At 44.8% G+C, this 132789-nt stretch overlaps 2 protein-coding genes across 2 annotated transcripts; both read right to left on the bottom strand.

Annotated features, from left to right (window-relative positions):
- Positions 1-22145: 22145 nt before the first annotated feature.
- LOC136137513 (guanylate cyclase soluble subunit beta-2-like) lies at positions 22146-57781 on the bottom strand. The gene is given in 19 exon segments (XM_065895919.1): positions 22146-22292; positions 22433-22599; positions 23890-24041; positions 25071-25225; positions 31179-31323; positions 31869-31936; positions 31938-32026; positions 33635-33847; positions 33850-33954; positions 37912-37983; positions 37986-38124; positions 39923-40026; positions 41225-41284; positions 41287-41332; positions 42322-42518; positions 43328-43427; positions 47475-47544; positions 47764-47872; positions 57691-57781. Coding segments are annotated over 19 exon segments (2205 nt in total). The 5' UTR covers positions 57758-57781.
- A 27836-nt stretch (positions 57782-85617) lies between these two features.
- Positions 85618-104502, bottom strand: C18H13orf42 (chromosome 18 C13orf42 homolog). The gene is made up of 4 exons (XM_065896333.1): positions 104098-104502; positions 89122-89269; positions 86751-86982; positions 85618-85792 (listed from the first exon to the last, which is right to left on the bottom strand). The coding sequence occupies exons 1-4, from the start codon at positions 104500-104502 to the stop codon at positions 85618-85620; spliced, it is 960 nt and encodes a 319-aa protein (XP_065752405.1).
- Positions 104503-132789: the final 28287 nt, after the last annotated feature.

Below are 132789 nucleotides of genomic sequence, written 5' to 3'. Positions count from 1 at the left end.
CACATCAAGGCTGTTTTAATTGTTGCTGCAAAAGACCTGCACGTCATCCAAGGATCAGGGAGCCTAAACAAGATGTTTGCCTGAGGTGTTTTCCAGAAACTTGGCATCACCTGTGTCTATATGGAGCTGAGAAAGTTAAGGCTGGAAAGGACCACTGACCCTCCAACCCGCCATGCGCGAGTGTCCTCTAGGTGACCTTTTGATGTCAGAGGGCCGAGAACTCCACCCTCAGATCAGCAAGGGTGCCTCCGTTTTTGAACGTGCAGAGGCCTGTAGCTTAATTACACTTGCACAGAATGACAGTTACCCACCTTTTCCCAGTAACCTTTCTGCGAGCTCTCCACGCCCCAGACCGCCCTGCTGCTTTATGCTTTATCCCATAAATACCTGCACCCCTTGCCTTCGGGGAGGTGAATCTGAGACCTCTTTGCTCGGATGCCTCTCTTTGCTGCAAACCTCGGTGTCTCAGCGTTTTGGCTTGCTGAGCATCAGGGAAATGAGTCTGATTTGGCAACAAATCTACCTGAGTCTTCAAGATATCTATATGCTCTGGAAAATGAAATCCCCTATCCTATTATTTTTCTTTAAAGGATTTTCAAAATTAGCTGCTTCAATCATTTAGGCTTTTCATGTCGAAATCTGAAATACTAACGTCTGCGTAGCTTTCTGGTTTAAGGTGAAGGTGGGAGGTCTGTCTTTTCTTCTTTGAAGTTGTAGAAAGCAAAAGGGAAATAAGAAATGAAGACTTAATTTCCATTTTCACGAAAAATAGGGAGTTAAAGCTGAAAACTACAAAACAGGTGGATGGGCTGGAAAAAGCAGGGGAGCATATAGGAGGGAGAGGAGAGGCCAGTACTTGACTGCAGAAATCAGGATGAGTCAGCAAAATGCATTTGTAAAAGAGATCAGCTGAGGAACAGAATCTAAGCTTCATGTTTACAACAGAGAGACGATGTACAAACAGGGCAGCAAAAACTCTCCAGGACCCAGCTTGGTTGTGGAAAGTAGAGGTGATGGGGTTTTAAAAAATCACATACTTTCAGGGAACGCCCTACCTACAAGCAGCAGGGAAAAAGATGCTTTTTGAAAAACCCCACAGCTGCTTGTCATTATTGGCTGGGGGGAATATATCTATAACCAGCACAAGACCCTGGTTCATAATGAAGATTCCTGCTAGGCTGGGATGTGGCCCTGCAAGTATCTGGTCCAAGAAAAACTCACCTGCCTCAAAGGTGAGGCATCAAAAAGAACAAACCCAAGTTATTTCAAAGATACAGACCCAAAAAAGATCAGGAAAAATAAACAGCAGATATAATGCTGCCAGAGAGCAGACAAAAACAGTAAGAAAAAAAGTATTTTTACTACCAATGTAAAGTATTTAATGAAGCAGTTACCTCTACAAAGCCTGGGCACAAAGCAGAGACGCAGGAATCTATCTGGCAGTGATAACAGGACAACAACAGACAACGTAAGCTGACAGCGTCCAGGGTACAAATAGGAGGAAAAGAAAGAAACCAAAGAAACAGGGATGAATTGGAAGGAAAAAGACATAACAATAAAAGCTTAAGTAAGGAGCTTAGAGGATCAAAATGAGAAAAACCAAGCAAAATTAAATGGATATGGGTATAAAAAAGATTTAAACAGGACACAAAGTGAGCATAATATTGACGCAAAAACCTGGTAATAATTGTACAACTGAAAAAACTTTACTGATGCAAAAAAAACAAAATCTTACCAAATAGACTCAAGGAACTCAAAAGAATAATACAATGTGACAAAGCGGGGTTTATTCAATGCAAAGGTGGTTCTGTTACCGAAAGTGGGTGTCCAGCTGCTCGCTGCTCAGAAGCCAGTAAAGAGGCAAGCTTGGTGGAAAGGAAAGTTTGCTTTATTTCAGAGGCTGGTGGCTGGTGGGGGGAAATTCCCGGCCAAAGGCCGACTCCCCCCAACTCCACTGACAACCAGTGGGGCAAGAGCTTTTACAGACAGAACGGAGGGAGGGGGCTACCTATAGTGATAGAAACAGCACGGTCAGCTCTGACAATCATCTTGAAATTGGTCCTGCAGTGATCTGATCAGCGTCATCCTGATTGTTTTAAGTAGAGTTAGGCTTCAGTTCCAGGGTCAGTTTGTTCCCATTTCCTTGAGGCCAGTTCTCGGAATCGCCGCAGCTTATGTCATGGCTACAGTCTGGTCATCATGTAGTTAACTTCTTCCATCTGGTGGGGTTATAGTATCTACAAGCCAGCTCACAGGATAGGGCTCAGAATATTACCTATAGCCCTTGAGAAGGAAATAAAGGTCCTTAACTTTGCTCCATGACTAAACTATTATTGTTTTGTCCTGTTTGACCGATTTTCTTTGTTTCTGCATTTTCTCACTTCTCTGATTAAACTTATTCTTTGGCTAAAGTTTTTCTACAGACAAAAGGCAGGCTGGGGACATAGGGAAGGACCATAGAGTACTGCTCCATTTCAGTTCAATATTAGGAAGTCTAGTTATGTGAATTCACCATATTAATGATCAAAGAAAAATATGTATCTCTTTAAAAGTAAAATTCAGTGTCCATTACTGACGTAAAAAATTCAGTGAATTAGGAACAGATGTGTACTTCCCTAACAAACCAAACTGAAAGTCAACATTATGTTTAAAGGAGAAATACCAATAGCATTCCTATTAAAGGCAGGAATAAGATTTAAATGTTATAAACAGAAAAGAGAAATTAGACATACAAAAATTGAAGAGTAAAGTTATCATAATATGTATACTTGGATAACCCAAAAGGATCATCTGAAGATTATGAAAATATTTCAGTAAGGTGGCTTAATATAAAATGAACATTTTCAAAAGCTTTCATGCGTTTAAACAACTTGTTAGAAGATGCAATGCAAAAAAAGACCTTTTTACAGTAACCTTTTTACAGTAACAACAAAAACCTTTTTACAGTAACAACAATAAAAAGCCAAGGTAACCAAGAATAAATCTAAGAAATGTTCCAGTAACAACAAAAAAAAGCCAAGGTAACCAAGAATAAATCTGAGAAATGTTCCAGATCTATATGAAAAAAACTTTAAATTGATCCTAAAAGACACAAGAGCAGTCTTAAACAAATGCAAATATTCTTGAATAAAAGGAGTGAATTTTATAAAGATGTCAAATCTCCCTGAATTAAATATCCCTGTGTTTAAATACTACCAAGATAATTTTGTAACTAGTAACTATATATGTATGCATCAGAACAAATTCCAAGTGGATCAAAAATTAAATGCTAAAAGTAATAGAAGAAATTTGGGAGACTTAAAATTCTTTATAGCAAAAATCAACATAAGCAAAGTTCAAAGACAAGTGGAGAGAAAAATATTTGCACCTCATCACAAAGAACTAATTTTCTAGAAACTGAGAAGTAAAAGGGCAAGCCAATAGAAAAATGGGTGAGCAAATGGACACTTTAAATGAATGGAAATAAACCAGATTGCAAATGCATTTTTCCTTTGACTCACTAATTTTAGTTCTGGGAACTTATACTTGAAACAGTATAAAAAAGATATACAGGTAAAATTATTCATTACATCTTTGGTTGAAATAACACAAGATTGGTAACAACCTGAATGCTCATCTATGAGGGGCTAATTAAATAAATCATGTGTACCTGCATAATGTGTTCAGGTTATCAGTTGGTATAGGACCTCAAAATAATACAAGTCAGAACAACAATGTATTATTATCTCTCACTGTTCTGTGGGTTGATGGGGCTCAGCTGGGTGCTTCTCACTTAGGAATTCTCATGTAGTTGAGGTCAGATGGTAGTTGGGCTGGAATCACCTGAAGTCTCCACTGTTTTCCTTGCCCTGTCTGGGGTGTGGGCCAGCATGGCAGAAATAGCTGGGGACCAACCGAGCACCTCTCTATGCAAGGTCTCTCCATGTGGCTAGCTTGGGCTACCTCACAGCATGGAGGTCTGAGGGGCATCAGACTTCTCCCCAAGCACCTGGCCCCCCCAGGGGGAGTGTCCCCAGTGGCCGGAGGTGGGAACAGACAGCTTCATTCCTGACCTACAAACACAGCCTCACTTGCACTATATTCTGTTGGCCAAACAAGTCACTAAGGCCACCACATATTCAAGAATCCATCTCTCAAGGAGAAGAGAAGCAAAGAATTTGGGGCCACCTTTAACTTGCCACATAATGAAAGCATATGCAGTTATAAAAAAGAATGAGGATGGTCTCTACACTGACAGGGAAAAACTCCCGGTTTTGTTGAGTGAAAAAAGCTAGGTGGAGAATGCTGTAAAAAGTTTCTTTTGAGTAACACAGGAAGGAGTGGGGAATACAAACACCCATGTGTGTTTACTTCTATTTTAATACAGAAAATATAAACAAAACAAAAAACAATTTTCTCAACGAGAACAACGGGTGCACAGGTGTAGAGATAGGAGAAAGATATCTTAACATATGCCTTTCTATATTATTTTGACTTTTGAAGTACATTGACAAAATACTTGGATCTTAAAAAAAAATCCAAAGGTACTCAACTTTGCTCCTTTCCTCAGAGCGTTGGAGCTACTTGGGGAAGGAATAAAGGGTCTTATTTTTACAATCCTATAGGTTTCCAAGGAAATCTTCTGTTTTACCTCCACAATAGTTAAAATCAACCCAGAAAAATGGTCCATCAGTTATATGGTTAGTTAGAGCTGGTAATATTGCCTAAAAACTGTCATATTTGTGCTGGCCTGAGGGTATGGACGGGGGGTTATTGTCCTTCATCGTCAAACCCAAACTACCATTTAAAATGCAATTTAAAATGTTAAAATTGTCAAAGTCGAAGATAGGGGTGTGCTGGTTCATGAAAGCCAATTGTTAAATATTCAGGAGTTTTGCAAGCCATTTGTTAAACTATTGGTAGCTTAAAATCAACAGGAGGCTGATTCCAGTATATAAACAAATCAATTTCAGGTTGCAATGAGTGTTACCAATGAAAAACACAGGGAAGTGCGGCACAGAAGGAACTGGAGAGTGCTCACTTATACCGGGCCATCAGGCAATGTGGCACATGAAAATAATAATAGATTTCATCAGTGAGACAGGGTTTCCACTCTCTATTTTCTTGTAAGAAACCATACAGACATGGGTTGTATAAGGGTTTTTTTTTTTTAAATAGTTAACATTTGTTGCACAGTACATGTGCAAGGCACTATGTGCTTTGCAAGCATTATCTTGCTAATCATCATAACAACTTTTTGATGTAGGCACTGTGATGATTGCCATTCTACAGAGAGAAAATTGAGAGTCCAAAGGTGGAAAGTGATTTGCACAGGCCAATAAGCAGCAGAGCCAGACTCCAAATCTGGTGGCTTGGCTCCAGTGCCCACTCATTTAAACATCTTGCTGGAAGCCCATTACATTACATTATTATTTGAAAAACTCAAACACATGAAGGAGAAAAATAAAGTCACCCATAATTCTAGTTCCTGAAGATGACCACTATTAACATTTTGATCTAAATCAGAGGCTTTCAACTGTTTCTCCACCCCGATCCATTTGAGGACTGTGGCTCACTTCTGTAACTGTGGCTCAGTCTGAACAGATATTGCCAAGGGTATGAAGACTGAAATCTGAAAAATCCCACATGTGGTTTTTATATGGTCTGCTCACTGTCTCATTTTATTTCTTTCAATAAAGGGCATGGTTTTTCAAAGTTCACATTGCCCACGATCAAGTGTAAAGAAGTTTGATATGTTTTTATTGGAATGGCTAATGGAAAGCTTTCCTGCATTGTTCCATCCCTACTGATTTATCGGTACTCTCACTGGCCAGCAACTTGCTTTACTTCTCTGAAGATGCTAAGGTATTATGGAGCTATACACATACATGCAGAGTCACGATACGATACGTATGTTACCTGAAAGCATGGTTAATATTCAGATACACACACACAACACACATACACTATTTTTTCAAGAGCTGGGTCAAAATCAATTCTGATTTTGCCAATCACAATCACTTTGAGTCACAATCACAAGATTATAATAATATTTTCAAATGTGTTAAAGAGAAAGGCAAAACCAATTCCTTTTTTTTTTTTTTTTTTTTGCGGTACGCGGGCCTCTCACTGTTGTGGCCTCTCCCGTTGTGGAGCACAGGCTCCGGACGCGCAGGCTCAGCGGCCACGGCTCACGGGCCCAGCCGCTCTGCGGCATGTGGGATCTTCCCAGACCCAGGGCACGAACCCGCGTCCCCTGCATCGGCAGGCGGACTCTCAACCACTGCCCCACCAGGGAAGCCCCCAATTCCTTTTTAATCAGAGGGTTTTTAATTTTTTTTCTATCATAAGTTGATGGCCACAAAGATTTTGAATGGTTTTCTAAATGTATTTCAATATTTGGGAAGCTAAAATGACTAATGATTATATGCGTGAGTGTGTATTTCTGATGCTCATTAATCACAGGCAAAGTAGTAGACAGCTCAGGTTCAATTAATAAACTATCCCTGCAAGTTTGGGCATCTTGAACTTTCACAGTGGCACTTGTTGAATCTGGGAAAGTGTGAGAGGCTTCTCTGTAAACCGATTTTTCTTTTGGTCAAATGCTTAATTTGAAAAAACTTTTTGATGTGTGAAGAACTTATAATGAAGACAAATTTTTGTGGAAAGATATTATATGCCAATAACTTTAACTGATCATGGACATTAACCAGTTGAATCACATTAGCTATGACATATTTCAAGGCTGTTAACCTCCATTTTAGTTCTCCTTGATTTAAAATTTTTTTAATTCCTGATTTTTAATTGGTTTTCCCATTTTCTTCACTCTGATTTTTTCCTCTCAGTTCGTTAGTGCTCAGTCTCTATGGAACAAGGCCTTGCTGTGATAGGGTGTGATTCAGTCTGGCTGGTCCCGCCCACGGGGTGATGTTCTTGTTGCTTTGTTGAGTGCCTGAGTGATCCATTCTTGAGCAATTTGTGACTTCGGTCTCCTTTGTGTTTGTCACTAGTGTTTTCAATCCTTTTTAATTCAGGTCTTTATTGAAGAAGATACTTTAATGATGTTTTTCATTCTTGCAATGCAAGTTTATAACAGTATTTCCAAACAAATGTGTTCAATAGAGATGAAAAAAGTCAAACTGATTTTTCTGTAAGCAGAAACTTAATTTTTTCCTAACGTAAGACAAAGCTGATGCTCTAAATGATTTTGAATCTCCTTAAAAGTTTTTCCACCCTTGAGTAAGATAAAACAAGTCATGTTCAGACTGGTGTTCTATTAGTCGCTGGCAAATTAGTACACAGTTCCTGACACCCCCTGCTTTGTTTGATTAATGTATTCTCTCTACAGTGGGGCCTCACTGGCATTTGTTGATCTGAGAAAGCATTAGAGATTCCTACATAAATCTATTTTATTTATTTTATCATATGCTTAGTTTAAAAAGTGTCTTATATAAAAGATGTCTTTCCTTTTTCTCAGTTCCAATTGGCATCAGCCTAGCCTAATCCAAGGCCATGACATCGGAGGAAAATTCAGGGGCTGCAAAGTCCACAGCCACGGACCAAAGCCTACTCTGAGTTTTCTCCTCCAGGACAGAAAAGAGCAATGGCCAGGATTTGAGGGCACTTTACTTTTTGGTAATATGGGTTCATTCCAATCCAGTTTGGGACACACTGAGTGAACCTTACTGCATGTTTCAGGCTCCAAACTAACCATTTGTTTAAACAGCTGGATATTTTAGGTGAAAAATTCAGTTTTAACTTTTTTTTACATCTCTCCTGTTTAGTCCACTCCAACTATATGCATCTGACGCAGGTGCTTCATAAGGGTGCACGCGCTAGCATGTATCGGTTTAACATCAGGAGGGTGCAACCTGGTGGCCAAGAGCTAAAACCAGAGTTGGGCAGGGCCCAGTTCTTACCTCTGCACCTGTTTCCCCGTCTATAAAATGTGGACAATCATGGCACTTACCTCACACTTGCAGGACTACAGCACGTGGCTGATGCCTGGCCTATAACAAGTACTGGACCGATAGCACCCACGACAGTATCACCACCACAGTTTCCCACATGAGCACCTATGTACCTAACACTGCCTGTTGACTGGAAACTGCTCTATCAGGTAGACACCAGGCTATGACCAGCCCCTCTTCTCCTTCAGCCAACTGGAGCCCTCCACGCGGGGGAAGTGAAACAAGAGAAAATACTCTGAGGCTTCGCATTTGGAAACCGGAAAACAGATGTGCAGAGCAGCGCCCACCTCTGTTTGAATTGTACACTGTGACAGGTTTCCTGATGCCACCTTTACAAGGATGAGTTAAGCAGTTCGCTGACATATCGTTATCACGTTTTGAAGTTAAACAGCCACAGGATCTATGAACTCTCATCATGCAGTTAATTATTCCTGGATTTCTCTGTGCTCTTGAAACATATTCTATTTATTTAACCCTCCCCTGGGAGCGCTGGCTGCCTTTGTCCCCGTGACACAGCCAGTGGTGTAAAACCTCTGCATCTGTCAGATTTCCCCATGTGGAACATAATTGCCTAATTTCCATTTGAAAGTACAGCCCTGACATTACAACTACATAGACCCACCAATGATCACAATGATGTCCTGACACCTACAAGGGGATGGGGGCGGAGAGATGCCTGATGCCATAATAAATCTGCACCAGATGAATGCCTGCCTTCAGATGGACCAGGTCTGAGTTTACAGCTGCAGATGAAGTGTTCCATGGGAACAAAAAAAAAGGAAAAGAAAGAAAAAGACTAAAGAAAAAGAAACCAACAGATTAGCATCAGCGTTGAGTCTGGTGGAGCCAGATGGCTCTCTGTGGAAACGGAGCTTTCCCGCTTTCTTCCAGTAACCCCGACCAGCAGACAGCGAGCATGCTAAGAGGGGAGAAAAATGATCTCATGCCTCAGCCAGGCACATGATTCCCCTTCTTTCTCTCACACACAACTTGAGCTGAAGGAAAGTTGGAAAAGAAAAAGGGGTGAAAAAGAAAGGGCGGGGAAAGTCAGGTTGTCATTAAGAATAAGCTGGTCAGGGCCCAAAGGAGGGTGAGACGCAAGCCCCTGGCCAGGCGAGGCATCAGACAGCCAGGCTCAGATGCCCACGAAGGGGAGAGCCATGCCGAGGGAGGTCCGGGAGGTGGGAGGGGCTCAGCCCATGTCCACCAACTTGTCCACAGAGGCTTCGTGTATAAGAGGCTTGGAGATGGGTTAAGAAGCCATGGGATTAAGCTCTGTGCTCCCTTGGGGAAGGACGGTGGATAGTGTTTTCAAATTCTTACTAATGAAAATATCCACCTCTCTCCGTGGGCTGGAGGCCAGGGTGTTTGTAATAGTCCTTGGCCTGCTGGACCAGGTCGGAAGCCACACCAGCCATCTGCTTGGATCCCAGTCTTCTGTGCCCCTGGCCTGTGCCCTGGGGAAGGCACTGGAGCCAGACAGAGTTCCTGGGTAAAACGAACCTAACAGGTTGTAAGTGTGGGAGGGGACCTCCAAGGACCTAAAGCTGAGAGGAGGCTCATCCCAGCGTCACTCTGCCTTCCCTGCTGAGCAGAGCATTCACTGCTCATAAACAAAAGTCTGTGATCTGGAGTGACAGCCAGACCTTGGACTGATGCACCTGGGGCGGACCACCAGATGTTGGTGTCAGCGCACAGCACTGGTGGAGGCCGGCAGTGTGCAGGAGTACCATGAGCTAATCCGCCCTCTGAGTGTGTACACACCCCAGCTTGGCACTGAGGCTCCCGAGGGCTTCCACCCAGAGAGGTGCGTCCCAGAACGAATGCTCCCTCGGGAGTGCCAGGGGCTCACGGAGCACGTTGTTGGCCTGGCCAGGTCTCCCTGGGCACCTGAAGTTTGTCTCCACCAGTGTTTACTCCAAAGAATAAATAGTAGGCTCCAGGGGAATGCCAAATGCCCGATGTAGTCATTCAATTACAGCTGGAAAAGATTATTTTGATCCTAATAAACATGGAACAAAATCCTCTCCATTTTCAACCAGGGCTGGGGCACCTGCCTCGCCATTTCTGGCATCTTCGGTAGAGCTGAGCATTAAACTGGCATATTCTATCAGGGCCAAGGAAGCTGCCAGCTGGGAGCTGGGGCCACAGGCTCCTGCTTTTCTCCTTCCAAAAACAAAACAAAAAGCCACTACTCCACCAGGCAACCATTTTGCTCTCCATCTCTCAGGCAGTGCTACCACCTAACTGTTCCTAGTTCTGTCTGGGTTGGCTTTCCTCCCTCACCGCTGAGCTAAAGGATTTTGAAAAGAAAGCATACAGGGAAAGTAACAGGAATCGCAAGCTGGATCATCTTTCCTTAGCCCCACTTTAGCAGTAAGACCACTTAACTGGAGCATTAAAAAAAATCACATTCACAGAGGGATTACTAAGCGTCCGTAACTCTTCTAAGGGCTTTGTGTATATGTCACGCAGTCCTCATGACACCCCTATGAGGCAGGTCCTCTGATTATCCCCATTTTACAGAAGGAACATTCAGACACAGAGATGATAAGCAACTTTCCCCAACACACACAGCTGCCAAATGGTACAGCCAGGATTCAAACCGGGCTCTACCTGGCTCCAGGGTCCACACGTCCAGGCTGCCCTGACTTTTTTGATGTTGTCGTAATGTTGAACAGCACGTCTTCTGCTTAGGCTATTTGCCAGTGCCAGAGGTGTGATCTTGGGCTACTAAATCTCCCTGAGTTTGCTTCCTCATCTGTCAGTTAGGGACTGGAAACATTGTCTTATCATGGGGTTGTTGCCAAGAGCAGAAGTAACGTGTCACATACATGCAAGGCCAGTGCCTAGAATTTGGTTATCTATAAATGTTAGTAGTTACTATTGTTGTAAATATCAAGGGCATCTTTGTGCTCTTGTATTTCACTGTGAAGCAGTGAAATGGGTGGCGCAGCTGTCACTAACCCCATTTTACAGGTGGTAAAATTGAGATACCAAGACATCAAGCAACAGAGGCTGGCCAAGAACCCACATCTCTGGAGATTGCATTCAGTCTAATCCTGGCTTGTTCTGGCTCTTCTGAACTATGGGCCACACCACCTATTTCTAGACACAAGACACGGTTGTTGTCTGGAAGGACAGCAGAGCAAAGAATTCAGCTCTTTCTGCCTTCCCTTCCCCTCCTCCTCCTGAGATTGGCAGCCGACAGTCAAATCTGCCCTCCTAGGAACTGCTGAAGACAGTTAACGCCTCTTGGGACAAGTAAGGTCCCAGCAAGAATGAATCACAAAATTACGTGTGCCCTTCGGATTTTCCTTCTTACATAGGCTAAAAAAAATACTTATTTTTTCACCATCACCAAGTGCAGATGCTAGACCACCAGACCGCTTCTCTGCCGCTCCTCGCCCCTGACCCCAGGCCTCTGAGAGCATTTCCAGCACTCACCACTCGCCACTGCCCAGATGTCCCCATGCCGCAGGAAGAAGCAGTAGAGGGGCCTTCTGAGTCTGAAGGCAGCCGGCCAAGGGACCTGGTGGCTGGCGGCACTCTGCCTAATTTCCCAATCTTTCCTAACTCTGCCCTTCCGGCGATTTTCACATTTTCTCCTCCATTTTACTTTCAGAAAATCTCTGGGGAATGCGGCTTTTGTTCTATCGCTTCACATAATTCCCAGGGCTGGGAATGAAAATGATTTCCTTTCACAATCCCTGGCTGAGTGCCTTTCACATCCCGGCTGTGCTCTGGGGCGATTTATAAACTGCGGGGTCTGGGGCTCTTTCTTCCTCCTCTCTCCCATCATCATTTAGAATAAGACATTGCCCATGGCCAGCTCTGAGGTCAGGGTGTCCTCCGAAGTCAGCCACTGGGGCTTCTGCTCCAAGGCAAAGACTCAGTGGAACCACAGTGATGAGAGCAGGAGAGCCGTTCATTCCCGTTAGAAGAAAACAGAAGGAGGCCCTACAGCCCAACTTCTCATCCACAAGAACAAACAAGACCCAACGTCTCCAAGTATCGGGGTTGGCTTTGAACTGAGACTGTGAAAGCACATTTTCCAAACTTGTCAGGATTGTGTTTCATTTCTAGACCTTTATTCTCAAAGGGACAATGAGGAAGAGATGCAGCTTAAGAAGTCTTGAGCTGAGAAATGAAGTTACTTTTCTTTGCTGCCATTAAACTGAGCAGGGGAAAAATTAACCCAAGGGGTTCATGTTTCCCTGTCACAACAAAGCACAGAAACCAGACAGCAGCGTGTCTTTAGGAAAGCGATGTACCTTTGAGCTGAAGACCACTGTCCGTCAGCTGCCTCCACGGATTCCTGTCCCTCCACTGGACTCCCTCCGGGTGCCAACTAGTCAGAAGCTGCAACAAGACAGAGGGGTGAGCCGAACAGTCAGGCCTCAGACTGGTCGCGGGTCAGGGGTTCTGTCTGAGCCCAGCCCCAGGGAACAGAGTGGACACCATGGGCTTACTTTGCGACCTCCTGAGCAAGAGAACATCTTCACAGCTGAGGCCACAAAGGTCCATTCAGACCTATCTGCCTTGTTACATCTTTTGTCTGAGGCTGTGTCATCTTGTTGTTCACTTACCAAATCTTTACTCGTGCCTAACTCACATAACAGCATTGAGCCTCCATACCTGCTGCCCTGTGACTGTCTACGAGGTCTGAGCATCCATACACACAGGGTTCAGACCCAGTGCTGCCATGGTTCATCACTAACCTCTCTGGGCCTCGTTTGTCCTCATCTGAAAAGTGGGGAAATAACGATTATACCCTCCTCCCAGGGTTGCTGTGATAATTAAATTAGATGCCTTCTACAAAGTGAGTACACAATGCCCCACACACAGCACAAACTCAAAGATGCCAATTCTTATTTCTAAGTATGGGAAGGAGCCCATGGGGGAGGCACCGAAAAAGAACCTGGGTCTGTGAGCCACAACAAGGAGGGAGGTAGCGGGACTCGGAAGGAATGGAAACAAGGAGGCTGGGTAGAGACACATCTCCTGCTCACCCTACACTTTCATTTGGAGAGGTCAGCATCGAAGATTTTAAAGTAATCTATATTCCCATTTCTTTTTTTTTTTTTTTTTTTACACTAATCATTGTTCCAGAGACGCTCAAGTTCAGAGAGGCTCCCATATTTGATTTGAAGCTCCAGAGTTCTAAAAATCAGGAAATGCAGGCGGGGCTTCGTCTCCAGCCTTCTGTCCCCAAACGAATGAATGACTTCCTTTGCCATTAGGGGCTGTTAGCACCTCCCTTCCTCCTGAACCTGGATCAGTGATTACCTCTGTTTTAAGATCCTAAAAGCAATGGGTAATTTTTAGCACAAAACAATCAGATGGAGGCAAGTTCAATTTGCTAATGGACTGGTCATTAATGAACATAATTGATGACACATGTGGAAAAACGTGGGCTACTGGACCTTTCCCCAGTCTCAGGCCCAGGATGAGGTGAGAATTTGGCAGATCTAGAACCATGTCACTGGGGCAACTCTGGATGATGATTCATATGGAGTAGTTTGCTCGTGCAGAAGTTGGGGCTAAACTGACAAGGTTCATAAGCCCCTCAGATGCGGCATTTGTATAAGGTATGGGTTTAGACAAGAGCTGGCTAAGTGGAGTTGTCATTAAGTACAGGTTCATTTGCACATCATGGCACATCCCACCCCACTCCACACACATGCAAAAGACTGACTCCTGCTCAGCAGTATTTTATGCTCTTTGGAAATAGATTATTCCCATATGGGGTGGGATTTTGGTTTTGTTTTTTTGCTAATTCACTACTAGTCTTTTTCCAAATACCCTTTATCCCTTTCACTTTGAATTACAGAGTTCATTGCAGTATTGTTTTTCTTTGAGATGTAAGCCCTATTATAATTTTAAAAGGAATTGAATTTTTCAAAAATGGAAACATTCAGGATAAATGATAAGGACAGTATGTTTGAAAAGTCTGAATTCAGTTTTGTTTTGGCACCATTGCAAACAAAGGAAAAAGGAACTGATTACAGATGGGAATGTAGGGTTTTTTTCTACTGAGAAAAAGTAGTACTGCCTCCAGTTTGCCCATCAGCATCAGAAAAGGATTCAGCCTCCCCATCTAGTGTCTCCCTGTGCCTCAGCTCCTCCAGATGTAACAGGATACTAGACCATACATCCGTCTCCTACTCAACTCACAGAAATGTTATAAGAACCTATGAGAGAAAATCTCCACAAAGTAGTACTGTGATCACAGAACTTATTTGGTTTGTCTTTGTACCCCAAGTAGGGGTTACCCTAACAAAAATAAAAAACTGAACAAGAAGGAGTTGGAGATGCTTTAAAAAAAATAAAAATAAAAAGAGGGAATATAGCAAAGAAAACTGTCTCTTTACCTATCGACAGTCAGGCTCTGTTTCTGATGTGCTCCTGCTTCCAGACGGCACCAAGATTTCTTTGTAACCAGGATGAATAATCTATTTTCTGGTTTAACCTCTCACAAAAAATTTTGGACGTAAACTCAACACTAGGAAATAATATTTCACAAATCTCTCAGTCTCCCCTTTATGCAACACCTTTTCATGTTTTTCTTCCAATTTCTCTTCTCAAAAAATTTTCAACTTAGCTTTTCACTGCTGATTCCGTTCCCTTGCATCCACAGCACAATTTTCTCTCTTCTAACCTGGCCGTGTCTCATTTTCTCACTTGTGTCTTAACTGTGGTCCTCCTCCATATCTACTCCCATTTCACTCCTATGAAACTCTCCCCTTTCTCTCCTTGAGAAAAAATCCCCTGATTAACAGTGAGAGAAAGACGACCAGCTAGGATTGTGTTGGGGAAAGAACTGAGATGGCCTACTGAAAGCTGGACAGGCCAAATTTTGAGTTCATGCTGCCTGACAATTCAAAGGAGACTTCAACATGGAATTGCAAGACTCTCTTGGAATTTCTACACATATATATTTGACATTTTACCCCAGTGCAATTCCACAATCCAGATGGTGGAAGAATTTCCTTGTTTACTTGAGATAAATTCTCATTCATCGTCTTTTGCTCCCATGAGACCACTGCCTCACAGCCCCTGAGGACTGCCTATTAGGAGCATCACTTTGCTACAGTTTAATGCTCATTATCGGGCAGAGTTAGGAAATGCAGCATTCTGGCTAATCACGTTTTCTGACTAATTGAGAATTACAATGTACATCTTCCATGGATTACTAATATCTAGACACCAGGAATAATCTAAATACCAAAGCTAAATTGAACTCGGTTAGTCCTTCTTGGAAAATTCAGAGGCAACTTCAGAATATCAGGGTCATCAGAAATGGATGCAAATGTGCAGAAGTACAAGATAATTGGGGTTTCATTCAATACAAAGTAAATGTGGCTTTTGGTGTGTAGCACCATGGGAAATAAGTGTACCATTTCAAGCACATTATTTTTTTTTTTATAAAACTCGAAATGTGTTTTGAAATGTTTTAAATGTTTAAAGGAAAGAAATGCATCACCTGCTAATTTACCAAACGGTATATGTGATAATCCCAATTCTGTAACAAAAAGTACACGTGTACACACATACCCTCACACACAAGTCTGGGAGGATGGGCACCAAAATTTTAACAACAGTCTCTCTGGGTGATGGAATTAACAGGTGCTTTTGTTTTCTTCTTTCAGTTTATCTGCACTTTCTGGTTATAAAAAATAATAATTCCTTCTATAACGTAAATGAATAAACAATCCTTAGTTGAGCAAACTAACACAGCCCAATAAATAATTAAAAGCAGCACAGAAACCCATTTCAACGTAGATTAAGAATGGATTAAATGAAAAGAGTGGTAGCAGAAGAAATCTTCCCGTTTGGAAAACAGCCATCACACATGCTATGTTGTCAAATGTGAACTTGGCCGGGGGGAGCGGGGGGAGCAGTGCAGAAGTGATAGCAAGGTGGAGTCTGGGAGAACGCTGTTGTCTTGGGGAATATACATGGGATTTGGGTCATCGCCTGGACGTTACAGGCAGGGCTCTGTGGTCATAAAGGATATGATAGGATTTGGGGTTACAAGAAGGGATTCTTACTTTTGCAATTAAAATAATTCCTTGTCTGCATTTCTGCACCTGTTTCTAACCTCCTAGATAGAATCAGATATGGGAAATCACAACTTGGTTTCAGTACTGATCCTCCCCCACTGGGGAGGGGGCTTGGCTGGAGCCTGAAGTCAGACTCTGTCGGGTCTCCCCAGTACCCCATCCCGGTCCTTCCCAGACAGGGACGGTTGCTGGCCTTTCCCTCCCACCCCACCCGTAACTCCCACCCTGCCCTGCTCTGGCCTTTATTCTGCGGGGTCTCCACATGTGAGGAGCACCTTATCTCCTCCTGCTTGGTCCCATCGGGGTTAATTTTCCAACAAATCGACCTGCTCTGTGGGGAGGGCAGGCTGACCACACCATAGTGTTCATGGGTGTGAACAGAGAAAGGAGCCATGGATGCTAGAAATATTTGTGGAGGGAGACACCATCAGTGAGAGAATTTTATCCTAGTGATGAAAAGGGTTCAATGGAGTCTCCACACTTGGGGGAGGGGTTGCCATTCTAGGATCACCCACCCCCTTGCTTCCTATTTCTGTCCATGGGCAAAAGAGGCCATGCCCTGGAATAACTACATCTCCAGCTTCCAGAAGCCCCTGCATTCTCCAGGGACCAGAGCAGAGGCCACATCCTTGCCATGCCCATTCCTGCTGTCACCTGCACGTCCTCTAAGAGTCTTTCAAGTCCTCGGTGTGTCTCCAGCCTCACCTGTGCTCGCCGTCAGCCCTGTAACACCCTGCGCTCACCTTGCCTATGGCTCTCCTTCTGCCTGCTGATCTAAAGCTCCCTGTGTGCGGCAAACCAGTATTATATTTTTAACCCCTGTAGTACCACTTAGAGTTTTGTGCCAAGACTCACATATTTGTTAAGTGAATGAATTGTCAACAATAGGGTCCCTAAGTGATTAAGCAGTCGGCATACCTGACCTGTCTTCAGCACTTTACAGCTTTCGGATGATACACAGTATCTCATATGTTCCTCAAAGCCACCTCCCTCGTAAAGCAGGCACTCTATCACCTGTGCCTTCAGGATGAGAAAAATGAAGCGAAGAGGCTGAGGCTCGCCCCAAGTGACACAGCTGGTGACTGGATATCAGGACCTGGATCCAGGCCCAGGAATTCTGATTAAGGGCCAATGCTCTTTCCACTATGACAACAGTTCCTGAGCCCAGCAGCTCATCCGACTGCCCCGTGGAGGTGGCTGACCAACCAGAGCGGAACAACCCCTTTTCTGGACCTGCTGAGTCACTCTCTGCACAGGCCCTGCCACCTGTACTGTCAACCACAGGTGATTCTGATGCCCTCCCACCCACGGCTGCCTCCCACCCACAGCTCTGATGCCACATCCCGGCCAATGATACCAAAGCTGACAACCAGTGACTTTACCCAAAAGTCGTATGTTCCTCCAGTATTTACCTGCTGATTTGTAAAGAGTTCATTTACACCTCCCAGGATCTTCCCTCTATGGAGCGTTGCTGGGTTAACAGGTCAACTTCTAGAAAGCCTGAGGTTAAAAATGGCTATGCCATTCATCAGCCCCAAGTAGAAGAGACTGGGAGAGTTTGACAGCCATGCTTATGAAGGCCTCAGAAAAGCTGTTGAAAAGCTTTGGAGCCGAGAACGAGGGCCCAGGTTCCGCAGCCGGGCTCCAAACCAGCTGGATCTCAGCTCGTTGGACACATCTGGGAAAGGCACTTGTATCGTCAAGACTCTGTAAAGCCAGGGGCAAGGACCCTGGCAATTAAGTGACCACAAACCCATCCAAGAATTACCCATGGGGGTGGGAAAGTTCTTCCTGTTGGGAAGAGTGAGTAAAATATGAAGGGAATCAGCAAGTTCCCCAGCAGGCATGCTGCTTAAACTCAGTCAGGAGAGAGACCCTCAGCACTAAAGTTCTCCAGAACGATTAGGAATTGTTGTAAGAACTCCTCCGAGCTGATTTAACCTGCCGTGAACCCAGCAAGTGGACACCCACGGCCTGTGATTTATGGGGAGGAGTTGCCTCCAGGGAGGAGCCCGGGCTGCCTGCCTTAGCGCCGTACGCGGGTCAGCCTGGAATCCATTATGATAATCGTTGGGGGAATCAGCTTGGAGACAAGTTGAAGCAAGTTGAAATTTGAAAAACACATTAACAGGGGTCTGAAGAGATGCCAGAAGAGCCTGCCAGCAGGGACAGCTGGAAGGCCAATTTTTTAGTCAATACTGAAAGGTGGTTGCTTAAATATCCGAGTCAAACACATGATTTCTCTCCGGCTCAATACTCCCGTTTAATTGCGCTGGGGAGTCTCTCCACTGACACATCTAACACCCAGCTACAGAGCGGAGTGCAAGAAAAGCGTGTTATTGAAGTGCAAATGAGGTCCTGGGTGGAGCCTGCAGGCCTGGGTCCGGCTGGAGAGGTTCCTGCCGCCCCGCGGGCGCTGGCTGGGCTTCCCGGCTGACCGGCAGAGAGGGCTGAGGAGGGCGGTCCGTCTCAGCTGCCCTCATAGAGGGCTCTGTGGGTCGTGCCTCGCCCCTGCAGCTCCACGGACTGCCCAGGCCCCGGGGGAGTCTTCAGGAGCCAGGGTTCTCCCAGGGAGAGGGAGGCGCGGCGCTGGAGCCCAGTCAGAGGGAAATGCGTGCCCCTGCGGAGCAGTCGCAGGCCTGGCAAGCAGGTGACAGCCTGGTGAGGTTGATCGGTAAGGAGAGCCTCGACTGGCATCCTGACGTTGGGAAACAGGCTGGTCTCTGAGGTATCGAGACCCAACAGCCTTACCTTCGGAGGGAGTCCTGCCAGACTGGTGGTGCCTGATGGGAACCCTTTCCCAGGATGACGCCCACAGAGGGGCCCAGGACTGGAGGTGAGAGTTGGGGCAGCCCTCACCTACCTAGAGCTAAGCAGGACATTATCAGATGTAGCTAGAAACCCAGGAGAACTGGGACCTCAACCAGGATGAAAAGGAAAAGGCAGGCCCTGGGGGCAGGTGACACGAATCCCTCAAGGCAGAATCAGTGATAAGAAGCCTGGCGAACTGGAACTCAGAGCACCTGCAGAAGCCGTTAAAAGCACTTCCTGATTCAGTGGGTCTGGGTCTGGGGGGCTCGCCTGAGGCCCACGGCCCAGCTGGCTTTGTCCTCATTTCCCCAGGCCTCCAGCTCACGAGACACGGTTTCCCATTCAGCCCCAGCGCGTGAGCTATTCCTTGTTCACAACTCCGCTAATCACACCCAACAATCAGAAACCTGTTCAGATGGGGCTCAGAGGATCCGACGCAAACATGGCTGGGCCATCCTGAAGCCAAGAAGTCCAAGTGCAGCTGCCTATGCCTGGGGAAACTCTGAAATCGACCTGGTCTCTTCCTGAAGGAGGGCTCCCATGGATGTGGGCTGCCGCAGACAGACAGCCTGAGGAGCGTCTGGCTTCCTCCACTTGCTGGTTGTGCGACCGTGTACAAATTATACCACCTTTCTGAACTTCAAGTTTCCTGCCTCTCTTATGGGACTAGGCATGGGACTGGTGTAGCACAGGACTTGCATCAAATACGATCATGTGGGTAAAATGCCCAGGACAACTAATATCAGTTCCCCCCACCCGCCAAACCGAGGTGGCCTCAGGTTCCCCTTCTCTTGCTGTTGGGTTTAGTTTTTGTCCAGGGAAGCAGCAGTTAAAAGAGGTACTACATCAGGGTCCCAGATGAGAAATTTGTCTCTCACCTCTAAGCCAGAGGCCAGCCCTGCCCAGCCCTGTTGGTTTCTCCCATGGAGGCACCCCCTTACGCAGCAGAAGTTTGAAAAATGAATCTCTTCGCCTTCCTGGAGCAGGCGTTCTTAGGGCTCCTGCTCTGAGCTGTTTATGGAGCAGCCATTGAGGAATACCGATGGCAGAGGTCTTCTCCCCTTGGGTGTCCCCATGGAGACCCAGCAGCTCCTAGCTTGTCCCGTACTTCATGCTCACACTTCTTGTGTGTAGATAGGGAAGCGCAAGGCCAGGCTTTCCACGGCTCTGCCCACCTCCCTGACTTCGTCCCCTCCAGCTCCCTTCCCCTCCCATCCCTCTCTAGACACACTGGCCCTCTTACTACCCTGTGAACTTGCCAAGCTTGTGTCTGCCTTAGAGCATGGTGCCGCCCAGAAGCCCGCACCTGGAGAGCCGAGTGGCTCTTACCCTCCAAGAATGCTGCTCCCTCCAAGATACCTTCTTGGCCCTCTTCTCCATTACTCAGTTTTATTTCCTTCTTAACGCTTATCACTACCTGAAATGATCTCATTTATTTTGTTACATGTTGGCTGTCTCCCTCTACTAAAACCCAAGCTGTGTGAAGGCAGGGACCTCATGTGTTTAGTCCGAGGAACATCACAGATCCCACATAATGCCTGGCCTCCACTCTCTGCATTCCTGGAGCATCAAGAAACATTACTGAATGAATCTATGAATGTTACATTCCAAACTGTAATAGCATTAGACAACTGTTCAGGGCGTGAACACTGTCAGGAACATGTTAACTGCAAGCAGGTAGGGAGCAGGGAGGGGAGGAAAACGCCTCTGGGTGATGGCGAGAAGTCTGCTTTGAGCTTCTCATGCTCCAGAATCCAAGATTCTACCTGCCCCCAGATCAGAGCAAGGGAAGTTTTGCTCTGTCTCCTTTCACTGGAATTGAACAGAAGGGTGCTGGTCATTCCCTCAACCTCATGTTCTGGGATCAAACTAGAGGGAAGTGTACAGGCACTGGGGCAGTGCTCAACGCCAAGGGCTCAAGCGACACTCAACCTAAGAGATGTCTATTAAAAAAACGATAGCTAACTCTTTGCAAGGATTATTAAGCTGTTCTAACTCTTCACGTGGATTGTCTCATTTGTCTTATGAAATTGTCTCAGTGACCAGGGATGGTTCTTGAAAGATCCCTGGGACGCGATCCTTTGTAACAGACACACACTGCTGCTTTGCCTCAAAAGCTTAACTCCACTAGGATCACCGAACCCTAAATGGGGTTTCCAGAAAGGGAGAAGGAGGCAGTGGCAGCACGAAGCCAGAAAGGAGAGGGCGGCGGGCCTGCTGCTACAGTGGTTCGTTCTGCAAGCCCGTCCCTGGTCCTCCAGCACTCCGCTGGGACCCCTCTGTGTCAGTCCTGAGAAGGGCTCCTGAGGGCAGTCGAGGGGAAGCATGAATTGAGAGAAACCCTCATTTCCACCGCCTTCAGGGACAACGAGGCAAAGAGGGTCCCTGCGCCGGGCTTTGTGGTGGGGTCCATGCTCTGAGGTGTCTAGGGGAGCACCACGCGGTACCGGGAGGTCTCCAGCACCCCTCCCTCACAGGCAGCGTGCCACCGAGGGCACCGCGTGCAGAGAAACTTCATTTTGTGGGTTCACGGGGGCTAAGAAGTTTTTCTGAGGATCACAGGTTCTTTTGGAGGGGGCAGAGAGGGCCCTTTTCATAATGAGAGACTCCCACTTGCGACACTTGCGGCGGGGAGCTGGGCGGGTTGAGGGACCATTTTTTAAAAAGCTTCCTCAAAACACAGAAGCATCCTGCCCCGCCCGGGGCCCCAAACTCCACCTGAGCTGCCCCACTCCGGCCCTTTCCCCTCCCCGGGAGCCGGGCCTCTGAGGCCGCGGCAGCGCTGGGAGGCTCTCTAACCGTCTGGGTTACTCACCGCGGGCTGTTTCACTCTTGGGGAGCAGCTGCCGGCTGTCTGCGGACCTCGTGACGGCCAGAGTTCCGCTGTCTCGACGTCCCTGAGCACTCGCTTCCGCAAGAAAAGCACGAGGGGAAGGCCTCCGAGCAGGCGCCCAGGCGGGGCCTTCCTAACTGCCGCGGAAGGCAGCAGCCCCAGGGCGCTCCCCACGCAGGTCACGCACGGAGGACCCGGAAGAGCACTGCCCAGGCCCCGCCCCCAGCGCACACCCGGCTCCCCTCCAGTTCAACTGCTCGGCCTTTCAGGCCTCCGCGAGGCACTCAGAGCCCGTGGGCGTCCCCCAGGGATGACCTGAGGGAGGACGCAGCTTGGAGAGAGCACCCCGCGCGCGGCAGTCTTTCTGTTTCCCCTCCTCCATCCCGGGCTCTGAGAGGCTGATCCAGCCGCGTGGGGGAATGTCCCGTGGCCCCTGGAGGCTCACGGGTCACATTCTCGGACGCCCTGGACACTGAGGGAGCAGTGTCAGCACGGGGTCTCCCCTGAGGGATCCCGGCCTTCCTGTTTCTGCTGGAGCTGCACCCCGGTGCGGATGTGGGGAGGGGAGAGGAAGGGCACAGACCCCCCTTCCCCGGAGCTTGACAGCCAAGACTCAACGTGGGAAATCCTAGGCTGATAGGGAAAAAGTGAGGGAAATATAAGAGAAGCATGAAAAATAAAGAGAGAGAGATGGGGGCTGACATCCGCCCAGAGGAAGGGGTGACTTTCCTCTATTATAAGCCATAACCGGGGGCTACCTACCCCCTACCTACCTGGGTGCCTTTTCCCATTTTGCACCAGACACTGTTTGGGGTCCGGGAGGGGCTGTCCCCTCCGCCCTTTTCACATCCTCTCCTGTCCTCTTTCTCAGGGTCCACCTTGAGATCTTCAACCAAGACATCCTTACTCATTGCTGTTTTGTTTTGTTTCCAGCTCAGAACTGAAAGTGGGTTAGATTCTACCGACCCAGACCATGTTCTAGAATCCTGTTTCTCAAATTTCCAGCTTGAGAGCCACCCGCAGGGGGGGGTCTGGGAGGAAGTGGTCTCGGGTTTGAGCTAGGCACACCTAGTTTGTTAACCCCGTACAGCCCTCTGTCTTGTGGGGAGGACTGGCTGGTGAGAAGGACCAGTGATGTCGGTGGGTGAAGCACCCAGAGCCTAGAAATTCAGAAACTCTAATGAGGGTGGCTCCTGGTTCTTATTAGCCAAAGCTATTTCTACTTTTTAACTTAGATCTTTCTATCTCAAGTGTCTGTCTCCAGCAATAAAATGTGGCCCAAACCAGTCACAGCTCACAGGCATGCTAAGGTGAGCTGCTATTGGAATGACAGCACCACCAAAACCATTTAAAAAGCTTTCAAATTTCTATCTCTTCATTGGTATAGCCCCACTTTTAAAAAGAGTAACTATAATTCATTTGTCCCAAAGAGACATCCTTCCTAAATTAGCTACATACACGAGGAACCTCTGGATTTAGAGATTTTCCTCTGCAGGCTCCAGGAGCAGCTAAAGATTAGCTTCTGTCAGAATGAATCCATTTCCTTTACCAGTTTGCTTCAGAGGTTCAGGAAGGTTTGCCTTCGGCTACTGGGTCTCCCCTTGAGGCCAGCATTTCCCAGCATTAACTAGGGTGGTTGTTAAGAAACCCTGACCGTGTGGGGGGATGCGCTCCTCCATACAGCTGAAGGAGGCCTCTTTGGTGGACTCCAGCCAAATGGTGTTTTAACCTAAATTCACTCTCTTGCCGTCACTGGAGCCAGGTGAGTCACAGATTTTGTCTTTCTTCCCTGTTTTCAAAGCCAACAGACAATGAGGAAGGTGGAAGCTGCCAGTGTGTGAAGAAAGCCTGTCTGGAGCCTCTCTGGAGGCTGAAGAGCAGAGGGAAATCCTCCCCCTGCTGCAGGAGAGGATGAGAGAAAAGCCCCTTCCTTGGACAGGGAAGAACCTTGAAAACAAACGCATGAGGGACCCTTTAGGCTGGTTCCATCAGGCCAACTCAAGAGACATCGTAACATCCAGGATGCAACAGAAGAGTGTTCAGGGCAAACTGGTCGCAGGGATCCTCAGGGGCTGTTACCAAATGGAAGGTTGCAGCGTGGGCGTGGGCAGGGATGGTACCCATGCTGGCCCTCAAACCCAAGGAGCTCACTAAACACAGCTGAAGTTGTTAGTGAGGAAAAAAAACCAAACATTCAGCACAAATGACGAGGCTTATCTTTTTTGCTTACCCTCAGGATCAAACCGAGTTTGAGGTCTCTCCATGATCTCATCCTCTGAAGCATTCAAGTTCTGGATCACAAAGTTTGTGGTCATTTTCCCTTTCCCTTTCACTTCAATTTCACCCCTCTCAATTATTTCAAAACCTTGATTTTCCAGGGCTCTGCCCAGAGAAAAGAAAAATGCCCCTGATATCCAAAGATCACAGGTCTGCAACTTGAGAGTCAGCTGCAATGGGAAGGGTGATGCGAGAAGAGAAGTACAGGGAGGGGACCATGCAAAGGGACAGGGCTGCGGGATGACTACGAAACGTGGAGTTGCTTATGTATTTACTGGCTGCTGAGAGATGTTGGAGACAAACCACAGAACGGTGCAGACCAGCAACGTTTCAGATTCATGGCCAGCTGCCTCAGCCAGGGCTCAGCACTCATCAACCTTCCCTCGTCCTTGGCCAGTTTTGTGGAGATTGCAGACCTTCACCATGCTCATCACGTTCCCGCATTTAGCACCTGCCCTCCCCACCCTCACGCTGCTGACCATGCCTCCTACTTCGTGACGTGATCCATCCACAAAATTACAACCCTTAGAGCGGAGACCCTGCACCTTCTCATCCCATTGACCACACCCATCCTTTCCCCCAACCTGAGAGGATGTCTTGTTCAAGGGCATCCCACCAACACTCCCTTCCGACCTCCTCAACGCTTGGTGCCCTGGACCACCTCTTCCCTTATCTTCAGCTCCTTCTTCACTTGCCACCTCCCCTCAGCCTGCCAGCACGCCAAGGTCTCTTCCATCCTAAATAGAAGTAAAAACTGTCTCACTTGATTATCTTCTGCTTTAATCCCATACAGACACAACTGCTGTTGTAGCATGAAAGCAGCCGTAGATAATATGTAAATAAAGATCCTGGCTGTGTTTCAATAAAACTTTATTTACAAAAACAAGCAACAGCCGAGATACGGCCTGTGACTATAATTTGCCAATCCCTGAACTGCACCATATGCTCCTTGAGAGCAAAAACTATCTTATAGTAGAGGCTCAACAATATTGTCTGCCACAATGTCCTCTGTAAGTGTGGCATGGAAGGAAAAACACAGGCTTCCTCCACTACCCCCATCTGGTGGCTACTAGGCACTCTGTACGTTCTGGAAGAAAAAGGGACAAAGAGAGGCATGAATAAGTGAATGGTTACCTGCAGGCCCTGGGGCTGAGATGCACTTTGTTGGGAAGCCCGTGACTTTCCATCCTACAGACTGTATTCACAGTGTCACCAAACAAGCAGTTCCAAGGCATCTTGTCCCCCATGACACCTGCCAAGACTGGTGCCGTAGGGATGCCCACTCTGATCTGCAGAGAGAATCTCACTGAAAAGGGACCATCAGATACTCTTGTTTTTATTTTTAAATTAAGGTATAATTTACATAAAAGGCATACATAAAATGCAGACCTTAAAGTATTTAGCTCCACGAGTTTGGCAAATATCCCTGTAGCCACCATCCAAAATAAAATACAGACTAGGTCCATCACCTTTGCAAAATTATCTTGTGCCCCTTTCCAGTTAAGGTCCATCCCTCCCTGCAGAGGTCACCACTTTCTTATTTCTTCTCCCAGAGATGAATTTGCCTGTTCTGCAACTTCACATAAATGGAGTCATATAGTATATTCTGTTTTGTATCAGACTTCATTTATCCAAATCAATGTTTTTAAGATTCACCCATACTGTTATATGTATCAGTAGTTCATTCTTTTATTTCTAAATATTAGTCTACTGTAAGAATATATCACAATTTATTATGTCCAGTCTTCTCTTCACAAACATTTAGGTTATTTCCCATTTGGAGCCGTTGTGAACATTCTTTTACAGACCTTTTCATGGACGTACACTTTTCATTTTTCTCAGGAAAATACCAAGAAATAGAATTCCTGGATCACAAGGCAGATGTATACTTGTATTACAAATATTTTTCCCATTCTGTGATTTTTATATATGCATTTTCCTTAATAAGCAGAAATTTTTAATTTCAATGAATGTATTAGTTTGCTAGGGTTAACAAAATACCACAAACTAAGTGGTTTAAACAACAGAAATTTACTTTCTCACAGTTCTGGAGTCTGGAAGTCCAAGATCAAGGGGTCAGCAGGTTTGGTTTCTCCTGAGGTCTCTCTGCTTCGCTTGCAGATGGCAGTCTTCTTGCTGTGTCCTCACATAGTTTTTCTCTGTGCACACACATTCTTGGTATCTCTTCATGTATCCAAATTTCTCTTCTTATAAGGACACCAGTCAGATTGGATTAGAACCCACCCTAACAGCCTGATTTTGACTTGTTACCTCTTTAAAGGTCCTATCTCCCAATACAGTCACATTCTGAGGTACTGGCGGTTAAAGCATCAGCATATGAATTTCAAAGGGAACACAATTTGGCTTAGAACAATGAGGTTAACCACTGTTTTGCTTTCATAGTTTGTGCTTTTTGAAGCACTAAGAAATCATTGCTTACTTCAAAGTCATGAAGCTATTCTTCATATTTCCTTCAAGAAACTTTATGGTTCTATCATTTAGGTCTGTAATATATATCAAATTAATTTTTATAAATGGAGTGAAGTAGGATTGAGGTTCATTTTTCTTCCCGTATGTATATTCAATTGTAACAGAACCCACCTTTTTTTTTTTTTTTTTTTTTGCGGTATGCTGGCCTCTCACTGTTGTGGCCTCTCCCATTGCGGAGCACAGGCTCCGGACACACAGGCTCAGTGGCCATGGCTCACGGGCCCAGCTGCTCCGCAGCATGTGGGATCTTCCTGGACCGGGGCACGAACCCGCGTCCCCTGCATCAGCAGGCGGACTCTCAACCACTGCACCACCAGGGAAGCCCAGAACCCACTTCTTAAGAAGAGATTCCTTCTCCACTCAACTGATTTGGTACTTTGGTCAAAAATCAATTGTCCTTAAATAAGTAGTCAATTGCTGGGCACTATATATTGCACCAGTGATCCATTTGTCTGTACTTCTGCCAATTCCACTGTCTTTATTACTGCAGCTTTAAAATAAATCTTGAAATTAGGTAGTGTAAGTCCTCCAATTTTGTTATTTTTCAACATTTGAAACAGTCTATTTTTATTTTCCAATTTGTTTATCCTTAGTATATAGAAATTCAACTAATTTTTGTATACTGCTCTTATATCCTGTGATCTTGGTAAACTTACAAGATCTGGTAGTTTACTGCAGTTCCTATAGGATTTTCTAGGTGCACCATTGTTTGGTTTATGAATAACAATAAATTTACTTTTTCCTTTCCAATACTTACGTCTTATTTTTCTTTTTCTTGCCTTATTGCACTGGGGTGGGGATTTTGGTATATTTGACTAGAAGTGCGCTTCTTTGAATTTATCCAATTTGGGTTTCTTTAGCTCTTGAATATGTGGGTTGATATCCTCCATCAGTGCTGGGAAATTCTCAACCATTGTCTCTTCAAATATTTCTTCTGACCCGTTCTCATTCTATTCTCCTTCTAGTACTCCAGTGCACATATGGTAGCCCAGTCGATATCCTGCAGATCTAGGATGCTCTATTCCACTTTTTTCACCCTGTTTTCTTCTTTATGTGTCAGTTTGAATAATTTCTATTGCTCTGACTTCAAAATTCCTGATCCTTTCCTCTACTGTGTCTAGCTGCTTTTAAGCCCATACATTGAATTCTTCTGATTTCTGACATCTTGGTTTTCACTTCCATGGGATGGATAGATAAGTAGTGTATATGTATATCTCATCAGTTCAAATGTGTTGTTCCCCTTTTCCAGCAGATTCTTTAACATATTTATCAAAGTTATTTTAAAGACTGTCTGATAATTCCAACATCTGGCCATCTCTGGATCTGCTTCTATTGACTATTTTTCTCTTGGCTACACACCACACCACCATTTTCTCATTTCTTCTTACAGCTCATATTTTTAACAATTTAATTGTATAAAAGTACAGTGGAGACTGAAATAGGTAATATTTACCCCTCAGAAAAGTTTATACCCCTTCTTCTGGCAGACTGCTAAACTGGAAACTGAGTGAATTGAATCTGTATTTTAGTTAAGTCAGGGCTTTTTCCAGAGATACTGTTAGATTCCATTCAGCACTTTTTTCTTTTTAACATCTTTATTGGAGTATAATTGCTTTACAATGTTGTGTTAGTTTTTGCTGTATAACAAAGTGCATCAGCTCTATGTATACATATATCCCCATATCTCCTCCCTCTTGCACCTCCCTCCCACCCTCCCTATCCCACCTCTCTAGATGGTCACAAAGCACCAAGCTGATCTCCCTGTGCTATGCAGCTGCTTCCCACTAGCTATCTATTTTACATTTGGTAGTGTATATATGTCAATGCTACTCTCTCACTTCGTCCCAGCCTACCCTTACCCCTCCCTGTATCCTCAAGTCCATTCTCTACGTCTGTGTCTTTATTCCTGTCCTGCCCCTAGGTTCATCAGAATCATCTTTTCTTAGATTCCATATATATGTGTTAGCATATGGTATTTGTTTTTCTCTTTCTGACTTACTTCACTGTGTATGGCAGACTGTAGGTCCATCCACCTCATTACAAATAACTCAATTTCATTTCTTTTTATGGCTGAGTAATATTCCATTGTATATATGTGCCACATCTTCTTTATCCATTCATCTGTCGATGGACATGTAAGTTGCTTCCATGTCCTGGCTATGCAGCACTGGTTTTAAATATTATGAAGGCTGGATCAGGACTTTCTCTCCAGCAGGACATAGGATCTGAGCACCACCAAGGTTCTGAGGACCTCCTTATGCTAACCCCAGCCAAGCTTCCAGCTTTGTGAATTGTGGGAGATCTCTTTCTGCTTTACAGCCCAACAGTGAGATTTTGGGCTGTCTCCTTGTTCTTTACTCCCACCTGGACTCTCTGCACCTTGGGAGATTTTTCTCTACCATTCTTCTCTGCCCCCAGACTTCAAAGGGTCATTGTAGTGCACTAGGTGAAGGTCAAGAGCACCTCAGAGCAACTTGTCTTAGTTCTCCGACTCTAACATTACCCTTCCATGGACCACGGCCTTGCATTTGGGAAAGGCCCACACTCCTCTGGAACTGGTGATCTCTCTCAGGTCTCCTCCCCTATCCCTAGCCTTTGACCAAATGAACCTATGCATTTGGTGAAGACCTGTGGGGAAAAAGTTGGTAAATGGGTACCGACTCTGTGGCTAGAACTTAACAAAGACGGGCTCTTTGGAATTCTAACCTGTTATCCCAGCTCCAAGGTGGCCATTAAAAGTTCACTAAACTTTTGCCGCAGAGCGGCTGGGCCCGTGAGCCATGGCTGCTGAGCCTGCACGTCCGGAGCCTGTGCTCCACAACGGGAGAGGCCACAACAGTGAGAGGCCCGCGTACCGCAAAAAAAAAAAAAAAAAAAAGTTCACTAAACTTTAGACTGGTTTCTTCTTACCCTCACCTCTGGTAGATTACTTCTCCTGGGGCTCTACAAGGGATGAATGTAGTCAGTCATGGGTGTCCTCCTCAAAAGGGTTTGCCACTTTCTGGAATTTGGTTCATTTATATTTCTTTGCTATGTGATTTTTAAATTTTTTTAACTACTGGCATGGAATCAGAATTCTCTTGCAGCTTTCAATATCCCAGTCAGACTTACTTGTCTTTTCATCTTTTCATGCTAGATTTTCTTTTCCCTAAAATAAGATTATAAATTTCTCTAGGAAAAGGAATCTGCCATACATTTCTCTGAATCCTTCAAAGCACCTAGCACTCATGCATAGTGTGACCTCAGCAAATGTGTATTAAAGGCTTTATGAATGAAAGAATACAAGATCTCAATGAATATTAATTTTAAAACTGTAGAAGTAGCAGCACAATTCTCTTAAGAGAGAGCATGTTTCCAGCCCTCTCCCCCCCCTTCCTTAAATAAACCCACATGGTATACATTTTCTGGTGGATATTTAATGATGCTCTTAACTATGTCCCTATTCTTATCTTAGAATGGATAACATCTTTTCCTGTGTTTTTCTTGGTAAATCCACGATGCAAGTTTCCAGGAATTCATTGTTTAATTTCATTCTTTTTGGTGTAGCACTATTATTATCTTTGTTGCCACGCCTCCTTCACAAACAGACACACATGCTGTCTATTTACACAACAGTATATTTTCAATTATTCTTCAACAGCTTACATTAGAATTCTTTAAACAAAACACTTATCTCGTATCTGACCTTCTTATCTCTTCTCCCTAATTACCCCCCATCTTGATCTTTTAATTTATTACATTGGGGGTTTTATACAGCAGCTGTATCTGTGTGTTTGCAATGGGCCGGTATCATGGACATGATACATGGCCAGCTTTTACTCTGAAAACTGCCATGGACACCATAACCAGGACCTGCAGCATTTCTCAGCTTCCAAATCATTGAGGTGATGGCGAATGTGGTGCATTTTCAGAATCTCCTACCTAGGGATTATCATTTGGGAAAATCCTATTCCATCTTATAATTGGCTTTATTTATTTTTAGTTGGCTGTTTATTTTGCAGATCTGACTGACAGGAGTGGGAAAGGGATCTAGATTTTAAAAGACTGAGACACTGCTCTACGCCACCGCGAGGCAGTTAGGATCAGCCGAGCAGACAGAAGACATTTACTTTTCATCACCAAATATGTCCAACTTTTACACTGTGAACAAACTTCCGTACGTGGAAGAGTAGCTTCCTGTATTCCTGTGAGAAAGGCGAGCAGATGTGTCGCTCGTGGCCACGTGCTGAAGGGAAAGCTATTCTGAATATCTTATGGCACCCCGGTGTCTGGACGGCTGGCTGGAGACAGTTGCACACCTCAGCCTGAGTTCCAAGCCTGTCAGATGGCATGCTGGATATACAACTTCCCTAAGCGAAGAAAAGTGGGCTGTTCAGTAAACCTGAACCACTTGTTGAAAGTCTCGAACAAAAAGGCAGGAATTAGAAGTGAGCTGGCTCCCTATGGATCGAGTGCTACAAAGTCAGTGAGGAGACACGCTCAGCGCTGTCCTAGGTCATGGACAAAGGAAGCCAGTGTGAATCGCATCACAATCCCGAGCTCCACAGCCTCTTCTCAAATTCGAGAGAATAACATCCTGACTAATATCTCTATTACTTAGTAACATATGCAAGAGAAGAGACGAGTTGGGAGAAATGACCCATTTTAATTACTGTCACATACCCAGTAACCATCCGAGCAGACTAATAAACAGAATTCCACTTTTTTGTGCGAGGTGGCTGATATTAAGCAAAGAACTCAGCTGCTCTCTGCCTGGATGGGTTCTCCAGTAACAGGATTCATCACTTCTTTTGCAGAAATTCTCATCCCCAAGGCAAAGTTAGCTATTCTTTGAGCGTGGCTTCCAATAGGCACTGGTACACCCCCTACCACCATATGAGCATCAGATTGTTTCCACCTGTAAGGAGCAGCAGTAAGGGGGGATTCAGAGGGTTTTCTTAATGCACTAAATATAACACTAAATATTTTTGTCATTTTCCATGTATTGATAGAAGGACCATACTAAAGCTGGTGGTTATTTTCTAGAGGCATGAGGGGAAAGGTGAGAAGAAAAATGACTCAGGAAACAGCCATGAGGGAGCCAAAAGGGCTTTCTGCTTTTGGTGGAGACAAGTTCCAGAGAAGACAAAGCTCCTGGGGTCATTGTATGATGCTGTGTATTAGATCCACATTATTTAGGTTAGACTTGCTGCTGAAATGAAGGAGTACTATTCTCTGGGAAAACAGTATGCCCCTCAAAGGCAATCTTAGCATTGTGTAGTATAAGAGGATTTTTTCAAAATTAAAATCCTAAAATACCTCTACTTCCTTTTTAGTTCTTCCTCCCACCCCCACTCTCATCCACACCAAACCCCAGACCAGTGAGGGGAGAGGAAAATGAGGACCCACCGCCAGGTACGTGACCTGCCTAGGCACACAGGGACACGCACCCCAGAGCACCACACGCTTACTCTGTAGACATCGTGGACACTGGTTAACCTGTCGAACTTGGAGTACATTAAATTCAGCATTATTCACCATCTGGATCAGTTCACAGGCAGCACAGATGTTCGTAAATGTCACTACGTCGCTGAAGAGAATCGTGCAGGTTTTAAATTCTCCTGCAACATAAACCGGGTGTCAGTGATAGCCAAGGATGGAGAACACCAGTTCTACTAATTCTGTATTCAAGTGCCCTTTGGGAACCAAATCTGACTGTGCCTTGGAGTAAAGGAGCCAGAATGCCCATCACCATTCACCATCCACCCACCAGACATTTATTGTCTCTTATGATCTGGTCATCATGCTGGAGAATCTTATACCGTGAAGCAGACGGGGTCCCTGCCCATAAGTAGCTCCTAGTCTAGTGAGGAGACAGAACGCAAACAAACACTCAATAAGACATGCAGAGTGGGCTTCCCTGGTGGCTCAGTGGTTGAGAGTCCGCCTGCCGATGCAGGAGACAAGGGTTCGTGCCCTGGTCCGGGAGGATCCCACATGCCGCGGAGCTGCTGGGCCCGTGAGCCATGGCCGCTGAGCCTGCGCGTCTGGAGCCTGTGCTCCGCAACGGGAGAGGCCACAACAGTGAGAGGCCCGCGTACCACAAAAAAAAAAAAAGAGACATGCAGAGTGCTGGGGGATGACAGGATGGATTGGGTGGGTACGGGCTTACAGAGAAGACCTTGGCAGGTGGGCCAAGGCAGAGCCTGAACTATGGGAGACCCAAAGGGAAGGGAAAGTTACTCGAAGGGGAGATTACTACCAGAGGTATACCTGCCCAGCCTCAGAAGGCACCACTTCGCCATGTACCCTCTTGTTCTAGGGATAACACCCTGCAGTATTGACCTTCATGGTGCCTTACCTTGGCACTTGCTGTGCCATTCTCCTGAAATGCCTTTCCCTCATTTTCTTGCTGAAATTCAGCCTCAAGGCCCAACTCAAGTGCCACACTTTTTATATCGGCCTTCACACGCACACCCACCCCTGTCTTTCTCTTCTGACATTTATATATTATTAATTTCCATATGATCTATGTTTCCACAGTAACTTACGTGGTGGAAAACGTACGAATTTTGGAGTTAAATGGACTTCTGACTGGTTTCCAGCTCTTTTACTCATAAACTAGAGTGAATTTTCTTAGCTGTTATGGCTAATAACACCTCCTTCACAGAAATGTTCAGAAAATTAAGTGAGAAAGCATACATATAATGTCTAACAGAGATGCTGGCACAATAATTTCTCCTTAATGCACATAAATTTCCTTTTTGTCAGCCACCCCACCCCCATAAACGTATTCTGTATGTATCTGTCAAACCCACAAGACTAAGAGCTTCTTTGGGTCCCCAAGACCCGGGACAGCACCCTGGCAAGTTCCCATGCTTGTCTGGTGAACGAACACGCGCCGGTGACAAATGGAAAGTGAGTTTGGAGTAAACATGGCATTCGTCCTCCAGAAACGCCTTGTTCTCCCAGAATGGTCCTTAGAGGCACCTCATGATTTATTTAGTGTGTGAGTGTATCATTTTCAGTTGCAGTGAAGAACGCCCATCAATGGTCACTGCATTGTTTTTATTATTCTCAATGTAGAGAAAAGAAAACCTAGGCTATGCAGCTTAAGTAATTAGACCAAGACCATGCTGCTTGCCAGAATCCAAACCCAGATCTGTCTGGTTTCAGAGCCGGCGCCCCTGACCACCAAGACGCACTGTTAAGGGAAGGGCACTCCTCACCTGAGACGACCTTTCTGCCTTCCTTCAGCTGGTTGGCCAAGTGCTCAGGCAGCACGGCGTACAGCAAGGTCTCCGTTTTCTTCTCTTCGATGGCCGAGTGCTTGGAGAGGACCTGCAGCTCCTCCTTCTTCCTCTCCAGCTGGCTGGACAGCTCAATCTCCTCCAGGCGCCACTGGTTCGGGAGGACGAGGTCCCTGGTGGTATCATGGGGGCGACGTCGGAAAGGTGCATCTGGCGCTCCTCCAGTTCATGCAGGCTGCAGAGCTTGGGGGAGCACACGTATATTATGCACCACGTGGACTCCATCCAGATCATCTGGCCTTCCCCCAACGGAGAGAAACGGGACAATGCAGCATGTCACCTGCAGGCAATGACGCAGCGCACCAGCCCACCACTCAGAACACGTCCTTCTCTCCACGGCACAGTTCAACTCCTTCCCTTTTAGCCGAATATCATGAGAGTTATCTGTACTTCCTGTCTCCATGCACTCCTCTCCCCATCTCTCCACAATGGCTCTCTCCACACTGTTTTTTTGACCTTAAGGTGACTCCCGTCCACGGCCTCCAAGTGACCTCCCCCAGCACAAGTCTGTAGTCCTTTCCTCACTCAGCCCTTCTGCTCTTTGAGGGTGTTAAGCAAACCCTCCTTCCTGGAATCTCACTTCCTAGGACTTTCCTGACGCTGCTTTCACTCAGATCTCCCCCACCTCTTTTGATTTCTCCTTCAAGACTTTCACTCATTCTTTAGATGCTGGTGTTCTCTTTTCGCTTTCCCCAACTACATCCTCCACTGGGCTGACAGAGACTCTGAAGCTACAGAGAAACCTTGCTTCCTGGACTCAGGATGACTATTAGTTTTAACAATAGATGTTTATTATCTTATTATGAAAGCAGTAGACATTCACCGCAGAAAATGAAAAAAGTGGGGGACTTCCCTGGTGACGCAGTGCTTAAGAACCCACCTGCCAATGCAGGGGACAGGGGTTCGATCCCTGGTCCGGGAAAATCCCACATGCCGTGGAGCAACTAAGCCCGTACGCCACAACTACTGAGCCTGAGCTCTAGAGCCTGTGAGCCACAACTACTGAGACCACACGCTGCAGCTACTGAAGCCCGCGCACCTAGAGCCCGAGCTCCACAACAAGAGAAGCCACCACAATGAGAAGCCCACATGCCACAACAAAGAGCAGCCCCTGCTCGCCGCAACTAGAGAAAGCCCGCATGCAGCAACGAAGACCCAACACAGCCAAAAATTTAAAAAAAAATTTTTTAATTAAAAAAAAAAGAAAATGAAAAAAGTGGGAGAAAATAATAAAAATCACCCATAATCACATCAGAGATAATTACAGTTAATATTTGAGGGTATATCTTTTTACTACCAAAAATTGGGATTATCAGCCATCTTTTTATAACCTCAATTTTTCACTTAAATTATGTAATAGGTATTCTTCCATAGCATTAAATATGGATAGGTATTATTTTTTCCTGGGTACATTGACTATACTGTATTTTACTTAAGCAGTAAGCTAACATTGATTATATTATGTCTATTTTATCATTCCACAAACAACATTGCAATGAACAAGCTTGAGGTACATCATTGTGCATAACTGTAGCTATTTTGTTAAAGGATATATTCTTAGACAAAAATATGCTCACGTTTAAGATTTTTGATACATATTGCCAAATTGCCCTCTAAATTGTGACAATTTACACTCCCAGCAATTACTGTTTTTTAAATTATTGTATTATCTATTAGGTATTTATACATGGATGTCTACAACTGAACTTGCCTTCAATCCCCACTGTAACTCTCCTCTTTTTTAATTCTTTTTTTGTTTTTGTTTTTTTAATTTAATTTTATTATTAATTATAAATTAAAATTATAAATTTTATTATTATTATTTTTATACAGCAGGTTCTTATTATCTATTTTATACATATTAGTGTATATACGTCAATCCCAATCTCCCAATTCATCCCACCACCACCACTCCACCGCTTTCCCCACCTTGGTGTCCATACATTTGTTCTCTACATCAGTGTCTCTATTTCTGCCTCACAACTTAATTCTTTTATTACAGACATTTTTAGTTTCTACCATGAGCCAGGCACACTGTTTTAGGTGTGGAAGGGGGTACAGCAGCAACTCAAACTGACAAAGCTGCCCTCAAGGTGTTTACATCATGTCTTCTCTTAGTTAATCACACCTTTATGACCCAGTTACCTAAGCAAGAAAATTAATAATTACCCAAATAGTCTCTCTTTTTCAACCTCTACATCCAGTCACCAATTCCTGCCTTAAATCTGTTCCCGCATCACCACCCCAGAGCCACTGCCTGACTGCATTCAGCACTCAAAGCTTCTCACCTGCTCTCCAGGAACAGTCTCCCCTGGCCTCCCAGACTCCATCTTCTCAACGCTCTGGTCCATCCTTCACAGGGCTCCAGCGTGATCATTCTAAATCTCAAATCTGATCCCAGTAGACACTTAAAAGTATTTCCAGTGACATGATAGAGCTCAAGTCCTCATCTCACCAGCCTTCTCTCCCATCACTCCCTGTACAACTCACTCAGGGTTCCCAGAACATTTCATCTTCCTCTCCAATGTCTCCAAGGCTCTGCCTGTGTTTGTGCCTAGAATACCTGACTATTGTCAGTCCAATAGAAAGCTCAAAATATGTGCCCCCTATATCATATAAAAAATTAACTCAAAATGGATTAAAGACCAAATGTAAGAGCCAAAACTGTAAAGCTCTTAGAAGAAAACGTAGGAGAAAAGCTTCATGACGTTGGATTTGGCAGTGATTTCTGGGATGTGACACCAAAACCACAGGCAACAAAAAGGAAAAATAGGTAAATTGGACAACATCAAAATTAAATGCTTCTGTGCGTCAAACGACACAATCAACAGAATGAAAAGGCAACCCACGGGGTGGGAGAAAATATCTGCAAATCATAAGGTGTTAATATCCAGAATATCTGAAGAACTCCTATAACACAACAATAAAAAACCAAACAACCTGATTTTAAAAATGGGCAAATAACTTGAATAGACATTTCTCTAAAGAAGATATACAAATGGCCAATAAGCACATGAAAAATGCTCACATCACATCATTAGGGAAATGCAACTTAAAACCACAGTGAGATACCACTTCATACCCATTAGAAGACCTGTTATCAAAATAACCGAAAAAAAACCCCACCAAAAAACAATAACAGAGGATAACAAGTGTCCGTGAGGATGTGGAGAAACTGGAACTTTTGTGAACTACTAATGGGAATATAAAATGGTGCAGCAGCTATGGAAAACAGCATGGAAGTTCCTCACTAAATTAAAAGTAGAATTACCAAATGAACCAGCAATTCCACTTTTGGATATACACTAAAAGGAATTGAAAGCAGGGGCTCAAAACATTTATACACCCATGTTCATAGCAGCATTATTCATTATTCAGAAAGTGGAAGCAATGCAACTATCCACTGACAGATGAATCGATAAGTGAAATGTAGTCTATACATGCGGGAAGAATATAATAATAATTCAGCCTTGAAAAGGAAGAAAATTCTGACGTATGCTACAACAAGGATGAACCTTGAAGGCATCATGCTAAGTGAAAAAAAGACAGTCACAAAAGGACAAATACTGTAGGATTCCACTTATATGAGGTACATAAATCAGTCAAATTCATAGAGACAGAAAGTAGAGTGGTAGTTGCCAGGGGCAGGGGGAGGGGAAAACAAGGAGCTGGTATTTAATGGAGTTTCAATTTTGCAAAATGATAAAGTTCTGGAGATGGATGGTGGTGATGATTATACAACACTGGGAAGGTACTTATCACTGCTGAACTGTACACTCAAAAATGGTTAAAATGGTAAACTTTATGTTACGTAAAATTCACCACAACTGAAACAAAGCCAAAATCAAAACATGTGCCCTATTAACGTAGGTCAGATGATCACGTTGCTGTATAAAGGACAGGCCATTTCAAGAGTACAAATAATAGCGCGTGCATTCTAAAACTTTTGGTAACAGACCAGAATTTTATAATTATATATAAATATAATCAGAGTTCATGTCTAAACTAGACATGGTGGAAGAAATAAAATATGTTGTTAACTATAGATTAAGCCAAATGGGAAAAAAAAAATATACTGCTCTCAATGTAGTCCCCCAATTTTTATCCAACTTTTTTCAGGCAATTAGAAAACTGCTTCTTCCCTTTTTTGTCCAGTCTCCCAGAGCAGAAAGCAGCGAGGAGGAAGGAGTTACTACCTCGGAGTTTGAGTGCAGGCTGACTTCTCCGTGCTGCAGGCATCATCTCCCTTTGCGCCTTCAGGACAAATTGTTGATAAATTTGCAGATGCTGAAAATGTTGAAGGTAACCTGGGGATGGACGATGGAGAAGTACTCATCTAATCGAATCTTCTGGGTTTGGAGTCCCGGGACGTACTTCTGAATGTTCACTCCAGCTTGTTTGACCCACAGCTATCCACAGAGGACACACATGAGACCACGGAAGAGACAGCAACCTGCACGTAAACTTTCCCCTAGAAATAGCATCCGTCCATGATTTGTGACTTGCTAGGGGGAAAAGGGCCAGTGATGGAATAAATACCATGGAAGCAATAAATATTATTTTAAAAAGCAAATCTGCAGCTAAGCTCTGAAAGAGCAAAGAATAATTGCATGAGAGTGCCTGAAAGCACAGCATTTCTCTGACTAACAAGAAACAGGGGTTAAAGCTCTCAATGGGGATAATATTTCTTCCCTTGCTTCAGTCCTCTCTGTCTTTCTGTCTTTGTGTCTGTCTCTGTCTCTTTCTTTCTTTGGAATTAACTAATAAAGAAACCAGAAAAAACTGTAGTTGGATCTGATGCCCAGGTCTGGGTGAAGAAACTCATCATGGAGGTGGGGAGACAACTTTCGCTGCCATCTCCAGGGAACACACAGAAGGAAAAAACAAAATGAGCATCCTTTACATAAAAAGTCCAATGCCAGCCCAGGTTATCCAGAAATATTTAAATTAACTTCACTCTGTCAGGTTGCAGAAATCAACCTAGTCTTATGGAATAGTGTCATTAAATTTTTGGTTTCTATGCCCAAAACTTAAAAAGAAAGGGAGTGTTTAAGTAGATCAGAATTTTAAATGTTAATAGTAGTAATAATAATATCCTCATGGCATTGGGGAAAAGCCACAGTACATAGCTTTATAATTCCCTGGTTGTTTCATATAGGGGTGTTTGAGTTCCTTAGTTAGATCATAAATTCTCTGCAATCAGAGATGACCCTCAAGTGAGTAAACATTAGAGAATCTGTATCCAGCATCCACTGGTAGGTGAAGATTTGACTTGTCTGTGCATTCACGTAAATATCAGAGGAAATCAAAATGGCTGAAGGCATTTTAACTGATAATTTTTGGACCAATTTATTTTGCCTAACTGCCCTTTGAATGAGTCCATAATCAATTCAACTTAATCAATTTTATCCATCAATTTTATCCAAGGAAATTGATAATGACCACACTTAAATGGTCACCATCTGTCACACCTCCCACAGAACAATGGCGTGAGTGGGCACAGGCCTCTCCTCCACTTTCAAGATGCAGAAAGAGAAGCTTGGTGGAATTGAGCCATCCATGGTAGCCACAAGGAGGGGGGAGTGGTCACATTTAGAATCCCACCCTGCCATTGCTACTGTGTTCTTTTGTCTCTAGTGATTTCAGTGTCATTTCCTTTTTCTTTAATGGCAAACTTGCTCTTGCACTCACTAGTTCAAACCCCTTGGCACTGCTCCCTTCCGTGCCTATCAAGAAGATGCTGCGTTCTGGTTTCCGGAGGATGCTACAATGAAAAGGAAGGCAGTGGTCCTGCCAAGCTAAATCCTAGCTTCCCAAACCCTAGGTACTCCTCAGGGACTTGAAAGCCCCCCCCTCCAGCCGTAAAAGACTATATGACTGGGGGCGCAGTGGTTAAGAATTCGCCTGCCAATGCAGGAGACACAGATTCGTGCCCTGGTCCGGGAAGATCCCACATGCCACGGAGCAACTAAACGCGTGCGCCACAACTACTGAGCCTGCGCTCTAGAGCCTTGGAGCCACAGTTACTGAAGCCCGTGCGCCTAGAGCCCGTGCTCCACAACAAGAGAAGCCACCGCGATGAGAAGCCCACACACAGCAACGAAGACCCAACCAGCCATAAATTAATTAATTAATTTTAAAAAAAGACTATGTGACTTACTCCTCTCCCCAGCCTATCCCCAGTTCAAGAGAGAAAGGGCCTCTTACTGATTCGTCAAATACCACATGGAAGGGAAAAGCATCGCAGAATGTCTTCTCTTCAATCCAGAGCCACTGGGGATAAATTGGTTCAAAGGTGTCCCTGAGATGCCCTGGATGGAGAAACAGAATCCCGTTCACAGGCCACTCAGGCCACCAACCCAAGAGAGTATCTTAAATGTTTCCCGGGCAAAGCGCAGTCCCCACTGCTCAGCACAAGCTCCCTCAGCGTTTCCAGATGGCCACGGCAATTCTGCTTCCAAATTAAAACAAACAGAAAACTTGCTACCAGGTTGAGAAGCCCTCCTGCCCCCTGCCAAGTTTCTGCCCGCCGCTGAAGAGTTCCCGGGCCAATTGAGTGTGTCTCGCCATGAAAACAGGGCCGGCATTGAAAAGCTGACAGCCAGACAATGAACCCACGCAGCACAGCGCACACGCCCGGCCGGTGTCAGGGACATTTGCCATGGAGCTTTGGAGACTGACAGTTTTGGGTGGCACATGAAAATTTAACCAACAGCCCTATTTGGCAGGGGGTAGAGATTCGAAATGGAGCCTTTTTGATATGAAAATCTCCTAGACAAAGCACGTCAATTGCATGTTTGACTCGCTTGCCATGGCTTGAGGGACTCAAAATTCAGTCCTTTGAGCCCTGCAGACCTTCTCCCAGACGCATGTCATCACGACCCACGGGGCATGACCAGGAGTCTCCAACTCCCTTCTCCCAGTGGGCCGGAGCCCCTGTTCTGACTCGGATCTTCGGTGCTGATCATGAGACCAGCTCGGCGCCAACAGGGGCACTTCTGAGAACCTAATGCCTTCATTTTGTGGGTGGAAGATGGAGGACTTAGGTTCCCCAGGAACAGAGCCAGAAATCTACTATCCTGGTTCTCGATCCAGGGTCCTTCGCACTCTTGGACACCATCATTCTTATCTACAGACTTCCGGGCCAGAAATACATCCCAGTCCCGAAGGCCTGAGGAGCTGTGGAAAATTCAGTGTTCTTGATAATATGTCAGCACTCACCCTCCTTCGCTTCAGCACAGTCACCAAAAAGGGTTGATTCCAATCCCCTCTCCAGCGGCTTCCCCTGATTACAAGGAGAAACTGCGCCTCCAAGTGACCCCCAACACAAATAAAAGGGGCAAAGGAAGACAAGTTAGAGTTTGATGTTTTAAAGTTAAAAACCGTGCCTGCCAAGTCCAAGCCCTGAAGAAATCAGTGACATCCTGATTGTAGAGGACTCTGCCCATTTGTGTGCACAAAGCAATCATTCTGCTCTGAGAGCCAAGGTTGGGAGAAGAGCCCACTTACCTTTTCCAAACATGACTGTGCTTCTCACAACTTCCCAGCTGGACTTTTTCACGGGACAGAGACATTCAAATATTTCTCTTTCATCCTAAGGAAAGCTGCCTCCAGGGCCTGCAAATGGCAGGGAGAGAAGCATACAAGTCTGGTCATGTGACAGGAGATGCACGAGGATACACTGTTCCTCTGTGATGGGGCCAGAGGAACAGTGAGGCCACACAAGATGAACTTTAGCAAAACTTCATAAGCCCCCAAATTGTTATCCAATTAATCCTCATGCTGTTTCTCCACCAAAGGCAGCAAGAACTTTTTACAAAATCTCAAGGTGAGGCTGACAGGAAAATCACACAGAAACTTCTCTTCCTGTGGTTGAAGATTCTGCAGTGAAAAGACTCTGAGGTGAGCTTTGAATACTCTAAGATATAAACCTTGTGTGCTCCAGGAATCACAGACTTCTCTGGATATTCGTATGAGCTCTATGGACACAGAGAGCTGTGCACCTAATAGGTGTGGTACCTAAACAGATAACAGTCAAACCGCAAGCTGCAATCGAGGCAGCCAACCACAGGCTCATGAGTTGACTCCAGATCCCCAACTGGCCCCAGCTGCACAAGTGGGCACTCAGGACTTGAAAAGTCAATTTACACCATGAGAACTGCAGAATAAGCCACCAGATTCCAAATTCCAAGGACTTTACATTGCCATTTTTTTTTTTACAGGTAAAAATGTTTCAGGCTAAGGTCCATCCCAGAGAACCAATAGAGCCACTATTGGTTCTCAACCAATAGTGACTTTGTCTCCTACCCCTTACCCTGGGGATACTTGGCAATGTCTGGAGACATTTTTGATTGCCACAACCTGGGATGGAGGGGGAGAGCTGGGTGCTGCTAGCATCTAGTGAGTGGGCTAGGGATGCTGCTAAACACGCACAGGACCGCGCCTCATAACAAAGATTATCTGGTCCAAAATGTCAACAGCGCTGAGACTGAGAAACCCTGCCCTAAGTCCACAATTAGAAGGTCCAGTTCTTTGCATAGATTGTTCCAAGACTAGTCACTCCACCAGGAGGAACTGTGCTTTCTGAAGACACAGCACACTGGTACCTCTTGGTCTCTCTGGCTGTCCTGAGTGTCTTGTGATCCCTTTGGCTTTGCCCTTCTCATCTGTCTGTGTGACTTCTGCACGATCAGAAACACAACGTGCTCCTTCTTCCCTGTCCTCTCCTCCTCTTGATTCACGTCAAGGATATCCATGGTCACGTCAATGTCAAAGAAGTCTTTGGCCACAGCCTCAATGGTACCTGCAGCAGAAGGATACCTATTGGTGAGGGATGGCAGAAGGCAGTTGTGTCTGCAAAAATCATAAAATAATCAGGTTATACAACTTTTGATAAATATTCCAGAGTTCACCAAGCCCAGGCCCTGCATCAAGGCAGGCAGCATATGACAGATTAATAAATTAAAAAACAGTAACTTAAAAGCAGAGATTTACACACTGGATACTAAATATATCCCTCCTACTCTGATTTCTTTTTTTTTTTTTTTTAACATCTTTATTGGAGTATAATTGCTTTACAATGCTGTGTTAGTTTCTGCTGTATAACAAAGTGAACCAGCTATACATATACATATATCCCCATATCCCCTCCCTCTTGTGTCTCCTTCCCACCCTGCCTACCTCAACCCTCTAGGTGGTCACAAAGCACCGAGCTGGTCTCCCTGTGCTATGTGGCTGCTTCCCACTAGCTATCTGTTTTACATTTGGTAGTGTATATATGTCCATGCCACTCTGTCACTTCATCCCAGCTTACCCTTCCCCCTCCCCTTGTCCTCAAGTCCATTTTCTACGTCTGTGTCTTTATTATTCGTGTCCTGCCCCTAGGTTCTTCAGGACCTTTTTTTTTTTTTTTGGATTCCATATATGTTACCATCTCTTTCTGACTTACTTCACTCTGTATGACAGATTCTAGGTCCATCCACCTCACTACAGATAACTCAGTTTCATTTCTTTTTATGGCTGAGTAATATTCCATTGTATATATGGGCCACATCTTCTTTATCCATTCATCTGTCAAGGGACACTCTGGGTCTGGTTAAGCCACCCACATACCTGGTACGATGTGGCACAGATCACTTCTATCAGAGTAGTAATGGAGAAGCATCTTCCAGTCTGCTCCTCTCTCCACACAAAACGATGGTGCATTCATCTCCTAATTAAAAGACACAGCATATTTTTCCCAGTGGCTACAATTTCTCTAAATTATGCTTCTGAGGCTTTGTGAAACTTACTCATTACATCATGCAGAACTGCATCCCCAAACCCCCTCCAATCACATAAAAATAAAATCTACCATGGTTTCAGCCCCTAAAAGTCAGGAATTTTATATTATACCTAATCACATAACCAACTCTATATGGCAAGCACTAGCTCCATTGTAAAGAGGAGGAAACTGAACCTCAGGGAAGTTAAGGCCAAATTCATGGTAGAACATCTTGACACCCAAATGAACCTTTCTGCCATGCCATGCTGCTTCTACCTACACTCCAAGGAGTGGATGGCTGCCATTCTTGGCCTGTGACCAAGGGACCATGAGCATCTTTACTCTGAAAGATCAGGGTCTCAGAGGAATTGGCAAGTGGAGAAAAGTTCACCTCTTGTTCTGGAAGGATAATGCCATCTGTGGTGCAAAGTTGCATGTCTGGAAAATCAAGGATACATCAGAAGAGATCATCTTTCTCCAGGAATAAATGTTGACATCAAGTGTGTACCATCTCATGGTAGATTATGTCAGGACATAAGGATAAAGACTGCCTGGGGGAATCCCTGAGAGAAACAATTTTCTCTCCCATTTGATTAGTGAGCAGCTCAGCACCCTGGCTCACAGCTTTTGGTCTGAGTGAGAGAAGAGATTAAGGAAGTGTGTTCCTTCTGAGATTTTTGTTCTCTTCCAAAGTGGTGGTGGTAGTGGGGGCTGGAGGGGGAGTAGGGAGGAGGCGGGGAGGGGATGCTAGTTAAAATGAAGGGTTTTTTTGCCAAGTATTTATCTTTCCAAAAGCATATACAAAGAGAAGGTATGTATTTGTGTGTTTACATTTTGACTGAATCTAAAGATTTGAGGCAGCACATATAAAAAGCATATGATGAAACAGAAAATTAAGTTATTTCAAAAAATTATATCCAAACCCTACATAGCAAAAAAATAATAATAACAGAGTACAAAAGGGCTGAAATTAAAATCCACAAGCTTTTGCTACCATTTCCACCCTCACTCCTCACCCTAGCCTAGGCCACTTCCTAGACATACTTCTCAAAGTTTGTGCTTTTAATCCTTCTGGTCAATGTCTCCAACTCTCTAAATAATAAGATTATACTTTTATTTTTAAAAATTGAAATAGGGTTTTATAAAAGTGGAGAACTAGGGCAATGAGAACATAATGAGAAGTCGACCAGAGCATGGTCTTTGGAGACGGACGCACTTGGGGGTGGGTCCTGGCTCAGCCACCACAACCTGGGCAATTTGGGACAGTTACTTGACCTTTCTGGACCTCAGTTTTTTCATCTGTATAATGGGAAGAATAAGAGTACCTAATCTTAGCGGTAAGAGGATAATTCAATGTTTATACATGAGTTAGCCCAATATCTGTCTCATAATTGGCCCTCAAATGAAGGTTCGCTAAAAAATAACAAGATTAAAGGCACAGTTAAAACCAGAAATATAAGCCTTAAGGTACTGCCAAATTACTAGAGACAGACATAAAGAAAAAGTCAGGTTTATCTTACTGTATTTTTGCCTAAAGAGATAATCTATAACCTTTTGTCCAGTAGAAAGTACTATACAACAATCAGATATCATTGCACGTATTTTATTTCAGCTTGTGTGTGTGTGTAGTATATTTATATATTTTATTTATCTCATTATGTGCAAAATGTCCTTACTGACCCCAGAGAAATTCTAGCCTATTGCTTCTCTAACACTGGTTTTAGCATATGAAGGAATGACTATCAGAGGAGGGGTAGCAGGAGTAGGCATAAAAACAATGGACTTGGGACTTCAGAACCTTGGTTCCTTTCATCTTATTCCTAAGAATGACAATAATATTGTGAGAACAATATCTGGAACATAAAAGAGATTCCACAATATTTTTATTTAATGAATAAAAAAATATTAATATCTTCTCCAGAACTGTGACTTAAAATATTAGCCCAATTTTCAAATGAAAGATATGATATTTATAATACTATGGAAGATGACTTAAGGGCCTTAATTGTATTTCTTTCCATAGTAATTGTAGTGCTTTAGCAGAGAAATTTTTTTTTTTTTTTTTTTAAACCTCTTTATTGGGGTATAATTGCTTTACAATGGTGTGTTAGTTTCTGCTTTACAACAAAGTGAATCAGCTATACATATACATATGTTCCCATATGTCTTCCCTCTTGCGTCTCCCTCCCTCCCACTCTCCCCATCCCACCCTTCCAGGCTGTCACAAAGCACCGAGCTAATATCCCTGTGCCTTGCGGCTGCTTCCCTCCAGCTATCTACCTTACTACGTTTGTTAGTGTGTATATGTCCATGACTCTCTCTCGCCCTGTCAAAACTCACCCTTCCCCCTCCCCATATCCTTAAGTCCGTTCTCCAGTAGGTCTGCGTCTTTATTCCTATCTTACCCCTAGGTTCTTCATGACATTTTTTTCCCTTAAATTCCATATATATGTGTTAGCATACGGTATTTGTCTTTTTCTTTCTGACTTACTTCACTCTGTATGACAGATTCTAGGTCTATCCATCTCATTACAAATAGCTCAATTTCATTTCTTTTTAAGGCTGAGTAATATTCCATTGTGTATATGTAGCAGAGAAATTTAAAAGGAAGTTGCCATATGAATTATTGTAATTTTAAGACTGGCCATACAGAAAAGAGAGGAAGAAAACATAAAGGAAGGAAGTTATTAAACATGGAATGCCTTATCTGGACTGATTACAATGCTAGAGATTTCTACATGTAATCTCCTGTAATCCACACATCACTATGGAGTAAATTTTTTTTCCTATTCATTCCTTTTTGTCTCTCTGTGTGTCCAATGCCTAAAATGTACTTGGCACATAGTAGGAACTCAATACATATTTATTAAACAAATAAGTGAAAAAAAATTGAAGACCAGAGAGGGCAAGTAACTTGCCCAAGATCACACAGCTAGGAAGCTGCAGAGCTGGTCAGACAGCATCATAGGCTCATGTGACCCCACAGCCAGGGCTCTCTTCACTCCCTCTTCCTGAGTAGTTCACATGATAACAGGACGGATCCGACTACTCATCCTACTTGAAGTCAATTAAGTCACCAAGCCTCTTATTCCTTACTTGAAAATTGGAGGAAATAACTGTTTTCCCATTTAACACCTATGAGGATACATTGTGGTTCATGAGGCACTTTCACATTCATGATCCCACTTTCTCCTCATGACTACCCGTCAAGGGTAGTTATGAGCATTCAATATAGAAACGGTGAAGAAACAGCTTAGCAAACTCTGAAGGGCCCTAGAAACAAATATTAACTATTTTATATAAAATAATAAACTATTATTATGATATGTGCAAGTGCCACTTTGCCTTTTCAATGAAGCATTTTCTTTTTTAAAAAAGAAAAGGGAGTCTGGCCATTTAAATTTCCAATGATCTCTACAAACAAGAAAACCAAGGACTGAACTCCAGAAGGACATATCCCAGTAGGGAAATTAGTTTAGCACCTCAGGCAGTCACTTCGTGGGTTAATCAGAGTTGGATGGTTTCCGATTCCAGCTCTTGGCCCTGTCAAGTCTTTCCTTCTAATACATGAATAAATGAATCTGGCTGCACAAGTTATTTATCAGCTCCTTCCAGGCCAGGAAACCTGAGGAGAGATTTTGCAAATCCACTGAAACCTGACTGGCTCCCAGCCTTTGTTCCCATTGTGATCAATCTTCTGGATTTAATGTCAACCCCCCCACCAGCCGCCATCAGAATAGGCCCTCCCCCATCACAAAGGCGACCTCTCCAGCTTGCCCTGCTTTGATTCTTGCCGGCCAGTTTATAAAAATGGGCAACAGGTTTTCATTTTCCATTCCTTCCCCCAGAGAACTCAGCCCACCGACGCCGCGTACCGAGCATGCCACAGGCCCCTGGCAACTGCACCCTCTTGGGGGAGGCGGTGAGATGGCCCAGAGCTGCTAGAGTCACCTGCTTCTTCTCAGGGCCAGCAAGATCAGACCTAGATAGGCTTACCTGATAAGGGAGCGCCAGGTAACTCTGGAGGGCATCTAGGTTTTCAATAAACTCCGTGAGAGGGGCTTCCCTGGTGGCGCAGTGGTAGGGGGTGCGCCTGCTGATGCAGGGGGCGCGGGTTCCTGCCCCGGTCTGGGAGGATCCCACGTGCCGCGGAGCGGCTGGGCCCGTGAGCCATGGCTGCTGAGCCTGCGCGTCTGGAGCCAGCGCTCCGCGGCGGGAGAGGCCACAGCAGTGAGAGGCCCGCGAACCGCAAAAACAAACAAACAAACAAAATAATAAAATAAACTCCGTGAGATTTCCTCCCAGTGTCCGTAACATCCTGTCATCGCCAGACATCTTGCAGGATTTAAAGACGTATTTCCCAAAGAGTTTCAGAATGGCTTCCATGGAGACACCTGTGGGATCCAAAATAAAAGCACCGGCCAGGTATTCATTCGCTTCCAAAGGGTTGCAATCCAAGCTCTGTGATACGTTTCTGAATTCTCTCTAAGGCTTCACTTTCCTCATCAGTAAATGCCAATAATACCATTGAGGTCACGGGGCCACCACGAGAAGCCCCGTGCAGACTGGCATCTAGTAGGTGCTCGTTAAATTGGTGAGTCCCCCCCAATCCTACCCTGGTCTTTTCCATGGCTCCCATGGCAGAAATTTCTCTAGAATCCAGAAGGGGGTTCAAAGCTGTCAGTTTCCTGTGACAATGTCTCCTGCCATCTTTAGACATCTTTGAACACAATGGCCATTAAGTGAACTAAAAAGTTATCTCTGAGAAATAATTAATATTGCAACTGAAAAACAATACCAACAAATTCATACTATATCAATTGAGCCAGAAGAGGATACCAAATATTTGCAGTGGTTTCCCCTTTCTCTCTCATCTCCTCAGCATCCTAGACTTCTTTTTTTTTATAAGACCAATTATGCAAATATTTATTTTTAGGATCTTTATATGCTATTTACTCTTTTTTTATATACAGCAGGTTCTTATTACTTATCTATTTTAAACATACCAGTGTATACATGTCAATCCCAATCTCCCGATTCATCCCACCACCACCCCCCCACCGCTTTCCCCCCTTGGTGTCCATACGCTTGTTCTTTACGTCAGTGTCTCTATTTCTGTCTTACGAACCGATTCATCTGTACCATTTTTCTAGATTCCACATATATGCGTTAATATATGATATTTGTTTTTTTCTTTCTGACTTACTTCACTCTGTATGACAATCTCTAGGTCCAACCATGTCTCTAGTCTTCTTTTCAGGGCAGTTTTTACATTGCATCCTCCACAGAAATTTCTCTGACTATCCTACATCACACTGACTTCTCCCTTCCTAAGTGCTGCATTTTTCTTTTCTTCCTAACTGTATGGTAATTCTGAAGGGCAGTGACCTCACACTACATGTTTTCTGAGCTGGACACAAAGTGGGTGCTTGAGAAATCCCTGGGGGTAGGTTTTCGGTGTGAGCGGGGCTATTGCCCCATCTGCTCTGCTGGACTAGATTGCGTGCCATCATTTGCTTTATGGAGGGGCATGGAGTGTTTTTAAAGAATGCTTTTTATAGTTCCTGAAACAGTCATTAATCGATGTTATTTTACTCAGTGCTTGCCGAAATCTTGTAAAAGAGATCACCTTATTAACATGTCCCCTTTTTCACAGGAGAGACCATGGAGGCTGACAGTCACCTATGTGAATTGACCTAAATTACCCAGGGTGGCAGAGGCTCTAACTCTAAATGTGGTGCTTTTTGTGCCATATCCCACAGCCTCTGGAGCAGCAGTTAGAGAGAAAAGGGGTCTCCCCCCAAGGTAGGGGCTGCTTATAGGTTTTCATTATTGATACAGGAGACAGCACATCCATTCTCTGTGAGAGAACACTGTCTTATTTAGGCTGGTGTGGTGAATCACGATAGGTGGTGTGGTGAATCACAATAGGTACTGAGGGCTGGGAGAAAGTCTGGAATACCCAGGCTGATGGGAGACCTGCCAGATTCACAGTCACCAGAATCCGTGGCTGGACCCTTGCAGGTTCTATGAGGCTCCGGCTGGGCCTAGAATTCACAAGTGGCTTTCAGCTCTCCAATTCCTACGCTCTCCAGGACCAATTCCTACGGGAGCGGCAAAGGATCCGAGGAGGTCTGGGCACTTTCCAGCCTCTCCTTGCTTCCTAGGATGGCCTGAGCAGCAGCTTTCCTACAGCTCGTTGTTCATAGCCAGACTGTTGGACAGATCATCGTTCTGCAAGCTGAGCAGAGCGTCCCCACTGAGTTGGTCAGGTCTCATCGGAGATGAATTATGTATACGTTCCCAAAATGTATTAGCCAGGTCTTCAGGATCCAAACGAAGCTTGGACGGTAGGGTGGGTGTGGCATGTGGCTTATGTTAATTGCCTCTGCCGGGTTCTCTGCTCGTGGGTCCATCCCTAGCTGGATGCAGGCAGGTTTGTCTATAACAGCAATCAAGAGCCACCTGCTAACCCCCAAGGGAACTGGAATAATAAATTCCACTCCTGTCTTTTCCAGTGCTGATGAGCAGCCCCTGGGAGGAGAACTCCTGAAAAGTACATGGACATGTGTGGAATTGTTCCTTCCTCTTTCCTCCTTCCACCCCTCCTTTCCTGCTAAATCTAGCTTGTTCAAGCTGAGGAAGAAGAAAAAAACAAACACATGTGCACATGCTGCACATCCCCTAGGCTGGAGCTCTGAGCAGGTGCATCCTGTAACCTGCTGGGAAAGTACAATCCCAGAGGCCTCCCCATCCCAGGGACCTCTCTCAGGTGGACTGGGCTGTCTGCAAGACCAGCAAAGTTGTATTAAAGTGGCAGTGGCAGCCTTGTGTAGAAAGACTGTCTGCTTGACCTTTAGGTCTATAAACATATAAAAATCCATGAAGTTTCTTGTTCCAGACACTGGTTATTTTGTCTCTGGGCACCCAGCTCTGTTCATAGGAAGGACATCTGGCGGAGTGGCCGACTCTTCCTTAAACAAGCATCTTGGGTTTGGGTGTGGTCTTTTCCTTCCGTGCTGGGTTTGGGGCTTCCTGTGGGATTTGTAGTTGAGAATGCTTGTCCAGCAAAGGACAAAGGTCACTTTTCAAAACCAACACCTGAAGAGTGTAGTTACACAGTTTCCCCTCAGTGAACTTAGGATTCCACGAGCTTTCTAAGTCACAGGGGGTCAGAAATATATAGGAAATGCCAAGAAAATGCAAGACAGAATGAAACACAAATCGTACATGCCTTAGCATATTTTTTGATAGTGCAAAAGAAAGTCTATAGCATGCTTAGTATTCTATCTTTTGTGTAGCAAATAAGGGGAAATAAAGAAATATCCATCTATCTACTTATTTGTACAAAAATAAACACAAGAGACTATTGAGACTGTTAATCTACAGGGCACTGGGAATGGGTAGATATGTTAGAATGGTTATGGAGAGTGTGTGTATGCAGGTGGTGGGGAACTTATCTGAGTGTAACTTTTTGCAGAGTTCTGGTTTGCAGAATCATGTTAATGATTCATATGCTTAAATTAAAGAAAATAAGAGCAATAAGGATAGGGAAAACTCTAATATGGAATACAAACAGAAACATAATTAACAAAACAGTATTTCAACAGAACAGTTCTGAATAACCTAATTGCCCAAGAAAAAAATAACCCAGTAAAATTTGAACATAGTATTTAGACTTTCTCTTTAGGCTAAAGAAAAAACAAAATTTAAACAAATATTTGACTGTAGCTAGTAGGCTTCCTTCTCACAGCAGTATGGGTCAGCAATTCTGAAACGATTTTCTAAACACTCAAGGATGAAACCTGTAAGCAAACACGTGGTAAATGATGGGAAGCAGCTTTCTCATTATGCGAGAAAGAAGACTAGAATGAAGCTTGTGGTGTAGGTTAGGAAATCTATCCTAAGAAGACCACAAAACCCATCACAGTTTCAGATAGATGGATAGAAAGGAAGAAAGAGAGGGAGGAAGACGACAGATAGATGGATGGTGTGTGTGTGTGTGTGTGTGTGTGTGTGTGTGTGTGTGTGTGTGTGTTCAGGGTTCCTTGGAGAAATGGCAGATTTCACGGCTGGGGCAGGAAAATGATGAGTTTATAACATCTTGTCACACCAGAAAGTAAAGAAGTGATCAAAGAATGATGGGGGAGGGAGGGTGGGAGGGGGACACAAGAGGGAAGGGATATGGGGATATATGTATACATATAGCTAATTCACTTTGCTATACAGCAGAAACGAACACAACATTGTAAAGCAATTATACTCCAATAAAGATGCTAAAAAAAAAAATAAGAATGATGGGGACATGTCAAGGACACAAGGACCAGCTTGGAGGGGCTCTAACTGGCTAAATCTTGGAGAATTTGAGCATCAAAATAATTAAAGGATTACAACCTACTAAAAAATGAGTCAAGCGTTCACACTGGGATGGATGGATAGATAGATGAATAAATAGATAGATAGGGAAATTCTTCCTTATAGTAGAAATTCAACTAATAAATGTAAAAGAAATGATATACTTAGAAAATCACCATTTGGCCACTCTTATAATTTATATTAATTCAGATAAGAATCACCAATGAATACTAAAATTAGGGAAGGAGAAGTTTGAGAAACAGCAAGATAATATACATAGTCTGAAAGTATCTTCTCACAAGATACTAATTTCAAAGGGGAAAGATAATAACTTTACAGTGGAGAAACCTGGCAGATTCCATATTAACTAAGCAATCAAAGTTAACAGCAATAATGGGACAAATCGACATAAGATGCCTCCTGATACAATGAACTGGGAAGGAAAAAACATTACTCTGTGGTCTTTCCACCAAGAAAGCATAGCTTGAATTGAATCATGAGAAGATATCAGCTAATCCTGAGTTGAGGGGCATGCTACAAAATAGCTGACCAGAACTTTCCAAAGATGTCAATGTTATAAGACCCAAAGAAGGACTTGGGGACTGTTCCAGACTGCAGAAAGCCAAAGAAATGTGACAACTGACATGATCCAGGGTTTTCTTTTGTCCTACAGGTCATTACTGGGAAAGCTGGAAAAATCTCAATGAAATCTGTAGATGAGATAATAGCACCGTATCAATGTTCACTTCCTGAGTCTGATAGTTGTACTGTAGGTACTTAAGAGAACTTTTAGGGATAAAGAGACATCATTTTCTTAACACACCAACGATTTAGGAAAAATATAGAGATATAGATATAGAGAGAAGGATAGAGCCAACATGGTAAAATGTTAACATTTGGGGAATATAGATGAAGAGCCTATGGCAATCCTTTGTACTATTCTTACAAACCTTCTGTGAGTTTGAAATTATGTCAAAGTAAAAAGGTTTTTCCAATTGTCCTGAAAAGACCTTAGGAAGTCTAATATAAGAAGACCACAGTTATCCACAGCCAGCTGAGATACGGCTGGGTCCTGGGCCTCTGTAATACTCTGAATTTTGAATTTTGCTAGGTATAATCAGGGTATTATGATCATGCTTTAAAATGTCTTTATGTTGTTAGAGACTCATACTGAAATATTTACAGGTACAATTATGGGAAACCTGAGATTCACTTTAAGACTTTCCAGCAAGAACAAAACCAGAAAAAAGGGTAGAGGAACCAGAGAGATGAAACGAGATTGGTGAAATAGGAATAATGATTGAAGCTGGGTGAAGGGTATGTGGGCTTCAGTGTATAATTCTCTCGACTTTAGTGTATGTGTGAAAATTCTATTAAAAAGTGGGTTTGTTTCTTTTTTTTTAATAGAAGACTTCTTCGATGGCAGGGAAATAAGTGTCACAAAGCATCTGTGCTTGGCTTCCCAGGAGAGCTGTAGAGCCTTCTGGGGAGTTTTTCAATTGGAATGATGTATAAACTCAAACTTTCTGACTTAACAAGCTTGACTCTTTGGCGTCACCAGGAAATGTTTACTAATTGCTGGGTGACAGCTCAAGGGAATGGAGAGAGCAGAGGTAGGCTGTGCAGGGTGGCAGGAGGGGACACCTGCTAAGGCTCAGTGGGGGCCCCAGAGCCACTGCTGCCCACGCTGGGCCTTCTGGGCAAAGGGCTGCTCAGGGCTGGACTGCTCACGACCCTTGCCTGCTTCCCACCACCCAGAGACAGGCAACAAGAGCTACTCCTCATGGTGACCCACCTGAGGCACCCAGAAAAGCATGTGCTCTTCCACAAGATGGGAGTGATTGCCACACATTTTTGAGAGTTTTCTATTGAAAATGGGTCTTTTTTTCCCCAAAGCTTTGGTTTCCAAAAGAATAAGTTTTAGGTATCAGGAAAGAACTATTCATCTAGAGTACTCTCCTTCTCAAATAATATATGGCTTTAGCCAGGCACGAGATAACCAGTGGGGAAATCTTCTGTGAGGAGATAGAGGCCTTTAAGAAACGGAGAAGGGAACTTCCGTGGTGGTCCAGTGGTTAAGACTCCATGCTTCCATTGCGGGGGGCACGGGTTCGATCCCTGGTCGGGGCACTAAGATCCTGCATGCCACACAGTGTGGCCAAAAAAAAAAGGAGAAAAAGAAAAGGAGAGGAACAGCTGCCCATGTTGATACCATACATTGCAAGAAGGAAACAGACTCTGAATTGGGAGGGCTGGGTTCCAGGTGCAGCAATAAGTTGATCAGGCAATAGAGAAAAGGGAGCTGGGAAATGGATGCAGGCAGCTCAGGTGGGAGACCCTTTGCAGCCAGGGCGCAGTCTCACTCATGCCTGGTATAAGCTGCCAGCTTCCTGGTGAGCTTTGAAACAGAGACGTTGGCCCAACTAGGGGTCCACCGGGTAGTCTCAGTGGACCCGCTTTGCTGGTGAGTACCCACTCCGTGGTAGGCACTTTGCTTACATTACTGGACACCATCTTTAGGATAACCATCCAAGGTAGGTGCTATAGGTACCAGCGATGTTTACCGATGGGGAATTTGCCCCCAGGTTACCCTATTAGGAGACGATACAGCCAGGGGACTCACCCAGGGCTCGCTGATTCCAAAGCCCTCACCAGAGATCTCATGCCCACCCAGCCAACTGCCCCTCCCCCCCACAGGCTGCAGCGATGGCCTTGGAGCCAGGACACCTGAGTTCCAGCTCCATTTTTGGTTGGTTGCAGGGTTTGGGTTGCTTATCCTACCTCAGAGGGTCACAGTAAAGATCAAATATGATAAGGCCTGATTTGAGGACTTTGGAAAAGTTTATGTTGTTACTCTTCTTTTTACAGAGGTAGGTGCAGAGAAGGCTTGCTGCCATTTGCCGATGGCTAACTGTTGAAATGCGTTTCACTACTGGTTTCTTAGCGAGCAAAGTCTAGACAGGCACGACTGTGTCCAATGGCTGTTGTGTGTTGTTTTGAATTTTGTCACTTCAGATCACTAATAACCCACTTACAGACTAAGTAGGCACTTATTCATATACAGAACAATTCTTATGCAAGGCTCAACCTGCCATCTGGTCCCATCCTGAATTATGCTAATTAGAAAGCACAGAGCTATGCAGTGGCAGAGTGGTCTGGAAAAGTCCCAACAATTGCTTAAAGGTAGAGAAACGGCATTCTGGAGCCCACTTGGAAGGCAAAGCACTAACGAGTGGTAATAGAGCGTGCTTTTTTCTTTGTCTAAGGGAAGAGTTTGCCTCAAGTGACGAGTGTCTTTTATTAAACAGTGAAATGCCCTTCCTGCAGACTTCTTTCCTTCGGCAGGGATTTGCTCTCTCTGATTCACGGGAGATAGATGTTAGACATGATAGATAGAAAGACAGATGATAGATAGATAGAAAGATAGATAGATGATAGATAGATAGGCAGGTAGATGTACAACCAGGGCACTCACCCAGGTCTATCATTCCAAAGCCTTTGCTAGAGACGTAGTCAGTCTATATATCTATATCTGTATCTATATCTGTATCTATTTCTATCAATAGATAGATAGATGTGGAGAGAAACTACACAGCCTATGCTTCCCAGGGCCATCCTGTCTCCAAGTCTCAAGCATGTGTTTACTCAGATTTGAATCTCAACTTTTGATCTGAAAAATGCATTCACTGTTCTTATATACCATTTCAGGGATAGGTCAACAGATGTCGTTGAGATAAACAAGAAGAAAACACCCTTCTGATTTTCAAAGCTGGACAGATAGAAATCACAGCGGTAGACTTTGGCCTTTGGTAGAAAGGCGGTGTGAGTCAGACCACACATTGTTCTATAAACTTGTTGCTGCCCCTGAACGTATTAGTTGGTTTGGAACTGTGAATACACTGGGGCAGGTGTGTGACGGGGTCTCTCTGCTAAAGGTACTGCTACACCACATGGTGTCCACAATCATACATAGTTACAAAAACAGCCTGGGCATGATATTAGACGTATGTAGCATTTCTTTCTGGACATATAAAAACATTAGATTCCGGTACTGGTCTGTCAGGGCTGCCTTAACTACATACTGTAGACTGGAGGGCTTTGGACTTCTGGCCTCCACAACTATGGGAGAATAAATTTCTGTTGTTTGAAGCCACCCAGCTTATGGTACTTTGTTAAGGCAGCCCTAGGAAATTAATACAGAGGGAAGGAAGGGAGGAGATTTTTTTGAGAACTTATTATACACCAGGTACCACATTTGGTATATTCCACATACATTATCTCATTTAATCCTCAAAACAACTCTGAAGGGTAGATCTTATAATTATTCTCATTTGAACAGTGAGAAAACTATGACGGAATAAGTTAGTTGTCCTCGGTCCTTAAACTAGAAAGCCAAAGAGCTATCGTCTCTCTTTGTCCTGTAGCTGTGCCCCTTAGTGCCTGGGGAGTGAGCAAGTTAATATAATAACCCATCCCTTGCTGATATATCCAGGAGTACATGTGCATTGTAAATGGGACCATCCATATATTGTCCCCCCAGTTATGACCCTGTCAATGGCATTTTAGTGTCTGGGCAGATGGCAAGATGTCCCATGGCAGAGCAGATGAGGGAGAATGGCCCTCAGCACCCCACAGAGCACACCATGTCCATTTCCAGAGAAACACAGTGGGATTCTCAGTGCTGTTCTTTCTGACAGCCAGAAGTCATTGTGACGATCTATTTCAAAGATACAACAACATCTGTCAGAGACAACATCGAGGTCAAATACGACAGTGGTGTTGCAGATGACGAAACTCAGTGTTGTTCACAATTTTTGCCCATAAGACGCATAAGGTTACTCAAATGGAAAGGGTGAGTTACCAGGTTGGGGTGGGTCTGAAATCCAATACGACTGCAGTCCTTACAGGAAGAGGGAAATTTGGACCTAGAGACGTAGACACACAGGGGAAAGTGGCCATGTGAAGACGGAAGCAGAGATTGGAAGTATGCCGTCACAAGGAACACCTGGGGTCACCAGGACCTGGAAGAGGAAGGATGCTTCCCTAGAACCTTCAGAGGGAGCTTGGCCCTGCTGGCAACTTGATCTCACACTTCGGGGCCCTGAGCTATGATAGAATAAATTTCTGTTGTTGAAGCCGCCCAGTCAGGAGTACAGTTGATGCTCATTATTTGTAGATCCGTATTTGCAAATTTACCTACTCCCTAAAGTGTGCTTGTAACCCCCAAATCAATACTCATCAGAGCTTCCGTGGTCATTCGTGGATGTGTACAGAGCAGGGAAAAAAGTGAGCCACCGAACATGCATGTTTCTGGCTAAGGTCACAGGAGGCAATGCTCTGCGTTCTGGACTCGGTTCTCAGACTATAAACAAGTGTCCTCTCGGCAACCTATGCGGTACTACGTTTTTGCATTTTTGTTCTTTCTGTTGGTCTGCTGTTTAAAATGCTCCAAAGCATGGTGCTGAAGTGCTGTCCAGTGTCCTAAGCACAGGAAGGCTGTGATGTGCCTTACAGAGAAAATACATGCCTTAGGTAAGCTTCATTCAGGCACGAGTTACAGCGCTGTTGGCCGTGAGTTCAATGTTAATGAATCAACAATACATATGGAAAAATGTGTCTTTAAACAGATACACACACAAAATAAGATTATGTATTTATGAGTTATGCAAATGAAAATGGTTGTGGCCAGAGGCTCTCAGGAACCTGACCTTATCTTTCCTATAGGAACAATGGCCCAGTATTTGCTAATTCAGTCTTTGTAAACTTTACAGACCAGAACTACCGCAAATAATGAGAACTGAACATACTTTGCTACAGCAGCCCCAGGAAGCCAAAAAAAAGCCCTATTCAGACTTACCAAGAACCTTGCAAGCCTCTTGGATGAGCTTAATGGTGATGACGTCATCATACACTGTGTAAGTCATGAAGGCATCCTGCACTTCTGCAGAAGCTCTGAAAGATAGATCAAGGTGCAATGGAAATCCAGCAACTGGAGCTTTGCCCCAGGAATATATCCACCGACCCAGCAAGATATAGAAAGAACATTCCTGATCATAAGGGATGGGAAGCATTAGAGTGTTTGGGTGTCAGCTCTTCAAAGAAGCCTTCCCTGGAGCCCAGTTTGGATCAAGAGCTCCCTTCTTGAGTACCCACAGCAGGCTATGAGTTTCCCCAGCTTCTATCCAGATTATTGGTCTTACCCTCTAGACTGGGTTCCTTGATTGTGACTTTTATTGTGACACCTTTGAAGACCCTGCAGACGGCACTGTGCTTGGCATGTGTTAAGAACCTAATACATGGTAGTGAACTTGGAGCTCTGTGGTCATGGAGCCTCCTTCTCTGAAGCAGGTAGAGTAGCTCACGGTTTTACACTGTGCTTGGCTGGGTTGTAGGAGTTACTGCTGGACTTTGGTCTTGCGACAGCTAACCAGACCTGGTGAAGAGAGGCTTAACCTGGGAGTCAGAGGTTTGCACTCTTGGCTTGGCTCTTGTGTGAATCACTGAAGTGTAGTTAGCAATTCAGTCAACTTAGGGGGAAGGAGGCAGGTCAGGGAATGCTTCCCTGAGACAGGGAGGTTTCATTGGAACTGAGGAATGGGTAGGCCAAGAGGAGCATTCTGGACACAGAGAATGTGCTTCGTGGCAGCAGAGAGCACATCTGAAGAGCCGCGAAGAGCACAGAACGTTTGAATTGATCCCAGAACACACCGCAGAATCTCGGAATTGGGGGAGGCGAGAAATTTCCTAATTGTCCAATTTCCCACCTTATAACTCAGTTTCTTCCTAACAAGAATCTCACTTCCCTGCAAGGCAGTACATTCTATTCACAGACTACTGTCTCTGAAAGAAGGTTCTTTCTTAAGTTGAGCTGAAACCTACTTCTGAGCCCTATTAATACCTTCTATTTGTTGAGCATCTGCTTTTGGCCAGAGATGACAGATTATTTCTAATGACCCCTTGTACTGTTGAGGAAACTGATGCTCAGAGAGGTTAGGGTCTTGCCAGCATCAGCCAGTGGACAAATGAAGGATCTCTGAAGACCACATACATCCTGCATTTTGCTGCTGCTACTGGCCTTAGTTCTGCCCTTAGGGGAAAGGCAGACTGGGCTGGTCCCACCTCCAGATACCTAGCCCTCTGTATTTGAAGATCTTTACTCACTCCTAAATCTTTAAATTTTTCTCCTTTATCTTTCTGGAATTCATCTTCTTCACTGCAAAATACGGTAACGATAACTGTCCCACCTTTCTGACAGGAGTATGGATAAAGATAAAAGAGGATGACCAAAGGGAGAGAGCTTGGGGAAAATGAGAAACACCGTCTCATGTGCCAGGAGGAGCCGCAATAGTACTGAGGACACAGAGGTGGCCTGGGAAACTGAGGAGTGACTCGGGGTGGGAGGCAGGAGACTGTCCCAGGCCTATCCTGACACAAATGAGCTCTGAGGGAAAACTCACTCCCTCTCTTTAGGCCTCAGTTTCCTTATCTGTAAAATAAAGGAGGTGGTTGGTGAATTCAGTGTTCCTCAACCATTGTTTCAATCCATGTTCCTCCTCTTCATATACATACTCACTGGGGATTCTCAGACAGCCCCAGGGGCCCTGATCCTGCGGTCGTACATGACTGAACTAGAAGCTCCCTGAGTTTCCCTCTGTTTGTAAGGCTTCCTGCTCGGGTGCATGTCTGTACAGTGGTCCCTAAGCATCAGTGGTCCCTAAGCATCAGCAGATGCAGCTCTTGAGAGAAACTGGTGGGGCCCGGGGCCGATGGGGGATCTAAACCACCACCTCTCCCTTAAGTGGGGTGCTCTTTGCCATGTGGCCATCACCCTCCACCTCCTCCCCAGGGCCTGTGGGCCTTTGTGAAAACACATGCTCTGCTTCTGTGTCTATGAGCAAAATAGAAACATAATGGGCAAGACCCATATTTAAACTTGATGTGGTGCCATGGTTTGTTCTGAAGGCCCCAGAAAGATTAGGTCATTTCCAGGACGCTTGGAAATGGAACAAACTCTGTGGCATCCCCAGGCCTTTGGTGGGACCACCCATTCATACCTGTCTGGGTCTGGCAGCCTCTTCTTTCCCATAGGCTGAACTCATAGCACTTTAGTGTCAAAGTGTGTATATGTTGCACATTTCTGGAATGCCAGACATGCCCAGACTGTTATGATTACACAGAGATTGTCAGCCTTGTTTACTGATCCCAGGATCTTGCATCTAACACTTCTCACAGAGTCAGTGCGTGCTTACATATAGAGTCATTTGAATCGCTTTAGTGAAACAGTATGTTTACCAAGAATTAAAAAAATAAATAAGCCAATTGATATCTTTCTAATGAGATGGCAAAGCCTCTGGTAAGAAGAGAAGGAGAGAAAAATGGCTATCAGAAAACATGTTAAAAGAGATTGGGGATTGGAAAATCAATGAATGCAGGAAACGAAGTAAGAGGTCAATGTTTCCAGCTCAAAAAAGAGCAGAGTATTTCATGTAACACGAAAAGTGCCAACCACGTAGGTGGTCACATAGACACATACTCAGGAGATCCTGCGAGTCAATATTTAACTAAAACAGTCAGCCATTAAATGTATGTTCCTCTTTAGTTGGTTCCAGCTAATGATACCCAAAATATCTGGGCAGGAAACCACGCACAGGCTGCCTCTTCCAGGATAACTTGGGGAGCAAAATAAACGTACAGAGTCCTGGCCCCTGGAGGTGGTGTCTGGAAATTCATATTTTTTTAACCACTTGTCTCTGATGACTTTCCAGGCTTGGACACCACTGCTCAGAAACACTTTCTAGGATTCAATCTGGCAAGGCAAAGGATTACAAATTATAGATCTTACATTGTTCGACATGACTAAACTGATGTAATGGTTTCTAAGAGTCCAGAGTGAGCCGTAAAGCCCACAGGAAAAATAAATAGCACTCTGTAGCCAGTTTCAGGCCAAGAAAATGGGATTGATTCTAAAGCATGGGAAATTGTTCCTTCATGAGTTCCCTTATGGCAGGTGGGGAATTCATATAACAAATCTGAGTGTCACTGCGTGACCCAAGGTATAGCTGGGGAAGGGGAGGTGCTGACAATTGGTGGGGGAGGAGGGGTGTTGTCCTAGTGTCGTGGCCATCTGCTATTTGGAAGACGCAGCAGCCTGTCACCCAGCCAGTCGTCTGGCTGGTGTCCACAGCTCCCCAGGCTTTCATGACAAGTCCAGACTTCTTGGGTTGATGCAGAGAGTCCTCCATGACCTAACACCTGGACCACCCCCACTTCTCTCCTCCAGACTCTCCTCTAGCCATTCCCCCAGCTACTCAGAATTCCAGCCATGCCCATTCTTCCTCCCTCCCTTCCCACAGACTCTCCCTCCATGGGAAGGGCCGTCACTCCCTCTTATCTGGCTAACTTTTGTTCCTCCTTCCCAGCTCAGCCTAAGAATCACTGACCCTGGTTGTTCTGAGCAATAGTCAGATGCAGGCATCCCTCCTCAGAGCCCAGAGCCTCCCCGTGTTTACCTGCCTTAACACTGGCTGCAAGTGGAGGCTTGGATTTACCTGTCCAAACACTCCCGAGACTACAGAGTCCCAAAGGGCAGGGGAATGTCATTTGACTTTATATCTTCAACACCTACCATTGTACCTGGCACACAATAGAGCCTGATGGATATTTGTAAGAGAATTTAGCAGATGAGAGACACCTACCTTGACAGAGGCTCACACATTCACTGCATGTGAGTCAGGAGACCTGGGAGCTAATCCTGGTTCTGCCATAATGCAGCTGGATAACTTGGAACAAATCTCACTGTGCCTCCATTTCTTCATCTTTATAATGATAGTATTGGGTTAGGTCAATGTTTCCATGGAGATTTTGATGTCCATCCCTCCCCTCTCGTGCCCACCACTCTCCCCAGCCAACACATGACATGACTCACTGAGAAAGACTCTGACGCTTCAACCAGCAGTTCTCAAACTGTGTTCCATGGAACCCCTGTGGGTCCCTAAGATAGGGGTCCATGAGGTCAAAACCACTTTCATAATAAAATCAAGACATTATCTGCCCTTTTCACTGGTTGATATTTGTGCTAATGGTACAAAAGCATTGGTGGGTAAACTATTGGTGCCTTAGCATGAATAGCAGTGGCATTAATCTGTACTAAGTAGCCACTGTATCCTTCACTGCCACACATTCATGGTTTAAAAAAGAAAAAAGAGGAAAGGTCAGCTTCACTTCAGATCATCCTTTATGACACAGTAAAAAATACGTCTTATTAAATCTTGGCCTTGAGTACACATCTTCTGACCATTCTGCATGACAAAGTAGGAAGCATGTGTACACAGAAAGCACTTTGCTGTATACAGAAGTGTAGAGGGTCACCTCAAGGAAAAGCACTTCTGCAATTGTTTTTGTGAGCTGAATTAGCCACTTTTTTCATGAAACATCATTTCTACTTGAAAGAACCACTGATAGACAAATAACGGTTACTCAGACTTGGATATTTGGCAGACATTTTCTTAAGAAAAGAACAAAGTTAGCTTGTCATTTCAAGGAAAGTAACTGACAGAATTTGTTGCCAATGATCAAACTCAAGCTTTCAAGTGAAAATTGGAATTTTGGAAAACTTGCATCTGCTACTGTGAGCTCATTAGCTCTCCAATTCTAAGAGGCTTTGGTGAGATTGTGGTGATATTGACAAACGTGATTTTGATATTGTATAATGTACTGTATCATGTCAACATTCATAAGATCTGCATAACTCAAGGAGCTAGGATTTTCCAAATGACAAATGCATGACAGCTCAAAACGATGATAAAAGATTTATTTCAAAGGGTAACACAGGCCATGGGACTTGCACATAACAGAGTACAAAAAGGGCCATTGGTGTCGTTTCACACTCAATATTCTAACAGATCTTTGAGAAACAACCACTTGTGGAGCTTTGGTGGGGTTTAAACGATTCACCACAATTATCTAAAAAGAGCATTAAAATACTTCGTCCTATATTTTCATCATATAGTTCAACCAAAACCACAGATCACAGCAAACAGGGTATGGAAGAGAATATCCAACTATCTTCTAGCAATTCAAATGTTAAAGTGATTTGCGAAAATCTGAAAAGAGTGACATTTCACTTTTCTCCCTAATTCTTTTATTTGGATAATGCAGTTATTTTTCATAAATATAATATTTATGCTGACATGTAATAGGTTTATTATTGTTATTTTTAGATCAACTAATAAATGACTGTTTTTTAAAGTTTCTCAATTTAAATTTCTAATACAGTAAATGCCAATAAATGAACAAAAGTCCTTGGGGTTTTTAATAATTTTTAGGAGTAAAAAGGTTACCTGAGACAAAAATGTTTGAGAATTTCTCGTTTACACCCGGAGTGAATCAGATTTACTTTTGAAGCCAACGAGGCTGAAGCCGCTAGGGAGGAATCAACCCTGCCCAGCCCCATCTACCTTGGAGCCATCCCCAGCATGGAGGGGGCATCCCTGTGTGCCCTGATGGTGGTCCTGGGTGCCTGTGGGAGGGACTTCTGGTCACCCAGCCCCCAAGGGCCACCTTCCCCTGGAAGACTCAACAAGCATCCAGACCTTAATGTGACCCCCCAAAAAGACATCCAAAGGAAAGGCCACAGTCCCTTAACTGGGGACCATCTCATCACAGAGAACTTGATAGAAGGCGGGGGAAGAAGCGGGGAGACAGGTAGAGATGAAGGGCTGGCCTTCTCCTGGGACTTGCTACCAGGAAAGAAGCATGCCTTGGTAAGAAACTGCTGAGAAAGTTATAGATGTACAGAGAGAAATTTGTCTAAGCTATCAACAAAAATAAAACAATAAAAATAATTTTCAGCCAGCCATGTCAGAGGAATATTCATTCTATTCTCTTTATGGAAAATGATCTTATTAAATCATTGTCATATGAATGGGCAAACCAAAAGCAGCCAAAGATGTGAGTAAAAATGTTATAAAAGTGGATCAATAGTTAATTAATGATAGTAATAATAAATAAACTTTACCTTTGGGGCCTTTGATGTTTTGTTATCTGTCAGCTTTTAATTTTTTTCTCATTCTGAATAAGTGCTCACTTTTGTAACTACATTTTTGTCTGTAATTTTATATTCTTTTTTAAAGGAGGCTCTCCGAATTATAGAAGCTTCAAGACCTATAATATCTGTTTTCACTCGTGCTAAATTTATCTTCTATATCTTCCCACTGAACAAAAATATTTTTCAAGTTTTACTTTCAATGGTCTTTACTAGAAAAACAATTTCTATTATATATATAATAATATAATATTAAATAGGTATTTAAAAATTTTCTAAGCCCTTGAATATTCTGATATGATCTTTGGGGAATAAGTCCCCCCCCAGTTGCGATATCCTAACCAAACTGATTTCTCAGGGCCCTTCTAGTTCTGATGACCTATGATTTCAGGGAGCTAGACAAACCAGCAAACACATCCATGGCCAGAAATGGAGGATGAGTTACACGACAGGCAGCATTCCTGGATAGAAGTTTAAAAATAGAAACTCTTGGCTTTCAACTACTTTTAAACTAGACATTATTTATGGAAAAAGTAGGGAACTTGGAGGGAAGGAGTGCTCTCGGTCTCTAAGGAAGGCTTGAGAGGCTCGGTGAGTCAATGGGAACAGAGGAGGTAAAGAAGAAGGGGCACGAACGGGAACGATCCTGATTGTTTCTTACTCAAATAGTTTTTCAGTAGATTTGAAGGGATGCTTTTCAAGATGTCAAAAGTTTAGGAGCATTTCTTATTCAGTAAGAACAAAAAGCCTAGGATGTATAGGCAGGGACCCTTGACTTTAGGTCATAGAGCTCTTGGAGATCCTGATGGATACTATGGACCTTCTCCCCAGAAAATACATGTAGACACATGTACACATTTTCATAGATGATTTCAGAGGTTCTCAGACCCTCCCAAGCCCATTCAAAAACCTCCAGTTAAGAAGTCCTGACCCTGAGAGAAGCCATGTAATTCCACCCACCTCTCCCTAAATGGATTGGTTTGGGCCTGGTAGTCATCACCCACCTACCATTCGTTAATTTACCTCCCCTTCATACATACATCAGTCATCCCTTCTCCACGCATTGTTTATGCAGCGGAGAAGATATGCCAATCATGGTGGCTCTACACATAACTCTTCTTAGGGACCCTCCCTTCCAAAGTACACCTGATTGGGCTTGGTGTGGGCACCTGACCAAAGCTGGCCCATCAAATCCTGCCTTGGAGCATCTGGAGTTGAGACACTGAGAAACTGAGTCAATCAGGTGATGGTAATCTCTTGAGTCAAAAGGACATATAGAAAAGTTTGAAAGAAACAGAAATTAAGAGACTTGCAGAGAGAGCCAGGAGAAGGGAGTAAATATGAAGAGAGACACAGAAATGGAGCAAGTCCTTCTGAACTTCCATTTCCTCTGAGGTCTCTCTGTACTTCTTGCAATGGAACTGTGTGAGTCCCCTGAATCCTTCAACTAACTCCTTTAAACTTCAGTTCACATAGTGAATCACTCATCCTTGAAAGCAAAATCCCGGACTAAGTTCTGCAACCAAAGTGCCAGACACTTCATCTATGTTAGCCATCTCAATCCTCACAAGTGCATAAGTGAGTCCCCTTCTTATCCCCATTCACATGCAAGGACACGGAGGCTCAGGGACCTCAGTAACCCACTGCAGTTAGAATAAAATTTCAACTGCTTTCTGTCTCCTGCAGCGACTTCTCCACTTCCATCTTCTACCAGACTCTCACTTCAGTCACACTGAATTTCCTTCTGGGTCTCAAATTCACCAGACTCAGTCCGACCTCAGGACTTTTGCACTTGCTGTTCTCTTCACCTGGAACACGTGTACCTCCCTGTCTCAAAGCTGGCTCCTCCCTGCGTTTCAGCTCAGATATTACCTTTGCAGAGAGGTCTTTTCTGATCACTTCAGGGAAACTGGCATGTTCTTTCCCTGGTCACTATCAAGGACCCTATACTTTTTATAGCACTTAGCCCAATCTGAAAGATTTTCTTTTCTTTATTCTTTATTTACTTGTTTATAGTCTGCCATCCCACCATGGAATACACATTCTCAGAGAACAGAGCCCTCATCTGTTTCCTCCATCACTATTCCCAGGACCAGGAATTCTGGTTGGCATATACTAGGAGTTAAATAAATACTTGAGTAAATAAACTTGCCCAAGCCAAACAGCTAGTAAATGACCCAGGCAAAAAGTAAATGTTTATCTGTTTCCAGGGGTCTTACTATACTTAATCTATTAGTTGTTTCTCACCGTTAAATCTTGATAAAGGTTTTAGCCAGGAGGTTATGAAAGAGTGGTTCATAATTAGAAATCTATAAATCTAGGGCATATGAGAGGGAAATAAACAATGCAGACAAAGGAGGAGAAACGTCTGTTTCTGATTATTTCATATAAAATAAAAGTTATGTTGTAAAATCTGGAGACATACTTTATTTTACCTAATCGTTTCTTCTTAAAATTTCTGTAGGAATTGATGGGGTTTTCTATTTTAGCTAAAATTCTATTTTAAAAGCACTAGGGAACTTGTTATTTCAATGTAGCCTGAAGGAGATCTTTGCACACAATAACCTCGCCTTAATTTGCGTTTTATAAGTTGAGTTCTCTGCACTACAGGTTTTGTGTTTTTTTTAATGTGTTCTAATACGATGCAATTTTTGTCACTGGTTGAGCTTGTTAGATAGGCTTTTTGCTTTTGGTTTAAAGATGCATTTCCAATGCGATCACATAAGTGTCTAGTGCTCTACATACAAACACATCCTTTGAGACTCAGTTAAGCAGAAAATTGGTACTTCAAGATTAAAGAGGTGAAATCTAGTGACACAAACTCAGGACATGGCCCCTCCAGCTTCTCTGTCCCTGGACATGTTCCTCTGATTCCCTGGCACCTTTCTGCACCTCTTGCTCAAATGTCCTGATCACCTTTGGTGCCTGTGGATGCCAAGGCTGGCCATTTGTTTGGGGATGCTGTGAGAAGTGCCCCACTGGGGCAGGAAGAGAAAAAGTATCATTTTCAGTGAGGTCACACCAAAGATCCAAAATGGAAACAGCTTCTTCCATCTACTTACATATGGGAAGCTGGGGTTTTTTTCCCCTAGATTTGCAAAGATCCATTGAATATCTCAACCAATCAAGATCCTGAGAGCTGGTCATGCTACGTCTGCTCCACATGTAAGGGAGGGCAGGAGGCCTTCTCTAAATAACACGACTCAACTGCCTGTCATAGGCAGACAACACCCTGTTTTACCTCCAATGATGTCTAAGTGCTCCAGCTACTTCTGATTATTTTCACTTATTTCCAGAGCCCTGACCTCTCTCCTAGTCAGGACAGACTCTTCTGGGCCTCCAGCTGAGCTAAGGCTCAGCTGGTATAAGGTTCATCAATCAAAAGTCAATCAACAAATGCCTATCCCTCCCTCCCTCTCCCAGGCCAGTCACTGGGGGTCCTCCAGGCAGTTCTGGACAATGGGTGTCGGGGACATCAGTCCGAAAAGAGGAGCAGAGGCAATGCCATCCACCAAATGATGCTAATTTTAGGAGCCAGGTTTCCTCTGGGCAAAGCAGAGGCCCTAGAGGAACATCTGCCTCTTCAAGATGGAAGGCAGGGTTATCCGACCAGCAGCAAAGTGGTACCTGTTAATGTCAAATATAGTCTAATCCCAATGCTGCACCTGGATATTGGAGGAGGAATGACACTTACTGGGTACCTACTATGTACTTGGGGTACCCTAGGAGACCCTAGAAGACAGGGTCTTCCCCTTTCATCAGTGAGGAAACAGAGCTTCAGAGAGGTGAAATGACCTGTCTCAAGCAGCAGAGCGTTTCTCTCTGAAATACTTGGAAATGAGTAGTCTTTGCCTATATAGGCCAGAGCTCCTTTTTCCCACCCAAACTTGCAGCACCCAGGGATGCTGTGGAAATGGCCCGGGCTGCCTTTTCCTAGACAAGTGGGTCAGGTCACATGTGTGTAGGCAGTGGCTGCTGTGACGTGGTCAGAGGGGCCGAGGCTGTAGGGCCCCCCTGGCTCCTCCCCAATTCAGTCCCCTGTTTAAGTCTCCACAATTCTCAGCTCCAAATACTTCACCTGTAAAATGGGGGCGGGGTGGGCTTCCCTGGTGGTGCAGTGGTTGAGAGTCTGCCTGCCGATGCAGGGAACGCAGGTTCATGCCCCGGTCCGGGAAGATCCCACATGCCGCGGAGCGGCTGGGCCCGTGAGCCATGGCCGCTGAGCCTGCGCATCCGGAGTCTGTGCTCCGCAGCGGGAGAGGCCACAGCACTGAGAGGCCCGCGTACCGCAAAAAAATAAAAATTAAAATGGGGGCGGGGTGAGGAAAGTTTGCACTAAGCATTTTGAATTGTTTCTACATTACAAAAGCAATGAAAAAATACAGGTATTAGAAAAAACAGTCAGTCATCTAGCATTTTATCTTGCTGACTCAATTACTATGAATAATTAATTACTTTGTTCCTTTTTCATTTGTGTAGTTTACTCAGTGGCTATGTAAGTTGGTGTCTTGTTTTGAGGAGGCTTTTTGTTTGTTTATTTGTTGTTGCTGCTGTTTTTACTTAAATTGTAGAATTTTACAGGTTGCTTCACCATCTTTGCAATCATCCGAATAATGGTGCATGTTCCTTTTGCCATTCCATTTGTTTGTTGGTTCATTTTTGAACATTTAAAGAATTTTTTTCTCTTACTATTTATAAATGTAAGGCTATGTTACATATACATGCACACCCACCCATATATATGTTGTATATAAGTACGTGTGTTTCTAAGGGTATCAATTCTCAAGAGTCAATCCTCAAGAATGAAATTACTACTTCAAAAGATTTCCACATTTTCAGAGTTTTGGTACATGTTGTCAAATTTCCAAAGGCAGAGAGGAAAACTATAACAGTTATCTAAAGAAAACCTAAGGAGGGATTCTGGCTAAACTTAAAAGGGGCATCCCGTCTTCTGTAGGATTTCGGCAGCTCCATTTATGTGCCATGGAAATAATGCAGTTATTTTCTCTTCTGCAATTAAAAAGAGTAAATAAGAACTCATTCATGAAAGAAAGGTAAAATAATGTTGGTATTATTCACATGAGAGCCCCGTTTTAAGGCTGGTTCTGGGAATTGAGATAGAAACCTTCCTTAAAGGCAGATATGAGATACCAGGTTTTTCTGTATTTACTTGGTGTGTTCAAGGAATTTGAATTGATCTCCCTAGTAACAACTAACTGGTTTAATCAAAAGGTTAGTAAAAAACCTTTTAACCTTCAAAACACTGGAGGCTTACCAATTGTACCAGAGGGTTTTCATTTTTCCTTTAATATACTTACTTCAGCTTTTCCCAATGTCTCTTCACTAAATTTCTCTGTCACAAGAGACTGCAGACAGGTGTTGATGAATCCATACTAGAACACGAAACGAAGGAGAAGTATGGATACTGAAGCATGGAACCCCCAGTCGTAGACCTCTGAAGGGTTGCTTTTAGGAAACGTGCAATGGCACCCTAAAATGAATGGGAAGTGAATTATACCCTTCTCCTGTTTCTCGTGAGTTTACCGTGCTTGTCCCCAACTTAGGGAAAAGCTATTTCCATAGAGAAAACGTGAGCTAAATTTGAAATCAGATTAGAACTGGAAGAGGTTCATTGTGATCATCTTTGAAACAGGAAATCGTTTGGATAGAAGAGGTCAGAAACACAACGGTGGCAAAGGGGTCGCTTAGAGGGACGAGGACTGGCTGTCATCTCCTGTCACGTCAGGAAGGCAACGAAAGTACAGTTTTCTTTCCTTTATAAAAATGAATCTAAGGGGCTTCCCTGGTGGCGCAGTGGTTGGGAGTCCGCCTGCTGATGCAGGGGACGCGGGTTCGTGCCCCGGTCAGGGAAGATCCCACATGCCGTGGAGCAGCTGGGCCCGTGAGCCATGGCCGCTGAGCCTGCGTGTCCGGAGCCTGTGCTCCACAACGGGAGAGGCCACAGCAGTGAGAAGCCCGCGTACCGCAAAAAAAAAAAATGAATCTAGGGATGGGTGTGATTGTGGAGGAAGACATATAAAGTGCAGGAAAATAAAGGGAGACAGTTACCAACAATAAAGAGCAAGCATTGGAATTAACAAAAAGAATTTTCTACTGGGTTTACTCTTTCATCTGTGATCTGCCTTCTTCCTTCCTTCAGATTAAAAAAATTTTTTTTTAATAAAAAGAGAGGGTCCGTGAATGCCTCTGCTGAGAGAAGGGCAGTGCAACCGACGCAGGCCAGCCTGCTGTCCACAACATGGGCTCCTAACCAGGGGGCTTGTGGATGAGTGGATTCTGTTTAAAAGCACCAAGAGGGCTCAGTTTTAAAAAGATATCTTTGTAGAGTGAAGAATCATCCTGTCTCACAAATATCAGCCTGAAGGTTTATCCTATAAGTTTGAATTTTCATCTATGGGGATTTCTCAAAGGGAACGAGGCCGATGCCACCAGGAAGGAGAGGGCTCTAAAGCCTAGCAGCTCTTTTCTGGGAACAAAACGTGTGTCCTGCTTGGTTGTGTCTTCAGCTCTCCTTAGATGCGGTCTTTTCCCCTTGCTTCATCTTTTCCTGGCTCTCCCTGCCCCACCATGTGGTGGGGCAACCCAAATGCCTCTGCTCTTCCCCAAACAGAGAGCACTTCTCTGACCGTCTTCTCCCCCTTTTGTTCAGTCACCTGTGGCAGGTGTCGGCCCCATTGCCATCTTGTCTCTAAGAGCGTTACTGCTCCCTGCACTGGACACTGGCTGACCTTCCCTGTGTCCCAGGCTTACCACTAGACCCCTCTATGTCCTCATCACCATGGGGTTGACTTGTTAAAATATCACGTGCATGCACACACACACACACACTCATATTTCCTATCTATCCACCCATATACACACACAACACATAAAATGTATGTGTTATATGTATACATACATATATACTATTTTTTCCCCTCTCCTTTGCTAAATTACAAGCTCCCTGGATCAAAAAGTAGATATAATTTATCTATATTTCAACTAAAGTGCCAAGACAGTCCTTGGCACAAAAGAAGTATTTAATAGATACTTATTGAATAAATAAATACTGAATTGAAGCCTCAAGTCCAAACTCATGAAAATTGTTAAATACATTTTAAAGGCATTTAAAATCACTCCAACATTAACAAAGATAGTAACTTTTCATCCTAGCAATCTTAGCAAAGAGTGCGGAGTCCAATGAAAACATCATGCCTAAGCCTCCTAGTGTGTGACAAAGGAAACCAGGCACAGGGGAAGCCCGCTGTCAGCTGCTGGGTTATAACCACATGGGGTAACGTAGCTCAGTTTGATGACTTAGGGTCAGTCTAGCACCCTAAGTCATTTGGGGGCATTCAATGGCCCCCAAAGCTGGTGGCATAACTAATCATTGGGGGCCCTGAGCATAGAGTTCAACCCCCTCACCCTCTGCTGATTATAAACACGCCTTTCTCCTGGGCGCCGAAATCATCGGGCTTCCTCTGTCCCCAGAGAGAGCAAAAAAGTCTGGTCCCACATAATTTGCTCAATGTACGTCTTAGGTCTTTTGTATTGACTTCTCATATACCAGGTCACAGGGATTTTTCCCTAACATACTCCTTATACATTTGAGGGCCTAAGTGAAATGGGTAAGCATGACAAACAGCACCCAAGTTCTCTAACACTTGGGAACTAGTGCTGATAAACAGGTTAGTTCATCAAGCAGGTAGGCGCTCTCATTGGCTGATGGCATCCATATCTTTCCAGGGCTACTTGAGTAGTAACCATGGCACCTCTGAGAAACATCAGTGTTCAGAAGAAGCAATTTGTTTCTTTTTATTTAAAGTCCAAAAATGTTAAGGTTTTACTAAATCTCCAGTAAAGATGACTTTGCAGAGTCCAAATCCAGTCCTGCTTACCGTGCCTTCCATCTGTTGGCTGGGGGATGGGGGTCCATAATGCTACACAGCCCGGGACAGGGGGTGTGGCTGAGAGGAAATAGCTTGGGCTCTGAAGCCAGAGGGGTTTCTGTCTTTGGGCCCTACAGCTGTGTGGCTTCGGGTAAATTATCTAACCTCTCTGAATCCAGTCTATTCACAAGGTAAACTGGAAATCAGAGTGCTTACTCTTGGAGGACTGTTATTGGGGTTGTAGAGTAATAGTTCTAGAGCCAGACTGCAGGGGGTGATCGATCGCCCACCCCTATGTCTCACCAGCTGTTTGACCCCAGCCCTTCACCAAATCTCACTGGTCTTTAGTTGTTTCATCTGGAAAATAGGGATGAGAATGGTCCCCACCTCACAGGGTTGTAGTAAGGATTAAACAGGATAATAGGTAAGAGGCACTTGGCACTTAGCAAGTGCTCAGGAACGGACAGACAGTCTTCTTCGATAATAAGCACCATGATTAATAGCTGTTGGACAAATGGGAGCTGAGGGGAAGTCAGGGCAGAGGATGCTGAGAGCTGCTTACCATGTCCTCACCACCTCATCTTCAGGTCTGAGCCATCACGACCACCCTGCCTGCCCCCAGTGGTTTGGGAGAATCCTGGGTATCTGTGGAAACCTGTCCTGTAGAGGTCGGGTACCCCTACACCCACCCTGGGGAAATCAGAGCTGACCCCCGGCCCCCAGGTCAGAAGCTACCCGTGGGGCCCTTATTCACCAAGGGCGGAAAAAGTAAGGCTGCCGCCCCACCCCAGGAGAGTACATGGGACCTGCTGCCGGGCGCCCCGGGGGCACAGCCCCAAGGCTGACCCTGAACTTCTCCCCGAGGGGCCGACACCACAGCAGCGCCTTTCTGCCAGCTTGAGTCGAGCACCGGGGAGGTGGCCCTCGCCGACTGCTACCCGCGGTGGGAGAAGGCTTGGAGGACGAGCACATACTGATCATGCTGGACCCTGGGGCTTATGGTCGCTTCCCACTTAATCTCGCTGCGAATTCAGAAACTCACTTTGCTCGCTTCCCTGTCAGTTCCTCCTCAGCGAGGTCGGCGCTGACTCTCTACGAAGTCTTCGTTCCTGCATTGGCTTATGGGGGAGGTCAAGATCCTTGAACCACCCAAGGCTTTTGCAGTCATTCATCCTTTCATTGGCCAGATTGTTGGTCACCTACCTGCGTGAGGCCACGGTGATGATGAGCATCTGGGGAGCGTGGAGGCGGGTTGGGGCTGTGCTCTCAGGTGGCCACTCATGGCCGCAGAGCACGCCCAGAACCTGAACTTGACTTTGAGGATGCGCCTGGGATCCTGCTGGAAGACTGCCTCCGAGATGATATTGCCTAGTGAGAGGTCTTTTTAATTCGTCTTTAATTAAACCTCTTTGAATGTGGTCCAGGAAAGGCCTGCCTTGTCCTGAACTTGACTCTATAATGTTATAATGTGAAATTCCCTGGTGCCTTAAAGCTTTGTCCTCCACCTCACCTCCCCCACTGCTGCTCCCTTTCAGGCTCTGGTAGCCTATTTGCTAGAGGTCTATTTATTTTTATTTTTATTCATTTATTATTTTTGCGGTACGCGGGCCTCTCACTGCTGTGGCCTCTCCCGTTGCAGAGCACAGGCTCTGGACCCGCAGGCTCAGCGGCCATGGCTCACGGGCCTAGCTGCTCCGCGGCATGTGGGATCTTCCCGCACCAGGGCACGAACACATGTCCCCTGCATCGGCAGGCGGACCCTCAACCACTGCGCCACCAGGGAAGCCCTAGAGGTCTATTTCTTGAGTGTTGTGATCAGAGGTGAGAAACCCAGGCACTAATCATGTCAGTGAATGCTGCCTGCAGCACTTCCAACAGACATGCCAGCTTTGATGTGAAAACAAGAGTAAAAATAAATAATTATAGTAAAATCAAGGGGTTAGGTAAGCCCTCCAGGCTGCAGTGCTCTGCAGAGGTACAGGACAGCCACATGGATGTGACTCACGGTCAAGGGAGCATGTCGCAAACCCAGCAATGCCAGAGACGGAGCCATTCCCCTGAAATGAATTCCCAGGCAGCTGACACGCCCTCCTTAAAGTACAAAGCACCTTTATCTTTGTATCCTCAACATCCTACACTTACAGAAAAATTCCAGACAATGTTGAAAGATCTCTCCCTTCTCACTGGGCACTACATCACCGCCCCCTGCGCATCAGATCGCTCTCCCATCTTGCCTCCCGGCTCCTGCGCCTCCTCTTAGAAAGCCCTACCTGCCTCACCATCCATTAAGCCTTTTTGGCCCCCTTGTCTGTTTCCCTCCTGTCTGACTTGCACTATCCTCTCCCCAGAGAGACCTAATACTCAGAGAGGCTGGTGCTTGTTTAAACAGCGCCCTCTACTTCCTTTCTGAAACAGAGACTGCTTACCTCGAAAGCTGGCCTGTCTATGGGCTGTTCCTATGTGGAAGGAAACATGTGGTCAGGAAGAGAAAAAACAGGCTCTGGAATAGGTGATTTCCATAATTATGCTTCCCAAGCCTTTGCCACCATTCAGCCGACAGTCTCCTTTCTTCCCTGCCAAGTGGGCTTGCTCTGGCCGGGTCTTATGCACCCCCCTAAACCCGGCCCCCAGCCCTGCTTTTTCAAACACACCAGTACTCTCACATTTCACAATAAGTAAATGGTTAAAAAAAAAAATCTCCATTTCTTTTTCATGCAGCAGATGGCAGGTCTCAGGAACTCAGTGGAAATGAGGCTTTCTGATTTTCTAATAAATTTCAGCATCTCACACAAAAAGCACAAGCTCATTTTGATTCTGATGTTAGTACCATATGGCATATCATTCTCGAGCTGTGGCAGCTTCATCCTCAGGGTAACAAGGAAGGGGGATCTTTCCTAGAACAATGAGATGGAGCTGGTAGGGACCAATTGGATGCCTTGGTGAATACCATTTGATAATAATATTGTATATGGCAGTGGAGCAATTATCTCTCTTTTACGGTATGTGTTAATTTTCACTGCCAGTTTTCCTAATTTCGACTGCCACCCAAAGGACTACTTCCTGTAAATACTCTGTAAACATTTGAAAAGACATAGGACATGTGAAGACCAAGACAAACGTCCTTGGATTTTGAAACTGTCTGGAAAATTGGCTGACGTTTTATATGTTTTTCCATCATGTAGACAGCCCGGTGAGAAGTTGCAGTACATGGAAACTGCCTCTCTCTTCCATGACATAAGGGGCCTCCTGCCTCTACTGTGACTGTGTGCTTCTTCTGTTGACCCTCCGTGTGCAGTTCCATGAACCCTGACAAATGTCTACATCCGTGTAACTCACACCCTAATAAAAAGATAGAACATCTCCATCGTGGCAGAAAGTTTCCTCGTGCCCCTTCTCAGCCTGCCCTACCGCGCCCAGCCACTGCTGTTCTGATGACGCGCTCTATAGATTAGTTTTGCTTGCTCTTGAACTCCATACGAATTGAATCATAGAGTATGTTTCTCTTCGGTGTCCGGATTCTAACTTTTAACCCATGTTTGGTGCATTGAAGAGTTCAAACCTCATTCCCCACATTAAACATAAGTCTGTAAACACGCAGCCTCATTTGTTACATAACCAATGATACGTAATGAGATCCTACGAGACACCCGCTCATCTCCTGTGGTCTGTGTCTGACATGCAGCGAGAAACACAAACCTTTCCTTTTTCATATGACAAGAGGGGAAGGGTGAGCTATCAGAGGGAGGTTCCAGGGGTATATCTCTATAGATGGAGGAAAGAAATGAGAAGGAGAGTGCGAAGAAAGAGTATCTGGGAAGAAAACTTTCTCTGATAAAATATAACCACTATCTGTTTTTATTCGCTTGTTGAATTCCTAGGACCGCAGCGGCCATACTCTTGTTGGGGACCCCCAGCCTACCCCTGGTTCCCTCTCAGGGCCTGATACAGCAGGACCACCAAGTGGGACGTGACCAAACTCCTGGACTCCCAGACGCCCTTCTGATCAAAAATATCACCTGCTCCCCCCACCCCCCCACCACCATGGGCCTGCCAGGTACCTGAAATTCTCGTTGCTTTTGGCTACAGCTTTGACAATTCTGCCAAAATGAAAATAGTATCTATTCCTTGGGCTAATGAGATCAGCTAGTATTTGCTGGGCTTGCTAAGAGGGAAGGAGACACAGAAGAGAGAAACTCTGATGTGTGTACATTAGAGAGCTAAGTCTCAATACCAGTCCCAGGCGTAGAGTGCCCTCTTGGAGAGGCCAGCTCTGTAGGGGATGGCAAAGGGGGGCCCTGGACCCAGAGAGGATGAGAGTTCAGCTTTACTCAGAGAAGAGTTGGTACCGTGCTTCAACCTTGCTGGGACCAACCTTGCTGAAGGAAGGCTTTAGGTAGAAATGGCTTGGCTAACGGCATAGCTATGATACATAGATTTCTTTCAGGCATATTTTCATATTTGGAACTTTAGTCCATGGAAACAACAGGGTCCCCTACTAGTAAGAATCTACAGGAAAAAATTTCCAGAAGACAAAGCAGCTTATTTTCTAAATGTTCATAGTAAGGGCTTGTTGTACTCTTGTCATGCTAGCTGTGATAACAGCTCACTTCCACCAAGTCTCACTATGGACTGGCACAAGGCACTGTAGGATGAACCACATGAAATTGCTGGTCTTGTGGGTCAAAGGCTGCTGGATATCGACAATTTCATTTGATTGCACTTAATGTCAATTCATCCTTACCACAATCCTATAAAGCAGGACAGAGGTTTTTCCTCCCTGGGAACGGTATCTATGCTGTTCTGAGAAAGGACACACCACCTCCGCTTTCCGTTTGAATTTCAAGCCTTCCGTGATACGGCAAAAGAAGCAGGGGAATTGTTAGGCGTGAAGCGTCACCGTGTGGCCCAATGACCATATAGCACCGGGCTGCGGTGTAATTAATTCCTCCATCCGAGGGAAGGCCGCGTATGTAGCTTTTTATTTTTTTTATCTTTATTGGAGTATAATTGCTTTACAATGGTGTGTTAGTTTCTGCTTTATAACAAAGTGAATCAGTTATACATATACATATGTTCCCATATCTCTTCCCTCTTGCGTCTCCCTCCCTCCCACCCTCCCTATCCCACCTCTCTAGGTGGTCACAAAGCACCAAGTTGATCTCCCTGTGCTATGCGGCTGCTTCCCACTAGCTATCTATTTTACGTTTAGTAGTGTATCTATGTCCATGCCACTCTCTCGCTTGGTCACAGCTTACCCTTCCCCTCCCCATATCCTCAAGTCCATTCTCTAGTAGGTCTGTGTCTTTATTCCTGTCTTACCCCTAGGTTCTTCATGACATTTTTTTTTCTTAAATTCCATATATATGTATTAGCTTACGATATTTGTCTTTCTCTTTCCGACTTACTTCACTCTGTATGACAGACTCTAGGTCAATCCACCTCATTACAAATAGCTCAATTTCATTTCTTTTTATGGCTGAGTAATATTCCATTGTATATATGTGCCACATCTTCTTTATCCATTCATCCGATGATGGACACTTAGGTTATTTCCATGTCCTGGCTATTGTACATAGAGCTGCAATGAACGTTTTGGTACATGACTCTTTTTGAATTATGGTTTTCTCAGGGTATATGCACACAAATCCTGATCAGGTGGAGGAACACAGCTCAGAGGACTGGAGTCAGGTTTGCGCCCACTCTCTGGGACCCAAGATCTGGATTAATCGTGAAAAAATCATTCAGTCTTCCCCAGTTGGCTGATCTTCGGGGTGGTAGTCCCGGAACTGCAGAGTGAATACATGTTTGCCTTTGCACCTTACCTACAGAAACCAGGCAAGACTGGAGATGAGGATCAAACAATGGCTTGGCACTCCTCTTAAGGCTAATTTAAGACCACATTCAGCAACCTTCAAATCTAACCTAATCTATACTTTCATTTAAGTCCAGGAAAAACTGCAAATAAATCAGGTGATCTGGGGGCCATATGTAGAGACTGCATGACAGTAAGGGATTCTCACATTGTAATCAATCGAACATACTTACATATTTTTCAAGAGCCCATGATAATACTGATTGCAGTATTTATTGGGTGCCTGCTATGTGCCAGACACTGTGCTGAGTGCTCTACGTGCATTACCATGTTAGGTGTTCTTAACACTCCATGAGGTGGGTACTTGTGCTGTACCATTTTACAACGGGGAAACTGAGGCTGAGCGTGAGCGGTTGAGTATCATGTCCAAGGCTGTCAAGTGGGTGGAGGGGCTGAGATTCGAGCCAGACCCCTGATGGCAGAGCCTACTCTTATGCTGGTGTTGGTTCAGTGCTGTCTTCTTCAAAACAGTTATTTCAAGAAGCTATACCTTCTCCAATTATGTCCAAAACATTTTAGAATTTCTCCTTTACATCTATTTTCAGAGCATGTGGTAAAATCTCTGACTATTCTAAGTGACGGTGAAGCCCCACCCTTTAAGATGAGAATAGTTAACAACGACGATATAACAGGCACTTTAGCAGGTAGAAGTCGTCTCACCCTCACCATGACCCTGCAAGTGTAGAGCTAGAATTACCATGCACATTCACATTTGAGAAACACAGGCCCAGAGAGCCTAAGTCACCTGCTCACGTCTACACATCCTGGGCTCCCAGGTCTGCAGAGGACCACCAGGTCAGAGAGGGTAGTTTGCTCATTGGATGAGCCAGCATGAGGGGCCTGCTCCAACCCCACAGGGTAGGGACCAGAGGCCATGCAGAGGAAGGGGCGCCTGAGTCACAGAAAGGCACCACTGCTGTCTGCAGTGGTCCCAGAGGGCCTGGTCCATCGGAGGGCCTGAGTGTCCGAAGTAACCTGGAGCCGGGCCTCGTGAGTAGCCAGTGAGCTCTCTGGACCTAGACGATACCATTTTGAATCAAAATCAAGGCTGCTTTTCTCACCTGGCCTCGGAGCATGCACTGCTGGCCCTGCACCCTACCCCCTAAATTTGGTGCGTTTTCTCATACCGTACATGGTCCTTCTCGCCTCCCAGTGTTGGGATACCCCCGGGCTTACCTCACTGCCCTCCTAGACCTCCACTCAGTACCTTCGTGGCAGCATCCCCCTGTGCTTCCGACCCCAGCTCTATGGTGGCAGCTCCCGGTTTTAGATCCCTGGTTCCACCCTCTCCCCTGGGCTCTGCACACAGATGGCTAATTTCCCACTGGGAGCTCTATGGAAAGCTGAAGTGAATATATCCAAAATAAAACTTAAAAAAAATAATAAATTTATTTATTTATTTATTTTCGGTTGTGTTGGGTCTTCATTGCTGCGCTCGGGCTTTCTCTAGTTGCGGCGAGCAGGGGCTGCTATTTGTTGCCATGTGCGGGCTTCTCATCACAGTGGCTTCTCTTGTTGCAGAGCACAGGCTCTAGGCACGCAGGCTTCTGTAGTTGTGGCACGTGGGCCCAGTAGTTGTGGCTGGCGGGCTCTAGAGTGCAGGCTCAATAGTCGTGGTGCACGGGCTTAGTTGCTCCGCGGCATGTGGGATCTTCCTGGACCAGGGCTCGAACCCGTGTCCCCTGCATTGGGAGGCGGATTCTTAACCACTGTGCCACCAGGGAAGCCCCCAAAATAGAACTTTTGATTTCACTCCCCACCCAAAACCCCCTGCTAACCGGCCCCTCTCTTACTCAGCTTCATAAATGGTACCTTCATTTGCTAGTTCTCAGGCTAAAACCCCAAATATCCATGTCTAATTCGCGGCAAGCCTGAATACCTCTAGGTCCTCCTTCAGAGTTTATCGGAAGCCCAATCATCTTGAATTACCCCATCCCCCCACCCAGGCCCCAGGCTCCACCATCTCTTGGCTGGGCCACTGCCCAGTGACCCTACTGGTTTCCCAAGTGTTCCTTTTGACCCCTACATTCCAACTGCCACCCAACAGCCAGAATCACCTTTTAGGAACTAAATCAAATTACGTTACTTTCCTGCTCAGAACCCTCCAAGGACCACCCGGCACATTCCCTTCTGCATCCTCAGGGTCCCCTGATGCCGTCCTGCCTCCGGACTTCCCATTGGCTCCTTCCTTTCCTTTTCCTGTTCATCCCTCGTCTCACTCAATGCTCACTCACAGGTCTCTGTTCAAGCATCACGTCCTCTGAGATGCCCTCCTGACTAAGCGCCCCTCCTGCCCCTCAACTCTCTAGCCCTTTCTCTATTTTAGTTCATAGCATTTATCATTGCCTGGCATTTTATTATACTTAAATACATATACACATAATATACAATTGTTTACTACCTATACACCTCTCCTCCCAAATGCATAGGGATCTCGTCCTGTTGTTCTGCTCTCAGTGCCCGGAAGAGTTCCAGCAAATATGGGTGCTCAGTAATACCTTAGGTATAAATTAACAACATCTTTGATTTCCCTCAAACATGCTGTACTCCCTCCAGCCTGAATTTGCCCGTGACATTTCCTCAGCCTGAATCTCTCTCTGCAGTCCCATCCGTTTACATTTCAATGCCTCATTTTCCCCTACAAATCTCAGCTCATTGTCACTTCATTCATTAATGCCAACTGTCAATCAGTTGTTCAGTCAACAAACACTTTTGGTGCAGGCACTGTTCTCGGCGCTGGGGATAGAGCACAAACAGAACAGACCATGCTACTGCCCTCATGGGCTCACGGTCTGATGGGGTATAGTCGTGTGTGTACATGCTCATGTGTTAGATCACAGTACACGTGGTGTAGCCAGTATAAAGCACGGTGGAGATTAAGAGCAGTGACGGTTGAGACATGGTGGTCTGGAAAGGCCTCTCTGAGGAGGTGACACTCGAGTGTTGGAGTGTGACAAATGAAACCACTCGGGATCTAGAAAGTCCTCCCCAGCCACCCTGCCCGACTGGCTCAGAGCCCCCACTTACAAGTTCCCCGGGACCCTGAGGGCCTCCCTCACAGCGCTTGCCGCAGTTCACAAGAAGTGGTGTAATCCTCTGACTCCTGCCTTTCCCAGCAGTCTGAAAGCTCCGTGAGAGGCTCTGTTTAAATGATTTCCCCAGACTAAAGGCTGGGACAGAGTACACACTCACAGTCTCTATCAGATGGCAAGTAAGCAGATAAACAAACATGGACAATTCCCCCAAGAGAATGTCCAGCGGCCTTTGGCATCCTCCGTGGCCTGTGAGGTCAACCAAAATGGCCACGTGGATTGATTTACAAAGTAGATCCGCCCAAACCCTCCCCTCGCTGCCACCACACACACCCTGCTCCTTCCAGGGAACGCTGCCTGGGGCACTCCGTGTTTCATGTGCATGTGATCCACACAGGGAACCTGGGCAGGATCTACCACAGAAGTCAGACCTGGGGCTTGAGAGCCTCTTCCTGAGGACTTGGGAAGCTTCGACTGGTTTAATCCAACAGCTTTTCAGAGGCTAGCCTCCAGGCTCCACCCCCTCCACAACTAGACTGCATCTTCTGAGGGCTCTGCTCTCCTCTCTTCAGCTCAATCTTTCTTTTTTTTTTTTTACATGTTTTTAATTGGAGTATAGTTGAGTTACCGTGTTAGTTTCAGGGGTACAGCGTAGTGATTCAGTTATATATATTTTTCAGATTACTTTCCATTGTAGGTTACTATAAGATATTGAATATAGTTCCCTGTGCTATACAGTAAATGCTTTTTGCTCTATTTTATGTACAGTAGTTTGTGTCTGTTACTCTCATTCTCCTAATTGATCCCTCCTCCACCCCCTTTCCCCTTTGGTAACTGTAGGTTTCTTCTCTATGTCTGTGAGTCTGTTTCTGTTTTGTATATAGATTCATTTGTATTTTTTTTTAATTCCACATGATATATATTTGTCTTTCACTGTCTGACTTCACTAAGTATAATATTCTCTAGGTCCATCCATGTTGCTGCAAATGGCAATATTTCATTATTTTTTAAGACTAATATTCCCTTACATATGTAAACCACATCTTCTTAAGCCAATTGTCTGTTGATGGGCACTTGCGTTGTTTCCATGTCTTGGCTATTGTAAATACTGCTGCTACGAACATTGGGGCGTATGTACCTTTTCAAATTAGAGTTTCTGAGTGCTCGATTCTTTTTTTTTTTGCGGTACGCGGGCCTCTCACTGTTGTGGCCTCTCCCATTGTGGAGCACAGACTCCGGATGCGCAGGCTCAGCAGCCATGGCTCACGGGCCCAGCCGCTCCGCGGCATGTGGGATTTTCCCGGACCGGGGCACGAACCCACGTCCCCTGCATCGGCAGGTGGACTCTCAACCACTGCGCCACCAGGGAAGCCCTGAGTGCTCGATTCTTGATCCCCATCTGACCAACTCTACACTCCTCTTTTGACTTCCCCCAATCTATCCATTCTGGCTTTCCATGGCTACTCAGTAGAAGCCTTGCCCTTTGGTCAAGGTCATCCCCTTACTGTCAACTTTCTGCAACTGTCCTGATGACTGTCCTTTTGCACACTGCTCCCCAAGCCCCCGGAATGCCAGCCTTCCCCAGCACTCAGTGAAGTGATAGGTGCTCAGCACTGTTTTATCTGAGTTCATCCAATCTTCCCCCTTTTGGATGCCAGTTGCTGAAGGGCATAAAGTAGAGCTTATACTATTTTGCTTGGTGCATAGCAGTTCCTTAATCAACTTGATAGATTGATTGAAGGAAAACATCACTCTTGACCAGAAGCAATGTTTATGTAGAACTGCTGCCTGTTACAAATCCTTCCAGGGTTGAAGTGCTAACGTTTTTCCAATTGGGAATTTTGTACAATTGAAAAGCCTTCCTGAAATAGGAACCTGTCAGACAAGACAGAATTCACTTTAACAAAATGAGAGGGTAGCTGCTAGAACCAGAGGAATTTGGAAATGTAAGCTAAGTCAGAGTTTGCCATAGATATTGGGCTGTTATAAACAAGCTTAAAAGAAAGTTGGGCCAGATTAATAAGACGAGCTAGAACATCTTGTGATACGATGTGTGGTAGGCTGAATAATAGCCTCCCAAAGATGTCTCCATCCTAATCCTCTGGATCCGTGAACATTACCTTATTTGGCAAAAGATAATTTGCAGATCTGATTAAGTTAAGGGTCTGGAGCTGGGGAGAGGAGCGTGGATTATCCAGGTGGGAGTGATATAATTACAAAGGTCCTTTTACGAGGGAAGCAGGAAGTCAGAGTAGTTGGAGAATGTGACCACAGAAGCAAAAGGGCTGGGGTGAGGCAAGGAAGGGGTCACAAGCCAAGTAATGCAGGCGGCCTCGGGAAGCAGAAGAAGGCAAGGATATGGATTCTCCCCTCAAAACCTCCAGAAGGAGCCAACTCTGCCCACACCTTGATTGAGCCCAGTGAGACTGATTTTGGTTCTTCTGACCTCCAGACTGTAAGAGAATAAACTTATGTTGTTTTAAGCCCCTAAATTTGTGGTAATTTGTTACAACAGCAACAGGAGACTAAGCCACCATGAAAAGGCCATCAGTGATGAGGGGACTGCAGCTTCCTGTTAGAACCACTCTGGGCTCTAAGAGTCGGCACTGGAAAGCTCTGTCCTGGCAGCCCTGTTCTCATACTAAAGGCTCCCAAGTCTCTTCCATGTGAAGGAGAAGATATTTTGGGGTGGGAGTAGAAACCAAGGCTAGAGAACAAGCCAGATGCCTGGGACTCACATCTTCTATTTGGACATTCTGTCTAGGGATAGGTGGATTTTCATGTATCAAAACAGAGACAGTCCTGGGAAAGCTAGGGCCGCTAAGATTACACACCAACAATGAGCTGATTGAATAACTAGTCAATTCAAGGGAGAAAAGAATCAATCACATCAGCTGATTTTACTGAATTGACTTCTATTGTCTCAAATGTTATTCATTTCAAGACCCCAGCAGACACCACCTCAAGATTCCCCAGGCAGAGCCCAGATCCTGGGGTTTATCACCAATTTCAAAGACCTAAAATCATCCCCAGGACAAGCCAGCCTTATGTTTCTAAATCATGGAATTTTTCAGGCAGTCTGTGTATAGTCTCATTAAAGACAAAAAAAATATACAAAACATGAAGCAAAAGAGAAAAGCACAGCTTCATGTTCCATAAGCAATAAATGCTAAAAAAAAAAAATCAAGACTCCAAACATCCTATCTGTCCTGTTTATTTTTTTCTTATCTATACAAGCAAAATATATACAGTGTCTTCACCACATAATGTCAGGGTTGATCTACGATAAACTGTAGTTTGGTAAGAGGCAGAGTAAAGAGATCTTTATTCTGAGTCTATCCTGAGCAGTGAACTCTCATTTGTGGGACTTCAAAACAAGGCCACGTTTGGGGAAAAGAAAGATATATGGTGATGTAACTTGGTGGGTGTTAATGCAGTTTATAAAACAAATCTCCCAAACATTTATTCTTCAGTCAAGCTTCTGGCTATAGTGGGCTTAATATAAGCAACAAAAAGAAAGGAAACTCCCAAACATTGACATTGGCACTCAAAAAATAATAAAGGCAACTATTAAGACATTTCCAATATATTTTCATTCTGAAAATGTGTTGATATAAAATTTCTTGCCCCACTCCATGTTTTCCTCTTTCAACACTCAAACCTCCAAGTCATCAATTCTCAAAGTATGGACCCCAGACCACCAGAATCAGCATCACCAGGGAACTTTTAAAAAAATTTATTTAAACAAAAAAAGAAAATTTAAGCATGTCACATAATTATTAGGTTTTTTTTTTCTCATAGCAGTTACAAATACTTAGATTCAGAGAGTCAGGTTCACATAAATAAAAGCTTCTTTCTACAAAAAACCTGAACAATAAGAACATCATTCATCGCATGGGCCTCGCAGAAGGGAAGCTTTATTCAGTTCTCAGAGGGACCTTAGCCTAAAGCATCCTTGGCTTAATTTCGATTACTGGTGTTTCCTAGTCTGTCTCCTTCCCTTATCGCCATTAACACTCCTGCACCACCCCCCGCAAGGTGACTTCTTTTTTTTTTACAAGAAAATGCCAGAAGAAATAGGTGAGGATGGACAAAGTGCAGTGTAGTCTCCAAACCAGTTCTCAAACTTGAGGGGTCAAACTATATGCAAACACGCAAAAAGTACATGAGAAAGGCAAAGAATATGTTAAATCTGTAATTCAGATGGTTATGGAAATCAGAAATCCTTTCTATTCCAAAAGGTTCTGATTGCCCTCCGAACTGGGGGAAGGGAGGGGCGTAGCATTCATACACTGGCTCTATGGGTGTCTATTAGGATTCTGGAGGCTGGGGGTGCCCAGGCAGGATACACACCTTCCCCCATCCTACTGCCAGGACACTGGCCTTGTCTTCAGCCTAACCCGGCAGAAGTTTCCAGAACACTGTGAAAAGGGTTAGGGTGAAAAAAAGCTGCTTCCCAAACTGCATTCTGCACAAAAGAAGGCAACTTCAGTGCATGACCATAACGTTTCTGAGCCCTGTGGGGAGAGGAGCTGCCTCTTTGAAAACTTTGGCCCAGAGATCCATGATGGGCAAATTTCGTGGTTTCCTGTACCAAGTGGGACGCTCGCAGCCCCCTGGACAGATGCATGGAGAGCCAGGGACAGGCCAGAGGAGGCCCGAAGTGAGCCTGGACCTTCCATTCCTTCTGCTCTTGAAGACCAGCAGGGCTGTAATGACCAGCCAACCCGCCCGTGCTGGGAAAGCCAGGCTCCAGAAGGCCCCTAAGGCAGGCCCTCCAGGAGGCCACGGGTATGTTTGGCACTGGATGGGCACCGGCAGGCAGTGTGCTCCTGGGCCTGACTTTGTGACAGTTTCCATTTTTAACTCTACCAGGCACCTCCTTCTGCAGTGAAAGCAGACGCCTTCGGGGGAACCCAGCCTGAGCCAGGCTGCAGGGCTGAGGCAGTCAGGGCACTGTTCGTTCCCAGAGTCTCTCCCGAAGCAGCCACTGCCCTCTGGGGTTCTCTGTCTCGTAGCGGTCCTCCCCCGGGGATGCCAGGGGCTCCAGTGCAAAGAGCTCTGCGTCCCAGTCTGTGTCGTCCCCCGAGAAGTTGAAGACGATCTGTCTGGAGCTCACCAGGCTGGAAGGGAGGAATGAGGTAAAGGGTTTAAGTCTGGCTTGGCTGGCCACACGGAGAATGGACGCTCTGATTTGCCATCCTGACGGAGCCCATCAGACGCTCCCCTAGTTCTGGGCCTTGTGGAGGACAAAGCAGTATCATCATGGGGGCTGTGGGTGGACCTCAGCTGGACCTCAACATGGCCTTGGAGGGGGAGGATGGGTGATGAGGGTTGAGTCCTGGTTTTAATATGTCCCGTACATAGTCCATTCTTATGGGAGGAAAATGCCATTTAGAAAAGCCCTGAACCCATCAGAGTTGGACGGCTCTTGTAGAAACAGAGGAAGACAGGTTGAGAAGCCAAGACAGGCCCTTCTGTTGTGAGAGGTGAGCTCCCTGCAGCATGGCCTAGGGTGGCCAGATCAGGAGTGCACATACTTCTCTGAAGGAGTAAGTCATGGGGATTTGGGGGTTAGAGGTGGCAACTCGTCTTGGGAGAGAGGCCAAGAGATGGTGGCAGGAGGGCCAGGTGGGGCCCAGTCAGCGAGATGTTCTCCATCCGAGCCTGGCAATGCCTTTCTAGAGCAGGGCCATCTAATTGGTTCAGTGTTGCTTCCCTCATGGTGCTATGCCCTCCTCAACCCCAAAGTCTCATTAAAAATCTGCAGCACCCAGTGTGTCAGTGGCACTTGGGGGAAAGAGTGCAAGAGGATGGACAGAGCACGAGGGCTAAGTGGGCCGGAAAGGGAGAGGCAGGTCCACAGCTCAAGGTACAGTTAGGGGTGGGGACAGTGGTGAACCAAGCTAGAATGTGAATATAAGACTATCAAAACATGTTTTAAACTAAGACCTCCCTCCCCCCATACACAAAAGAATGATTTTTCCATGTAAGATGGGGGTTCAGGGCACCTAAGAAGCAAGCCAAGAGTCTGGTACACATGAGAGCATCTTGGTTATGCTATGTGATCTGAGCACTCACTCTTTTTTGCAGGCTTTGGGCTTAAATTTCAACGTGCTGAAGGCCCCTTCCACAGCCTTGGGCAAATAAATGGGGTGCCTTTCGAGTCTCCTCTGAGTGCCGTAGGTCCTGCGCTCCGTGCTCCTCCGGAACTGGCCGGCTGTCGTGTGCCCAGCGATGTCCTCAGAGCATCGGCGGGGCACCCGCAGGATCCAGTTGGAGTGCAGGCTGTGCTCCCGGGAGCTGGTGGCCACTGGAAGAGAGAAGCAGGGCCCCCGGGAAAGGAGGACTCACCATGCGGAGGGGAGCAGAAGGCCACGGAGAGGACAAATCCAGCTAAGAACCCACAATACATACATACGTAAAACGAAATTCTTAGGCCCGGAGAGCCAAGCAAAGGGGATGATTCAACTCTGCAGTTATCGTTTGGGGAGACATCTGCAGTTATCGTTTGGGGAGACAATGCGCTAGCGTGTGTCCATTAAAGACAAGCACATAGACCTACGTTTACTGACTTGGAAAGATGCCCATGATGTATTGTAAATTGTTAAGTGAAAAGAGTGGATGAAAAATAGCACAGAGATCTTGTTTTTGTTTAAAAAGAGTAATAAAGGGAGTCTGTGTGTGTTTAAAGCCTTTTTGAAAGGATGTACACCAAACTGTTAACAGTGATTATTAACTCTAGGTGGTAGAATTACAGGTCAAATTCTTTACTTTCTTCTTTATACTTTGGTGTATTGTTTGATTCATTTGATTTATTGTGAACATACGTTACTGTGGCTATCAGAGAAAAAACATGAAGTCATTTCCATTAAAAAATTATAACTGTGAAGATGACACTTGCGTCCTCAGTAGATTTCATTGTTCTTTCACCAGTGTCTGGATTTCCCAGGCCTGACTCTGAAAGAGAGGGCTGTTCCTTGTCAGGGGCTGCAGTGGGAGAGGGGGGCAGACCAGTTACCCTGCAGGGTACAGCGAGCTTGGGGAGTGGGAATCCCCTTCCGTGAAACTCCACAGAACCCAGTGAGAACCGAAATCTCACAGATACATGTCCATCAGGGCTAGAAAAACAACAAACACACCACAAGAATGTAATCTTTGAGCATTAAATATAATATTTAGTATTAAAAATTATTTAGTATTGGTACCAAAAGCTGTTGCCTCAATCACCAGGGGCCAGTAACCGCTAAATTAAATCATCGTTAATACACCATGAGGGGCAAGTCGACGATGAAAGAAACTGACAGTTGAGTGATGGAATTTAAAAGTGGGCTCAACTAATGAATGTGGTTGTTATTTGTTCTCCATCAGGAGACAGCCAGTGATACACCTTGGCAAGGAGAAAAGCACCACCCTCGGCCTTCACCTCACTCCCTCTCCAACAATCCAGACTGGGCTTGAGCAAGCACCCCGGCCCTCTCCCGTCTACACATCCTCGCAGAGTGGTGGCCCATGAGGGCCACAGGGGGAATGCTGGGGGGAGGGGTGGAGAGGGGTGACAAAGTAGGTGAAGGGTCAGAGTCGGGTCCAGCAGACAGGGCTGCCCAGAGCCAAGTTAGCTCAGGTAGGGTCACAAGCCCAATTTTTAAATATAATTTGTCTATTCCCTTTTCTTCTTCTTTTCTCTAACATAGAATTTACCATGTTGCCATCTTGTAGTGTACAGTTCAGGAGCGTTGAGTATATTCACATCGTTAGGTGACAGATCTCCAGAACTTTTTCATCTTGCAGAACTGAAACTCTAAACAGACTTGTGCTTGCCAAGCGGGATGGAGTGGGGGAGGGATGGATTAGGAGTTTGGGGTTAGCAGATGAAAACTCCTACATATGGAATGGATAAACAAGGTCCTACTGTATAGCACACGGAACTATATTCAATAGCGTGAGATAAAACAAATAGAAAAGAATATGAAAAGAATGTATACATATGTATAACTGAATCACTTTGATGTACAGCAGAAATTAATACAACATTGTAAATCAACTATATTTCAGTAAAAAATTAAATTAGTTAAATTACATTAAATTTAAAAATCACAACAGCTGTTTTAAAAAAAAACAACTGTAACTCTATACCCATTTAACAACTCTCCAACTCATCCCTTTCTTTAATTGTTGCCCTATTGCTTTCCCTCCTGGAGCCTTACAAAATTCCACCCCATCTCTGCTGTGGAAAATGGACCACAGGGAAGGAGTTTTTGTCCAAATACAGCCTGAGGATTTAAGGGGTAGCCTAGAGCGGCAGCAGCGACGACGAAAGCCAGGGCCCCAAGGAGTAGAGCAGGCTCAGGGCCAGGCTTTGGCTTGCAGATGTGAGTTTCCATTTAATCAAAGAAAGCCCACTCCAGAGACCCCCACTCCACCCACCTCCTGCCACCGGGATGGCACTCACCATCGAAGTCCACGTCTTCGTTCTGCGGGTCAAACTCAGCAGCCCGCGGCCGCTTCTCCGTATCCAGCTCTGCCATGATGGAGTCAAAGAAGGCGATGGCCTCTGCCACGTCCGCGCTGAACTGCGAGTGCTTCTTGGGCGTTGCTTTCTGCTAGAGATGAAGGGCAGAGAAGAGAAAGCAGAGCTGCCTGAGCCAGCCTTGGGGCGCCCACACACAAGTGACACGGAAAAGGACCACATGTTACTGAAACTAAACCAATGTGAAGTTATGAATTTGCAGGTAAATTTGAATAAGTGCCCTTGAAAGGAAGGTAGATACTCCAGATCCACACTTGCTGTAGGTCAATGGATTTCGGATTATCTCCAGGAGGGGGAGTTAAAGGGTGGGTAGATCTGCCTCTATCTTGGTCAGGGACTGTTATTGACCATTAGGCAAAATAATTTGTCTTTCTTCGGCCTGTTGCCTGCTGATAAACCCAATTAGGAGATTGTACAGTTCCTTAGGTAGGTGATGAGATGCTCACAGCAGGAAAGAGGGGACGAGATATGTTGAAAATAAAATACTCCAGAAGAGTTTTCAGTACCTAAAGTGGCCAAATTTCAGTTCAATCATGGAATAAGTTGAAGACAAATTGGTGTGATTGTTTGAACAGTGTAAGGAATAATATTGGGTTGGCCAAAAAGTTTGTTCAGGTTTTTCCGTAACATCTTTAAAGTAGTTTTTAAAAAAATCTACAGAAAGCCTAACTAGGCTCCAGGTTCTGTCCTGACTCATTCTTCATGACGTTAGCATCACCATCACCATCATCACCATCATCATTCTCTTCACAACAGCCCACAGTCAGTCACCAGCGACCAGCATCACGGAAGTTCAAGCACCATGGTGGACTCCAACGGAGAACTCATGATGTAGGCACAGAATCAGCCTGTGAACTAAGAAAAGCTCCCTGAAGAATTTAGGAAATAAGAGAACTCAGGGAGAAAAAGGAAAGACAATATGCGTTAACCTGGGCTATTTGGACCAAATGCAGAGTTCCTTTATTTTTTGTGTGCACTTTGAAAGTGGGATGGTATTAAAAATGAAAGTGATCTAATTACAGATTTGCATGTTAGGAAACTAAAGGATGACATCTTTATGTATGCATAAGATTTTGGTAAAATGTATGCATTTTGTACCACTAGGAAACATTTGTACCACTAGGAAGCCATGCGGCTTGCAGGATCTCAGTTCCCCGGACCAGGGAGAGAACCTGTGCCCCCAGCAGTGGAAGCACAGAGTCCTAACCACTGGACCACCAGGGAATTCCCAGGAAACTTTTTTTTTTTTTTTTTTGCGGTATGCGGGCCTCTCACTGTTGTGGCCTCTCCCATTGCGGAGCACAGGCTCCGGACGCTCAGGCTCAGTGGTCATGGCTCACGGGCCCAGCCGCTCCGCGGCGTGTGGGATCTTCCCGGACCGGGGCACGAACCCGTGTTCCCTGCATCGGCAGGCGGAGTCTCAACCACTGCGCCACCAGGGAAGCCCCAGGAAACATTTTTAAATAGAGGATTTTTTCCTTTTATATTTGTAAGGAGCATTCTTGGAGAAAAAATTTGGAGAGCCACAACATACACTGAACCTTTTCTGTTAAAAGTGGAAAACTATTCACATGTAGTTATCTCACCCCCTTCAAAGAGCCCATTAAAATGAAAGTGGGTGGGGGGAAAGTTGAAACTCAGTGTCAAAGAGAACAAGAGAGAGGTCATCAGTGAGAGAGATTTCCAAGAGCTCCCGCCAAATGGAAAGCAGTTGAAGCAGGGGAATTGACGTAACAGAGCAGAGGGACTGCCCTCCCAGAGAACCATGGGTGGATGAAGCAGCTCAGAAGGGAGACAGTTTGACCCTTGGAACCAGAAATGCTCCAGACTTGGCAACACCAGGCACACCAAGGGTTGGAATGAAAAACTGAGGGGCTGGTTGAAAGTCTATATGAGCACAGAAGGCTGGGCCACCAGCATCCTTCCTGCAGGCAGATAACAGGAAGACTCATATCTGGAGTCAGGTCCATACGCTTTTATCCTCCCTGTGTTTTCTCTTGCTGTCCCTCTGCCTTGAATGCCTTATCTGGCCAACTCCTATCCAACCATCAGGATGTGGCTGAGACAGCTCTTTCTCCAGGAAGACCACCCTCTCCTGGGCTGTTTCCCTCCTCCAGGCTCCAAGGTCCTCAGTACCTAATCTAATTCTACGATAGCACATAATATTTTAGAGAATTTTTTGTGAAGTGGAAGAGAGAGAAACAAAGAATCAAGAAAACCACATGATCTGGACTGAGCCCCAAAGGAAGGTTGAATATTATTTAATAGAAATGCAAGGTCTGTAGGTTTTCCCATCTCAAAATCCATCTCCACATGGAAGGGATATCACTAAGTCCCTAGTAGCAACTGCCATCGGTGTTTGGATGAATGCAAGAGTCTCAGCCTTGCTCAGGGGCACCATATTCTTTTCCCTCTGGGTCACCCTACAATGTCATCTAAGCTGTTCATTCCTCAGTGTCCACAGGAAGTAGACGTTGGTCAGAAGCTCAGAGCAGCCTGGATCAATTGCTTTCATTTATTAAAAGGCTTAAAAGAGAGTCAACTTTGGTGTCTTAACTCTTAAAGGCTAAGAAAACAGCAATGAGCACACTGCCAGTAGTTAGGTTAACACAAGCCCTTGACTGTGGCCTCTTGTGAATATCTCCAATCTCCTCAAGAATTATCCTCCAAGGATAATATTTACAAAATAAAAAAATAAATGACCAGCATATACATCACCACCTCAGCCACTGTACTCTCTGTCCATCAAAACTAATGCACAGGGGCTTCCCTGGTGGCGTAGTGGTTGGGAGTCTGCCTGCCAATGCAGGGGACACGGGTTCGTGCCCCGGTCCAGGAAGATCCCACATGCCGCGGAGCGGCTAGGCTCGTGAGCCACAATTACTGAGCCTGCGCGTCTGGAGCCTGTGCTCCGCAACAAGAGAGGCCACAATAGTGAGAGGCCCGCGGACTGCGATGAAGAGTGGCCCCCACTTGCCACAACTAGAGAAGGCCCTCGCACAGAAACGAAGACCCAACACAGCCATAAATAAATAAATAAAAGTGATTAAAAAAAAAAAACCTAACGGACAAAGACCCTTTCAGCTACACATTTCGTTGGTTATTCCAAATATTCAAACATGTTTCTTGTTTGTAAAATTTCAAGCTTGGGGACTTAACACTCCTGCACAGCTCACCCTCTCTGCTGTGCTTAGCAGTGATTGCCTTCCTGAGCACAGGCACAGACACTGACAGATAAGCTCCTTGGCCAGCACTTAAGAGTCTGCTCTTTGGGGCCTCACATCTGGGGCTCTGCTGGACCGTTCAGTACATTATCACCGTTATAAAGCTTGTTTCTGTTAAAAGAGCTTTTGGATCCTGGTGTGGCTGGAGAGTGAGACATTGGTGACATTATTTGTGGCTGACCCCTATGTACCTGTGTGACCAAGTCTCATCCCCAAAGAGAGCTCTCCCCAACTTGCCTCAATTACCATCATCAGTTTCGCCCAAGCCCTTCATGGAATGAGGGAGGAACATAAATAAATGAAAATGAAGAAACAATTGCTTTCCTTCCTTCCTTAGCTCTGCCTTCCTTCCCTGTAAATGAAAGCACCACCCCTTGAAGGAGTCTGAGGACCCAGTTGGGGGTGATGATGGTTATAAATGGTTATCACACCCCCCTCATCCCTGTCCGGGTGGTTCTCACAGTGGAGCCCAATCCCAGCTGGAGGTTGGACCCTCAATGGATGCTCTTAAAGAATCTCTACACTGGCCCTTTCCCAGATCAATTAATTTAGATAACCAGGTGATTCTAGTGCAGAGCAATTGAGAGCCTCTGCTCTCTAAGGATCCAGGCACAGGGAAGGCAGCAAGAGGGGCCGTGCTCCCGCCTCGGGGTCTGGTTTAGGATGAAAACCTTAAATACCAGTCTCATGCCCTGAATTTGCAAGAGCAGCCAGGAGTGTCTCCATGAAGACAACGACACAAGGGACAGGACCCAAGGGGATAGGACACAGCTCAATGAAGAAAGAGGACAAAGCGCCTGGATTACAGGGCCCGGACCCTTATGTCCCTGTGTATTTCCCATTGTTCAGCACATAGAGACCAGGTAAAAGGACCCCACCCCCCCTGCCCCATCCCCTTACTAGCTACAGGTATGAGGGCATCCCACTCATAGGCATGCACCTACCTTTCCCACCCAGTCCCCAAACGTGACCTAAATCACCTCCTGGCTTGGGGGGAAGGGCGGTTTCCTCTGCTTGTATTCATGCAGTTTTGTTTGCAATCTGGGTGTAATGTTTGGTACTCATCTCTGCTAGTCTTCATTTTGACTAGACATCAAGTTGTTTGTTTCTCTCTCCATCATTTCTTTTTGAAAACCCAAGCAAATGTGTATTAACCCACTCTTTAAAAAACAAAAGATAGCATACAATATCCCCCTGTGAATTGCTTTCTTCACTTGGTGTATGCTAAGAATAACTTCACAGCAGTAGAGATTCTCCTCTTCCCTTTGAATAGCTGCACAGTTCTCCACTACACAGACACACTGTAGGAATGAACTACAGTCCACTATTGTTAGAGCTTCGGGTTGTTTGAAATCTTTTGCTGTTACAATTACACACACATCATTTTGCACTTTGCCAATAATACCCTAGTACAGGCTTCTAACTAAATATTCAGCTCGTTTTACAGACAGAACGGTAAGCATCAAGTGATCTGGCAGGTCAGTTAAGTAAGATTTGGTTAACAAATCTATTGTACTTTATAAAGTATACTTTTTTTTTTTTTTTTTTTTGCGGTACGCGGGCATCTCACTGTTGTGGCCTCTTCCATTGCGGAGCACAGGCTCCAGACGCGCAGGCTCAGCGGCCATGGCTCACGGGACCAGCCGCTCCGCGGCATGTGGGATCTTCCCGGACCCGGGGCACGAACCCGCGTCCCCTGCATCGGCAGGCGGACTCTCAACCACTGCGCCACCAGGGAAGCCCTAAAGTATACTTTTAAATGTCTCCAAATGAATTTTGTGATGATTTATCTGAGTACCAATGAAACTGTGGGTAATCATCAGTTAAATCCATTTCACCTGTAACCTGTCTTCCCGCATCAAGGTTGTTTTAATTGTTGCTACAAGACTTGCCTGTCCTCCAAGAAGCATGGAGCCTAAGCAAGGTGTTTGCCTCAGTTGTTTTCCAGAAACTTGGCATCACCTGTGTCTAGTTGGAGCTGAGCCAGTTAAGGCTGGCAAGGACTACCAACCCTCCAACCGGGCATGCGCGAGTCTGCTCGGTGACATTTTGACATCAGAGGGCTGAGAGCTCCACCCTCAGATGGTGCTAGGTGCCTCTATTTTTGGACGTGCAGAGGCCTGTAGGCTAGTTACACCTGCACAGAACAACAGTTACCCCAACTTTTCCTTAGTTCCCCACACCCCAGACCGCCCGGCTTCTTTATGGCATAGATACCTGAGCCCCTTGCCTTCCAGGAGGTGGATTTGAATTTGTTCTCCTGCCTCCTTGTTTGGCTGCCTTGTGAATAAACCCTCTCTTTGCTGCAAATCTCCGCATCTCAGCGTTCGGGCTTGCTGTGAATCAGGCAAACAAGCCTGGTTTGGTGCCACCAAGGCTAATCTACAAGTCCAGGCGCCCTGGACCTTTTCAAGTCCTAGTTTAAACTCAGGCTGATTCTGGCTTTTCCTGCCTTTCCCGCAGCTTCCATGGGCCTTTCTGGCCTCTACTACGACCTTCTCTTGGTCTCCAGCCAAGACAACTAGCACAAGAGCTGCACAACTGAGGCTCAGGGTTCAGGGCTCAGGCTAACATCACAGAAAATCTACTTTACAAAGCAGGGGTTGCACAAAATGGGACGTCAGTCATCAACACCCCTGGGTGAGACCCAAATAGTTCTCCCTCTCTGAACTCAGAACTCTAAATAAAAGTGGAGTGCCCCGCCCCCCGCCCTGCCGCCGATCTTGACTTTTTCCTAGCCCAGAAATGAACTACTTTGGAAAGGCTGCGTGTAATGCAGGCTGCTTCCTGTAGCACCTGCTCAGACCTGGGTTTCGCAGGGCTCATGTTCCTTCGCCAGCAGCCCTTCCGCAGCCCCAGGGGAAGGCGCTTTCTCCGAAAGCCATCTGTACTGCATTGCCGACTCCCCTTTAACCTTCAGTGGCCTTAAGGTTATCATTTTCCAGGCCTCCCCGTCCCACCCCCTCACAACAGGCCTGGGTCTTGGATTACTTTCCCCGGATAGAACACTTGCATCTTTCCAAACCAAACTCCACCGTATTTCTCGTTTTAATTTTTGAGTCCCCCAAGGCAGTTTATTTTTCTGCCTTTCGTATCACCTCCCATCCTGCCTGGTTTCACCTGCCCTTGGGATACTTGGGCTTCTCCAATCTGTTTACTTTCTTCCGGGATCTGTCAGTATTTGTCTGCAAGAGATCTGGATGCTACAAAATGAACTTCCAGTTGTAAACAGAAGTATTTTGTCAGAGGTTAGGGTAGGGGGACATTCTAAACCCAGCCAACGTCAAGAGGACCATCTAGCCTCCTTCCCTCCTCCTCCTGGCACCACTCCCCGCCACCTCTTCGGAGGGCCAACTCACATGGCACCTCCTTTCCGAAGCTTTCACTCATTGCAGCAGACAGACCCACACACATCTTTTCTAGGCTCATATTCTGCCTTGTGTGGACAGCAACGTTGTACTATACCCTCAGAGCCCCACACTAGACCCGTGATCCTTAACCTCGTCTATGAAATAGCTTTGGCAAATAGCACTCACAGATAAGACTGTCTTTGGATAGACGCTCACTGCCAGCCACTACCTACATGAGACAAGTTGTCAGATATACCCAACTTCCAACATTCTTGTTGTAATTCTACCTGTTTCTCTTCCAACACACCAGTGTGGTTCAGGCAATGATGCTGAGAGTTGCAGCCTCAGATTATGGGCTGCATCAGGGCAGGTGGACTGTCTTTCCATCTATGAATGTAGAACACCTATTTCAATGCCTGACATGGAGTAATTTGTTGAATGAATGAATGTATGCTATATACATGCCATTATCATATGTTTATATTCTCCAACCAGTTTGCATGTTGCTAATGTATACTTTTGGATTTAACTTAGCAAATTTTGAGAACTCTGTACTCCTTATTTCTATGGAGTCCTATAACACTGTTTTGAGCTAATCGTACCTGGAAATCAAAATGTCAGTTCATTGTGATGAAATTTCCAGGATCAAATGTGGGGCTGGTCTGGATTGGAGAGATCATTTTCCCTTGGATCATTCAGCAGGGTGAAATGAAATGCAAAACAGCTCAAATTTATCCACAAGCAATTTAATGTCCTCAAAAGAAGCTTTTCAGCATAAACCTTAAAAGCTCTAATACATCCTCTTTCCTTCTGCCATCCTTGAAATGGCTATTCAAGATCAAGTCCAAAGCAATAACTTATCTTATCCATTTTTTTTGGCTGTGCCAGGTCTTAGTTGCGGCACGTGGGATCTTCTTTGTGGCATGTGGACTTCTTAGTTGTGGCATGCATGCGGGATCTAGTTCCCTGATCAGGGATTGAACCTGGGCCCCCTGCATTGGGAGTGCAGAGTTTTAGCCACTGGACCACCAGGTAAGTCCCATCTTATCCCTTTTATATTACCTCACCTAAGGAAATGTGTACCCATCATTGAATAGGGGTTTGTGATAAAAGAATAGGAGCTTAAGAAATGAGAACTGTAAATCTGAGATGCAAATAACTTGGGAAAAGGCATAATCGCTGAAATTTAAATACATATGTACACATACCCACATCCAAATTTTCAATAGATACGCTAATGGTAGACTTGTCAGAGCTGAAGGAAAAAAATAGTGATATAGGCAATAGAGCTGAGAAAATCAGCCCAAAGAGATAAAAAGAAAGGATGAGGTTTGTCACACGCTGTAGTATAACTAAACTTGGGAATTACCTCTCATAGCTAAACATTACAATCATTTTGGAATCGTAGCTGCACGTCTTTTGTCTTTGGTATTAGAGGTTTCAGACTCACAGTCTGAGGCTTAGTCTTTTTTCTCCCGCTTTATAATGTGAAGGCCATTGTTTCCTTTGCTAGGACCTGGTAACTCCTCCCCTTAAATATCACCTAAATGACCATTTCACTTTAGTTCAACACTAAGTGAAGGTTTTTTGCTCACACTTATCAAACTGTTCGAAGTCTAACTAATAGAACTGAATTAATATGCTTGAAACATAGTATAAAAATCTTCATGCCCGATACGTGAAACATCACAATCCAACGAGAGGAGGGGTGGATTTGTCCATAAATGGTGTTGAAACTTTGCTATTTGGGAAGATTTCAAGTTGGATTCTCACATCCCACTACATGTAAAAATAAATTGCTGAATAGATAAGAGGGTTGGGTTTTTTTAAATGGAACTATAAAAAAAGGAGAAAAATGGCAAATATGCAACTGACCTTGAGCCATAGAAGGACTTTCTAAGCACGAAGCAAAGAAGTATCAAAGACAACAATCAACATATTTGACTGAATAAAAATCAATGGTATTTGTAATGATAAAATTGTACTCTTAAGTAAAATTAAAAGATACATAACTCTGAGAAAATGTTTTTAAGACATATGGCAGACAGTGTACTCACATCCTTAATATGAGTCCAGATAAATAAATAAAAATATTTAGTAGAGCCAAAAAATGTATAAAGACATGAATGGGCAATCCATTAAACAAGAAGTACACATTGGTTTGATAAAAGGGTCATTCTTTGCTTAAGCAATAATCCAAAAAAAAGTACATAAAACAATGCAGTTAATCTATTATTATCAGTAAACTTTAAAAATTAATAACACTACTTGGTGCTGATAAAATGCAATAAGGGCTTTCTATCTCACTGTTGATAAAAGTGTAAATTATAAAATATTTCTGGAAAACAATATGTAGAAGAATCTTTAAAAATGAATGGCCTTTCACCTTTGGCCCATTAATCACACTTTTAGGAATCACTGCTAAAAAATGCCTTATAGACAGAGTAAGATGAATTTATTTATAATGTTTAACAATTGTTTAAAGAATGTGAGTTGTTAAATTTTTTGCCATTAATACTTTCAGTTTTCAAAAACTAGTTAATGAGATAGAAAAGAACACACAATATAAATTATAAAAAATCATATGGTATGAGCCAAATTTAGTAAATGTAGACATATACACACTTTAGGGTTGCCAAATTTAGCAAATAAAAATATAGAATGGCAGTTAAATTTCAATTTTATATAAACAGTGAATAAATTTTTAGTATAAATAGATACCAAATATTATATGGACATAATTATACTACAAAAATCCATCATTTATCTGAAATCCAAATTTAAATAGGCATCCTTTATTTTACCTGGAAGCCCTAATATACGTATCTGCAACTATGCAAGAAATAAATGATTGAAAGAAAATATACTTAAGTATTTTATAGTGATTGTCTCTGGATGATAGGAGATAGGATTCTGGATCATTTTTATTTTCTTCCTTACACTTTTCTGTGTTTTATAAATTTCATTTAATGAGCAAATATAACTTAATAATCAGAAACAAATGTTTACATAAAAAAGTGTCTTTTTGATGGTAAACTCTGATCCATTACATGTGGGATGTTTTAACTATTAGGATCATTCCATATGAATATCCCCAAATTATATTCTACTCCATAAAAAACAAGATAATTTTCCACTCACTGAAAACCACAGACCTATTACTTTTCCAGGTCTTCCATCACATTTTGTAAAGTTCCATTCTTAAATTACAGTTGGAGCTTCTCGAGTTATTAGTTTATTGACCGTCTACTATATGCCTGGAGCTGCACTAGAGGTTGGAGATAAAAAGAGAAATAAGACATGGTGGCCCCACTCAACGAGCTCACGGCCAGTAGCAGACACAGCAAATGAACAGACAATTACGGTGCCGAGTGCTGAGATAAGGGTCAGACCCAGAGAGGGGGGGGACATCCACTGCATTAGATTGTGGACATGAGAAATGGCTTCCTGGGTCAGTGCTTTCTCTGCTCTCTTAAAAGACAAGAAGTTAGCCAGGTGGGCGGGGTGTGGTAGAGAGGAAAAACGGAAGCCAAGGTATTGTACTGTTTCTAGGCTGAGCAAACGGCACATGTCTGGGAGGTAGATTGGGGAATATAATTACCTGTCTTGTGGTCTGACTGAGAGGGGCTGCAGGGATTGGGCACTCTGTTCTCAATGATTATTTTACTGTCTGCCGTCTTCTGGAGAGCGCTGCCAAGCCTAATAGAATAGTCTTTGCGGCTCATATTGAATGTTCACTGCCCTTCAACTCTGCCAACCAGATACAGGCCAAGTGATAGAGACCTCCAGTAACTGATGCTCACAGGAAACCTGCACTTTAATATCACTGTGTTTGCAGAGAGTCCCCCCCAACAGATCTGAAAAATAAATCCCAGTGGTATGGAACAGGTTCAGAACCTTCTTCCCATTGCATATGCAATTTATATATGGATGATTTGGAATCTTTTTAGATGAATTGGTTTCAGATCTTTCTACCACAGAGGAGAAAAAAAATCTATTTGCTGTTGACTTGGTCTTATTTCATGAACCAGGATTGAATGGCCAATGATAGAACACTGATTCTGAAAGTTAACTATTATCAGAACAAAACTACTTGAAACAAAAATCAATCACTTTTGGCAGGCATTCTCCATAATTCCACTGGTTCTGTTTAAATCATTCTTGTAGCAGGTGAATTTCTTTAGTTGGAGCAGGGTGGGGGGGGGGTGCTGGGAGGGGTGTGCATTTTGCAGCTGGTTCATCCAGGCAGACATATTGGGGATCGAAGCTGCTCAGAACTATATGATTCACAGGTGAATTAATGAAATTTCTTCTGGCTGTGGTGGGTGACCAGGAACGCTGGCTTTGGAAAATGTCAGCTCACATCTTCTGGGGAGAATTCCTTGGGGCACTGCAGCTAACCCCTAACTGCCTCTCTGGCAGCACAGACACTGTGGTCCACCCAGGTCCACTTAGGTGGCCCAGATCTCACAGAGGGATGCTGGCTGTTTACCTGTTCATCTGGCTTTAAAACCATGGGGAGCTATCCTCAGTGAGGAGCACTCTGGGCAAAGTCAGAGCATAATCTCAAGCTTTTCCTCCTCACGTCCCATCAAAACCCAAGCTCGTGGACCGTAAAAAGGAAGGAAGTTCTGACACAGGCTACAACATGGATGAACCTTGAAAACATTATGCTAAGAGAAAGAAACCAGTCACAGTACGACAGATACAGTATGATTCCAATTATATGAGGTTCCTAGAATAGGCAAATTCATAGAGACAGAAAGTAGAATACAGGTTTCCAGAAGTTGGGAGAAGGGGAAATGGGGAGCCACTGTTTTCTGTCTAGGATGATGAAAAAGTTCTGGGAATGGATGTAGTGGGCTACACAACACTGTCCTTAATGTCAGTGAATTGTACACTGACATTACCATTGAAAAAATGGTTCAAATGGTAAATTTTAAATTTTTTATGAGTATTTTACAGGAGGATATTATATTTTAAGAAATAAAAGATCATTGTCAAACCTTTTATAAAAACACTCTCCTGATTCCTAAATGAAGTGTTTTTAGAGCCTCCATGACCTCTTAAGGAATTCATTTTCTAGTGTTCTACTAATATACTTTCAAAAAGTGTTCTAAAAATATATTAATTAGGGCTTAATAGACTTTTGGATGAATTGTTATGAGTTTATATAAATGATCATTTGGAAAAGCTCAGAGAAAGCTCTGATGTAAAGAACTCTGATTATTGTCTGGCACTTAACCATTTGAAAGGTGTCCAGCGTTACACATTTTTCTTTAAAAGAAATTTATATAGGGCTTCCCTGGTGGCGCAGTGGCTGGGAATCCACCTGCCAATGCAAGGGACACAGGTTGGAGCCCTGGTCCGGGAAGATCCCACATGCCACAGAGCAACCAAGCCCGTGCGCCACAACTACTGAGCCTGCGCTCTAGAACCCACGAGCCACAACTAGTGAGCCCGTGTGCTACAATTACTGAAGCCCACGCACCTAGAGCCTGTGCTCCGCAACAAGAGAAACCACCACAATGAGAAGCTTGCGCACCGCAATGAAGAGTAGCCCCCGCTCGCTGCAACTTTAAAAAAACAAATAAAGTCACTTTCTGAGTACCGAGTGTTAGGACTTAAACATAGGATTTGGGGGAGACAAGTATTTTCAGCAAGTATTTTCTACCAATGCAGGAAGATGATGACATTCCTGAAGGAAGGGCCTTTCCGGATCCCCTGCCCCTGCCATGCACAGAGAGCCAGGAAGGCCACCTTGCTAGCCACGGAGACCGCGCCCACCGTTTCTCAGGCACGCCCAGCAGACAGCTCTTTCTTTGGGAGCAATAGGGAAGGAGAGCAGCTTGTCTCCAGGCTCCTATACACCTCCTGCACCATACATTTCAGAGCAGTGAACACTGGACTCCCTAGTATGTGCCAGGTCCTGTCACAGGCCAGATCTTGCTTCCTCCTCACAAGGTATATTCTTATTTCCGTTTGTATGGTCCAGAAATAGAGGCCCAGAGAGAGAAACTTAACCTGACAAAGGCACACAGCTGCTAAATACAGACCTAAAATTCAGGCCTTGATCTGACTAACTCCAAAGCCATTTTAAAACTCTTTCCTGACTTCTTTCACTAAGCATAATATTTTCTAGGTTCATCCACATTGTTGCAAATGGCAGTATTTCATTCTTTTTTATGGCTGAGTAATATTCCATTATATATATATCTCACATCTTCTTTATCCACTCATCTGTTGATGGACACTTAGGCTGCTTCCATGTCTTGGCTATTGTAAATAATGCTGCTATGAACAATGGTGTGCATGTATCTTTTCAAATTAGTGTTTTCGGGTTTTTCAGATATATGCCCAGGAGTCGGCTTGTTGGATCATATGGTAGTTCTATTTTTAGTTTTTTTTAGGAACCTCCATACTGTTTTCCACAGTGGCTGCACCAACTTACATTCCTACCAATGGTGCAGGAGGGGTCCTTTTTCTCCTAGAGAATACCATACTTAGTGAAATAAATCAGACAAAGAAAGACAAATACTATATGCTGTCACTTATATGTGGAATCTAAAAAATAATACAAATGTATGTATATGCTAAATGGAAAAATACAGATATAGAAAACAAATTTATGGTTACCAAAGGGGAGAGGGAAGAGGGGAGGGACAGACTACTATACATAAAATGGATAAGTAACAAGGATTTACTGTGTAACACAGGGAATTATACCTATTATCTCGTGATAACCTATAATGGGATATAATCTGCAAAAATACCGAATCACTATAGTGTACACCTGAAACAAACACAATATTGTAAATCAACTATACTTCAAATAAGAGCAAACAAACATAAAACCTCTCTCCTGGTTACACCATGGTAAGAGACATCTCCTGAGGAAATCCCTACACTGCATCATGCCTGGGGCCTCTTCACAGCCATCCCTACAGGGCCAGAACTGGTGTTCTACCTCTAACCCCTCCCTCTGTCTTCAGATGCTGAACTAGGAATGGAGCTGGGAGGAAGAGTGCTAGGTTCTACCAAGAAAGGACTCCATTCTGCAGGAAAATGTAGTGCCTGGTGGGAATCTAACCAGAACTAAGGACCCCAGGGTGCTCAAGCTGGAGGTCCAGAAATCACGGCAACCCCCTCTGTCATCGGAGGTGGCCCCAAAGTGGAGGGGGGCTGGCCCGCAAATCCACAGCTGGTGGGCCACAGGGGCAGTACTGGGACCTAAGAGTAAGCCACTTTGTATGGGCCCCAACCCTGCCCTACTTCTGGAGTTCAAATGGTTATTTAAACTGCTCCCGCCTGGGATAAAATGCAGACAGTTGAAACCAGTTGGGTGAGGCCAAGCCCTAGAGATCTGATAACAGGCCAGTAGGTCACTCAGTGTAAATGGGACTTGCAGGCGTGCAGGACACTGGGGGGAGGTGGGGGGGCATTGCTGGGCCACACAGGCCTGCTCTGAACACCTTGGAGCCCAGCCATCAGGAGAACAATTGATGGCAATTTAAAAATAGCTTCAAACTTCATTTTTTTTTTAAATTGAGGAAACAAAGGAATAAGTAACAGTGAGTTGGGGATCTTAGCAAAATCAGAAGAGCCTCAGCTTGCTCTTCTGCGATACAGAGGGACTTTCTCCCCCCTTCCCTTCTGGCATTATTCATTATTGGAATTATCTCAAGAAAAGGTAATGTGTACAAACACTGTAACAAGTATGAGATAAAGGCAAGTTCTTTCTTTCACTCATTTCCTGCTTGGTCTGCCTGGGCTGGAAGCCTCCAGTGCCCAGCAAAGTTGTCATTCAATCTCCTTCGACTCACAGACTCTCTCTGAGGCTGTGCCCGAGTCCCCCCAATACTGGGGCTCACGGAACAGACAGAGCGAATCCTCCAAATGTTCACTTTTCACTGGGATTTTTAGATGTGACTGTAATAATAAAAATAACAAAAACTTGTTGGGAAGTCATGTGCTGTCACTCAAATGTCATACAAGCATTCTCTCACCCAGGAAGTGGGCAGGAAGTGACAGATGTGCCCTGCAAACCGTCTGTCTGACACCAAGCCTGAGTCCTCCCCACAGGCTGCTATGTGGATGTCGGAAGCTGCTCCTTCCCGTGGTCTCCGCGTGAAAACTCAGCATGGGACCAGCCATCCTTCCCAGGCTGGCGAGATGGCAATGGAGAGTGTCTGAGGTGGACGGAGCTGCCAGCCAGAAGGCGCAGATTAATTAAGCGGCGCGTGTATGATCCAGGGCTGCAACCCGCGTCAGAGGCTCTCGGAAAAGCGCTCACGTCAACGGTACTTCTCGGCGGCGGCACTTACCTTTATTTCTTTGGAGGCGGACTTCTTTCCTCCCCTGGAGGATTTCGAGGAGGTGGAGGAGATGCCCGGGGCGCGGCTGGGCTTCAGGTCACTGAGGCTGCTCAGGTACTTTTTGCGCAATGCCAGCAGCTCCTGTAAGTACTGAAGGCAGTCCTGGGTGCGCGAGTACATCCACGCCCGGTCCCCCTCCTGCTGCAGGTAGTACAGGCTGGTGTCCATACTGCTGGCGCTTTTGTATTTCTTTAAGGACTCGCTGAACTTCTCCCCGTGGTCCCCGACCACGTACATGGAGCTGCTGCGGATCAGCCTCACCGCGGGGCTGGCGCAGTCGTAGTAAGGGCTCTCCGCCACCTCCGCCTTCCTCTGCGGGCCGGAGTGAAAGATGGAGTGGAGCTTTCTGAGCATGGTGCTCGATTTCTCTCTGTGGGTGCCTTCCAGCTGCCTGCGCGGCGCCACTTGATCTAGCTGGGGGCCCAGGAGCCAACGTGCAGGCCTCCTGCCATCTGTCTTCCCGGAGGCCTCTGATTCTTGGAATCCCAGCGAGTGTGGGCTTGGTCAGGCGGGCGACCCGGGCATCTCTCACGGCGGGGACCTTACATCCAATAACCAAAATGCCATAAACCACCTGAGGACGCTTAAAAGCAAGCTCCCTGGCTGGCTTTATGCACCATTTGGTGCGCATACCTTCCACGCTCTTCCATCGAAGGCCCCAGCTGGATGCAGAACACGTGACATTGCGTTTCCTGCTGAGCTATTTTCTTTCTTTTTCCTTTTTCATTTCTGGATGTGGTCTCCCTCGATTTGACTTGACCGTGGTGTGGATTTTTACGTTTCCACCTCGGCTGATCTGGCCCTGGTCCTGATTCCCTGTCTCCAAAATGAAACCCTGCTTTTCAAAGACAGCACTAAACCGAAGACAGCGTGTTGCCTGAGGTAAAATCCAGTCCCTGGAGATGGACCCGGATGGACACAGCCAGGGCCTTTGGCAGGAGGCTCTCAGATCCCCGATAAAGTGAGCTCAGAGCAGCATCTGAGAGTCCTGAAGGCGCCTCGGCCCACGGTAACGAGACCTCGCCGCCGTTACCAGATAGCAGCTCATTGTGGGGACCGGAGGCTTCAGATATCCGACCACAACTTTCTGCACAAAAGCCTCAGTGAGCTGAAGGTGGCCACATATATGGGGCAAATCCCGTTCTTTAGCTTGAGCACATTTTCATTTAAATAGACTCTCTCTACAATCAGACACGAGCTAATTTTTCAAGAGCCTCGTCTGAGTACATCAGAATCTCAGGGACCTTCCCTCTAGAATTCTTCCCAGGCAAATGCTACACATCATTGCTGCATTCATTTTTCTGCACAGTCTATATCTCTCCCAAATTTCAGAGAGCTGAAGCCTGAAAATCTCCAGCACAGGCGTTTTCTTAAGCTGAGATGAGTGTCAGAGGAAACTGTGAGCCCCGAGAAATCGTAATAAAATGTTATGGGATGTGTGTATTAGAATGGTTTATGTTTGCTGGGGTTTTGTTTTTTGTTTTTTGTTTTTTTTTGAGGAAGAAAGTGTTCATGGTTTTATCAGATGTTCAAAGAGATCTGTGATACAAAAAAAAAATTTTTTTAATGTTTATATCCTGCTCTAGAAGAATAACCATGCCTTTTAAAATGTAACTTAAAAGGACATTATAAATGTATTCTTCTTGAGCGCGTCCTCTGCAGGTGACATTCTCCCCGGCACGGTGGTAAGATGGTCCCGAATATGTAGACCCATTTATGCTTTACATCTGCAGAGCGCTCTAGGGCTGATAAAGCCGTTCCATAGATGTTGCTTTATTGAGTCCTTGTGGCTTCCTTGAAAGAGAAGCATCATTTCCATCACCATCATTATTGCTCCTCCATTCACAAGCGAGAAGGGGAGCCTGGAGAGGTTAGGAGGCTCAGCTAAGGTCTAATCAGGCGAGTGAGAAAGGTATCCTCAGACCCAGCGCTCCAGCTTCAAGCCTGGTGTTCTGGTCCCACTGCCCCTTGCTGCCAGGGGCTGTAAAGTCATGCGTTCTGAGGTCTCCTGGGTGGGGGGGTGGGGTGGGGGTGGTTCTCTATCCAGCCCATTTCTCTGGCTTCACACAAACACAATATCCAAGAACCCAGGATGGACAAGAGCTGATAGAATTTCTTCTCCGAGAAATCCAGGGTCTGTGGCCGCACAGCCTTTCTCGGTAGCTTGTGCCAGTAGGCTTATGACGATACTTATTCCACATAGGTTGAGAAAACGTTTAAATAGATTAAAAATGAAGTCTAGGGGCTTCCCTGGTGGCGCAGTGGTTGAGAGTCCGCCTGCCGGTGCAGGGGACACGGGTTCGTGCCCCGGTCCGGGAAGATCCCACATGTCGCAGAGTGGCTGGGCCCGTGAGCCATGGCCGCTGAGCCTGCGCATGCAGAGCCTGTGCTCCGCAATGGGAGAGGCCACAACAGTGAGAGGCCCGCGTACCGCAAAAAAAAAAAAAAAAAAAAAAAAAAAAATGAAGTCTAATCTCTATCATATCCAGAGTGTCACAAGAACCTAGCCTCTATCTTCATGGGTATTCTCCTCTTCTCTACCCCTACCTTCCAGCTGGATTCTTCCTAAGGGCCAGACTTAGGAGGAAAATTGAGAGAAAATTCTAGCAACATCATTTGCTGAGCACTTCATGAATACTAAGGGGCAGGGTGGAAGCAACAGCCACGACCCAGCCAGCTGACTCTCCCACCTCCTGTCCCAGACCAGCCCCTGAAGCCACCCTCTCGCTGGAGCTCCCACTGAGGGGGTCGAGGGGAGGGAATACTCTCCCTGCAAAAGCATTTGTCATCTCTGCTCAAGAAAATTCATCCCAAGTGGCAACTGCTTTTATACCATATTAGATTTTCTCATGGCCCCACTAGAAGGAATGGGTGGGAAATCACCACGTGGTATTATAAAGTGTGTTTCGAGGACATTACGATTGCCCATCAAATCCCAAATTAGGCACCGCGGGCTTGACTCTTCCCTTGCATCGTGGAGAACACTGGGCAAGCAACTAGGTGGGGAAGGGGGAAGGGCCTGCGTCCTTGCCCCTAGCCGAGCCCCTCCATACCAGCCCCACTGTGGACTGGGAAACAGCCCGCTGCTCTTGGAGACCAAACCTGCTCTCTGTGGAGCTAGCAAGAGCCTGGAGGCTTGACCTGGACCCCAGAGACTCGGCATAAGGTGACTCCTTGTAACAAACTTTGCTTTATTCCAGAATTTCTCAAAGCCAAAGGGCAGAATCCCAGGACAGGGCAGAGCCATCCAGAGGATGTGCTCTGTAGCTGTGGGCAGGAAGCGTGGAGGAGGGTGATCGAGCTTCTGTCTGCTCCCAGGGGAGCCTCATCTGTGCTGCTGGAGCCATGGTAATGCTCGCCACCTGGTGTGCAGGGCAGGGGGTCAGGAGAGAATGCGAGTGTGGGCCTCGCTCAGATGGCGTTTGAGTCTCAGATCCGCCAGCTTGGGGAAGTTACTTAAACTCTGAGTTTCAGTGTTCTCGTCTTCACAAGTAGACATTACCTATTTCACGGAGTTGTTAGCATGATTAAATGAGGTAATACAGAGGAGCACCTAACAGGTCATATTTGCTCAAGCAAAAGTAGCAGTTATTACTTTTATAATATGAAAATATTACTATCACTTCTAATTTACAGCGGCAGCGCACAGTTGCCAAACTATTGTGTCAAGCAAATGTTTTGCATCCAGGTCTCTCATCCTTCAGTATTTGTAGAGATCAAAGGCTCAGGTGGCCCAGCCTCAAGGATGATGAGCTTAGAAATCACTAGTTTAGGCTGCTGTCCTGAATAAAGCTGAGCTTCCCCGAGAGGCGAGTTGTCCTGAGCAGCCCCCCTGCTGAGAGGGCATTCCATCCCCTTCCAGCACAAAGTCCGGTGAGCATCTAATCCCTTCCCTTCCCCACGGTGGGTTCCTTGACTCTTGGTGAGGTATAACCGGGGATGTTCCCAGTGGGACATGCATCTCAGAGTAGCTGCTCCTTCAGCCCCGCCAGGCTGCAACTGCGCTTTCTATAAAGAATCCGGAGTCACAGAAAACAATCTGTACACTTGCCCCATGTCTAGAAATCTCCTTGGCCGTATCCCTGACAGGAAAGCAACTCTGAGTGAGCACTTCTCAGAAGTCAACTAACGTGGAGAGGAGGTGCGATGCGGGAGGGGATGATGCAGGGGAAGAAGGGAGAAGCTGAGAAAAGGAAGAGATCGAATCATCTGTGCTGAATATTTAATGGAGTGTAAGATTACAAAGTTTGACAACGTGTATCCCGTGTCACGCTGGTCCATTTGCACAGCCTACTGGAACATTCCGCTCTGTAGTTGTGCTGTGAATTGTGAGGAGAAGAATTTCCCCAGGAGACCGGCTTCTCTGACTCAGATGCAGCGCCCTGTGTCTCAGGACTTCTGTACAAGGAGCACAGCCCTCCCGGGGGGGGGGGGGGGCAGAGCCGCTCGTGTGCCCTTGGGCTTGGCTCTCCATGTTTGGAGACAGCAACAGAACAACAACAGGTGGCTTTGCAGTCCCTTCTTACTTTAATGTGCTTGGAAATCCTTAAAAAGTGTGCCTGTAAAGAAACATCAGCTCCTCTCTGAGGTTTACAAGACTGAAAGCATCCTGGTGCCTGAGGACACGGACAGTTGGTGGCCGCACTTGTATCCTCCCCTGGAGGGTACGTCACCAGTTTGGGAACTGCTACTGATGGAAGGCAGAATGGGTGTGTCTGAGAGTGGGGGGTAGAGGGGCTAGGCTGGGCTAAGATCACAAGCGACTAATGAAAGACTGGGTTGGAGAAAGTTAGAGCGGGGACTGAAGGTGGCATCAGGCAGTTAAAGGGAGCTTGGAGGCCAGGTCAACAACTTTGGATTTGATTCAACTGAATATTTTGTCAGAGGCATCGTCACGTGATTTCGAAAGACTGCCCTCTCTAGGCCAGGCAAGCAGTCCTCACTGGCTCCCTTGACGGGGTCCCCTGGTACAGTGCACAACCCATATAATTGTACATGACAACACCGACTGCTTAAGAACTTAGAGCAGAAGATGGTGTGGCAAATGGGATTGTGAGAAAATTCCATTTAGAAACGTTAAATAGGAGCTGTGTGGGATTTAGGAAAAGTTAGTGCTTCATTTATGTTACTGTGTATAAGCCATCCCAAGACTTAGTGGCTTAACTCAGAAATCATTTCATTTGCTCACAATTCTAGTTTAGCTGCACTTGCAATGAGTGTATCGGTGGTGTTCCTGTGCCTGTATTCAACAGTGGCCAGGCTGGGGCGGGGCTCGGCAGGGAAGCTGGGACACACAGCCTCTCCTTCCTCCACATGGTCCCTCCAAGCAGGGTAGCCAGGATTCTGCCATCGCTGCCCAGGGCTTCCGATAATGCAAAGGCAGAAACCGCCTAGCCTTAAGGCTTAAGATGGGAAAGAGCACCGTGTTCTTAATTCTATTGATTAAGTCAAATCATAGGACCAGCTCAGATGAAGGGGAGGGGACTCCACAAGGATGTGAGTATCAGAAGGCATGTTTCATCAGAGCAGGATGGCCTCAGTCTGTTGGGGAGCTGTGTTGACCTGCCAGGTAGAAGGATGAGGACCTCGTTGGAGGGCAGCCAGTGAACAGTTTCTCTTCTTAAGAATAATCCCCAAATCATTTATATTTGACTCAGGGTATATTATATATCCCAATCGGTTTATCTGCCTAAGTAGGTTCAGCAAAGATTAATGATAAAATAGGTTACATTCGCCAAGATCAAGCATCAGAAATCACTGTAGGAATAGGTCTCACTTTTTCCCAAAATATAAAAGGAATGTGGATAATTAGGAGTGAATTATATAATGCTTGGAAAGAGAAATTTAGGGACACAATTTCTTCTTAATTATTTTCATGGTGACATACTGCAGCATGTATCAGGACTCAGAAAAAAGATAGTCTTCTCATGAAGGCTTGTGTTTCTTTATCCAACATACATGACTATCAACAGAAAAATCGGCTGTGATTTTCCAAAGCCCAAGTGGAAGGCTAAGCCTGACAGTGCTTTGGGGGTTGGAACAGGAGGAAATATATGCCTGTCCAGTTTTATCTCATTTAGCATAAATGCTGCACCTCACCTCCTTCTACCAGCCTCCTTCCCCACACTCGCCTTTTTCCTCTGATATTTTCTTCTTCCCTTTTCTCTCCAATTGAAGGGTATTATTCTAGAGTATCAGTTTGGCTTCCACATCAAAGGTAACATGTACCCATTTCTTTCTTGTGTATCACGTGGAGGAAGGTGATCCAGGGCAGACGCCTCTGCTCCATGTGACCATTCAGGGGCCCAGGTTCCTCCCATCTTGTTGCTCCTCATTCCATAGGATTATTGCTCTTGCCTGCACTGGCGAAGATGACTCAGAGTGAGATGTCTTTGTTTTAGCCGACAGGAAAGTGGGAAAGAAAAGGATGTGCACATCCTTTCACTTTTATTCACCTCCCATTGACCAAAATTTGCTCGCATGGCTGCCTGTAGCTGCACAGAAACCTGAACACTGTGAGGTTCTTCACTCAACGGACTTGTGTCCAGCTCCAGCTTCCATTGTCATAGCAGCTGCAGGGGGACAAGGAGCAATCTCTGTGTGAATGGCTTGGTTTCATTCGTGGTGTAAGGAAAGGAAAAGAGAAAAGCAGATGAAGAAGAAAATTTCTCCTTCTGGGACTCAAGTAGAGATGTAGGGGGAAAATCATTTTCCAGGTTTTGGCAAGAAGATGAAGGTATTTCCGACTTTTCCTTCCCAGATAAGGAACTGGCCTCTAGCTGCCTCTACTGCAACAATCCTGCAGAGGAAGCCAGGAGAGCGTGCAGGAGCTCCCTTACACCCCGCCCATGCTTCCTCACTGCTCCCCAACTCCTCCCATCCCAGGAGTGATCGCTTCACGGGGCTCCCGGGGTTGGGCCAGCAGGCATCCACTGTTGGATGAGCCTCAGCGATTCTCTCCTAGAAGCAGCAAGGAGCCAAGACAAGGACAGAACACTGCAGCTGCCCTAATAGAGCATTCAAGGTGGTGGTTCAAGGCAGCCTCAGCGATGTGCTTGCATTGATTAGAAGTGGGGACCCGCTTCTCAAGATGGCGGCAGTAACTCAGAAAATAGGTGACCACATATCCAGTTTGGCCGTCACTTGTCTCTGGCATAGTATAAACGGCATCCAGAGGAGAGAGTCTTGTAACCTCTGCAAAACCACTGCGGAGCCCAGGGTACCAGAGCCGCTGCTGGCAGCACTTTGATTCTCAGGCCCAAACGTAGGGCATGTCCCACGGCTCCCACGCATGGAGAACAGAGCCTCCAGTCATCAAGGGGAGGGTGAAACAGTTCTCAGAACCATTTCCATCAATAGCCCCGGTGTGCACTGGGAGAGGATTGTCTGATGGGAATTAAGTGCCCTTCACTCAACCTGGTGAATTACTCCATTCACAGGTGAGGTCAACAGGTGCAAAATGCTCAAAAAGAATCTAAATGTGTCTGGTTGCTTGCCCTAGCACAGCCAGAAATGAACTCCCTGCTGCTGCCATGGTGTGTAGAGTCAGAAGGAAAACAGCCAAAAGATGGAAACAACCCAAATGTCCATCAGCAGATGAATGGAAAAACAAAATTGGTACATAAATGCAATGGAATATTACTAAGTTTTAAAAGGAATGATGTCCTGACGCATGTTATAACATGCATGAACCTTGAGGACATCATGCTGAATGAGATAAGTCTGTCACAAAAAGACAAATATTGTAGAATTCCACTTATGTGAAGCACTTAGAGGAGTCAAATTCAGAGAGATAGAAAGTAGGATGGTGTTTGCCAGGGGTTGGGGGAAAGGGAATGGGAGTTTGTGTTTAATGGTTACAGAGTCCTGATTTGGGGAGATGAAAAGGTTCTAGAGATGGATGATGGTGACAGTTGAACAGCAATGTGAATGTACTTAACGTCACTGAACTGTACACTTAAAAATGGTTCAAACAGTAAATTTTGTGTATATTTTATTTTTCACGTTCAAAAAATAGATTCCCAAGGCCCTCTTGGGGAAATACTGACTCGGAGAGATTGGGGAATATGGAAATTTTATTTTAAGAGACCTCTCAGAAGAGTATGATCATCGGGCAAGTTTAGGAAACACTGCTGCTTCCTCATGAGATAATAGACGTAAAGCGTCCGCGTCCACACTTGATTGATGACCACTCAAATGCTCGCTCAGTCATAGTAGCTATTGTTATTAACAATGTAAATGGTTTCATCTGTAGAGGTTCCATGTGAAAATTACAATAATTATCATAGCCAGCACTGACTAGGTATGCTGGGCTTTTACATGTATTGTCTCATTTAATCCTCACAACCTTACCTATTAGGTAAGATTATTATCCCCATTGTAAAGATGAGGACATTTTGGAACAAACAGCATAATGATGCACCCAACATCCTGAATCCATTGTGTGATAGAGTTGAGATTTGGATCCCAGAGGCCGGACTACCATAAACTGGTATATTTGTGAGATAATAATAAGCTCCAGGAAGGCAGGAACTTTTGTCTCTCTTGCTCATGGTTTTATCTACACTGGCACATAATAGGTGTTCAATAAATATGTGTTAAATGAATGATTCAGCCTTTTTGTGGTCACCCAAAATCGTTATCTGAGTACTTGTCAAAGAAGAACCATCTTGGGGCCAGTGTAGTGTTATTTTTTTGAGTTGGGGATAAGATGCCAAGCCCCTGGTCTGACGTCCTGTTTCCAGCACCCCCAAAGGCCCCTTTCATTTCCTTCTGATTTAAGAGGTCCTGAAAAAGCACCAGATATGAAAGGAGACTGAAAATCAGAATTCTATTTTCAGATCTGTCAATGATTGCTGTGTGACCTTGGGAAAGCCTTTGGTTTCTTCAATAAAATGCCAAACGTAACACACCCTGCTCTCTCCCGCCCCTTCGAGGGAGGGTTTAAGGATTCCTGTGCCTCGCAGTCTGTGGCAGTTGGTAGCTGAGCTCAGGGTTGAGGGCAAGGTGAGGAGTCACCCTCGTGTACTCAAAATGGTCTGGAACTGTCCTGAGAGGATCAATGAAGGATTCAGGCAGATCTAGAGCCCAGACACCTTGAACCATGCAATGGGAAGAATGGGATTATTCCAATTTGCATACCTCCCTGGGGATTAAGCACACTTAAATTAAAATAAGATAACATTTATCACTTCTTGGAAAAGACTTTGAGAAAAATACTACTCAGCGTTTCAAAGGTAGGAAAAATTGAAGGGGGGAAAAGAAAGATACTCTAATACCCTGTTAGTAAGGGTACACATTGGAATAACATTTTATCAGGGTAGTTTAGAAACTCACATCAAAATCCTTAAAATTGTGCATTCACTTTGATCCAGCCATTCCACTTCTAGTAATTTATCCTAAAAAAAAATAAATCGTGGATATGCTCAAATATTTGGCCAAAATTTCCTATAACTGAGAATTAGCTAAATAAATTATGCTTATATGATGGAACACAACACAGTTATTTAAAATGATGCCCTAGAACAACAGCTAATAATATGAAAAGAAACTTACAATGTAACAAATGAAAAAAGTCCAATGTAAAACAGTGTGTGCAATACTCCCTTGTGTGTGTGTATGTGTAATGACTATCCTGGGTATTGTTTTTGTAATAACTATAAATGTGTTATTTTTAGGTCATGTAGAGAAAGAATATTTACGTACATAAGAACTACTTATAGTCTATTAAGAGAAAAAGGAAGTTAGAAAACAGTTTGTGAAATAGTTAATACAGTATAATACAACTGTTGAATATATATTTCTTTACATATTTATATAAAGAAGATATATCAGAAATATATATATGATCAGAAAATGAAAGCATTAATAAACTTAAAATTTTTTGTTAAACCATCATCTTGTTATAAAGTACTAGTTCTGCAGTTTTGTGCTTTAATTAATTAATGCCCACCACAGATAGATGGAACCAAGCTAGAGGCTTATCAACTCCCCAAGATAGTCTGTGATGCATCTTGCTTCCCAACCAGTTTTAAGATTGGACATATCTCCTTGGGACCTTGTGGATCTCTATTCTGATCACTTCTTTCAGTTCTGCCCTTGTTTCTGATTAGTTTGAAAACAATTTTTTCAAGACTGGTTTTTTTTTTTTTTTTTTTTTTTTTTGCGGTACGCGGGCTTCTCACTGTTGTGGCCTCTCCCGTTGCGGAGCACAGGCTCCGGATGCGCAGGCTCAGCGGCCATGGCTCACGGGCCCAGCCGCTCCGCGGCACATGGGATCCTCCCGGACCGGGGCACAAACCCGTGTCCCCTGCATCGGCAGGCAGACTCCCAACCACTGCGCCACCAGGGAAGCCCCAAGACTGCTTTCTTATATGACCCTCACCCACCTTGTATACATCAGTTCAGTGTCATCTAAAGTCAAACCAGGGGGAGGAGCTTTGCCACCGAGCACAGTGGGGAGAGAGGAGAGTTTGTTCTGAGGTCTGTGGTGTCCACTGCTGTGTCTCCCTCGCTGATCAGTTCTCTTTGCTCATCTGCAGAGAGTGAGCTAAATCAGAGCCACCTGAGGTGACTGATCAGTGTATCAGACAATCCCGAGATGAGCATCCCCCTCCCTCTCCCAGCTGCCCTCGCGCTCCTTACGGGGCTCTCTCGTGTGTTACGTGTCAGCACGGGTTGGTTTCGCTGCGGTGATAAATAACCCCCAAACTCTCGTTGGCTTGTTACACAGATTTTGCTCTCAGTCACATTGCAAGTCCATCGAGGGTTGGCCGGGGGCTCTGCCTTTCTGAGTCTCCTGGGGACTCAGGCTGTTTACCACGGCAGGGGGAAGAGGACGTGGTGAAAGGCGCATCATTCCTAACCCTTCCAGGGCAAGTTACACGCTTCCCTTCTGTCCTCACTTCATGGACCAAAGCGAATTGCACGACCTCTCCCAGCTTCCAAGCAGCTGAGGAAGTGTAACCCTAGCATGTGTCTGAAGGAGAGCTGCACCACCTGTGAGCAGCCAGAATAACTTCTGTGCATCCTAACAGTTTGTTCGCGCCTCCAGCCTCCCCTTTTAGTACAATGGGAGAAAAAATCACCTCTCCTATGCAGTTAAATCCGCCTCCATCCCCTAACCCAGCACCTGGCCCATAGAAAGTACTGGCTGTTGATCAAGTGAATGAATTAGTAACTTGTCTCACATAATGAGGAAGTAAGTCTAGGCCTGTGTTGTGCTGTCAGTTGTCAACTTTGTGATACCACTCTCCCTTCTCAGTGGGCCTTCCTTTCCCAGAATCCCCTTCCTTGTATGGTCCAGGCTTAGTTTTCCAATGGGAGGAAGCTGCCTGAGCTTTGGAAGGTGGAAGTGAGGAGAAGCAATCATCCCCTGGAGGTCCCCGGGGGCCAGACCAGACACAAGGGTCACAATGGTTTCTAGGCTTCTTGGCAAGCACCAGATTTGGTGGGAGATTTCCCAGAGATTCTTGGGAAATGTAGCAGTTTCCCACCAAACTTTAGAGAAGCACCCACTTAGGGGTTTCAGGCTGCCCTTCTGGTTCTTTCCATGACCTCCCAGCTGCCTTCACTCCCTCAATTTCTTCTCACTTCGTGTAAACCGTAATCCCTCTATTAAACCTCTATTCCTCTGAACAAGGCCTTCCTTTCTTTCTCCTAGGAGTTAAATGGGAATTTTTCCTTTTAATCCTACCCCAAAGAAACCTGTTACTTTTGCTCATAGGAAAACCCTCTATGTAGGATTTGCTGTTTTTTTCCTCCTCAAGTCTTGGTTGGACAGTGGATGAAGAACTGCTTCAGACTCTGAAGAGGGCCCGCTACTGACAACCTCTCTCCTGGGCAGACATGCCAGTCTTTCTCCATGACAAGTAAATTAGAAACAGGTGTAGCTAGAGGCAGTCAATCTTTCAAGGTTTGCAAGAAGATGGGCAAACATGCCAGGGACCTGTCCATCCTGACCTGTAATGGTGTTACCTTCTGACTAAATTCTCAGCTCCTCAGCCGACCCCTTCCAGCAAAGCATGTTACTTCCCTCTGCTTGGAATCAAATATTGATGACTGGTTGAATTGAGGTTCCCAGGGCAGAGGTTGTACTGCTCAAGAATGCATATTTCATCTCCAAGCCCTTTAACTCCCTTTGAGTGGGAAATGGCTGGCTATTCAACGCTGTAACTCAAAGAGGTGATGGAGAGGCATCTCACACCTCTGCCACAGGGCTGGGGGGATCAAGCGATTACTGCAAATGAATATTGAAATATGTCCAGATTCAGCAGGATTCTCGGTGCTTGTGTGGAATGAGGTCACCTCGGTTGCTGGCACTGAACCCCATCCCGGACTACCTACATACAGCCTTCAGGCTTATCTTTTTAATCAATCAACAAATATTTACTGGAGGCTTCTCTGTACTCATCACTGTCCTAGGCTCCATGGGGGTTTTCCTCTGGCTACTCCTTCTCAGACTCCTTCATAATTTCCTCTTCCTCTGTCAGTCATTAAATAAATACAACCACAGCACGATTAGCTAATATTTACCGAGCTGTTAAAAGGTGGTGGTGACTGTGATTTCTTTCATTGGGCTGAGCATGCAAGTTTTATAACTTCCACCAGAGGGCAGCACCTGCACACACTCACTCCCAGCTCTGGGCAGTGTGGACAGCAGAGCAAGAATGATCCACGCTCATGTAATCAAGGTGAACATAAGTTGGAGGGAAAGGAAACCTGTTCAAATTAATGAGTGTGTCCAGATTTCGTGTCTGTGCCTGGGTGTGTATGTATATGAACTGATGGAGCTACACGTATATATTTATATCTTGTAAATTGCAGCAAATGGATAGTCACTCTTCAGCACCTGCCATATGCCAGAACTTGTACTTCTTGCTTTAATTTTTTTCTTTTAATAAGGAATCATTTGTAAGTAGTATTTTACATGAAGACCAGTGCCAACGAAATGCACTTGTCTAACGCATAAATAAGCATTCCCCTCTAATCTTGTTGACCCCACTGAATTGGCTTATAAAGCATCTTTTCCATTAATAATAACCTTTAAAAAAATAGTGTAATTGCACTCAGGAGAGAACACTACTTTAAAAACCTGGTGATGAGAGGAGGATGCAGGAGAGAATATTCAAATTATTTACTGAAGTTAAGACGTTTCTGAAGTGAGCTACAAATTTAAAAAGCATTAGCTTCTGATCCGTGTGTTAAATTGTCCACATGCACCCAAGGTTCTGTGATGCTTTATTTGCAAACAGCAGTGTATTCGCAAATGGGGGGCGGGTGCTGTGCAAAAGGGAAGCCCTTCGTAAGGTCTAAATTAGAGACTTGTGAGAGTGTTGACTTCATTGTCCTGGCCTCCAGGGGACAAAGGGTCAGGCAGGACAGGAGGAGATTGCCACGGGGGTTCTGGCCCAAGACTGGGGTTGGTGGTTGTTGGGTTTTTTGATAGACAAAGACCGAGGCCAGATCATTGTGCCAAACGAGGAACCTGGTCCGGGGGAAGGGCTAGGGGTCTGGGGGATTTTACACGATGAGGGGGGAGGGAGAAGGAGAGGGAGGGGAAACTGGAGATACCTCTTGAAGGAATGACAACCAGCAGCTACAGAGTTCTACCCACGTGCCAGGCATCGGTCTAGGCAATGCATCGACCCATGCGATCCTGATGCCAGCAATGAGGTGGATCTGAGCTCCTTAAAATGCCACTCGAGGCCTCCACCTGCTTTTCCAGCCTGGTATCTCAGGCAGGAAACCACCCACCTTCCGTCTTGGGCCTCGGCCCCCAGGGCAGCGACAGCAAAGGAAGCGATGCGGAGTGGGGAGGGAGGGAGGCGGGTGTCAGCGTCGGGTCCACACTGGCCTGTGCTCCACGACAAAACGCAGACTGAGCGGACACCTCCGCGCCTGCGAGGAGGGAGGAGGGAAAGCGCTGCTGGCTTCGCCCACCTCCCGCCTCCACCTGTCAAAGTCAGATTGTCCCTGGCTGGAATGGCCACGCTGTAGCTGCCCAAGACTGAGGTTCCTGGGTTTCTGGAGTCTTCCAGGCTCCTCTGCAGGCTGACTGCTCCTGACTTTACTCAGGAAAGGGAAAAGGGAGCATGAAAAGAAGGCTTCCGCAGAGGAAGCCTCTTTTCCTTCCCTTGACAAAGCATTTTCTGACTGCACACTCCTGCCCCCGCACTTACAGAGAAAGGCTGATATCTTTGAGCTTTAGAATTCAGGCCTCCTTGGGCTCCACGGGAAGAGCTGGGCAGGAATTTCAACCATCCTACGCATTTCATTCAATAACTGCAGTGGCAGCTTCCTATTTTCCCACTAGATGGGGTCCTTGATCTCTACCACTCAGAGTTCCAATCATTTAAATCGGCTCTGAAGCCTGCTCAGAAAATTTTTTCAAAGCAGAGAGAGATCTTCTTTTATAGGAAGTGGCCATGGGCTAAAATCGGAGAAGCCCTTCACTGTATCTTCCGTAATTAGCAACTGTGATAAGGGTGGAGATGTTTGCAAAAGAAACCTAGCAAATCTGAAATAGGGATGCAAATGGAGTCAGCTAGAAAACGAATCCTATAAATATAGAGCCATTTTGGAAAACGCTCCTGCTGGCTCTGCCTCTTGAGACAGGCCAGAGGCATTAACTCTAGACAACCAGGCTGAAAAAAATCCTTGGGGCTGGTCGTTGTCATTTTGCTTGGTCAATGGCAGCCTAGTTCTGGTTGATCAGCCCCAAGCCCCAGACACACAACTCAAGAAGAACGAGGTGGTGAAGACTTCTCGGACATTTTTGGGCAGAGTTGATATCATGTTAGGCCTAACAAGAACAAAAAGTCTATATTTTAGCACAAGACACAGAATTCTCCAGAACACTGTACAAGATTGATATTTTTACATCATTTTATAACTTTGCGTGTATGAGCAGAACCCTTGACAAGCAAACTCAAAATCTTGAAGTGTAAAGTTTTCATAGATAGAAAACCATTTTAAAGAAACCTCTCTTTGAAATACTTTTCACAAGATGTCACAAGAGGCGCCATCAGCATGTTTTGAGGGTGATTGTGAGACAAAAGCACAGGATAAACTTTGACTGTGTACATTTTTATTTACTGGAAACCTGTCTGCAGGGACCTCCACATTTCCCCAGGATGAGGGCTATTTTTGACAAGTGGCCTTTGGGTGCCTAGCCGTTGTGCAGACAAACTCTTGGGGTACTTTGTCATCGTACTTCACCATTTCCACTCAAGTTCACAGCCACAGGCATCGCCTGGGAAAATTGGGGAAATTGAGGGGAACGGATACTGGGCTTCATTTTCATTACGTGTTGGGAACCAGCGCAAGTAGTTTCTTAGGAAGTAAGATCAGAACTTCAACCATTTGGGAAGGCGGCCTGTCAGTAATGTGCTTCCCTGAGAGATCTGGAGACGGATGGTGGTGATGGTTGCACAACGATGTGAACGTGCTCAACGCCACTGAACTGTACATTGAAAACTGGTGAAGACGGTAAATTTTGTTATGTGTATTTGACCGCAACTAAAAATTTTAAAATAAATTTTTAAAGATGTGTTTCCTTTAACACATTTCTCCGTCCTGGCCACAAAGCATATATCAACTCAAATTTGGCATAAATTCTGTGCAAATTACATACACTTTTAGCAGTGCTACAAATATCTTCTAAAAGGACTGTCTATGTAATGGAAGCTCTGGTCCTCCAGAAAGCTGCCTTGGCCATCCTAGTCGATGAAACGGACTGACCCAGATGAGCCCGTTGATTGCCTAGCGATCACTCCTTGTGCCACCAGAAAGATGCTCACAGTAAGCCCCGTGACAGTAATCATCCTTCCATCCCAGTGTTTCGCCCAGAATGTAAACCAAAACTCAATTATTGCTTGCTGAAGAGAACTGAATTCTTTGGTTTTGTGTAGACCTTGCCTATATGTATATTCCTGGAATCAAGAAATTACCAACATCTTCTGAGATGTCAACCATCAGACATAATTCCGGCCAAATGAAAAATACCAAAAATGCCACAAAAGGAGCCACGGGAAGTCCAGAGCTGTAGAATCCTCAGCTTTTCAGAAACTCTCCACTCTGAACAGTGCCCAAAGTGTCAAGCATTGTCGCAGAGAGAATAATGCCATAGACCCACCCCCAAAAATTGTTCACATCCTAATCGCCAGAACTTGTGAATATGTTACCCTACCTGGCAAAGAGGAATTAAGGTTTCAGATGACATTAAAATTGCTATGGGTCACCGCCCCTGCCTTCCATGGGCTTTTAGGCTAGGGCAGGATTTTCCAAATTGGTGCATGAGATGATTTTAGGTGGTACATAGATATCTTTTATTTTAAATAGATGCATATTCACTTTAATGTATGTTTTAAAATATATACCTAGGGCTTCCCTGGTGGCGCAGTGGTTGAGAGTCCGCCTCCCGATGCAGGGGACATGGGTTCGTGCCCCGGTCCGGGAGGATCCCATGTGCCACGGAGCGGCTGGGCCCGTGAGCCATGGCCACTGAGCCTGCGCATCCGGAGCCTGTGCTCCGCAACGGGAGAGGCCACAACAGTGAGAGGCCCGCGTACCGCAAAAAAAAAAAAAAAATTATTTCTTAAATATTCCTTAGGATGAGGCTCAGTTTGAAAAAAAATCACATAAGCATAAATAAATATAAACTAAATCTAAATTAAATATTTAAAATGTAAACAAATAATGCAGGAACTACACAGATAAGACAAAAAATCTGGAGATTACAAATGACTGCATTTTGGAAACTGCTTAAGTATTTTACAGACAAATATGTGTTTAATATGATTTAAACTTTAAGAAGACCATGGCTTGGGCTAAGACAAGCTAAATCCACAGTACAAGGGAAATAGCAGGTGTGAGGGGGGCTCCTAACTCAGTTCAGGGGATTCAGGAAAGACTTTTTAGAAAAATTCATGAAATGAATTGTATTCCTCTTAATTTTTCAGCCCAGGTATATTTGCTTGGACTCTTCAGGTACGAGTGGTGGACACCCACCATGGAGAAAGAGAGGTCATTTGTAGATGAGATGCTCAATGGACCACGGTGGTCTCAGGTCTCAGAGTGACAAGCCTTTCTTCCTTTCTGCCCCTGTATCTTTCTTTCCCTGTCCCTCTCGCTGCACAATTCCTGTCTCAGTGATTTTCCAAGACAACGTGGAAAGTAGCTGCCTACACGCTTCAGCTCCTCTCTCTTCCATTCAAAAGACCAGCTAGACTGTGGTGCTGTTTACACAAGGTCCATAGTCACCATGTGGCTCCAGGTGGGGGCAATTCCCAGGATCAGGCTGGGAATAGAGATGGAGATCCAGACAGACAACCTGGTGTCACAAACTGGGAAAATCTTCCTTCCATCAGCTTCCAGACTCCTTTGTGTCTGACCTGAACGTAGGAACCACCTTCAGGCCTAGAACAACATTTTCTTTTAGGTCACCTTGAGGATAATGGTGGCGTGATCAGATAGTTGATGTGACAAAGGACCTCAACCCCACCACCTGACAGTGAGCCAGGAGTTCTCCAACATGAGCCTGCCAGATGTTTAGGGTGTCTTGCTCTTTATCCTATAGGAGGGGAGATAGAGATCGAACATGGTTTAGCTTAGACCTGAACATTTTGCTTTATATCTCAGAGAATCACAGGGTTTGGCCCTCCCGCCTTTGAGAGATTTTTGTTGTTCAGTGGCAAAATTGTCAGCACATTTATAGCTCTTACTATGTTCTAAGTGCTCTACGTAGACTAACTCAGAACAACCCTGTATATAGAGCTGCCATTATTATCCCCATTTCTGCAGATGAGGAAGTTAGGCACAGAGAGGTCAAGGAACTCGCCCAAGGTTACACAGCTAGGAAATGCAGAGCTGGGACTTGAAAGCCAATCACTCTGTCTGCAGAGCTTAAGCTCCTTAACCAAAAAGCCAGATAGACCGGGGTTAAAATCTTACTTCACTACTTACTGTTATAAGGTTCCTCTAAATTATGAATTCAGCTGTAAAATGGAACAAATAATATTTACCTTACAAGGTGGTTGGAAAAACTAGAGAAAAAAAATATGTATCTGTACTTAGCTCAAATTAGGTACTTAATCAAAGGTAGTTATCACCGTTGTTTGAGAACAAGAGTGAACCTGAAAGGCATTCAGCTCCCCTGTACGTCTGGTGATAGGGTGTGTTCCCATTTTCCACGATGACGTCACGTCCCTGGACCAGCTCCCATTTGGGCCGGTTCACTCTGCTGTGAAGGAATAATCAATCTGTTACCCGGTGCCATAGGTGGGCGAGTGCCGTTTACTGCTTCCTGCTTACTGAAAGCATGTGTGGCGCCTTCTATACGATTAAGATTTCCATTCTCCCTAAGGTGGAGCACACGTACAGTACAGGGCGCCATTGTAGGCCATACCGCTTGAATGTTACACGTGCAAATGTCCAGATCCGGGCGGAGAACATTTCCAGCACTCCAAAGACTCCCACTGCTCCTTCCCCATCAATTCCCACCATCCCGCTCCCCTCCCGAGGTAGCCACTGGTCTGACTTCTACTGTCTTAGGTTAGTTTTTCGCGTGTTCTTGAACTCCGTAGAAATGGGGTTTCTGGGTTTTCAGTGCCAGCATTTTCATTGCGTTCTCCAGGCAGGTGAGTGAGCAGCCCACGGGCATTTTTAAAATGTTGAATGAATAAGGCAGGCTTAGCGGAAGCCCGAGTGTATCGATAAAGCAGGCTTAGCAGAAGCCCGAGTGTATCGTATACTAATAAATGCTCACTAAAATTCAGAGGTAGGCAGTTAAATATCGACACCTGTATTATGCCTCTCACAAAGACCCTGCCAAGGATTTGTAAGTGGCAAGGACAAGGAAAGAGGAAGTCCTGTCACCATAATAGGAATTTAAGAAATTTCATGTCATTACTTTTACTGATATTACTAAGCATAATAGTTAAGGAAAAAAACCTAGCCTTTTACTAAGAATAATAGTTAAGGAAAAACCTAGCCTTTTCCACATTGAAAATACCCCAGTCCTTATACAATGAACTTGGTATATACATTGCTTCAATGAATAGGTATTATCCCCATTTTGCAGATGGGAGAACAGAAATTCAGAAAGTTATGTAAATTTCTCAAGGTCCCACAGTAAGTGCAAAGGTCAGGATTTGAACCCATCTCTGTCAGATTCCAGGACCTGTGTTCTCAGCCACTAGGTTATGCATAGATGAGAGGCAGGTGGCATCCTGAAAAGAATGTCAGCTTTGGCAATGGACAGAGGTGGGTTCAAATCCTGCCTCTGCCTCTCACAGTTGGCTAACCAAGTAAATGACTCTAAAACCCTCAAGCAAGAAAAGAGTAGGGAGGGGTGACAATACTTACCTTGCTGGCTTGTTAAAACATAAATAATAATATCTGTAAAGCGCCTCTCTCACAGAAGGCACTCAGCAAACGTGGCTGTTAAGACTATTCACCATCGTGCTCACCAGAGGCAAGCCACCCTCGATGGCGTACATGGCTGCACCTGGCAGCGCGGTCAGCCCCGCCAAAGAAGCACCTGCTGGCCACGGTGAGCCTGCATCCTCTGTCTGTCACCTTGCACTTTGTAAGCCTTCCAGTAGGGTCTGTCTTGGCCTGAAGTTCCCATACGACACTTTGCAGGCATGGCAGCAACTGAGCACACAAGCCAACAGATGTATCCGAAGGGCTCGAAGTCACCCGTCAATTCAATGAAACAACTGTTATTGATTTCTGGGTTTTTTTCCTCCCCACTGGTTGTTTAACTGAATTGATGGGTGTTGGGTGGAACTGATTGCACCAGCCAGTCCTTTTAGTGTGCTAGAGACAAAATGACAGTGTTTCCCAGAAAATGAATGAATCTCCTCATTAAAGAGAATGTTCAAGCAAATGATTTTTTTCCTGTGACAGTGGCTTTCCTCTGTGGCTCCTTCTGCAGAGGGAATTAGGAAGCATTTAAGGGGACCCTCACTGCATGTCAATATGCTGATAAGCTGGCTCCCTTTCCATTTCCTGACTATTCCCAGGGACTGATTAGATGCCAGAATGAATCCACCAATCTCTCTCTCCCCACACAGACTTTTGCCAGTTCTGAGTCACTGAAACCCTTGTGTTTTATATATCCCACCCCACCCTTACCCCTGAATCATACACATAAAAGCTGATTTTCAGCATTAAATGAAAAATACAGGCTCTTTTGCAAGTCAACAGTGTGCCAACTCTTGGCGGTGATGAATCACACACCTGTAATTGATATTTTCTTCCCCAGAGGTTGCTCTCTGTGGGTTTCAGACAGCACCACGTTTGTTTTCACTGACAGCGATGAAAAAAACAGATGTCAGAACAAGGATTGGGAGGGCGATGGGTGGGCTTAGGGGGTGTAGAATGACAAGAAGTGAAAGAGAGCCAAGTCCAGAGAATTCTGAAACTTTTCTTTGAGTCGCTGAGCTCTTAAGTTTCCTCCAGCCACAGGGAGGGACCAGCTAGGTGACCCCCTTTCAAGAAATAGATTATAGTTGAATTTTTATTGACTTTTCCAAAAACTCAATTTATCTGTCTCTCTGAGTCTTTGCTGCTGTCATTAATCCCATTGTGGTGCCCAGATCTCAGGGTTATTGTAATTAGCAGCACAACTGAAATTTTCACATACAATAAAAGAAAAAAAGACCCTTAGGACCCCGGGGTCTCGCTCACCATACAGCTCCGTAAGTCAGCTTGGAATATGCAGTGTATATTTTGCATTTTTATGGATTTTATACAGCATGGATGTCTGATTCCTAGAAATTCACATGTAATACAGTGTGACATGAAGACTGGCTCGACACAATGCCAATTTTTAAGAATTTGATTTGCTCCTCCTGGATTGACGTACTTCATGGTGCACAAAAGATAAGGGAGGAAATGAGCCCCCCTCACTGAAAACTAACGAGGAATTGTGAATTCGAATAGGAGGCACTGGAAAGCAGATGATTTCTCAGTGGTATTAGAAGAACGTCTCTTAAAATGGCAGGTGTAGAATGAGTGGGAATACCCATAAGTGATTTAAAAAAAAAATCCTCTTAGCAAACTAGAAATAGAGAGTAAATTCCTTAACTTGATTTTTTAACGTATCTACTAAAATCCCACAAAGAATGATAGTCGTACTGGTAATCACCAAAGGCACCCTCTCTGAAATAAGGCACAGGGCAGGGAAGGCTGTGGGCAACACTTCTAGTCAACATTGTATTGAAGATCCTGCCGGCATAGTAAGAAAAAGAGAAGAAAGTCTGCAAGGATTGGAAACAAAGAAACAAACTGGCAGTTTTCACAGTTGATATGATTGTCCAAAAAGAAAATTCAAGAGATAACTTTTAAATAAGTGGACTTAATAAGCAAGTTCCGCACTGCTATTCAATATCAAAATCAATATGCCAATATCAGTTAGTATCCTATATCCAATTCATTTAGCCAATAGATACTTATTGAGCACTTACTACGTGGCCCAGTTCCATGAATAAAACAGGCAAAGAGCCCCGCCTTCTTGAGCTCACCTGCCAGAGCCACTTAAACAATGTAATAGAAATGAAGTGAGTGGGAACAGGAAGACTAGATGGTCAACAAAGCTAGTGGGGGAGCCTCATAAACATCAGAGTTCTTCTGATTCTTGGTGGTTCCAACACTGTATTATTTATGAAGATGTGCATCTGCTCTTGGATCATCAAAGACCAAGTGGAGTAGACAGAACTCAAACCAACACAACAAGAGCTAAGTGTGGCCTTTGTCTAGCAGATAAAATATTTTTTAAAAAATCACACCCCTAAAACTTAATATGGTCTCAATAGTATCGACTATTCAGCAATCCATATTCAAATTTCCCTAAATGTTCTAATAAAAGTTCTTTATAGCTGCTTTTAAAAATCTAGGATCCCATTAATGCTCACACGGTCATTTGTTTGTCATATTGTCCTAGTCTCCTTTAATCTAGAACAATCCTCCCACCTGTCCTCCCACCTGTATCACAGGCGGTGACTCCCATCAGTCAGCCCACTCGTTCAGCTACCCTTTCTGGGTTCTAGTAGCCACTCCTGCTTCTAGCCCCTCAGGATCCCCACTGTTTCTAATTCCAGAATACTGGATTATTGATTGTTGATGTTCCTAAACTACTCACATCTTCATAAAATGTCCCATTAGTAAATGCTCCTCAAATTACCAAGATTTTTCCTACCTGAACACTGAACAAGGAGAGAGTACAGATAGAGAAGAGACCCAAGCACTGGGACCTGGGACGGTCAACTCAGTAGGTTGGGAAGAAGAAAAGAAACAAGCAAAGACCAAGAAGGAGAACCAGTGAGTGAGGTGGGAGGAAACTCTAGAAAGTGCAGGCATCCTGGACACCCAGTGAAGAAAGCGTTTTAAGAAGAATGACCAACTGCGCTGATGGTGTGGATAAGTCAGGTGAGGCGAGGACTGACTGCGAATGTGCCTTGGTTTAGCAGCATGGAGGCCATCGATCGCCTTGGCAAGAGCGAGTTCGCTGGAATGCAGATGGAACGCTTCCACGTAGAGTGGTCACAGATAGGAAATGAGATGAGCAGAGGCTGCTCATCTCTTCCCGATGGTGATAAGTAATCATGGTTTCTGAAAACTCAGACACAAGTCTACACTTAAGCCATGTTTTTAATCCGCACAGCACTATGCAAATGTAGAGACTCCCAAATAACCACGACTAAGAGTAGGTCACCATTAAACAAGCACTAAGAGCTATACTCAGGGCCGGGATTTTACATATGTATTGTCTTATTTCATCTTCATTATAATCCCATGAGACAGAATTATTATTCCCATTTAATTGGTTCACCCAAAAGATATTTATTGAAAACATACAGTGGACCAAGTACTATTCTAACCAATGGGGATATATCAGTAATCAAAAGAGAAAAACATGTCTGCTTTAATAGAACTCACATTCTGGTGTAGAATTCAAATGAGGGGTTGTGACATAGAGAAGTTACTTCATTTTCCCAGGTTTAGAAAGCCAGGAAGTAGAGGAGCTGGAATTTTTTTTTTTAATTATTCTTTCCAGCACATATTTTGACTTCAAAATAGCAAACAATAAATTTACAATTAAAAAGGTTGTTTAAAAAAACAAGCATCACCTTAAACTTTCTACATGATAGGCCACAGCAAGTCTCAATTCTATATTCAAATATGAAACTTCAATTGTCCAATATTCGTCAAGGTCTAAGATAAAAAGCTCAAATGTCAAGTAATTCTCTCCAAGAAACCCACTGGTAGTTTGCTGCATTTGAACTCCAATGGTAGTACAAACACACACATACACACACACACACACACACACACACACACTCAAACGTACACACTCTCTCTCTCTTACACTGCTTTCACATACACCTCTCTGGAAGGGTCGGGGAAACACATACCTCAGCATTAAGTGTATCTGGACAAGTCAGAGGAAGGAGTGGATTTCTAGAAGAATGTATACAAAACCACCTTCTAAAGTTGAAAGCCCTGTTTAGATATTTGTCTAGTGACAACAGTTATAAAACCCATGACTCTAGGATTCCCCAAATCTCTCCCTGAAACAGAGCCTAAGGAATGACCCACTGAAGACCTGTACCTTCCCTTCCAGCAAGGGCAGGGGGCCCTGCTTGCTGGACAGGATGGAGGAATAAATAGGCTTGCCCATGGGGACTGCAAGTCTCTTTGTGAGACAAAATGACAGGAAAGTGACAAATGGCCTTTAAATTTTATTTTCACGATTAGAAAAGTCTCAATGCTCCATTTATTTATTTTTAATCTTCTGGGTGGGTGTCTCTTTTATATATGCGTAAATGCTTGATTGGGTCTCAACTAATCAATTCTAGTGGTTCCTGATTCCACCTAGGTATGTTGGATGAAAACATACTTTTTCTAACTTGATTACTAGGCTTTGGATGTACTGTACATCCTCTTGCTTTATGGCTTTTATTTTTTATCTCTGTGAACTCTGTATGCTCACAGAGAAGCTTTCAAAATCACTTGTCTTAAGCTCTGCAGCTGCTGCCTCTCAGTATGTGTGTCCAGCCAGAAGATGAAATTCCTATGAACAAATCAAATCTGGGTTCTAAACTTTCGGCTGGCTGTACTATACAGCATTCCTGATAGAATTTCCAGAGTTTTGTGCTTTCTAGAAAGAAGAAAAAGGGCCCCTTCATTGCTGACCACCTACTATGTACCAGATGCTCTAACAAATACCTTATAAACATTAATCACTATCTGTTATCTCTATTTCATAAACAGGAAAACACATCTGTGGGAGGTCCAGTTAGTAAGAGGCAAAGATAAGATGTGTTTAGATTATCAGTTACTTAGATCAGATGAGCAGTTTCTCAATGACTGGTAAAGTTTTATATGCCAGAGATTGCTAGTTATCCCCCAGTAACTATTCTCCTTTCTCTCTCAATTTTAACTGAACAAATAATTTCCCAAAATCAAGGTTACATTTCCCAGCCTTCCTTACAACACAGTGTAGTCAAATTTCTGATGAATGGGAAGTAAGTGGAAGTGGTGTGAGCTTCTTCTAGGTTGCTCCATTAAAATAAAAGGGCTTTCCATTGGTCTATAGCTCTGTCTTTTTTCCAGTACCATACTGTTTGGATTACTCTCACTTTATAGTATATTTTAAAATCAGGAAGTGTGATGCCTTCAGCTTTGTTCTTCTTTCTTAGGATTGATTTGGTTCTTCATGGTCTTTTGTGGTTCCATATGAATTGTAGGATTTTTTTTTCTGTTTCTGTAAAAAAAAGTAAAAAGGCTTTGGAATTTTTGTAGGGATTGCATTGAATCTGTAGATAGCGTTGGATAGTATGAACATTTTCACAATACTAAGTCCTCCAATCCATGACCACAAGATGGCTTTCCGTTTGTTGTTCTCGTTTAATTTTTTTCATCAGTGTTTAGTGTATAAATTTTTACCTGCTTAGTTAAGTTTATTCCCATGGAACAAACATAGAGCCCAGAAATAAACCCACATGTATATGGTCAACTAATTTTCAACAAGAGAACCAAGAATGCACAATGCGGAAAAGATGGTCTCTTCAATAAATGGTATTGGGGCTTCCCTGGTGGCGCAGTGTTGAGAGTCCTCCTGCCGATGCAGGGGACATGGGTTTGTGCCCTGGTCCAGGAAGATCCCACATACCGCGGAGCAGCTGGGCCTGTGAGCCATGGCCGCTGAGCCTGCACGTCCGGAGCCTGTGCTCTGCAACGGGAGAGGCCACAACAGTGAGAGGTCTGTGTACCGCAAAAAAAATTAAAAAATAAATGGTGTTGGACAAACCGGATATCCATATGCAACAAAATGAAATTGGACCCATATCTTATACTATACACAAAAATCAACTTAAGGGCTTCCCTGGTGGCACAGTGGTTGAGAGTCCGCCTGCCGATGCAGGGGACACGGGTTCGTGCCCCGGTCCGGGAAGATCCCACATGCCGCAGAGCGGCTGGGCCCGTGAGCCATGGCCGCTGAGCCTGCGCGTCCGGAGCCTGTGCTCCGCAACGGGAGAGGCTACAACACTGAGAGGCCCGCGTACCGCAAAAAAAAAAAAAAAAAAATCAACTTAAAATTGTTTAAAGACTTAACTGTGACCTGAAACTGTGAAACCCCTACAAGAAAATTCGGGAAGAAAGTTCCATGACATTGGTCTTGGCAATTATTTCATGGATATGACACCAAAAGTACAGGCAACGAAAACAAAAATAAACAAGTGGGACTCCATCAGACTAAACAGCTTTAGCACAGCAAAGGAAACAATCAACAGAGTAAAAAGGCAACCTACAGAATGGGAGAAAATATATGCAAATCATATTTGGAGTTAATATCCAAAATACATAAAGAATTTATACAACTCACTAGCAAAACAAAAACAAGCAATCCAATTTAAAAATTATTCCCATCACTAATCCATATCTCTTTGTGCTCTTATCCTGAATTTTGACCAGGCTCTATCCTTTAGCACCCTCAAAATTCTAGAAATCCCACAAAATGACAGTCACTGGCCTTGATGTCTTAACTTCCAAGTGATAAGCTGAGCAACAGTGATTTCCTTCAGTTCACTACTTGCTCCCTTGCTGAAAGCAAACAATGAAAGAGTAGTCACAGGGATTGACGCTCTTTCAGCGCTCCTTGAAAGAGACAGAACAGTTAGGAAAATGTTCCCTCTGATCTAAGGGATCTATTTTACTCTTTGTTCTGACCACTTCTTTGTGGTGTAATCAGACTTCCCCAAGTTATCCCTAGATAGAAATGTGTACCTTTGTGGGGAAAGTCAGGCTTCTGTTGCAGGCTTTGATTTACTGAGTTCCCACACCTGGCCAAGCAGCACACATACCATAGATCCAATCAAAGGGCCACCTACACGTTCATTAAAATACAATGGACCCACATCAGGAATAACATAATAAGAGACACATCAACATCCTGAAATCACAAGCTACGTGTTGTGTCTGAAGGCAAGTTGCCTTCTCCATTACTTCTCCAAAAGTTCCCTTCACAAGCTGTGAAATTCAGCACCTAGAATTGAATTCCCATGCCTTGAATGATGCTGGACTTTCAAAATTCCTTGCACTCTCTGACTCCACAAGGCCAGCCATCTGTCTTGGCTGATAAATTCTGTGTTCACAAGGGATACATTAAGTTCAAGGCATTCCATTTCCAGGGACATATGCTACATTCATTCTTTTTCTTTTGTATAAATTCTCCTAGATAAATAAAGTTGACATTTAATTCCAGCTCTATTTGGAAGGTCAGGAAACTCTGAGCTCACTTCTTCTCTTCATACCCAAGAAGGTCCTGGGCCCCAGAAGTCAGTGTGGCTTGATGGGAAAAATGGGTCTTGAAGCTCACACATCTGGGGTTGAATCCTTCTCCCAATTACCTGTGTGACTTTGGGCAAATTATTAATCCCTCCTGAGCCTTTGTTTCACCATCTGTAAAATGGGGATGGTGGTAATACTACTTCGCAAATTAGTAACAATGTGCATATAGTATCTCATATGTTATACTAATTCAGTAGAGGCGAGTATTATTTATCCTGACAGAATACAGAAATGGTTAAAAATGTGAGCTTTTGTATCACACAGACCTGGTTTAGTATTCACATCCATACGAAGATTTGGGAAAACATGTTTATCTTACTAAATTTGTTTCTGTGTCTAGAAAGTATTAGTGAAAATGAATGTACTTCTTGTTGAGAGGATTAAGGGTGGTTTTTGCAAAGCACTCAGCACTTGGAATGTGCTTGATAAATGGTAACTGTTATTGTCCTTGATGTTCTTATTTTTATAATTGGACACCTTCCCAAATACTGGCTTAGAATGGTCTTTCTTTTAGCAGAATTATCTACCAAGTCAGTTAGAGAGACAACTCCATGCCTTGGAGCCCATGTTTCCATTTTGCCCAGCCTGTAGCTGAGTCCTGGGTATGAGGACAAGAAAGGGTTTCCATTTCTTGATTTTTGTGGCCTCTGAAAAATGCCTTGGTTACCACACCCAATTTTCAAGGTGACTAAGAAAGCCATCAGCCATGATGATTTCCTCCTCACAGGTGGGAAAATGGCCCACGGAAACGTTGAGCCTGAGGTTATGGAGGCTTATAGGGCTGAAAGTCCAGAAAAAAAATTCAATGCTATCTGCTTTTAAGGGAACAAGTAAAGATTATTATTGTTACTCAGGCTATGAGGTCTCTGCCACACAGTGCCTGCTACCTTCGAAGTTTCCCTTATTGATGTTCATTTTAAGCCCCAAGTAATGTTCAGATTGTTGTGTAAAACTCTAAATCATCTTCCAAAAGAAGGTTATGCCAAACCCGTCTATCTGAGTCCTTGCTACTAAACGGCTCATCTCCTTGCTCAAAGGCAGTCCTTCAATCAGTTCCTCTGGCATTCTTACTAAAAGAAGGGAAGCTGATGGAGTTTGAATGCTCAGACCTAAGCAGGATTGGCAGAGGAAGAGTTATCCACAAAAACACATCCAATCAACTGGCTTTGATTAACGTGAAATACGGGAGATTCTGAAAGGCATCTTTCACGAAAAAGAGATCGGAAGAGACTACACTCAATTACATTTCCATGACCACTCATGACAGAAACCAACCCTATATCCAGCTGAAATGAATATAAATAGGGAGAAACTGCCCTGAAAGGATTGAAAATTAAATTACTGCATGGAAAGCACGCACCTTGTATCGAAACAGAATTTTATGACTGTGCCATATTTGTCCATTCATCAGTACAATTTGAAATGATATTTGTGATCATGTCTCAAGAACCTTAAATGCTGGCATTTCTACAACTGGTATAAGAAAAAGATAAAAACGAAAACAAAACCACAAACAAGCAGATGGCTCCCTGGCATGGCCATCTATATGGTAATGAGGAATGAGGGGAATCTCCCAAAAGGTATCCAGTATTCAAGGATTAATGCCCCAGGGTTGATTGATATAATATACATATACACATAATAATCACATATACATGATGATTATATAATGTATACATATACATATTATTTAATATACATATATACATAATTATATATATATAATCACTATTGTACATAATATACATATATGGCTGTCCTGTGCGGTAGTGAGGCCAGGGC

Source organism: Phocoena phocoena, chromosome 18 (genome assembly GCF_963924675.1).
Source record: "Phocoena phocoena chromosome 18, mPhoPho1.1, whole genome shotgun sequence".
In the NCBI taxonomy this organism is placed as follows: Eukaryota; Metazoa; Chordata; class Mammalia; order Artiodactyla; family Phocoenidae; genus Phocoena; species Phocoena phocoena.
This window is presented reverse-complemented; position numbering and strand designations above follow the sequence as displayed.

Bases quoted from the DNA above. Each gene is read 5' to 3' on its own strand.
- C18H13orf42 (XM_065896333.1), bottom strand. From the start codon at position 104,502: ATGCTCAGAAAGCTCCACTCCATCTTTCACTCCGGCCCGCAGAGGAAG. The intron at 89,270-104,097 runs GTAAGTGCCGCC...CATCTCTAGCAG, and splicing joins CCGCCTCCAAAGAAATAAAG to AAAGCAACGCCCAAGAAGCA. The intron at 86,983-89,121 runs GTGAGTGCCATC...TCTCTCTTCCAG, and splicing joins CGAAGACGTGGACTTCGATG to TGGCCACCAGCTCCCGGGAG.